This window comes from Amblyomma mixtum, chromosome 3 (assembly GCF_055824585.1).
Source record: "Amblyomma mixtum isolate Tamu chromosome 3, ASM5582458v1, whole genome shotgun sequence".
In the NCBI taxonomy this organism is placed as follows: Eukaryota; Metazoa; Arthropoda; class Arachnida; order Ixodida; family Ixodidae; genus Amblyomma; species Amblyomma mixtum.
This window is the reverse complement of record NC_143014.1, coordinates 252,332,835-252,475,644: the sequence shown is the minus strand read 5'-3', so window position 1 is coordinate 252,475,644 and position 142,810 is coordinate 252,332,835. Positions and strand designations below refer to the sequence as shown.

The window sequence follows — 142,810 nt, the reverse complement described above, 5'->3', positions numbered from 1 at the left end:
TTCAGTTGCGAGTCAGCGCCTGCTTTGTCTCCTTTCTTGTCATTGTCTCGTGCTGGTAGGTTCGCGTACTTGCAGAGTAGATTCACTGCATTGTATACTTGCAGAGGTTTGTGAAGAAAAACCAGAGGAATTTTCTTTCCTTTGTCTGGAATGGAAGTTAAAAATTTTTTTCGCATAGCTAGATGTTTGCAGCGTGAAATTCCATTCTGGAAGGGTAAACCCACTAAATTGTACATTTTGTGTGTGTTGTGTCCCCTTATTGCTTTTGTGTGTGTGCGCCCTCGCATCCTCCTCCTAACGACCACTCGCATCCTCCTCCTAACGACCACTCGCATCCTCCTCCTAACGACCACTTGCCTTTCGTCGCACGCTGTCGCCAGATGCCCCCCCATGGTGCGCCCCCGCACCCTCCTCCTGTTCTGGGAAGCCACTCCCTCCCGTGGACGCTTCTCCGCTCCCTCCTTTCTTCGGGCGGCCAGTTCGGCTCCTGCCTCGGTCGACGCTGGTCGCACCCTCATCGGCTTTAAATAAACGATGTCTTAAAGTACCGTGTGCGTCTTTCGCTGCATTCAACACAGCGACCGGACACGACAGTGTGCAAGGGTACTAATGCTTGCATGAAACTGAAAACATTCGTCCAGGCTATCTGGCTAGCTTCTTTCTTCCTTGTGCCGAGATTTTTTTAAACAATACTTTGTCAGATTTATTTTGACCAGAATTTCTAACATGTTAATTACACCACATTTTGTGATCATATACAACAAAATTCTAAACATGATGATCACTGGTATGGTTTAGTCTGGGGTAGAATGATGAGATGTACCTAGTATATAGTAAAATTTAATATTACTAGTCTAACATAAACAAAATTGCTCTTTTTTTAATGGAAAATTTTGCTACCAGAGAGTTGGAGCGGCATAGCATGATGAAGACTTGGACAGTGTGCATTCCAAAGTACCTGTATTCATGTCAGCACGAGAACTTGCGCACAGTGCTTCAAACAGTTGGCGAATACCTTGGTGCTCTGCTTCTGCTTAAATAGATAAGTAGATATTTTATTTTAAATGTGCCTGAACAGCCAATTGGCCTAAACGAGTGCACACTAAGTCAATACAAACACCATGACGTGAACAAACATAATACAGAAAAATGGTCACAGATACGATGATAATAATAGTAAAGAAAAACAAGCATAATGAAATAAACAATGAAAACAGCAAATTAGGCAAATATTTCTGAAAAGTTGAATTGTATTATTTGGAAACGAGTCATTGGTGAAATGGCATCCATGTCAGGATAAAATCTGTCATAGCAATTGGTGGTTTTTCCCTGAGGCACACGAAATCGCAGTGACATCAATAACTGCTCACAGTCAATAGAGCCGAGCACAACTTGTGACAAGTGACTCACGCGTGACATGCATGTAAAAAATGCATGTCATGCGTGAGTCACCTGTCATAAAGAGTAGACATACCAAGGTCTGCTAGAAGAAAGACGTAGTCTTAGAAACGACAGCGCTCAATATATCTATCACAAAGGATGCGTACAATCTTCTGCTGAACATTTTCGATTTCATTGCCAGAGGTAACAGAGGCACTGTTCCAAGCTTCTGATGCAAACTCAAGACGTGGCATCACGAGAGCACAGTATCCAAATTATGTTTTTAATCTGAATAAGAGTGTGTATCTGGAAATTTGAGCAAAAATTGAGTAGCATTTAGACATTCTTGCACGAAATACCACTGTTAAAATTGGTTATAAATGATGTCTCACATGTACACTTATCTGCTGAATATAGTAAGCATGGCTTGCGACCTGAGTGCCTCCGATGTATGAAAAAAATGGCCAGGTTACTGCATGACGCGTGGAGCAACCCAGTGTAGCACATTCAGGCTTCATGGAGTGGAGAATGAGGGCAGAAATAACTTTAAGAACAGAAAACACAGGACCAGGAAGCTGACAGAACACACTTGACACTCGGTGCATGAAGGGCATTATGGAGTTGCCTGTCGTGTCGTGCAAGATGGAGGTCGCACAGACAGATTTTAAACATGAGTCGATGCAGATACCTTCTGTCATTACGTAACAGCTGAGCATAGCCAAACTTGTGCTTTCCTCTGCAAGCAATCTGGAAGCGCAACTCTTCGAAGTCTTTTATGCTTTCGCTCGACATATACATCATCACTGCATGTGTCGAGGAAAAGTACATACCCTTGATGTCAAGTGACGGAGCACTCACAGGTGTTCTGATGCATCTACAGGGCACCTCATGAGAGATTCTTAGGCTTCAGAGCACTCAATCTACAGGGCGCCTCATGAGAAATTCTTAGGCTTCAGAACACTCAGCCCTTGCAGAAATTGTTTCAAAGTTTGTTGCCACATGGACCTCTTCGTAATAATGACCCTAAAACCGAGCCTTCCTTTAGTGTCACAAAAAAAGGCCTAGGCCTAGGTATCCGAGTAAGCGCATTTTGTCTGCTTCTTCCTGGCCCTGTGGTTTTTGCTGTTTACTGTTATGAGAAATGAATTTTAGGCAATGAGTCATGTTGGTTTGGTTCTCAGTAAATGGCTTTTACAAGCTTCTAGGAAAGCCGATTGTTCAATAGCGGATGGTTGAAATGTACTTGTGACATTTATAATAGGTGTTGTGTGGCTACTAAATGAGGATCTTTTTATCTTTTCAGATGAATCCAACAGCAATGTTTAGAGGTACAATGTGGGCAATTTGTCATGAAAATAAAACGTATGTACTTGTACTCAACCAAACACTTGCCACTCTTTCATTCTAGTTGCATTCTTTGTACGTGTGCAATACATAATATGCATGAAAGTCTTGTACATAATACTTATTTCCTCGGCCTCTGGACTGCTATATCTGCAGTGAACATTCTGGGCAGAAGCTATACACAGATGCATGTGCATGTACTACTTAAAGTATTATCGAGAGCAAAAATAACAGACCCCTGCCAGCGCGTGCCGATCTGTGCCAAACTGCATGCAAGCGCTGCTTGACGAAGCACTCCAGATGCTGAGACGAGTGCAGTGGCACGCAATGCGTAGCGCTCCTCGAGATGGGCGCACGCCACTGTGCTGGTCTTGGCACTAGGAGCGCTTCGTCAGGCGGTGCTCGCATGCAGTTTGGCGCGGATCGGCACGCGCTGGCAGGGGTCTGTTATTTTTGCTCTCGATAGTACATAATTACAATGCAGATTATTTCCGTTCTAGATCAGATGACTTCCAAGTGAACGGAGGAAGTATGCATACACATTACGGGACCTTTAATAAGAACACAACAGAAGCATTCGTTGCAAAGAAACGATTTCATTCTCGTGCATAGCATAGCGTAACTTTCCGTTACCAAGAATGTGACAACCGTCGGACGGAGTCGCTGTATTCATGTTGCGGAAAACACCAGCGGGTTTCTCTGTACTGTGGAGCATTTTTTTTACAGTGCAGATGCAGTCAACATGACATGGTGTAAGAGCCATAAAAGCGATAAAAACATAACGGGGTGATAAAGCTAAAAGCCCGTTATGTTTTTATCGCTTTTATTGCTCTTTACACCATGTGACGTTGACTGCATTGCATCTGATTATCTTTGCCACTGGCTTCCTATATATTAATCGAGTTTCGCTCAATAAAATTCAGTTGCCAGTTCAGCGCTCTTTCCTGTCCCTTCTTCGTTTCGCCTTCGGGCTTCTTTCGCGCTGTTTCACGTATGTCAAGAGAGTTTCTACTCTGGTGTATCTAAAGACCGGTTTTTATCGCGTTGAAAAGAATCCCATGAAATCTGAAATTACACATGAACCTCTCGCGCTGGGATGGCAGTGGTGTGAAACAAGGAACATGTGAACGAATCGCATTTAAAGGTGAAATCGCACATACGCACATACTGTAAAATGAAAGGGAGCGGACAGTTGCAAATCCGGAGAACTCCACAACAGTTAGAACTGTTAGACACAGTTAGAAAAAATTTAAACTGGCAAAATCGTGATAAAACATACGGACAAGAAAGAACTGGACACGATAAATCAGATGTTTGGTATCAAGATGTTTATTATTAGATGTGAAGATTTAAATGCAACAGCAAGGTACGAGTCGAAAAGAGGTATAATTTCTCCAGTAAAAGCGTCTATGCCATTTCCGTTCCGCGACATTTAATTCGCGGGACATAGCGCAGTGGTACACGTCTGAGATGCCAGCTATGCTCGCCAATCTCTCACCCTACAACTCGATCCCACACTCTTAAGACACAACGCAGGTTCGCCTTGTACTCTCGCGAGTTCACTACATGACTCCCGGCACTCTTTCCAGCTGGGCTCGGCGTCGTAGCAGCACAAGTCGGCAACAACGCGGTGGCGGCAGAGGTCCCCGACCGCGTCCTCCAGGCAGCGGCAGGTGAGGTACAACGCCGCGTGCGCACGGTGCATCCGATACCTCCTGGTGTGGCTGCTCATCTGCGTGAAGTTTAGCAGGGAAACTACAAGGTGGTCGGATCGACCGGCCACTTCAGAAGGCAGGGTCGAGACGACGGAAAAGGTACATTACTCTTCGTGATGTGATGCGCCGAGGGTTGAAAACGGCCTGCACATGAGCAAACCACACAGCGGAGCTCCACGACCGGAAGGGCTGAAGCCCGGCGTGGCACCGCGGCAACGCACGATAGAGGCGTCGCCATGGAGCCGTCGTCCGAGGACTCGCTGCCACCGGCCTCCTCGATGCCGAGCAGAGGACCCATGCTGGTGGTGTCAGTGGCCGAGGAAGCTCACGTCCAGGCACCAGGCTGCTGGGACCGAGGCTCCTAAGCTACAAGAGATCTGCGTGTGCCTCGGGAAGAAGAATTTCGGGGTCTGAACACGTCGATAGCTGCGTTCTAATTCGCCCCTCGCGAGGGCACGCTGCTCGAGGAGCCCGAGCGAGAGCGCGCCAGAGGCGAAGACGACGACGAAAGCACGGTTAAACGAGCAGCTGGCTTTACTTGACCATCATTCTGTGCTTATCTATAACCAATCATCACAAAATGTTAGCGATAAAACGCGCCAAATTTGCAGATTGCTTCTGTATTAAACCCGCCGCGGTGGCTCACTGGTTAGGGCGCTCGGATACTGAACCGGAGTTCCCGGTTTCGATCCTGGCCGCGGCGGCCGTGTTTCGATGGAGGCAAAACGCAAAAGGGGCCCGAATGCCGTGCAATGTCAATGCACGCACAGATCACTGGGTGGTCGAAATTTTCCTGTAGCCCTCTAATACGGCATCTCTTTCTTCTTTCACTCCCACCTTCCTCCCTTCCCTTGCGGCGTGGTTTGAAGTGTCCACCGAGATGGGAGATAGATATTGCGCCATTTGTTTCCCCCCCCCAAAAAAAAAACATTTTTTAATTACTTTTTTCGTATTCACACAGCTGTTAGGCTGTGCGAGTATGTGTTTTTTGACGTCAGAAACCCCGGGAAGCTCAAACAGTTCACCAATTTTGTTCTCACAAACGACACTAAGAATTGCCATTCTGCTCATTCGCTTTTTTTTATTTTCGCAGCAATTTTTATTTATGAGGACGCAAACAATAGAAAAATAAATACATTTGCTGGAGTTACCACTGTGCTTTCCGCCCGAAATGGCGCTGCAGGTGGCTATGAATAAGAAAAAAGGTAAAAAGCGCGGGAGGTTCAAACCACAGATATCCATTTAAACAGGTTAGCGAGTTTCATCGAACAAGGGGTCACAAAGATTTTGCATTCCTTTAACAAACGATTTTCTTATTTAGGCAGGAATTTGTGTTTGCGTGGACGTGAACAAGAGAGAAATTATTACAGTTTTGCCGAAATGGCAAAAGAAAAAAGATCTCAAAGCCATTCTTTGTTTTTTGAGCTTGTTTCGGTTATTTTATGCGAATGTAGTGCTCCAAAAGAGTAACCAGATATATCAAACAAAAACAACTTCGTTTGTTTATTTGTATCTTTTTTCAGCATTTCTCTTCTTGGGCGCATTGGTGCTGCAGTGAACGAGCCGAAGCCTGACGCCGCTGCGTAGAGAAAATCCCTATTTTATATGTCCCCGGTAAATGCACTACATAAAATTTTTGTGATTTTTCTGGAGCGCTGCCAAAGGAGGCCTATGTCCGGGCAGAATTTCTTGCTAGTTTGATAGAGTCTGGTGGATCTGTCGGGCACTTTATGTCCACCTGCTTGTTTCAGAATTTTCTTATTTCAAAAAACGCAAACCACCTCTTCTCTCACGAGTGCTTATTAGGCGACTGCTCATCTGCCTTTTCTGTATATAGTCGTGGCAGAGTTTTGTGTTGATACAGTCGATTTTCTCAACCTTCGATTTTCATTAGAATACCTGTACGGCCTCTTCAGAAGGATGCTGACAAAGCTTCTGATTGGTCACTACTTTCTCAACCCATATACCTGCAGCATTGCCTAGCCTTTCTTCTCGGTGGAGTATTAAAGAGACTTCAGCGGATATAGATTCAGTAGTATGCAAAAATCTTTTCTTAGACTTCAAACGTGAATCTAGCGCGTTAGGAAGAGCCTTCAAGCCCAGGGGACATTTGTGCCACGATCAGTGAATTGCTATATGAGCGACCAACGAGAAACTATTGAACAGCACTATTATTTGTGTTGTGTTGTAATGCTGTGTTCGTTTGGGACATAGCCTACTTCAGCAGTCTCTTAAAAAGGACACAGACATCATGCCTTACACAATAAGATTTTTGCCTGCGATGAAAAACTCTGGAATTCCGTGCGAGATTTTCCTGTGAATTAGACTGCTTAGGTTTATTGGGGTTTAACGTCGCAAAGCGACTCAGGCTATAAGGGACGCCTTAGTGAAGGGCTCCGGAAATTTCGATCACCTGGGGTTCTTTAACGTGCACTGATATCGTACAGTACACGGGCCTCTAGAATTTCGCCTCCATCGAAATTCAGTCGCCGGGGCCGAGATCGAACCCGCGTCTTCTCGGGCCAGCAGACGAGCGACACGCACAGTCGCAGCGTTCAGCGAGGTCAGTGTTCAGAGAGCAGTGAATTTTAGTTAAGAACGTATATGCTTCAACCTCCTGACGGTGCTTTCAAACGAGGAAGATGTGAACGAATCCCATTTCAACGCGAAAACACACGTACTGCAAAGTGATAGGCCGCAGATAATTGCGCGGACGCTTGCGCGATCAGTGCGGAGAGCGCCGGACACGACAGTTCTTCTCTTAGCAAAACCGTGCAAAAATACAGGGACAAAAGAAAATATTCGACAACATAAACAAGGTGTTTGGTATCAAGAGGTTTATGAGATACGCAGGTATAAATGCTGCAGTAAGGTGCGCGTAGAAAACAGGCATAGTTTCTCCAGTGAAAGCGTCCATACCAATCTTATTCGGTCACGTTTAGCTCGTGGGACATAGCGCATTGGTACGTGACACAGTTGTCCATCATGCACTCCAACCCTAGCCCTTCAACTCAATCTCACACTGGTTCAAGTCACGGTACTCTGATGGTTCCCAACACCGACTCCTGGCCCTCCTTTTAGCTGGACTTGGCATGCTATCGGCACATGTCGGCGTCAACGCGGTGGTGGCAGAGCTCCCCGACCGCGTAGGCCACGGCAGTCGAGGCACAGCGTACCGAGCGCACGGTGCATCCGATACCTCCTGGCGTGGCTGCTCATTTGCGTGAAGTTGAGCAGGGGAAGTACAAGGTGGTAAGATCGACCGGCCACTTCGGAAGCCAGGGTCGAGACACACCCCAGTAAACCATAAAACGTACCATAGACATCAGCAAGATATTTACGCTGGACATTAGACACCTCCATTAGACATCCATATTAGTACCGTTTACGTAAAATCTACGTACCTACAACATGAAAATTGGGGTCCAGTTCACGTTGTAGGTACGTACTGCAGACATCACGCTCTACATTTATCAGATATTTGTGAACATGTAAGTACGCCCAGTCTACGTAGCCTAGACGTCTATATAAAGAGAATATGACTATACATAGATCAATATCCAGGTGAAAATTTCTAACTGGTTCCAGTCCTACTGTTTTAAGAGACACATTTCCAGACTGGAACCAGCTGCAATACGAGATGCAGCTGACACCTGTTACAATTCCAGATGGAACGGAGACCTACTGCATCCCAGCCACAGACTTCCCTATGGAGTCGTCGGGACGTCCAAGCACTCCAGCTAGCTCAAATACAGTTGAGTAAGCGAGTACATGACCATCATGGGAGCCCAAAACACTGCAGATGACTTCCTAGTGCGTCAGTATTTTATTGCGCTCGGCGCTTTCACTGAATCTTCTCGTTGAGCATAATCGTCAGGTTAACAGCTGCGGTGGCATCAATACTCTTCTGCCGAGCCCAATAAGCCAGGGTTGCTGCAAAAGAAAGCATAATTGTTCACTTTTACAGGTGACAAGAGAATGGCACAGCAACCACAACAAACAAACCCAGTAATTTACGCCACTTTTACCGACGCAAGTCTATGAAGCGTGAAAGGTTGCCCTTGCAGCACTAAAAGGCAGTCGTGCTGAGCGGAGTGTGCTTGCACACGCACTTCGGCACACCATCCGAACGCATGCCCACATTTCGGTAGTAGAGGCCAGTTGCATACATCACCAGCCTTTGTTTCAATACACAGCGAGTTTGGCAAAACAGCCAAACGAGTGAGCGTAAAAATATAACGTGCCGATAAATGCGTTAGAATTTTTTCATTACGAACGCAAAAATAGCATAAAATACACTTCAATGAGTAAACTGAGACTGAGTACGCACCAAGAAAGGTCACGATCCCAGCCGGTGAAAACGACTTGTAGTCCTAATTCGTACTGACGGGTCCACTTCGCCGAGTAGTAAAAGCAAGCAAACTGTCTTCCTTCAGCTCCATCAAGGAAAGAACGGTTGAACAATCTCGCCAGCAATAATAAGGGAATAATTAATTCTGTGTCGAGGTTCTTCAAACACAATGTTGAACACAATAGAAATCCACACGCCCTGCGCTCCACCACTGCCGCCATGGCTGAACCTAGTCTCGTGAGGATGTGCGAAACTGTCACATATTTTGTATCGTCTCTTTTTTGTACTTAGTAGCAGGCTTGCTGTGGCACGAAAAATAAGTTAGTTATTTTTATATTGTAGCATATTACTTTTTTCACAGCTGCAATCGCCATGCGCAGTTTGCGCTATTATTGATAAAATACGATACGAACTACAACGCGATGGCGGCTTAGACAATTCACCGCACTATATTCTAGGCACTATAACCGCACTTTCAAGGTCAATTGAAATAGGTCGCGAAGCCGGAGCTCGAATGCGGTCCAGAACCAAGTGCTAGCATCAAATTAGGGGTGGAACTAAAGCGCCAAAATGAAATGAGTGGACAAACACGACTAGAAGAGGAAAATAATTAGGACATATTTTGTGTTTCAAAAGCATTCAAAAACAATTGCAGTGATTCCTTTTTAAAATGTTTTAGTTGTGTGCATTTTGTTAGAAAGTATAGCGCTTGCTTTGTAAAAATTTTATGACAGCGTTCGCTCAGAGCAGCGACAATGGCAGCGGGACGATGCACAAGGTTGACGGTGCTCTGATGTCATACCATGTCATATCTTTTGACCATTCTGCTTGCTTTTGTTTGAAACTCGATTCTGCTAGCCCTACTTTTTCCTCGTTGCTTGTTGCTCGAGTTCTTGGTGTGCATCGTTCGTGTACAGTTTCCGCTTTTCCCTTTTGCCAGCGCTTCATTGTAGTTTCGTTCGGTTGGGTGCGGTTCTGTCGCGTTTGCCCCAAAAGGGCATCGTCTGTGGCCATGGGGCCCCGTACGCAAAAAAGAGGTGTGCGGTTGCACGATGTGCGAGCGATAGCCTGTCTGGCGGCGTCACATTTCATCGCTTTCCCAAGGACGTGAGCGCGACACCTGAGGCGAGGACGAAGGAAAAAGGTACAACGAGAACCGACTACCTAAAAATAGCGTTGGTGGTCGGCACTCGTCGTGTCTTCTTTCTTCGTTCTTGTGTCGGGTGTCGCGCTGAAGCCGCGGCGTTCAGCAGTTTATTTTTCCCGCCAAGCAGCACGTGACGCTGACGTCACGAATATGACGTCACTAAAACACGTGACTTTGACGTCGCGTTTTTGTTTTAATTGTGACGTCACTTTTTAGTTGTCCACGCATTTCGAAGACGGCGCTGGCTGCGCACCACAAGCCGCCATGTTTTGAACGTATGGGCTTCTATGCAGCCTACGCTACCATAGTACATCTACCTTGGCACTTTCCCCGCCGCCGCCTGTCCGCAGCATAGAACAGGCATATGGGCACCGCATGTAGCCATAGAGTTTCTTACTTCTACCTAGAGGGAAAGCTGGCGGCGCTGCACTTCAGCCACCATGGACGCTCAAAGCATCATGGGGCGGTGAGCTACTTGTTGCGGCACAGTCGTAGTTTTTCGGGAACACAGAGTGGCAGTACTAAGGCGTTTCATTCCGAAAACGTAGTTCGTGTGTGCGCAGACGACTTTCCCGTGAACGCAGTGTGCAAAAGCTATAGTAGTGAAAACGCGACGACACACAACGCCAATAAAAGGTTTTACTCTTCCGAAATGCCATTAAAAAACCTCTTAAAGTATCTAAACAACAACATTTTTTTAAACATATTTACTTTTAAAAGTGCGCCTGTTAATTACGAAATATTAGTTTTTTTAGTGTTCATCACTTGGCCAATAGGAAAGCTAGTCATCTCTTATTTTAGGCAAACTTTGCACTTAAATGCTTTTCTGCTCGGTTGTTGTAATCATTAGACAAGATATTGAATGTTAGGACGTTTGTAGTTATCAAACAGCTTTATTTTTTTATTATTTTTTGGCCAAAAGTTGCAGTTCCGCAACAAGTAGCTCACCGCCCCATGATGCTTTGAGCGCCCATGGTGGCTGAGGTGGTCACGTGGGGTCTCCATGCAAACTCCCATAGACGGCTTGCCAGCTTTCCCTCTAGGTAATAGTAAGAAACTCTATGCATGTAGCAAGAAGGCAAGATGACCAATTATCATTAGGGTAACGGGCTGGATTCAGAGAGAATGCAAGCACAGCAGAGAAGATCAGGGCAGGTGGGCAGATGAGGTTCGGAAGTTTGCTGGGATAAGGGGGCCGCCGCTGCACAGGGTTAACTGGAGAAATTTTTGGCCTGCACTGGACATGATTGCAGTGTTGACATGATGATAAAAAGCGGGACTCAAGAAGTTTATTCTCAAGAAATATGAGGTCACACATTCAGCTACACAAATGCCTAAGCTTTCCTCAGCTCAACATTCCAATAGTTATCATTGCTAGCGCGATTAGCAGATTTAAGACATTTTTGAAAAAAAAATAACTCCCAAAAATTGAACTGAACCAATTCTTGTACTTTAAATAGTTGGATAAGTTGAATAAAACATGCTTAATCAGAAAAAATGGTTATTATATAGTCCTGGCTGCTAAATAACAAAAAAGTTTTTTAGTGTGTCCTCACTTTTCAGTGTGGTTGAGATAGCTTGCAGGCTGTAGCACAAGGTATAAATTGAATGTAAGAATAGTAATGAAATAACAATGCGAATCCTGACCAAAGTGACTGGCATTTCAAACCAACTGCGTACAGTTGAGTCAGAAACCTGATGCGTGTGCATTCAGATTTGTCTTTACTACTTCCCGTATTTTTCTTCTTTCTAGGTAGGATAATGTTGCCGTGAAGCGAGCACGAAAAAACACAAAAACACAGGCAGCGCTGGTCATGCCTCCAATTTGTAGTCAACAGCGATTTCCAACTTTAAATGCAGTAAGGCAACACGAAATATCGAACGATTGAAAAATATGGAATTCTTAAATTATATATCTCGCTTACATACCCAGGACGTGACAAGTAATATCTACGAGGAGTCTAGGTTAAGGCAGATATAATGTCGTGAGTACGTCTGCAGCTTTTCCACGAAAAAAGGTTGGTAGATAAGACGTCTGAGAGATTTTGGTTTGGCACATAGACGTTCAGACTTAATCTGGACATCTATGGGAGGTTTGTGGTTTGCTGGGACGTTACGCTTCGTGATGTGACGCGCCTGAGGCTGAAAACTGCCTGCACGTGAGCAAGCCACACAGCAGAGTTCCACTGCCAGAAGTGCGGAAGCTCGACGTGGACCACGACGACGCACGATGACGCGTCACCGGGTCCTTGCTTGTTGAACTTAGCAAAGCGCAATAAAAAGACAGGGACAAGAAGAAGAAGAAGCACGCAGGACAAACGCTTGACATCAACTAGTTCTTTACTCGGGAAAAAACACATATATACAGATACATAGAGGGCGGAAACAAATTATTAACCAAACAATGAATCGGCTTTATCACAAGTGTGTTTAGCGTGAACAGGTATCAAGGTAAGCAATTTCCTTGCGTGATAAGGTCAGGGAAGGAGTGCTGATACAATTTTCAGCTTTCTTTACAATGCGATATGCCTCTATAATTTCTCTGTCAAGCCTATTTTTTCCTTCACCGCACGTGCGTGTGGCACTGCACTGCGGCTCATTTGCTTTACATTTTTTACACGACTTGCAGTGTTCTGCTAGGTGCCCATCCGTTGCTACAGCTTGCACAGCACGACGGTGTTCCCTCAACCTATCGTTCAGGCACCTGTCTGTCTGGCCAATGTACGACTTCTTGCACGAGAGCGGAATCTCGTAGACCACCCCTGTGACGCAGATTGTGAAACGGGTGGCATGCTTCGTTGTGCACCCAGGATGGTCATTGACCTCGTTGACAGCTCGACACATTTGTGAGAGCTTATTGGGCGCTGAAAACACGACGGATACCCCGCACTTCTCGGCCACTTTTTTAAGCCGGTGCGACACGTTGTGTATGTAGGGGATCACCGCCGGACGCCTAGTCTGGGGAGCCTTTTCTTTTCGCTTCCCAGAGTTTAGCTCCTTCACTAGGCTTTCCACCACAGAGGCTATGATTTCTTGTGGGAAACCAGCCCTTCTCAGGCGCTTTTCATCGCCTCTGTGGTGGAAAGCCTAGTGAAGGAGCTAAACTCTGGGAAGCGAAAAGAAAAGGCTCCCCAGACTAGGCGTCCGGCGGTGTTCCCCTACATACACAACGTGTCGCACCGGCTTAAAGGGGTAGAGACATCAAATTCCAAGGTTGTACAAAAGACTGCCATACGTTTCCTTTGTATGTGAGGACCAGAAGAGCGAAGTATTAAATTTAAGGGATGTCTAGAACATATTTTAATTTCATTTTAAAGAAGGGTATATGCTTGGGCTTGTTGGTTCATAACTGCAAGGTGAAAAACGTAGCGCAAAGAGACGAGGACGCAGAAAGACGGACAACACACGGCCGTGTATAGCGCCGTGTGTTGTCCGTCTTTCTGTGTCCTCGTCTCTTTGCGCTACGTTTTTCACCTTTCATTTTAAAGTTTGTGAAAATGCTCACTCTTGAAGTCTGAGCCATCGCTAGTGCATAAGTGTGACGTAGGAACAGAGAAGAAAACACAAGCATTTTCTACGTCATTGCACAGTTTTCTGACGTACGGGACCAAGTTTAGCGGTTTCGCGGCCTAGCAACCTTGGTTACCACCCAGACAACACAAGTACATCCTCAGGACGTCCTGAGGATTAATTTTTGAGGACATTGTGTTGTCCTGAGGACGTCCTCTTCTAATCCTCAAAAGGTCCTCATTTAGTCCTGTTGTCCGGCCTCAGTATGTCCTCAGGACATCCTCAGATTTCCTCTGGAGGACTTTCTCAGTCTGTTTTCAGGACGTCAGACGATGATGTAGCCCAGGGAATGTGAGTCATTGTTTTCTTAATTATTGTAGGCAGTGTGCACAGGGGTTGTGAAACTGCTTTCTTCGTGCTTCTTTTGTCTAGTATTTTGGCAAACAAATTTTGCAAAAGTTTCGCATACTCAACAAGTAACTGGTTCATTCACCATATTTGTTGGCAGTTACAGGTTATTCTACATGCAATATTTTCCTACAGCAATGACTATATAACTCTCACAGGAGTTGCACTCTGTCGCCTCAGTGGAATAGCCAATCCAACAAATTAGTGCGAGAGATAAAGCTGGTTTCATCTCAGTTCAATGCCGCAATGTTGTCCTGAGGTAGGGCGTTTATAGGACATTTTAGAAATTTTCGTCCTTGAGTCGTTCCGCGAAGTACAAACTGAGGACATCCTGATGAGGACATTTTGCCGTGATGCCCTCAAAAAGTACTCAGAATGTCCTGTTCGGGATGAGGATGTTTTGACCATTTGAGGACGTCCTCAGGACGTTTGGTGTTGTCTGGGCAGTGCTCACGAGTTTTTTTTGTTCTGCACGCTCGCGGGTGCGACGGTGCTTTACGCCCGGCGTTGCCGCAGGCGATGTCGTTGCCGAAAGATCCACTTTTGCAGAGGAATATTGCCGGTGCTCTAATCTAGGAAGCATTCCCTGGTATCATGGATGTTATGTATTTTCTTGTGCGAACATGAAGTACGCCGAGCATGCCGGCCGGCCGGCCAGCCTGGATCCCGTCTGCCGGCGTCATAACAACGAGCTAAAGTGTGTTATTGACGTAAATAATAAACCCTGGGATAAGAACTGTGAAAAATGTGTCATTTTTGAGGATCGCTGACTAATACTGAGCTGCTGGCAAAGGTAACGACTGTGATACGAGCAAACTTCTTGCCACAACCGCCTCGCAGCTGCCGCTGGCCCGACGTTTTGGTCCGACTCGCCTGGCGCCCGCTCGCTTCGCTGCTAAAGGCGTCGCGGAAATTTACCATACTATTATTTTATTGTGAGATGATGCTGTTGACAGTTAATCGATGTGTAGAGTAGGCCTTTTATTATAGCTAAGGCGACTTCCGAAGCGCCGGCCGCTGCGGCTCCAATGCGAAAGAGGCTATAGGCCTAGCGACGACCACGGCAGCCAGGCAGCAGCAGAGCTCGCCGCCCGGAGCGCCCGCGAGCGGTGCCGTTGCCGAAAGCTCGAAAAATAAGCAGGCATGCTTTATCGCTGCTCGAGCAGTCTTTCTGATAACAAGGCGATCTTTTCTTTTCTTGTGACATTTGTACACCATCCCAAGCACTGCTGCACGGCGGCGAAGTGCGACACCGATTGTGGGCGGAGCTTGGGTACAGCGGCGCGTGTGCCTGCTTGCAGTGCGACGGCAGTTCGCAAGCGACGATCGGTGCGGCGCGTCGGCCAAGCCATACGGTTTGAATGTTGCTGCGCGTGCATTATTTGTCTACATAATGATTGCATTTTGCGCTCTGAACTCGGTACTCGCTTTTGGTCGGCGAATGTTTTCGCTCGGCCACCGATCTGCCCAAGACGCGTCGGCCGACGGGCCTCGTCGGCATCTTTGGTCGCCCAGACACAACACCAAACGTCTTGAGGACGTCCTCAAATGGTCAAAACGTCCTCATCCCGAACAGGACATTCTGAGTACTTTTTGAGTGCATCACGGCAAAATGTCCTCATGAGGATGTCCTCAGTTTGTACTTCGAGGAACGACTCCAGGACGAAAATTTCTCAAATGTCCTACAAACGTCCTATCTCAGGACAATATTGTGGCATTGAACTGAGATGAAACCAGCTTTATCTCTCGCACTCGGCTTTCATTTCGTAAAAACTTCAGGTTTATTAAAAGATACTTGCGTACAATAGAGATGTAATGTAGGAAACCATTCTGGCTGAAAATATTGTGTGCCTTCAGGAGATATCTTAAGTTATTTTGGTTTGCAAACCTGGTCACATGTACTGCATGCTTCTGATGGGGTTGGAGTGTGCAAATTTTCGGGCAATTTGTTGGATTGGCTATTCCACTGAGGCGACAGAGTTGTATAGTCATTGCTAGGAAAATATTGCATGTAGAATAACCTGTAACTGCCAACAAATATGGTGAACGAACCAGTCACTTGTTGAGTATATGCGAAACTTTTGCAAAATTTGTTTGCTAAAATACAAGACAAAAGAAGCACGAAGAAAGCAGTTTCACAACCCCTGTGCACACTGCCTACAATAATTAAGAAAACAGTGACCCACATTCCCTAGGCTACATCATCGTCTGATGTCCTGAAAACAGACTGAGAAAGTCCTCCAGAGGAAATCTGAGGATGTCCTGAGGACATACTGAGGCCGGACAACAGGACTAAATGAGGACCTTTTGAGGATTAGAAGAGGACGTCCTCAGGACAACACGATATCCTCAAAAATTAATCCTCAGGACGTCCTGAGGACGTACTTGTGTTGTCTGGGCGGCGACGTTGTCACACTAGGACGACGCTTGGTCGTTGGAGGCGTCGTCGTCGGTGCAGTGTGACTGGCTAATCGGGGAACGACCAGGTTGGCCGACGCGACCGTCGGCCTAGTGTGAACGCGCCTGAACTGCGCGCTGGTCCCAGGCTGCCCTAGTCGTCGCTAGGCCTAGGTGATTTCGCTTCGAAGAGTTGACGCCGCTTTGGAAGTCGACTGTGCTATAATAAAAGGCCTACTCTTCACATCGCTTTAGTGCGAACTCGTCCCATAATAGAAAAGTTCGATTTCCACGACGCCTTCATCAACGGAGCTAGCAGACGAGCAGCGCGCACGAAGCAGCAGCGTCGAGCTGTCGGGATAGGACAACGTTGGCGTGAGGTCGGCGCTGTTGTCGGCAGAGTGTGACACACCAGTCGGCCGACGGCGATGCGCTCGTCGGGCGACGACCGGCGCTCGGTCGGCGTCTGCGCAGTGTGACAGACGCGTCGACGGCACGAAAATCGCTGCCGCCGACCATCGCCAGACTGAAATCGGCCGATCGTCGGCCTAGTGTGAACGCGCCTTTACCATTTGACGTTGCCTACACGCTTGGCGTTCGCTGGCACAATCTGAGCTACGTCGGGCCTGACGCCTGCCTCCTCTTCGGAATCGCTGCCCAGCGGATCAAAAATGAAGTGGTTGACGGGGTTCGAACCGCGGCGTCTCCTTCCTCGTCTGCCCCATCCCGCGATTCCTCATAATCGGTGTCTTCGCCGAAATAAAACTCATCTTTCCGACTCGGAGCTATTCGGCATTGCGACTTGCCCTCCGCCCGGCTCTCCGTGTTTACGCGCACCACGTGCGTGTCAAGCAGACGACATGCCTACACGACGTCACGGCTTTCCGGACCCACGTGACAACGCATTGTCTGGTTTTTGACGTCATGCAAGAGCCTGGCAAAACTTGGCAACTACGAACCGAAACCGAAACTGCTGGGTACAAATAATACGATTATTAATTATATAATGCGAGTTCATGCTTCTAACATGGTGTTCCATGCTCACTGAATCGCTACGCATTATTTACAACCCAGAGATACAACAAAAATTTGTTGTCTCTACCCCTTTAAAAAAGTGGCCGAGAAGTGCGGGGTATCCGTCGTGTTTTCAGCGCCCAATAAGCTCTCACAAATGTGTCGAGCTGTCAACGAGGTCAATGACCATCCTGGGTGCACAACGAAGCATGCCACCCGTTTCACAATCTGCGTCACAGGGGTGGTCTACGAGATTCCGCTCTCGTGCAAGAAGTCGTACATTGGCCAGACAGGCAGGTGTCTGAACGATAGTTGAGGGAACACCGTCGTGCTGTGCAAGCTGTAGCAACGGATGGGCACCTAGCAGAACACTGCAAGTCGTGTAAAAAATGTAAAGCAAATGAGCCGCAGTTCAATGCCACACGCACGTGCGGTAAAGGAAAAAATAGGCTTGACAGAGAAATTATAGAGGCATATCGCATTGTAAAGGAAGCTCTTCCCTGACCTTATCACGCAAGGAAACTGCTTACCTTGATACCTGTTCACGCTAAACACACTTGTGATAAAGCCGATTCATTGTTTGGTTAATAATTTGTTTCCGCCCTCTATGTATCTGTATATATGTGTTTTTCCCGAGTAAAGAACTAGTTGATGTCAAGCGTTTGTCCTGCGTGCTTCTTCTTCTTCTTGTCCCTGTCTTTTTATTGCGCTTTGCTAAGTTCAACATGTATTACCAACTCGCCCAACTTTCTGCATTGCTTGGGGTCCTTGCTGACACGGCTCCCGCGCCATGGAGCCGTCGTGCGAGGACTCGCGGCCGCTTGCAGCCTGGATGCCCAGGACAGGGCCCATGCTAGTGGCGTCAGTGGCCGAGGGAGATCACGTCCACTTGCCAGGCTGCTGGGACCGAGGCTTCAACGCTACAGACGAGAGTCTATGTCCCTCGGAAGGAAGAATGGAGGCGTCTCAACACGTCCACAGCGGCGTCCGAACTCGATCTTCGCGAGGACACGCTGCTCGAGGAGGCCGAGCGAGAGCCCGCCAGAAGAGAAGACGACAACGACGAAAGCACGCTTAAACGAGCCGCCGCTTTTACTTGAGCGTCATTCTCTGGTTACCGACATCCAATCAGCACAAAATTTTAGCCATAAAACACAGCGGATTTACTGATTTCGTCCGTATTCACAGAGCTGCTAGCCTTCAGGAGTGCCCGTCGTCCGATATTATAAAGCACGGTAGGCTCAAAGAGTTTAACGATTTTGGTCCAAAAAGCGGTCGCAAATAATTGGCATTCTGCTGGTACGTTTTTTTATTTTGAATGATTTTTTATTTTTGAGCTATGAAAAAAAATAATTACTTTTCTCGCAGTTAGCATGGCCCGTATCGACCGAGAAGGCACTGTACGTGGCTAACAATGAAAAAAAAATGGTGAAGCGCGCGAGAGACTAAAGTTACGAGAGACTCACAGTGATGTATTTTCGGACAAAAATGGGTTATAAGGATTTGGCATTCCGTTAACACAATGTTTATTTTTATATATATAGGCTGTAATCTGTACTCGTGACGATGAAAACAAATGGGAAATAATTACATTTATGAGTTACAATACCATGTTCCACCCGAGATGGCGCTACTGGTGGCACAAAAAAAATGTAAAAATCATTCCTTATTTTTTGTGTTTGTTTCTATTGCTGTACACGAATTTAGTGCTGCATTAAAGTAACCATATTTGTCAAGCTACAACATTTTGACTTGTTTATTTCTTATTGTTTGAGTAACTTTTCTTCTTGGTCGCAATGGTGCTGCAGCCAACTAACCAAAGTTTGACGCCGCTGCGTTTAGGAAACGCCTACTCTCCTCGGTGCGCTCCTGTATCTTTGGCGCCGGCAGTTTCCTTGGGGGCCCCTTGTCTACAATGTCTAATAAACTGCATTTCAATGCTGTTTTTTGTACCCTCCCTGGACGCTGCCTCCGCATCCGGACCAGTCTGGTCAGTGCAGAGCGTTGGCTAGATTACAATGTTTTCGAAAAATGCGCTGCGGAAATAAACCTGTTTTGTTCACAGCCGCTCTTCGCGTTTCATTCAGGCCTGACTGTACAACGAATACTACTAACGCAGATAGGTCACATCATGTTGAGTGATCTCCCATGCATGTTTTCATTTTGTTAAGCATTCCTTGTTTCCATCGTATAGTGAGTAAGGGAGTGAAAACTTCATTAGCTCTAGGTTCGGTTGTATTCGGCGGTTTTCAGATGGCTCCATCGTATACATTTTCTTCCGGTGTGTCGCTGCAGTGCTGCCGCATCTAGGGTGCTTTCCCAAGTTTCAAGGACGGAGAAGGAAAGAGCATTAAACGACAGGTTAAAAACGCGAAAGTTAAAAATTGGATTAATTCAATGGAAAAGAAACGTAGTGTAGGACTGTATCGATACTGGAAAAGGCAGATCGGGAAAGAATTTTTTTATGATAACTCAAGAGGCAGTGCCCTACTTTTTGAAGCTAGGTCAGGGTGTCTCAGAACGCGCAGCTACAAAAAGAAATTTAACGAAGAAGATGACACATGTGCAGTGTGTGGTAGATCAGTGGAAGCAATTGAACACCTCATACTCAAATCTGATGGTATCCACCCGGATGTCAATGCAGGCACAGTCACTGTTCCAGAGGCCCTAGGGTTTAAAGATAACAATGGTCATGTAAATAAATCTGCAGTGGAAGTTAGCAAAAAGGGATTGGAGGATTGGTGGCTGAAAATCAGAGATGTGAGATAAGGTTAGAAGTGTAGGAAACCGTTGGTAAAGAAGATGGCGAATCTTAATGAGAATAGACAACACAGTTGAAAAAAATAAAGAAAGAAAAGCTGAGCATGGTGGCAATTGCCACCACCCGGTTTCAAAGGGGGCGCTCCTATCCATGCATATCCATCCTTCCATCGAGCGCTGTGTGTGTGTGCAAGGAGTTAAATAAAAACTGCAATTTTTATATAACCTCCTTGGTGTGTGTGTGTGTCCACGGATATCCGTAGTACGTACGATTAAGATCCGAATCTCCAGTGCCAGGTGGGGATGTCCGTAGGGCATGCCTACGGACGTCCATATCCGGACATACGCATCGGAGATTCGGAGTTTGTCCGAAGGACGTTCGTTATCGGATGGCTGGCGGATCTCCGCGGACGGATGTCCGACGGGTATTCGTGAATATGCCTGTAGGGATCTGAACTTACGACATCACATACATATTTTGTTTTTCCTCACATAAAAAAATGAAAAAAAATTCTATTTTTCAAACGACAAATTAAGCCGATCAAATTTTTATACCGGCAATTAGTTGCATATTCGGATTAATCATTAACATCACTCGAATATGGTGCGGATATGAAAGAATCTGAATTAAACTAATTGCATGACTTTCTGCGATCAATGCCCTTTTCTCTTCCAGCATTCCGCCGAGGTAACCGAGGCATGCTGCTTTCCATGAAAACTAAACTCCTTCCAGAAGCCGCGGCAGAACGTATCGGCCATATTTTCTTTGCGGCAACCGATAGTTCATTACACAAATTACCGTTTAGCCAGGTGTGGTGCCAAGAAGTGCGGTAGTACATTTTAAAATAGAATTTATTGATGTGGGAACACATCTGGGTGGGGTGGTAGTCTCATCTGGCAACCATCTGGATTTCCGCCGCGCGGCGACAAACATGGCGGCGCCCGTCGAAGCCGGACCTCTCTCGCTTCGGACCGAATTTTCGTTGTAGCTGCTTTTTTCAGTGCGTTCACTGGCCATAAATGGGGCGCCGGTCTTTGGCTTCGTCTCATCTCGCTTATAAGAAAACGTATCAGTGATAAATTTGCTTTATTTTAATAATTAAAGTGACGATTCTGCCGCTTCTAGGCTTAAGTGGCGAGTCGGTTTGTTTACAGCAATGGTTCCCGTGCTGACAACCAGATGGCGGCACTGAAGGCTGATGCTGAATTCCAATGGCAGATCGAGACCGCTCCGTCGGATCGCGTACGGAGCGTGTCGGAGCTCATAGCTTTGCCACCATCCCATTTTGCGATTGGAATGTCAGTGCTCCCTCGGGAGCGCGACGCCGGCGCCGCAGCGGCGAGCCGCGGAAACTAGGCGCGCCGCCGGAGCGGACACCCTGCTAGCTACGTGTTCGAGTTCGAGTGCGACAGGAGTTGCGCGAGGCGCGATCTCCGCGTTGACAGACGCCGTCTCGGCGAAACAAAAAGGAGGTAGTACGAAGGCCATAATGTAAAACCAAAACCAAAGCGTATGTACAGGATGGTCCACTCTCCGTGAACACGCGAGTATGCGGCCGCGGTCTTCGGAGAGCCAGTGAGCCTCTCCCTACCGTTCACGAAAGAAGTGGCGGACGACGCGCAGGCAAGTTGCTCGCTGCTCGATTTTCCAGCCTTGCGACTGCGAGACGCAAGCCGCTGAACCAATCAGCGAGACAGTCGAGCTTTCGGCAACGACGCCGCCCGCGGACACGCCGAGCGACGAACTGCGCTGCCCCCCGGCCAACGTTTCTCCCTGGCTGCCGTAGTCGTCGCTAAGCCTGTTTTTCATCGATGCCGCAGCTGAGGGCGCTTCGGAATTGGCCAGCGCTGTAGTAAAGGTGCTACTCGCGTCACCGTTTTACTGTGTTCCTCGTCTCATAATAAAATAAAGACATGATCGATTTCTGCGACGCCTCCAACAGCGAAGCTAGCAGACAGCAGGCCAGCCGCACTCGGCATCAGGAAGAAATTTGCTTGTATCGCAGTTATCACTTCTACCAGCAACTCGGTATTGGCCAACGATACTCAAAAATGATTCATTTTTTACATTCCTCTACTCAAGGGCTTGTTATAAACGCGAACAAAGAATATTAGCGCATTTTTCTGACGCCGGCGGCAGGCATACAGGCCGGCAGCTCCACATTCGCTATCCGTTTCAGACGAATCTTCACTGCTGGACTCTGAGCTTTCAGTGCCCGAGTCGGAACTGTCACTTCCATGAAGCAAAATTAGTGCCGCACGGCTCGAAGCAAGATCATTGCCGTCCACTGTTGACTGGAAAGTGCCCGGCTGTCCCGGCTCACCACGTAGCGACGACAGGAACGAAGCGGCTGCTGCCGGTCACGACAGGAAACAGACGCGGCGGAAAAGAAAACGTCACGCGAGGTTCCGGTCAAATCCGCCGATTTCGGCGGATCAAGTATCGCTGATCCTCGGAGCGATCCGGGATTTACGTCTGATCCTGATCTGCCATTGGAACATGCAACTCGCGCTCCCATTTTACCATTGGAATACGACTGATCCAAACCGAGCAGAAAAACTTGATCCCGATCTGCCATTGGAATTCAACATTTATTTTTGCGTCTTTGCTAGCATACGCTGAACTAAAAGTGGGAATGTGCCTGCGTTTAGCGTACGTATAACTATAAATATTCATGTGATTTACAGAAAAAGCGAGCGGTACGCCTTCTACAGTTTACTAGAACAAAACTTACGTTTCTGTGATATTGGGGGCACACTAACGGTACGTAGTACATTGCGTGTTGCGTACAGTCTCTCGGCCTAACCGCATGTTTGTTCGGGCTCAAATTTCGCCCAGAGGTTGCATTTGGTGGTCAGTTTTGTTTTATACTGCATTTAAGTGGGGTACTTGCCTGATTCGGTCAGAATTATTTGGAAATTCCCATCGTCTGCGGCGACGGCGAACCAAAACCGAAAGGCTTCGCAGCAGTGGTACCCGTGGCGCCATCTCGCAAACACCAGAGAAACCCAGCTGTGCTAAGTTGGTGAGCAAATCATCTTTGCTTGGTGCTCTCTGCTGCAAAGCAGCGCAAGACATCACCAAAAAATGCGGTCGTACAGCGATCAAGAGTAGGTCATGCCCGTGACTTGGCTCTACGAGTCCAACTCCACCACCGCCGCCACCCACCCCGGTCACCCCGGTAGAAGACTCGTTTCTCTGGTGGTTGCGAGATGGCGCCACGGGTACCACTGCTGCGAAGCCTTTCGGTTTTGGTTCGCCGTCGCCGCAGACGATGGGAATTTCCAAATAATTCTGATCGAATCAGGCAAGCACCCCACGTAAATGAAGTGTAAAAAAAAACTGACCACCAAATGCAACCTCTGGGCGAAATTTGAGCCCGAACAAACGTGCGGTTAGGCCGAGAGAATTTTTTTTCGATTTTCTCTGATTTACGCAACAGTCAGTATTTACTTATGCTTCTACAAAAAAAGTCTACCACCTGCACCAACAAAATGAACATTTGGTGTCACCACCGTGCATTTTTACGCGACTTTTAGCGCCGATATAAAATATAAATACCTGCCTAAAACGGGAGCAGATCCCCAGAATATGCCATTATTTATACACTCATCTCGCTGAGTAGACTGACCCTTTAAAGTCGATCCAATCCAATCCGTCAGCCACCATTTCCAGCGCGGCCGGCGCGGTGTACAACAGCGCGATCTTTGCGTAGTTTTTCTTCGTATCGTGCTTCTTTCGACCTTTATTTTTGCTACAGTATGCGGTTTGTTTGCTGTGCGGTTTCTTGGCTGTGCTGTAAATGTGATGTATCACCTATGCACTCGACAAGACCTTCTTCTGCATCCGAAGCTGTCGTGAAATAGCCCCGACGTCATACTGCACCTGACTCTTTGTTGCCTCGGATGAAAGAAGCGGCGTGTTATAACTTGCAAGTTAGTAACTGTGCTTGAAGATTACTTTGATGATGTTGCCGTGGGATGAGCAAAGTGCTGTGAAAGTTACAAGTACGATGCGATAGCTGCCGCAAACGTGTTTGCCCGCGTTCGCGAGCCTGTCGCGAAGCTCCGTAAGCCAGTGCATCGCGCCTCTCTCGTTCTACACTACGAAAAATATTGAGACGAGGTGTACACATGCATGGTGTGAATCTTAAGGCAGCTGTACGGAAGTTCTTAATAGCGATAAGACAGAACGCACGAAAAGGATAATGTCGGGGCTGTGTGTGTTTTGCAGTGATTCGCGACTGATTTCTTATTTTCTTACTGTCTTTGCGGTGTGTATGTGGCCCGCCTGCTGAGTGTATTGGTGCCTAAATTATGCCATGCCATGGAAAGTGCAGGTAGGTTGAAAATAATGTAAAATTCAGTCTACCTTCACTGCTTATCGACTTGTTTCAACATTAGGCTTGTCAAATGGATGTTTCCAGCCATCTCAGCACAGTAATTTGCGCTGTGCAGTAGCATTGTTTAGAAAACTGAAGTGTTCTGTTAAATTTCCGAACTTCAGTCACACGTTATTCACCTATTATCGCTGCGTACTAACTGCAATGAGGCCATGCAGTGCATTGGTGTAGCTTTGTCAAACATGTTCATGCTCATAGGGCTCAGTGCTGAGCAAGGTAGCAGGTCCATATATAGCACACCTAGAGATACATATCCCTGGATTGTGAGCAGACCTCTCTTCCTTACTCCTGTGGAGCTGTGGATCATCAGATTTGTTGTTAATGCCGGCTGGGTGCTTCATCAGCGAACCTTGTGAGCGGGCTTGTTTCAACAAAGGCCATGTTTTGCTGCATCATGTTGACAAAGTGCAGTACAGGTTGCTCTCTCATATTTTGTTTCCTTGGCCATGCAGTATGGATGTGACTGACCTATGACCTATATTACCTGAGAGTACAGCAGCAGCTTACGAGGGGGTACCCAAAAGAAACCGGACTTATTTTTGTTTGAACTTATTTGTTCACATTTCCAGCACAGACCTTCAATATCCTTCAAAGTACTCTCCACTTACAATGATACGTTTGTCGAATCTTTCATTCCATTTTTCAAAACATTGTTTAAATTCATCTTTTGTGATGCTTGACAGTCCCTCCGTCGTTTTTTTCTTCACCTCAGCAACATCAGCGAAACGCTTTCCATTCACCTGTCTTTTCATTCGACGAAACGAAGAAAGTAGCACGTGGCAAGGTCGGGTGAGTATGAGGGTTGAGGAACAGAGGTCATGCCATTTTTGGTCCGAATTTGTCGTAGAGACAGGGCTGTGTGAGCAGGGGCATTGCCGTGGTGGAAAAACCAGTCACCCGTCTGCCACAAATCAGGCCGCTTCCACCGAACACTGTTGCCCAATCTTTTCAAAACATACAAGCAGAAAGCCTGGTTAACTGTCTGACCCTGCGGAAAAAATTCTGAATGGACGACTACTCTCACGTCGAAAAAACAAATCAGCATTGTTTTGAGGTTTGATTTCACCTGATGAGCTTTCTTGAGGCGAGGTGAATTTGAAGTTTTTCATTGGCATGACTGTTGCTTTGATTCAGGATTTAATTCAGGAACACTTGAGTTGTCCCCATAGCATTGTCCTTGAACGTCTTTCTGAATATTTCAAGAGTTTCCGTTCCACTTTTTTCGAGAAAAAATCAGAATTTCCCCGGCGCACGCTGTTCACGAAAATCAGCCATTGCAAAAACGACACTCACACAAAACAGTCGTCACTCTAAAACTCTGCCTAAACTAGTCTGACCTCCTTCAGCGACGGCACTCGGGTTACAGACTCTGAAATGTTCGTTCTATGCACTCCTAGCGGCAAAACGCGGTACCACAGAAGCTGTGCCGATTCAAAAAATTATTCCGGTTTCTTTTGGGTACCCCCTCGTACAGGTAAGGTTGAACTACGGTGCAAATTTCTTCCTCTCATATGATTGATACTTTCTTTTTCTTTGCTCTGTGCAGTGGAGGGCATCTGGCTATAGTGCAGTGTACTTGTACAGTGGTGGATAAAAGTTTTCGGGATGCGAGTTCTTGGGAAAAATTTCTGTACTGTGCTGTTAGCCAGAGCTGTTTAATGAGGGGAGATAGATGTTCTAACTTATTCAACAAGTTTCAGCTAACTGCCTAGTGAGGCAATGTAAAAATAAATATTTTTCTGGAAATCCACATCCCACAAACTTTTCTCTACTGAGCCTTGTGTTAACCACTAAGTCATCAGGTAGCTTGCAGGTGTGTGTTAAGGTTTCCTATTCTCACACTTGAATTTTTTAGATGGATGTGATGTGATTGCCTGGGGAGTAGTTCTACGGTCTTGCACTGCAAACACATTGTTCATGCACTGGCACAAAGCTGTTTGCAGTGGGGTGTATCTCTTCTTTTATGTTTGCAGTGTTTTAAGCAAAATATATTGCATTTCAAGAAATATTTTTACCTCCGTTGGTTACTACTTTAGAGTTGTGCAAGATTTAAACTTGTTCTCGTAGCTACAGATGCCTAACCTCAAAACTATTTGTTGCAGAAACAGTCATAATGAAATATATGTGCAGTCTGAGGAACACTGCACTCCTTACACACCTGCCCATCACCTCTGAATACATGAACGGCTTTTATAATTTGACAGAACTCATGAATGCAGTGGCGAATGCCTTCCATCCAGTGGCATTGACCAGTTCTCAGACGTCGTAGTTATTTCCTTAACGTGAAATCCCAGATGGCTGGCATGTACAGGTGCCCAAATCTTTAACTGGCGTGCGCGAGCGGCAACTTTTCTGTGCGTCAGCGCCATATGACGGGGCGAAGTTGGAAACAGGATGAGGCTAAGCGCATGCTCACAAAGCACGCTCGGCTGGGCCCGTCATCTGCCAGGCTGTTCCTTCTTAAGGACGTCACCCCTTATCGCATTTCGACAAGCAGGCAGCGTGAGTAGCCGAATGGTTTTGCTCGCATTTTAGGTTCCGAAGAACAGCGTTGTAGCAACCAAGCGAGGAAATAAAACTGAAAGATAGGCCGAACACTCCCAGTCACGCGATAAGCGGGAGAACATGGATCGTTCATGTGTTACTTGCTGACGCGACAGCTTTTTTTCATCTGCACGAAGGGCGCTTATCAACACTCTGCGTGCTTTATGCTTCAGCGTGGCGACGAAGCTAAAGGCAGCTGTGAAACTGAAGTGAAGCTGCTCTGCAGCCGTGCTCTCAGCAGTTCGGAACAGTTATCAAGATGCCACTCCGTGTATGTCAAGCAACAAGACTCCGAATTATAGGGATGTCATTGGGCGGCTCATCGCAGAAGGAGATGCTAAAGCAACTGGAGTGGCTGGGACTTCAGTGGGCAGAATCATACGTGCCTACTGGGACGAAGGTCGGATCGAAGATGCTCCTCGCTACCTCATCAGGAAAACAAAAGAAGACTTGCAGATTGTTGCCTGAGCTAGTGATAACCCTTTCATAACGATAATGACCCATGTTCTCCATTCATAATGATAACGACCCATGTTCTCCGGCTTATCGCATGATTGGGCGTGTTTGGCATATCTTTTAGTTTTATTTCGTCGCTTGGTTGCTACAACGCTGTTCTTCGGAACGTAAAATGCGAGCAAAACCATTGGCCTACTCACGCTGCCTGCTCATCGAAACGCGATAAGAAGGGGTGACGTCCTTAAGAAGGAACAGCCCAGCAGACGACGGCCCCAGCTGAGCGTGCTTTGTAAGCATGCACTTAGTCATATGGCGCTGATGCACAGAAAAGTTGCCGCTCGTGCACGCCAGTTAAAGATTTGGGCACCTGTACATGCCAGCCATCTGGGATTTCACGTTAAGGAAATAACTACGACGTCTGAGAACTGGTCAATGCCACTGGATGGAAGGCATTCGCCACTGCATTCATGAGTTCTGTCAAATTATAAAAGCCGTTCATGTATTCAGAGGTGATAAAAGTCGCCGCTCGCGCACGCCAGCTAAAGATTTGGGCACCTGTACCTCCATGAAATGTGATTAACCACCACATCATGAAAACCAGTCGACAGCATTGACTGGGGGGCTTTTGTTGAGGGGCATTCGCTGCTGCATTCTTGAATTGCATCCTACTATAGTGCCAAAAGTTCATATTAGATGAAGGGAACATACCAGCCTCTGTTATGTTCCACTACTTGTTCACAAGCTTCCTAATGAAATGTTCTTGCTTAATGCGTGCAAAGCAGCTGTCAAATTGTCTATTTTCAAATTCTTCCAGCCCTAACACTCCTGACCGCAAATTGTCCCATGCCGATTTTCTTCATGCCTTTACAAGTCTTTTTTTTTAACTTCCTAGCTTGTTTAAAAATTTATCTTCATTATTACTATTTCAGTAATATGCAGGGAAACATAAATGTGGTGTTATCTTTTGTCATGCAACCGGTGGGAAAAAAATTGCCTGCTCTCGTATTTTTGTCTTTTTTTTCAGATCTTTGCAACCCGAAGGTAACAACCTCGGCAAGCCGTGGTTGGCACGATGACATTGTAGATTATTAGCTTGATTTTGTTGTGTGTGCTATATGCATTGTAAACTCTTGTGCACCTCTTATCTCATCATAGAGTTGCATTGGTATGTTGCAGCAAGGCTGGAGAAGCTGTCGGTCAAAATTACGCAATTCTCTTGATATTATCTTTCATTAATGTTTTTACTTACAGTATCTCGCACTTAAATATTTGCTTAACTTTTCAGTAAAAGTATTCTATTTGTGTTTTGGTTTGTTTTTCAGAGCATCCCTTTTTGGAATACCAAGTTCAACCATGAGAGTACTGCCTGCACTCAGTAACCTTTCCTATTGCATGAAACTTCTGCCGGTATGACGTGAATAGCCTGTTGTGCTACTGTTCTGCTATAGCAGGTTGCAATACGGAGCAGCAGTCTACATGTAAGTTCGTAGTGTTAAAATTTCGAACTCCTCAAATGCATTTTTCACTTTTTCCTTTGCAGTGTGCCTGTGGATGGCTCGTGCAATTGGTTGTTGCAAATGTGCCACATCGTAGTGTCAACAGGTATGTATTAGTTGCAGTGTAAGTGCATGTTGCTCATTCTCACAGCCTGTCCACTTGTTCCCTCAGGATTGCTGCATGGACGTGACCAGCCCATCCATTCAGAGCAACCATGTAATAGTTTGCACTACAAAGCAGTTCGAAGTATGTTGAAATTAATTTTTCATCTTTTTTTTCGCAGCGTGTATGTGGACAGCTCGTGCAATTGATTGTTGCAAATGTGCCACATCGTAGTGTCAACAGGTATGTTGTTTTAGTTGCAGTGTAAGTGCATGTTGCCCACTCACAACCTGTCCACTTGTTTCCTTAGGGTTGCTGCACGGACGTCACCAGCCCATTCAGAGAAACCGTGTTGTAGCTTGCGCTACAGAGCATTGGTCTACATGTAAGTTTGAAGTGTGTTGAAATTATCAGCTCCCCTCATGCGCTCATCTTTTCCTTTGCAGCACGTGTGTGGACGGTTCGTGCAATTGATGGTTGCGAATGTGTGACATAGTCAGCAGGTATGTTATAGCTATAGTATTTTTTATTATGATCTTCAGTGGCAGTATCTTGAATTGCAAAAATCGTATACTCTTTCAGTGACAGTATTTTTGCATTTTTGTTTGTTTTCTTGGGAAAAACTTCTTTTTTGCAACAGATTCAACTTGAGAATACAACCAGCATACAGTAACCCGTCCTATTGCATGGGACCTCTTCCAGCGTCCGTCAAGCGTGAAGAATGCCTCTTGGAAGTTAAAAGTATGTATTAATGCCTTTAATAAAATTGTTTGATTTTAAGACAACTTGCTTTGTGTTTGGTTGCTTCCTATAGGCATATGCATTTGACATACGATGAGGCCTGTGCCTGATATAGAACACTTTGTGGGTTTGTATATAAACTCATTTAGTATATGACAGATATATTAGTGGCCGCAGTCACCAAGGCCTGCAACATGCCAATGTTCTGTTTAGATCCTCGGCAGATATCCGTATCGGATGTCCATGGGAGATCTTTCCAGTTACAAATGTACCTCCGTTGGACGTCCCTCGGAGATCCGTCGGAGGTCGGCGGACAGTGGTTGATTGGATGCGCGTCAACACAGCTTGTGCGCTTCGTCCCTTCGTCGTCTGCGCGTAAGTTCCTTCACCTTCAGATCTACCACTGTGTGCTTACGTAATCCTTGGTTGCTATCGTGCAGCGAAGAGGGGACGTCTGCTGATCACGAATTCACCATGGCCCGCCTGCGGCATTGCGCTAGCACATAAGTGCAGGGACTATACTGGCTCTTCGACGGCACTAAGCTGGCGTGGTTATTTGAAACCTTTCCTGACCATCTTATTATAAAATTTGGCTGGTGCAGTCAGGCGGTAACGAACGTGACCTTTGCATTGCATTTTGAGGCGTTGTCAGCAAGTGTTGGCGAGCTACTCTGTGCGGGATCTGTTTGGGTGGCTGTTTTTTAGTGAAGCATTACAGGGACATCAGGAAGTAGACCGACAAACGAGCTGAACAGCAAGGTGAGCTATTGGGCAAGTTGGCTCATAGTAGCATAAAGATGGGTTGCGCAAAAGAGACGATCACTTGAAAGAAGACGGGGCAAGCGCAAACTAGCAACTGATTTACTCAAAGAGCAGACATTTAAATATATATGCATGTCGACGCAGGTGCACACTGGTATCACAATCGCACACAGTGTTAAAAAAAATATGTTTTACGTCATCATGCTGTCAAGGAAGTGTGCTCTCTTATAGAGTCTGATTGACGTATCACTTCTTGTCCTTTTTGTTTGATGAAAAACGCTGCTAGAAGATCATTCATGTTCACGAGTGCGAATACTGATACAGTGGCCTGTCTGCCCTATGTAGACTTTGCCACATGTGAGGGGAATCAGTTGGAGCATTTTATTGACTAGGAGCTCATGGGTAAAGGTTAAACCTGAGGCGTTAGCCTTAATGAGATTTAAAATATCCGCAATGGCATCGTCATACAAAAAATCACTCAATTTCTTCATGAGTATAAGAAAATCCTCATCGTATCTAAAAACATGAACAACGTCGTCACTGTTCAGTACACCAAGCAAAGTGTATGCAAACTATTATGCAAAACTGTTTACTGCCTTCTAAAGATTCTTCCCTAATACATATATGTGCCATGATAAAGCTTCTCAGCTTTTCACGTGAAGCACTGATAGCCATAGTGGGAAAGGTGATTATTGAAGTGGATTATTGAGAGATATTTTGGAGAAAGGAAAGCTGGAAGTGTTGCATTTTTCTTTTGAAGAAGACAGCTGTCAGCTTAAAATTATGCATTTGTTGTTGTGATGTTGTGTTTCACTTGTGACACTTTATAATGAAGAGTTATTGTGAGACACTTAAACCACATGGGCAATAATTCTGGGCACAAAGGTGAACAAATCATCCTGATAAAGCATGAGGTCTATACCACATTCACGCACTGTCCGTCAGGACATTGATTGACACATGCATGTCTTGCCTGGAAATATGAGCAAATAGGCATGTCAGTTACTTTGCATCCAGCTGTTACTTTTCCTTCAGCATTCTTTTGTATCATTTATGCTGATATGGGTTGCTAAGGTGGGTGGCAACTGAAAGACATCAGGCATAAAATCATTGGAATGTGTATGTGCCACGTTGGACCAGGCCACAAAAGTTTAAAGGACACATTTTGGGAGAAAATTTTATTTCGGCTCCATCATTCGTACCAGTCATGATCACCTGAAATGCTTCAAGTATCAGGGGGTGTGTGTGCTGCCTCTGCTGGTATCATTACTTGATGGCTGGATTGCGACACAGCACTCGTACTAACTTTATTGAGACGTTCCTGTTTCGGGGGTGCCAGTTTATATTTTTCAGTAGCGCTACTCTGTGCGTTTGTAGTTTTAGTGACCTGAGAAAATGAGGGATCAGTCTTGAGTAAATCGGCCTCTACATTTAGCTTTTCACTGCTGCATGCCTCTTTTCACTTTATTTTGTTGTTATAATTAAATGGAATGGGTAATAGGACTGCTGTTCCCAAGACAACCAGACTAGCATTCATTGCTACTTCTGGTACAGTTGGCAGTGCTTTGTTGTCAACTTTGTAATGCTTTTTCCTTGCTTAAAAATATGTTTTTATATTCACCGCATACACGGGTGATGAGACACCTTCTAGTTGCACAGGGATGTGCTGTAAGGCATTCTCAGGCACTCAGTGAGGTTGCCAATCACTGCAGGTGCACAGTGCAAGTATTCATTGGACGCTACAATGGCTGCATTTCTCAGCATGGCGAAGTTTGTGTGGAGCTTTATTGAGGCAGCCTTTTCAAGTCATCTTTGTTATACAACACCAGCTATGACATCATGCCATCACCATAAGTCATGTGTATCTGTTGTTTTTCTTGCCCTAGAATAAAAATTTATCTCTGGTTGTTAGCCACCAAATCCCTCAGCAAAATTTCAGTGCTTAAGTGAGGCTGCGTGCTGTTGTCAAAATTTTGAAGACTGTTTTTGTTCTCTTTTTCAGGAGGGTCCCGTGTGTTCTGACCTCACAGCGTGCAATGGCATCTTCAGTCTTGAGATCCCCCCCGATAGGTGCCATTGCCCTGACAGCTGCAGCAGTGGGTGGAGCTGCTGCAGCCACAGCTTACCTTTTGCTGATGCACAGGGCTGCCAATAGGAATAGCTTTGTGCCCGTGGGACGCTTGGCCAACATTTTCATCTACCCCATCAAGTCAGTCGCTGGAATCGAGGTGCCCTATGCAGACTGCACTCCAGCGGGCCCAGTGTACAAGGAACTCAAGGACAGGTTCGAATATCCCCTGCAATTCTTGCTTGCTTGTTTGCCACTCAGTAATGCTTTTCAGTGCCTCACATTTGGGAACATTTGATAGAATCATGGTGTTCTCATCGGTGTTGTCATACATGCACACCACACCCCACCACCACCAATCCCCTACTGCACACCCTACGATTGCTTACTGCGCCCAGATATTCCAACACTGTGAATGCCATATTCCCCCCTCACACCCTCCATGACTGCCCTTGTCACGATGGACTCCTGCCTCATGTGGATGGATGAGCAGCCGTGCATGCCTGTGCGTGGCACCTGTCACAAACGTGGTGCACGGTAATGTGTGGTACATGCCTAACCTCATCACACATCACCTGAATAGCAAGATGAAACTGAAAAATCAGAGAAAAGGTTTAGGACTGCTACTCGAAAGTGGTTGATTAAAAATAGGCCATAGAAGCCAAGCCTGGAGCTGCTTTTGCCCTTTACAGGGAACAGTTGGCATTCAAACAGAAGCTGCATCCTCCCAAGCACACTTATTCAAATTATGACAAGTGGTCTATGACATGTGTTTTTTTTATGGATACTGAGGAGATTTTTGTTCACTGTAGCTCTTGACCAAATAGACTGAAACATAATTCATTTATCAGAAGTATGATTTCATTAAGTTTATCCATCAGTGCGAAAATTGCATGGACTCAAATGTATCAAAATGTAGGGGAGATGACAAATTAAGAATAAATTGTTCCTTATTTATTTCTGTTATTGGAGGCCGCCGCGGTGGCTCAGTGGTTATGGCGCTCGGCTGCTGGCCCGAAAGACATGGGTTTGATCCCGGCCACAGTGGTCGAATTTCAATGGAGGCAATATTCTAGAGGCCTGTGTACTGTGCGATGTCAGTACACATTAAAGAACCTCAGGTGGTCGAAATTTCCACAGTCCTTCACTACGGCGTCCCTCATAGCCTGAGTCACTTTGGGACGTTAAATCCTCATAAAAATCATAAACCAAATCATTTCTGTTAGTATTGCAATCTGCAACCACATGTTGCTATATGGTCTTTTAATGAAAAAGCAGAGATTTGTTCAAGTTTTGCATTTGGCAGCTGCCTGTATATTGTGAGTGGCTTTTATGATTATTTATCTTAGTTCTTTATTGTGGTGCTGTGAGTGTGAGAAAGCTCAAAGGGCAAAGTTTCATGATTGGTATTTTGGTACTTCTTGATAGGTACTTCATGAATGGTAATTAGTGCACCACTGGCTTGAAGCTACCTTTTCCTTTGTAGAGAAGTGTGTTGATTTAAGTTTTGTGAGGAGTAAATAAATGCAGTCAAAATAAACCAAACTTAAATTACAAAAACAAACTTTTGAAAACTAATTTATACTGCATGGCAGTGACTGTCCTCGCAGTTGTTCTACTGCGGTCTGATGTATATTTACATGCCTAAGAAATGGGCCATCTTTTTGTTTTTTTACAGCAAAAGCTGTAATAGCTTTGTGCAAGACATCTAATAGAAGCGATTTAAGGTATGCAGCGGCAGCCGTGAAGCTTGGTACGCATAACGTGTAGGTGGACCCCACCACCACATACCTCAAAGTGTGATTTAGGTGTCCACTGACCCAGGGAGCCAGTTGTGTGCCTTTTCTTTCCTCAGAGCTAACAGAGTCTAAATTCTTCAATGGTTTTGAGAAAAGAAAAGACCCACATCGGTATCAATCCTTCGGTGGACACCACCGGCACCTCTCAGTGCCATCCAGGTATCCCAGTGAGCCACTTATGCGCCTTTGCTTACCTCAAAACCTACGGAGTGTTTAGACTGCTGATAAGACAACACTGGGAACGAGACTATTTGCTTCGTGCAAGCGGACGCTGGGATCCATGAAGTGTGCCAATGATGTGATTGAACCGAAGACCGCGAGCAAAAGAAGGCCAAGTATGCACACGAGTTTATAGATGCCAAATCGGGCCTGTGAGACGTCAAAGTGGGCCTGCCGCTCCAGACCTCTTGGTTGCTAATGCCAATCAGCTTTCACATAATGCACTAAACCAGTAAGCTTAGATCTAATAAATATTTTGTTTGCTGATGTTTATTAAAATTAACTGTTGCAAACTTGGATATGAGCTACTGCAGTGGTCTTGCAAGTTTTCTGGATTGCTACACTTAAGCTTACATGAATCAAGAGAAGCTGAAATTGAGGTAAACAAGCAACTCTATGTATGTGGAACTGGCCATGCAGACTAAATTAATGGTAAGACTAACAAGTATCTTAACAAAGCTAGTCAGTGAAGTGTGTTATTGAGAAGAAATTGCACAGCTTGCTGTGTTAAGAATAATAGGCAGGATTCTGGGCATTCTGCAGAGCTTCAGCAGCATCAGTGTTATAACGTCATAAATGACTCCTGTGCTTACCTGCTAGCATATGACGGATGTATTCAGGTGGGCTGAGAAGTGTGGGGCATGATACTGCTGTAGTTTCAGAGAGGGCAAGGGGTCTTGTAGTTATTTAAAACACAGTGACTAGCCTCAAAAGAGGATATCATGAAGAGCAGCAAAATAATTTCTTAGTGAGTCATGCTTTCATCTCTCAGGAGAATGTCCCCCAAAAACTAATGTATTCCTGAAACATCCTTGTCTGAGCTTGAATGCCTGGTTGGTAGCATTTGCCTGTTGTCTCAGTGATATGCGAACAATGGGTTGTTCCATCTCTACGCTTCCTATACCTTATACAGCATGGTTCGACCATTAGGTAATTGGCAGGTTTTGGGAATTAAGCTTTTGAATGTAATGTTGATAGCTCCACATCAACCCAGATCAGCTCTCATTCCTTCATTTGCAAACTGTCTATCGTCAAGTACAGTTCTGATGTAGCTGAACTCATGTTGCATGTGTGGCTGAGACTGAAGCAGGAGTGATTTATTATTATTGATTGGGCACTGATAAATACCAACTGCTTGCACAGATCTGAAGTCTGCTTTGTAGAAAAATTAAAAATTAAATTCGTTTTGGTCTAAACGAATGATTTTCTTAACTTGCAGTAGCATTTGACAATTTTTTGCTGACCTTTCCTTATGCTTCATTTGTTTTCACAAAAATAGAGCTGTCACTTCAACATCACTTTTGAATTTTGTGCAGTGTGAAGTGAAATATTTTTTTGAAACCAGAAAAGACAGAAAAGATATAACATATTGAGAAACGTTCACCGAAGCCCCAGCTTAGCAGTGAGGAGGGAATGTAACTTTGTCACATGCGCAGTATACATAACAACACTTCAGTTTCAGGCCCTGTGGTTTCGCTAGGATGATTAACTTTCAGTACAGAGCATCGCAGAAGGGTTCCGAATTGATGTTTTTTTTTGTTTCAATGCATGCAAGCAAAGGAATGACAGAGGCACACATTTTCAAATGCTCCCACATTAAGTTATGAAAGTAGTAAAGCATTGGTGCCCTTGCCATCTGCTCACTTACAGTTTGTGAGAACCTGAAGTGGAGTTTGACTTACGGTATTTTCTTCTTTGATTCTGTAGTTTTCTCTGTCTCAGTTTTTTTCTTCTGGCTTTGGGTCATGGAAATGCAGCTGAGATGTACAAGCTAGTGTCCCTGTGTTTGAGGCCTGCTAACAGTGATTACCAGGGCATCTGCTATGTACAATGAAGTACAGTCATTCCATTGTTTTGTGGTCATCATTCCTTTGTTGCCATCCGGCTCTTTGTCCATGTCATCTGTAGCCCAAGGCATAGCAGCCTCCCATTGTCACTGCGTCATAAAGCTCCTGCTTTGACCGTGTAGATTTCATCTTGTCATGCTCACCACTTGGGAGGTTTACCATCTCAGTCAACCATGGCTCCCTTTGGGATTGCACATCTCTTGGGTGCTACTTATTTCAAGCTGCTTCCCTTTCCAAAGCTACATTGTGCAGACATGCACATGAAAGGGGTCATGTTGTTACATAGGTCATAGATGTTGACACTTTCTTTGCATTCTTTGCATGAAAGACTGTGTTGTTTATACACCCTCTGATCAACACCTTAGCATAGTTCTGTTCAAACAGTAAGCTGTGAAATTCATGGAAGTGACGGACATTTCCTTCTGTTTTGTTTGCTCAATAACAGCACTGGTACCAGAGTTGAATCTTACAGCATTTTTTGCTTCAGGTGATTTTGCTACCATCTTTTAGAGCCTTTGGAGACTTCAGTCATGGTTTGAACTTTACGGCCTTTTCCACAAGTAACTTTTCCTTTTTTGTTTTCTTTTCTCAGTCATCTGGCTCACTCCTTTTTCTTGCTATACAGCCTTCAGGGATCTATACTAATCCAAAATCTGGCTTTGTTCCTGATTTATCACCACTCATAGTCTGTCAGTTGCCTCTGATCATTTCTTTGTATTGTTTAAAATTTCCTTGCCCACACCTATGCTTTTATTTTTGATAGGTTAAGGTGGTACAGAAAAAGTCATAGCTCTTTTGTAGAAGGGTGGGGTTGTCCACATCTGCTGGTAAATCTGTTCCCTAGGCCAAGAGACTATTGCTTGTCTGCTATCATATCACTGTCTTGGAAACTCTGTATGCCACCTCAGCCATGAGAATGAAAATGAGAAGTTGATACAAGTTTTTACACTGTTCTTTACCGAAAATTTTTATAAAGCCATGTGGATTTGTTGCTCCCATTTTTTTCTTGTGCTTGCATTAAAGTTCCGTGCATAATGTTCACTTGTAATTATTATTGCTGTACCTGAACCACTAGAAGAAAAACACTACTTGTGAGCTCAAGCTGCGTTTCAGAAGAAATGGCCTGTTAGCTGCCCTGCACTCGCACATTATTGGACGTGCAGTAAAACTAATCCTACCTTCCAACTCTTTCCTTCTTTACATGTGTTTATGGATGCTTGTAAAGACGGGCTTGTCCTGCCTCCTACTTTATGAAAGCTTGTCTGAATGGTGTGTGGCACTTTTTTTTATCGTGGCTGATTGGGACTTTCCAAAAGAAGTAGAGTTAAACGATGAGGATGTAAAAGCTATAGCAATTGAGGGGAATAACCTTGCTCCCTTCCTTGAGTGATAGTGATATTTCAGTGAAACCTACTGCTGGTTCCACATAATTAGTACAACCCAGGTATCATTTCTTCATTTATTTTGTCGATCTACTAACTTCACTCTCTGGCATTTGAGATTTTAACTTTTTGTTAGAGGTGGAGGCTAACTACAGATAATTGTTTTATTCAGCATAAGTATTGTAGTTAGCTAATTCAAATCCTACATGAAAAGGTTGGTAGGTGATGTGTCCTTTGTTAAAATTAATTTCAATGTTGTATCATGCAATTTTTTTGTTCATGTCGTCATGAGACCTTATGTACCTTGTAATGTACAGGGTGGATCAAAAGTTCCCAGGCCACAGGGTCTGTTTCAGTAGTATAATCTGAGACTTAAGACATCTATAGAGCTATCAAAGTTCTCAGAGGTGAGAATGATAATTCTTCTAACCCCTGCAGAGGTTTAAAGTTTCAGGGGTCACACAATTGCCCTGTATTACACGGCCTAAAAGCAGACCCTGCGGCATAAAAACTTTTGATGTGCCCAGTACTTTTCTTTTATTTTTTTTAAATGCACCAGCTCAAGTTCCATGCGAAGTTGGATAGTAGTCATTTTTCTCCCACATGCATATTTTCAAGAATGGAATAGCAATAGAGGCACTCAGCAGCCTTCTAAGTTGGTTGCTCTAAATCTGCTTCCTGCTCCCATTGGTCAGATGACTTCCAAGTTTTTTGGGCCTCATAGATTGAAATATATATTCCATCACACACGTATTGCAACATATGTTATAAGATGTTTCATGCTTCTGGAGGCACGGAGCATGGAGAAGGAACTGTTGGACCTGCACTACAAAACTTTTTGTGTATGTTCATGGGAACATTTCGACTTCAGAAATATTCATTAACGCTGACAAACCAAACTTTTGTAGAAGGCGTAGTTTTACCTAGAGCCACCTTCTTTCATATTTTGTGTAGAACTAATGGCTTGATGTGAGGATAACTTTTCCATTCGATTTTTGTTGGCATTATGATGCTGCTTTCTTTGTTGCACTGGTTTGCGTTACTTCTGTTTCCTTTTCTTTTCCCATTTTGTACCTCACTGATAGTGTGTTGGTTTATTTTACAGGTTTTTGTTGATAGTAAAAGGAGACTGCTTTGTCTCCATGCGTGAGGAGCCCAGTCTTGGTTTGATCCAAACGACCTTTGATGACGGCAAGCTGACACTCTTGGCCGAAGGGTACCCACCACTTGTTATTGATGCCTCTGACCCTGATGAGAGGAGCAAGCCTTCTTTCACCGTGAGGTAGGTTATTTCAGGTATTCCTTGTGTGTTGCCATCATTTAGTGGTGAATGAAAGGACAAGAAGCATGGCCACTGGTGGGCTGTTTGGAATGGTTTCTACTCAGGACTCCACATGGCTGGTAGCAGATGTGAGCACATAGGTATGATCTGTTCCATGCTAATATGGACCCATGCCACATTAAATATAAAAGTGAAACTCAGGAAGCCTTTAATGTTTTCATTTGGGCTGTTTATGCTGTTGTTGCTCTAAATGAGAGGACTGCCGTATAAACGCGTGTAAGGGCCACACTTTTTTTTTCCGAATTCGAAGGCCAATTTTCGGGGTGCGGCCCATACACGCGATGTACGAAAAAAAATTATGTTTTAAGTAAAAACACACCAATTAGGGAATGGGCGGCATTTATTCTACATTGAATCGTCACGTGCGGAGTATTTCGACTCTGAGCTGGCGCTGTGCTCTGGTGCACGCTCATCCCAAAAGAAGCCGCGCAGCATGTCCGCACTTCCTTCACATAGCAGAGCAGCTCTTCTTCCAGTTTGGGAAACTCGCGCGGCTTGCCTCGGAAAGCGCGCTTTTTGCAGCTTATGTTCAATGCATGGTTGCACCATCATCGGACGCACTTCTCGGCCACGTCGAAATCATTGTCTGTCGCACGCTTGCCGCGTTCGAAAGCTAACTCCCAGCCATGTAGCTGTTAAGGTGCATGCCCATCGTGCTAAAACTGCATTACTCAACGGCAGCACATGAAAGCCACAACCACCACTACTACCTGAGCGCCCTAACACGCCACAAAAGGGCGGAGCTGGGGATACTGATGCCGATCTGGATAGCAGAAAGTCGCGTCGGAAAAAAAACTGACGATAATGATGATGACTGCGGCCTCGGGCGCCATCCATGGACGTTTTTTGAAAGCTCTTGTGCGCGTGCTTGGCCTCCGCGATCGAGCGCACCGTTGCTCGCAGCCGGAGCCGATAGCGGAGGCCACGGCGCATGCATTTAGAAGGCTATTCCCGCCTGGGTCATGGAAAGTTCTGGCGTGGCCCTTACACGGACTTATTTTTTTTTAACATTTCCTTTGGGAAAACGGTGCGGCCCATACACAGGTGCGGCCCTTACACGCGTTTATACGTATAAAGGCAGTTTTTAATCCAAACCTTGAGGTGCTAAAAATGCATTCTGCTGTGTGGATTATTGAATATGTGGCCTTGCTGTATCTCGACCAAATGAATAGGCAGACTGAATGATCATCATAAATAGTATGCATTCAGTTGCATCCTTTTGGCTTTCTGATACAACAAAAGTTCTTTTAAGTTTGCAAAACTCTAATAATAACAGTGTTCTTTATAGACACCCCATCTATTAAGCTCGAAGGCTGTGAGTGCCTCTCTGTTGGCGACTAATGTGATCGTCATTACAAATGCACAAACTGTTTTAATGAACAAGTTAGCCACCACAAGTTGAAGTTGCTTATTCCTTCTTTCTCTTAATGCTGATTGTGTTGTATCACTTGTTGGAGCTCAAATTCAAGGTCTGCATGGGAACTATCCAGCCTTTTTTTTTATTTCCTAAATAAGTTCTCAGCCTGGTACATTGATGCATAACTGAACATTCCTTTCTCATCTCAAAGTGTGCCGATGAATTCTCTTTTTGGGTGGCCATTAGCTGATGTGTTGCATTGTCCTTTTTTATCTGTTGATTGCCTGAAACCTCTTGAATGTCCTAGTTTTTAAATGACATTTCTTCTTTTGTGGTAGCCAGAAGTTCTGCTTAAATGGCAAGCATCTCTTGACTGTAGAAGGTTAGCAATCCTGGGTGACGCTGTTTCATTGAAAAATACCGCTCAAGACATTATGAATGTGCTATTGCAAGATGGCAAGATGTGCTCTTGTAGTAAAGCTGCTAGTCAGTCAATTTCCACAGCTTCAGTTGTTTGTCCAGTTGCATCATTTTGTGTCAAAATTTTAAAAACAGTGGATTATCGGCTGCTAAGGTCATTATCTGGTTTCGTGACAGTTAGTTTGCCATCCTCATTCCATTGATCATTTTTCACCGGTTCCGCAATTTCAGGCACTTAGCACTTAACTAGTGGAAGGCCTCCCACGATGCACACCGTTTCAGGGCAGGATTCTTAGCACAGCACACTGGAGAAGACGAATGAATGAGTTAGCTTACCTCCCATCTACTCTCTTGAGTAGTCCTTTATGTTGAGCTAAATACAGTTGAATCCCGCCACAACGAAATCGGCGGGGCGTACGAAAAATTTCGCTGTCGTGGAATTTCGTTGTCGAGAAATTACAGACAGACAATTGTTTTTATGACGTGACACGACTGTTCTTACGTCGCCGCGCACGTGAAAGTGCGTGGCGCGAAACGACTGCACCATGTGTCTGTGCATAGGCGACTTGGTGTAGAGAGAGGAACTCGAGTGAGACACAGCGGGAAGCATTGCACCTGCATGCTCTGCCGAAGCGCGATTGGTGGCCCCGAGAGGGACCGTTGAAAAAAAAAAAGCTGCCGAAGGAGCTTTGAGAGAAGAGGAGGAGGAGAGGCGGCGTTGGGCGAGCCCGGGATCAGCCGACGAGCCAAGCGGAAAAACAAAATTATTTCCAGAAGTCCGTAAGCTTTGTCTGCTTGCGTTTTGCTGCCAGCAGCGGTGTCACGCGACTCTCACACTCTGTTATGAGAGCCATCGCAACGTCGTCGTCGTGAGAGCCTAGAAACTTCCTGATAAGATCGAAGGCATCCAACACCTGCGACGAGGTTGCCAAGGCGGATGAATCCTGGGCGGAGTCATCTTCAGCTTCGGACGGCGGCTCTTCTGGCTCGCGAACACTTTTAATTATGTCCTCACCACTGAGCTCCTCGTAAACAAGCACATCCACACCAGCGTTGAGGAAATCGTCCAGCTCGATATCGCCGGGGATGTTTCCTGCATCCTGGAAGGATTTCCAGGCCGTATTGATCCCCGGAGTCGACGATGATGGAGCGTCATCCTCCGCGGCTGCAGCTGTGCTGGTCGCCTCCTGGTCAACAAACCCGGCGTGCTTGAAGCAGTTGTTGATCAAGGTGGACCACGTCACGTTCCACGCAGCAGCTATAATCTGAAGAGCCATGAAGAGGTCCACCTTCGTCTCCCTGCCCGTCTCGATATTCAAAAGAATACGCTGAATCAGCCTCTCCCGATAAGCACACTTCACGCTCCTGATAATGCCTTGATCCAGCGGCTGAATGATCGAAGTGCAGTTAGGCGGGAAGAATCTCACCTCAACGCTTGACAACTTGACGTCGTCGATGTGGTGGGCAGAACAATTGTCCAAGAGCAAACAAACCTTTCGGTTCTGCCTGCTCATGTCGCGGTCAAGTGCCGTAAGCCAGTCCGCAAATATGGCACGGGTCATCCACGACCGCCCGTTAGCGACGTACTTGACGGGAAGGCTTCTGTTTCCCTTGAAGCAGCGCGGTTTAGCACTTTTCCCAATAACTAACGGGGGACACCTGTCTGACCCATCCATATTCGTGCACAGCAGCACTGTCACTCTTTTCTTGCTGTGCTTGCCACCAACGCTGCCCTTTAAAATCCAGTGTCCTCGCTGGCAGCATCTCGTAAAAGAGGCCCGTCTCGTCCGCGTTATAAATATCGGACGGCACGTAGCCGCTCATGATATCAGCCACGTTGTCCACCACCCATTCTGAGGCGCCGCCAGTGTCTGCGGAACTTGCTTCCCCGCACAAAACTTTCCCGACGACGTTGTGCCTCGCTTTGAAGCGATTGAGCCAACCTGTGCTGGCCTTAAAGTCATCCAGGCCTAGCAAACAGGCATAATTGAGGGCCTTCTGCTGAACAATGCTGCCGCTAAGCGGGATGTTCTTGGCTCGCGTTTCGACAAACCAGGTGTAGACAGCCTTATCGAGCTCTTCGTAAGTTGGCTGCGTCACCTTCTTGTGTTGAGCTGAAGTGCCCGACGCAAGTGCCTTGCCGATGTTTTCTTTGCTCTTCAGTATCGTTGATAACGAACTCGGCGCGATGCCAAAATCTGCGGCAATAATCGACTTCTTCCCACTTTCTGCTTCGGCGATAATACGCGCTTTTTCTTCTAGCGAAAGAAATTTCCGCTTCTTTGCTGGCGGCGACATCCTAGGAATTCAGCAGAGCAGAGACGCGACGAGACCACGCTAAACGGCGCACACACAAAGGAAGAAATGGCGAAGCGGAGTGGGCTTCTTCCTGCACTCTCGCGTTTTCCTTTTTTTTTTTTCTCCGACAGGACACGAAGCTCCACCCACCGATGGCTCCGCCCACTGGTCCACACAGACTGCCTGAAACGCGCTCGGTGTCTAGCAGACGACGCGGCCACGGAGGACGCGGCCGAAGATGCTAGCAGATGGCGTGCGCTGGCGCATTTTACACGCGCTTTCGAGGAGCCCCTCTTCGCTTGGAGGCCGCGAACGCTTACCAGCCAGCACCGCTAGCAAGTGATCATGACGCGCTTTCGAGCTTGACAGGAAACCGCGAGCACCATGACAGCAAGTTACATCAATCGAAGAAGCCCAGCAAAGAGCCAATGAGCGGGGCGTGACGTCACTTCAAAAATCACGTGGGCATCTGGAGAAAAAAAAACACACGAGGGTGTGCACGAGGAGGATGTGCGATTGAGTGCGCGTACCCCCCCCCCCCCCCCCCCCCCCCCAACAGTCTGCGATGCAAAAAAATTAACGGCGGGAACGGGAAAGTCGCTCTTCAGCACTCAACTTCTGAAGAAAGACAAGACGGAGGGGCCACTCACCCGCGAAAATTCTCAAAAAAAATTTGTAGAAGCGAACACGTGCTCGCAAAGTACTTCGTTTTTGAGGAAATTTTAATACATTAAGTCCTATGGGGGTTTCACGGGGAATGCAAATTACTTCGTTGTGGTGAAAATTTTGTTGAAGCGGCGTTCGTTGTACCGGGATTCAACTGTATTGTACTGTAACTACGAGGTTACTAGCCCTGAATGAAACATTACTAAAATGCACACCAGTTACAACATTTTTTTAAATTTTTGCCGTGTTATTTATTTATAAAAGACATGAACTGTTGGAGATGAAAAACCTCTTGTTGTACCCATAGCCAAAGGCTAGTTGCAGTTCCAATAAAAAATAAATTCACTGTGTGGCATGTACAACAATATAACGGAACAAAATACTTAACAGAGTTAACGCTTTTTATAGTACACTACACAACTAAGAGTATAGAGCTTCATTTGAAGGAACAAATATGCACATGGATACATAGCAAAATACGTACATGGCAGTACATGGGAGTGTACCAGAAAAGCAACAAACTATGCCTTGGGGGAAATGAGAAGTGTCCAGTAGTTATTATACGTAAACCTCTTTAGAGCAGCACTCAACTTCATAGATTGCTTGACATCTTTAGGTAATTTGTCTCATATCAGCACAGCCATAAATTCTAATAAGCTTTTGCCATATAAGTTCTGGCATACAGGCAAGTTAAAATTCTGACTTGTTGCACCCTACTCTTTCTTTGTGGTAATGTAAGCGTGTTTAATGGAACTGGTTAGTTGGTTTGTATAATCGTGTGAATTATTTTGGAAATCTTCGAAATTGTATAAGGCTTCAATCTGTAGAATGTGAACTAGCGAGAATGAGAAAGTAGTGTGCTATGTACGGTTCAGTAAGTTAAAATCCGTAGTGTTCGTTTCTGTTGCCTCATAAGGGGCTCAAGGTAAGTCGAATATGTACCACCCCAAGCCTCTGCAATAGTTAATATGACTGTGTATGACTGAAAAATAAAGCATGCATAAAATCTCAGAGTAAAAAAGTTCATGCACTTTAAATAAGACATAACATCCTCTTGCGAGTTTGGTGCACATTTGTGTAATTTGAGTTTTTGGATGCATATCAGCATCAAAATAAACACCCCAGTATTTATAATATTGAACGGTTCCAGTCTTGTGCCACTTAGTGAAATGTGCAATTGATCAAAATTTAATACCTTTTTTTCTCTAGTGCTATAATCACTAAACCTAAGAAAAGAAGTGGTGATCATAATGTTTTTGTTTTAATGGCACAAGGGAAACTTGGCCACACAGTGCCCATGGCTAATATGTTTTTGACGAGCTCAAGATGGGGTCACACACCCATGTTCCCAAGCATTATATTCTTGAGACACCGAACACGAGGCCAGGGGAAGGCTCGTATAACAACTGGCAGGCCCCACTCCTGAATTTGTCTCCAAAGGCGTTTTGATGTATTTCAACAGTTCCTTAAGACGAGTGCTGAAATTGGAAGCAGAACGTTATGCAAACACCAAATTGCTCCACCATTGTAGATGCAGTATCAGCACTGCATACCACTTAGTTCATTGGCACCTCATGCTGACAAGAACAGCCGTGATGACTCATACATGTGCGGTTGGATCCCCTCTGGGAAGCAACCATGGGAGTTGCAGGCTGAGCCACAGGTTTCTGAGATATCGAATGCAGTTGGGCATTTCCCATGCAGAAATTGCATGCTTGGAAGGAGCACTTCAAACTGAGCTGCTGCAGGGTAGCCGTCTAGATCTTGGCTGATGAAAAAATATGGCAGAGCACTTTGTGCCCACTCAGGATCAAACATTAGTTTCCTTGGATCACAAGTAAGCAGATGTGAAAAGCATTTCTGTGTGCAGCCCACAGTGGTGGCCAGGTGCGCATAATGTCTTGCAGGTGTGAGCAGGTTGCTGAAAAGGCAGTCACCAACAGGCTCAGCAGGTGGCATGTTTGATGCTCCTGAAAAGTGTGCGGTCCGTTTAGTTCACTGCTTGGCTTCAGTGGAACAGATGTGTGCCAGGCTGTATGTCACTTACAAGATGGGAGCAACAGTTCCAAAAGCTGTCTAAAATTCTCATTTTGAATATTTTTTCGGGGAGGGGCAGAGCACTCGCATAGTGTACGTGTGGTCAAAGGTCTTGCATTGAGGCATCATCCCTGCATTGTCTTCCATTCTTTTAGACGTCTCTGTTTGCATGAGACTGGAGTTGCAGACTTTCTTTGGTTGTTTGTTCTGTCATAATGCTATTCACATCTTGCATGCAGAATGCGGATGTACAGTTACACAGCAGTGGAAGTGTCTGTGGAAGCATCGCAATGGCTAAGGGAGTACCTCCAGAAAGAGGACATCCGGCTTGTGCGGATCATTCTTGACCAGGAGACGCTTGACCAAGCGATAAACCGTTCAGCTGTGGTATAATGCATTTTTTAATATGAATGCCTTTCTTTTCATAACGTGGCAGTGATAAAAGAATTCCAGTCTGCCGAGTCTCAACAACATGCACTAAGGTGCATTTATACACCATTGCAGGTGATGCAGCCACTGGCATAATAGTGCGTGGTGTCATTAATTGGACTAGCACGTCACCCAGCAGTTGGGATGAGTGAAAAGCTTGGGCATCTGTGATGTAGCAGGGGCATCTGGCATGTCACCGGCAGAAGACATGGACAAAAATTGCCCTTTGTCTTTCTCAAGAGAGTGTGTGAGTGTCCTGTGATTTCGATTTTTTACCGCCAATCACAGTACAAATGCCCTAATATTTTGAAACAGTGATAACCACCTGATCTGCGCACAGAACTTGCTCATTTCTAATGCCCCATCCTAGCGACGGGTTCTTTAGCCAGTGCAACAGACCTTGCAGACATTAAAATTTGGCTACCTGAACAAGCGAGTTCACAGATAGTACACAAAAATTTTGACCGTTGTTCCTCACAGCAGTCGCTCGGGGAAGTTTCAGACTGCAAAAATATGGGCTCCAAAAGATATTACTCTATAAGCATGGTATAACACTGCTGGGCACCCTGTGTCACTGGCTGTGAACTCACTTGTTCAAGCAGCCAAATTTTAATGACTTCAAGATCTGTTACGCTGGCTAAAGAATCCATCACTAGAATGGGAGATTTCAAGTCACTAAGTTCAGTTTGCAGATCTGGTGGTTAGCATTGTTGCAAAATATTAGGGCCATTTGTGCAGCGATTTGTGGTAAAGAATCAACATTCACAGCCCACTCAAGCACCCTCTTGACATAGACATCAGGCAGTAATTTTTGTCCATGTCTTCTGCTGGTGACATGACAGATTTATTTGCTACATACCCAAGCATTTTACTGGTCCATCATCCCGATTGATGGGCGATGTGCTTTTTTTGGCATCTGGTCTGCTTTTTACCGGGCCATTTGTTTTCCAGTGTGAAGAAACAGGCCTTTTAGCATTGCACTCTAGTCTCTCTGCGTCTGTGTTTAGCAATGTGCTGTATCATTCTTTCACTTTGCTTGCTCCTTTCTGTACCACATGGCTTTATTGCATGTTTGCTGGTGCACTGTCGCTGCAGTAGGTGCTAGTACAGCTCCATTTCAGCTCCACTGCTCACACTCTACCATGCAGCTTAGCTCTGCTGTTGTAATAATTCTTTTACTATAGCACAGGGCTCCTCTTGTGCCTTGTGGAACCCCAGTGGCATTCAAAAGGTGCTGAAGAGCAGCGAGAGCCTTCTTGGCTTCGCTGTCTTCCTGCCCGACATGCATGCAAAAGAGAGCATGCACGCACATGGCGTTTCAAAAAATGCGCAAATTTAATGACTGCCTGTGTAAGTGTAGTAATCTGCAATAAATAATTCCTGCCTGATTAGCCTGGAAATAAAGTGGGCAAAAGAAATTCGGCAGTTGAGGCATGCAAGGATTTAGATGCTTCAGGAACCTAAAAAGCACTCCAAGGAACCCTATGGTTCTGCGGCACCTTCTTTGAGAACTCCTGGTGTAGCATGACCCACTAGGTAGGAACATGCCCCTGGCACAACATGGGCATATGACACAGGCCTTCGAGGCAGCTTCATTTTGTTCGTCAAGAGGAGGAGAAGGTGAAAATATCTGGCATAGGCTAGTTGCTTGACATGTGCGAGAAATGTCTTGGAAAGAATGCGACTGCAAAAAGCATGAAGAAATTGCTTGATTGTGTGACCTGTAACTGTGCTATTACTGAATAGAAAAAAATTTCTGCAGAAGTGCATTTATTGGATGATACAACCATACTACTGCTGCAAAATTTTTACCAAGAGACATTTGTAGGCCGTCTATTGTATTTACACTTCTCCAGTTTTTTATTTTTTTTGTATGCATAGTCGTATTGGCATCTTACATGACAGAAATAGTTTCAAGCATGTTCTTGGCCAAAGGTGAAGCCACTAACTTCTCTTAGCAACATTTTGGCATGTGTTCTCCTAATTTAATGTAATGATCTAAAAAGAACTGCTTTCGTGTGAGAAAATGGCTAGAAAAGCCAAGCTGTTGTTTAGAATCTCTTATGTATTTCCTCAGTGTTCTTTCGCTCGTCCTATCTCTGTGATAATAAGGGTGAAAAAGAAATGGAACTCTTTCATGCAAGAACCTTGTGCACACATCATGTAGTTTCTATGGAATGTATTTCAGGTTGCCTGCCACGACGAGTCAGCATTCCACGTCCTCTCAAAGGCATCTCTTGAAGAGCTCCTGCCAAGGCTTCTTCCAGGCAGCAACATCGGCCGGCGCAATTTTCGACCAGCCCTCTTTATTGATGGGTGTGAAGCTTATGCAGAGGTGAATGAGTACACATGGCTTGCTGAGTCCTTGACATGGCTGTGAGGAGACTGAACAGCTCTGCTATGTTTAGGACCACTGGGAGCGCAGGAGGATTGCTGATGCAGACATGGCCTTTTCACATCGCACAACAAGGTAGTATGTCCCTTCTCACTGCTTTTTCTGTTAGTGTGTGTGGGGGAATTGCTGGGTCACCACATCATAGGCGTAATACTTCCATTAATCCAGCAATGTGTACTGAACCTATCCTGCAAGAATTGTACATCAGTCAGTCTAACACATCTTAGTAAAACCAATTTATGCTCTGAGAATCTGAAATGCTGTCTGCATTCACGGTATGATATCTGCTTCTAAAGTGCAAAATGTGGCTCATAATAGTATTGTTAGTGGTTACGTCACAGAAAGCCGTCAAGCATGGCTGACATTTTTCAGTCAGTTTGTTTGAAAAAAAAGGTAACAAATTTTTAATGTGAAGCAAAAGTTGCTAAATCTAATTTGGCTTGTGCGACCAACTACTATTGCTACTACCTAAATATAGCAGGCAAAATTTGTTTGAATGTCCAGCCTTCAGTTGCAGTGGGTGCTCAAATTTTGAAGCAGATTAAAAATGTATTTATTGCAATTTTTTGTGATGAGAGCTTGTACCCACACAGGGAGGCTGGCACTGTAAAAATAGATTTGCAACACTAATGCCCTCTTCAAAGCTTGGCCACCATTGCCTTCATGCGTAAGGAAGCATTGTTCCAGCTGAAGCACAACTTCCACATCACCAGTGGTCTGTTGCACTTCTTGGGCTCTGCTATTCTCATCACCACTGCTCTCGCTCAGAAATGGTGCAGCATTGTGCAAGACTGAGCTTGCACCTGCTACTGGACCCGCCACTGTTATGAGCAAATAGCTTTGTGAATCCAGCTGCTGGTAAGCTGGTGCAGCACCTGTGAGGCTGAACTGTTTTAGCAGGAAGAAGATATACTTGGGGCCCTTTGTTCACAGGTGAAACCTGGTTTTACCCGATTCTTGCACCCCAAACATAGTTCATAAAAATTTCTCCCATAAAATGAGCCTCCTAGGTGACAACGGTTTTTGCAGTTCGCAAAACTGAAGACGCCGCAAAAAAAAAAATTGTGGATATGCAGTGCTTACTTATTTCAGTGAAGTGTCTTTGGTCAACTAGGCATCTTAAACCTTTGTAAATGTTTGCTTTCATGAAGCTAATGAATTTGAGGTTAAGTTCTAAAAGGGCGTTTTAAATGTGAGAGGAAAATACATGGCTAGCGACAAGAAGCCTTATTGCAGTCACTGTCAACGACACCTTAATCCAAGGACTTTGCGCATTTAAAATTGTCGCTAAGTGTTGAATGTTTTCTCACTCTACTAATGAAGGCAGGCGCGGTCTTGCTCAGATGTGGTAGTGGTTCGTAGGAGACTGGCAATATATGCGACAAAGTATTTGTAGACATTAGAAAAAATAATCTTTATTCATAAACAGTTCTTTGGTACAACATGCAATTTTCCTGTTCTTTATAAAATACACAAAAAGGGTGCATTTTATATCCAGCAGAAAAACAATTAGTATATTAAAACTGTCGTTTGCTGTAAAAAATGGTCATAAAAACCACTAACTATTGAGATTTTTTCTAAATAACCCAGTTTTCACCCGAAATTGAGCTCGAAAAATGTCGCCTGATTTTTACCTCCCTATTTCCGGAAAAATAAAACCCAAAAACGAAGGGCCCTAAATATGTTATGTGCCATCCTTCCCTCCTTGGTATTTCTCCTTCAGTCCTCCAGAGTCTTCCCAACCTGACTTCTGTTGCTTTGTCTCCTTAGTTGTCCTTGAAGGGGGCTGGATGATGTGGTTAGAAGAGAGCGTACGGTCTGCCTGTAGAGGCCTCTCTACTTTGATAAAAGAAATTGTGAGTTTGCAGTTTTGCACAGAAAAAAAAATTGGCCCTAATCAGTAGTTCGGAATGCACTCACATTAAGTAGAGAGAGACCTAGGTGATATTAAATAAATGCATATCATCTGTATTTTACTTCTTTTTAATTGAAGACAGATTGTGTACAATTTAATCCACATTGTAAATTGATGATTAGGTTAACTTCTCAAGAGGACTAAACATTATACCTGTATTCTTTCTCTTCATAAATTATGCATAAGAGCTTGCTCTGGAAGTGCTTTAGCTCCTGCTGAATGAGTCATCAAAATTGGAAAGATTCTCACATTGCAAAAATGCTATTTAACTGTTCAGCACATTTTGTAGCATGGAGTCTTTTTTCCATAAAGATAAGGTTGATTTGAGTGAAAAAATTTTTTCTTCTCTTTAGCGGTAAGGGTGATGGTTGTTTATTCTTTCTTTTAATTGGTAGGACCCATCTCCTCACTTTGCCAATTACACTAATTACTCGATTACACTGGATTATATTGAGGAAATGAACTGATTTAATGAATCACTTATTCACTGAAGAAGGTGCAGTACAGTTGAGAAGGATTGTGGCAACAAAGAATAGAAAACTTGAACTGGGCTGCACGTTAGATTTGAGATAGTCCATCAGTCATCCTAAGTAAGTACGCTGGAGATTATGCATCAGCTCCCGAGCTCCGGCCTCAACTGCCCACCTGCCTGTTGTTCATAGTCGTCACCCACTGTACCTCCAAGAAGCAGTTCTTAGAGCAACTCTGCCAGGCTCTCAGAGGCCGTGTTCTCACAGTTCTAAGGTATACATTCAGTCGGTGCTGGCCCGCCAAAGCATCTGGGCCTTATAGCGAAACGATGAACAAACATTCTCTCTGGAGATGTATGGCATCGCGGCAATGTGGCTCAGATGTCATTTCAAGAAAATAAGGGCAAAACACATAACAGATGAATGCACCCACACATGACAACCTTACAAATCCTTTGTATGGGGGCATTTTTTCATGTTACCACAACGTTTCACTTGTGGGAATACAGTTACCATTCTTGTGTAAAGACAGCTGTGTCCATCTGCCCTTCTGTTATCAGCAGCTCGCTTTCTTTTGTACCACAGCCTGAAGAAGAGCTTGCAACTTGTACATTAGCATGTAAGCTCGCCAACTAATTGTGTGTAGTTAAATTCTCATTCTTGCTATGCGCACTGTTTGCTTAAGAGATCTTTCACTATCAAACTGGTGACTGTGTGACAGGTGCCTCGTCACGACCGTGGACCAAGATGCAGGCATCAGGACTGACAAGGAACCCTTGGTCACCTTGCAGAAGTAAGCCTACCATTCTTTGCGTAGCTAACCTACCATGGTAACTTAGTGCCTGTGGAATTATTCGACTTTGAATGAGCTTATAGGTTCATTTTTATTTTTTACTTTTAAGTCAGTGCCGGATGACCGGGACAACAGAAAGGACGAAACACACACTGGCACTTCTCCGCCCTTCTGCTGTACTTGTCTTCAGTGTGCTTATTTATTTATTTATTTGAAAATACTACAGCCCCATGTAGCAGTGATGTGATAGCTGCGCCAATTGCGCCGATGTGCGCCAAAAGGCAAAACCTGCTACATCCTGCTACATTTTTGTTATTCTGCGCCAAAGCTGCGCCAAACGCGTATTTTCACGTTCAAACGCGTATTCTAGTCATTTTTAAATAAAAGTTCCAGTGAATTCCTTGTTGTCCATTTATAACTGCTGTCCTATAGGGGCTTGGCGGCTATAACACAGGGCTGATCTATACTTGGTTGCATAAAAGATTACATGACACTGAAGTTCTAAAATTAGTTATTTGGGCCAACATATCATCTTTCACAATTGCCTCTAATTTAATTAAATTATTGCCAAAACCACGATCTGATTATGAGGCACGCCGTAGTGGGGGACTCCAGAATTGGACCACCTGGGGTTCTTTAATATGCACCTAAATCTGAGTACACGGGTGTTTTTGCATTTTGCTCGCATCGAAATGCCCCTGACATCCTATTGAACAGCACCTTTTTGTTCCCAAAGGTTTCCTCCTTATTTTACTATTTTACTTCTCGCAAAGTCAATTTTTTCACTTGGCAATGAGCCTTGAGCTGCTCCAAAAGCTTCTTTCCCTGCTCCAAAATTCCCTTTTGGCTGCTCCAAAAAGCTGCTCCAAAATGGCTTCAGCCAATCACATCACTGATGTAGGGGCTATAAAAAAATAAGAATAAAATAAGTGAAATAAAAAAACTAACTTGATTAACGTATAAACGTGTGTAAGGGCTGCACTTTTTTTTCCTGATTCTAGGGCCAATTTTCGGGGTGCGGCCCATACATGCAATGTGTGAAATTTTTTTTTTTAAAAGTAAGAAGATGCCAATCAGGCAATGAGCGGCATTTATTCTGCGTTGAATCGTCACTCGCGGAGTATTTCAACTCTGAGCTGGTGCTGTGCTCTGGTGCACGCTCATACCAAAAGAAGCCGTGCAGCATATCCACTGTCAACGTGTAGCCGTTGTTTCGCACTTCCATCACATAGCATAGCAGCTCTTCTAGTTCAGGAAACTTGCACGGCTTGCCTCGGAAAGCATGCTTTTTCAGCTTGTGTTTCTCATTGAATCCTTTTGGTTGCACTATCATCAGATGCACTCCTCGACTACGTCGAATTTCCTGCCCGCCGGGCGTTTGTCATGTTCGAGAACTAACTCCCAGCCATGCAGCTTTTGCGGTGCTTGCCCATCGTGCTAAAACTGCTATGCTCGGCAGCAGCACATGGAAGCCACAACCGCTACAACTACGGCGAACACACCACAAAAGCAACAAAAGGCTGGAGCTGGCGATACTGATGCAGATGAGGATAGCGGAAGGTCGTGGCAAAGGAAAAAGTTGGCGATGATGGTGACTACAACCTCGGGCGCCATCCATGGACGGCACTCAGAAGCTCCTGTGTGCATGCATGGCCTCAGAGGCTGTGGTGCATGCGTGGCCTCCGCAATCAAGCGCACCGTTGCTCGCAGCTGGAGCCGATCGTGGAGGCCACGGCGCATGCTATTCCCACCTGGGTGGCTATTCCCACCTGGGTCATGGAAAGTTCAAATGTGGCCCTTACACGGATTTATTTTTTTTAAGCGTTTCCTTCGGGAAAACGGGGTGCGGCCCATACACGGGTGTGGCCCTTACACGCGTTTATGCGTTAAATGTCCACTATTAATTTTTATGAGCATTAAATTCCCAGCTGCAACAGTAGTGTTTCTGTGAAGTCAGAAACAGCTCTTTACTGAATTTCAGCGCATATTTAACCCCACGTGATTGAAACTAATCGAGAACTCTCTAATACAGGGTGCCTGATAGCTTGAATGCAGCTTCAGTGCATAAAACTTCATTTAATATTACTTTTATGTAGACTATTTTGATTGTAAATGCTTTTCTTAATGCTTTACATGTTCTAATGAAGTAAAGTATTCATTATTTGTGGTTCTACTACATTTCGCTTTCTTTGTGCCTGGCAGGTACTGAGCGGACAAGTCAGAGGATGGGTTCAAAGAGTACACATCACAGCCCTTATTTGGCATCAGTACCTATTATGTCACACACGGCCGCATAACTGTTGGAGACATGGTACGCAGTGGTATCGCCAAAGCCACTTTTGTGAAGTAAATTTTTGTTCTCGTGCCCATTGCTGTAGAAGCTGCGACTGTTACAGTAGTGAACAGCAGCTTTGCTCAGTGGGTGTTTGGTGAGATGTTACCTGTTTGAAAGCTCTCAATGTTAAAGGGACACTGAGGACAAATAGAAGTTGGCCTCTATCGATGGGGTGCCTCATTCTCAGTACAAAGTGACAGCTGTCACCGAAAATGGAGGTCTTATAAGCTGGAAAAGACCGAAAAATTATTATATCTAAGTTTGCTGGCTTAGCACATTAGTCAGCGAAAGCTGATTGGCATTTTAGTGCCCAAGAGGTCTGGAGTGGCAGGCCCATTTTGACGTTTTACCGGTGACTGCCTGTGTAGGCTTCTCACAGGCCTATTTTGGCATCAGTACGCTTACGTGCGTACTCTACCTTCTTACGCTTGCACACCTCACGGACTCCAGGGCCCGCTTGCATGAAGCAAATAGTCTAGTTCCCACTGCTATCTTATTCGCTGCCTAAACCCTGCATAAGGAAAGAAAGGCGCATATTTGGCTCACTGGGTCAGTGTACCTCAAGCACGCTGTGAGGTGGCAGTGGTTTCCACCTGCAAATTAAGGCAGTTATGCGCCTTTCTTTTTCAGAAAATGAATTGAGGGTTTAGGCTTTCTTGGTTTTGAGGGAAAGCTATTACAGCTTTTGCTGTAAAAATGGCATACAGGTGTCGCCATGAGCAGCCACTTTTGCATGTAAAATGTGTGCATCAACTCCGATAATTTTGGGCGTGGAGAGAAAAAATAATGGCACAAAACTCCTTGCCAATTCTTAAATAAACACTGCAAATGATGCATACAATGCATTCTTTATACAGTTTGTGTCCACTTACTTCAAGTGCGTTCCATTTAAAGCAACTAAGGTAAGAAAAAATTAAAGCCTTGGGTGAACTATGACCATATCAGAATGATAAATGCTAAAGCTAGTCTTTACCACATTTTCTTGTGCACTCGCTGTGAGGAATCACTGCGGCAGTTTAAAAAGGCAAGAAATCGCTTAAACGCAGACCTAAGAAGAGCCAAGGTTTGTTACTATGAATAGCTTTTCGGCAGCGTTAAAAACAGCAACCTGATACAGCCTGGAAAGCTCTCAGTAACGTTTTTGGTCAAGGTAGCATTAGGCCGGTTCTGCTGATCACTGCAAATGGCCATGAGCTAGCAAATCACTTTATTAATCACTTTGCTAAAAACAGTAAATTGTTAGACATTGATAATCTTGAAATTAAGTAGTTAAATATGTCATACCTGTCACCTCATCAGCACTAGCCCATTTTTAACCTGTGTTTGCAAACAGTTCTTCCCGACCAGATGAAATATGCAAGAATTTCTGTAGGCAATAAAAGTGGTGACAAAAACCTGCTGATAAACTACAGGCCTATATCGGTACTTCCGGTGTTTTCTGAAGGACTTGAGAAAGTTATTGCGTCTTTCATACCGAACTTCTTTGAAAAGTCAAATGTTATTCGCAAGTCAGGTGACCTGCAGGGGGCGCCGAAGTAGCACGGCGAAATCTGGCAACACTGCAGCAATGGCGGATCAAGGGAGGGTCACGCAAAATTTGTCTTTAGGGACTGTAGTGGGGTTCTTGAATTGCAACGTAACCTCCCGTTGTTTCGTTGAGAGCGAACGAGTCCTCAGCACAGGACATATCATCTTAATTGGCACAAAAAACAAAATTGATAGCAACACAGATATTGTCGCTCTGTGCATACAGTCGTCCGGCATGGGTTCGGGCCTGCATGAGTTATCAGTGAAGGTGACAGCTGTTTTTCAAGGACTTTCAGCAAAATGCAAGCAGATTGCTTCTGTCCTCATCCACCTGTCCAGGTAAGTAGAACGCTCTTTTTCTTTTCATCAGCTGGTGTAAAACATCGGTGTAGGAAAGCACAACTTACTGTTCGTCTAGTGCCATGTATGTCGAGCTGTCTCGCTGGTATGAAAGAGGTGAATGGTTTGAAAAGGTGAAGTCACTAGACTGCGCCAATTGCACATTCCGGCGCGCGAAATTGTCCTCCCTTTCATAAAGCTGTTGGTTGCACTTGCTTGGCTTGTTCGCCGAGACAATATCGAATAGCCTGTAGTGGCAGGGGTGTACAGAGCATTTTAAAAGCATTTGTGCATTGATATACAGTTTATTTCCCCTCAGGTTTGTAAAGGTTCAGTAAGCCATAAGCTGATCTTGAAATTGCCTAGGCACAATAGAATATGGTCAGTGATATGACCGGCAGATCCCGTTCCTGGCACACCGCGGCCTGTCGGATAGAACAAACGAGAACAAACGACCAGTTTTCTTTGTAGTGTGATGGTTTTTCAGGTCGGCGGACAGTCGCCCGCTCTCCTCGGCAGATTGGCGGTTGAGCGAAACCACGCCTATCAAAGGCAATGCGTTTTTTTCTAGAAATAAGCGAAACAAGCGACTACATTTATATGCTCACACTCTGATCCTTACCAGGGAAAACCAGTGGCTGGAAGTTTGCATGCACACATTTAGAGCAGCCATATGTTCAAGTTTTGTTGTTGTAGCATGGCTGCAAGAAGTTTATCAGTATGCACTGGGCCTTTACTTCTGTCTAGCTAATATCCTATTAATTTTGTACAGATATCTGTCTCATTATCAGCAGCGTGAGCCTGATGTTGCTTTAAGAGCGTGTTTTATGTATTCTGGCTGCTTGAATAATGTGAACTTTAACTGTTGTCAAAAATTAGTAAATCTTCTGACTCATTCAAAATCTTTTTTTTAAGGTGGGGCTCCGGGCATTGCTGGTGCTGAGCTGCACAGATGTGGAATGTGCATGGGCAACAAAAAAAAAGGACGTGCAAGAGAAGTATGCACCAGGGCCGCTGTGGAAATTTTGCCACACAAAACTGCCCACTCCTGCACATCTGCTTCCAATCAATGATCGTGAGAGCATGGCTGCATTACTCTGCAGCAGTGCACCCAACTTGGCATTGGCATTCCACAGGTAAATGCTACGTGCATATAGTTTATTTTGTAGTGTTGGTGGATTCAGAAGGCTGCATTTAAGGAAACGTGAATGACTTATCCCTTCATGATGTTTTCGAAGTTATGATTATTTGTGTATGGAGTTTTTGGTTAATTTCTTCATCTCCTTTAAGTGTGGCTCCTTCTGTGCATTGCGCATTGCTCTGCTGAGTCTCTACTGAGGTTTCAGTGTATGTTTCATTTGCCTTTGCAGCTTTACACAACAGTCGTGGTTTTTCATAAGTAAACATTTCTGATATAAATTGAGAGTAAGGCAACAGCAGTACTCAACTGCCATAATGTAATGATGCTTGACAGTGAAATAAATGATTTGGGCAGCCCATAAGGCCGAGTAGGTTTATTTCCTCTGACTGCATCGACTGCAGCTGCCCAGTTTCAAAAAAATTGCACAACCTTCCTTTGCGGTCGTGCTACTTTGGTTAGGCAGATCCTAACATTCCACTCAATGTAAAATGCACCACTAAGGTTCTGCACAGATGTTACTGTGAGCAATAAAAGAAGTATACAGGCAGCTTGGTTTAGCATGCTTACAGATAACAGAATGTCATGACCATAGACAAGTGAAGACACAGATGGCCCAAGGTGTTGCAACTGCTTTGCACTGTATGTATAATGCTTATGCACCATGATTAATCATATTCTGTGACGTTGGCGTGGTAGTCAAGAAAATTATGTGAATTGACCAAAAAAGCAGAAAGATATGTCTACTTCTACACTGAAGTCTAGTTCATAGTGAGGTGCACTTCATTATTGCCAAGTGTTCAACAATACTGTTTTGGATTCTTGTGCAGAAAACACAAGCAGCCAGGAAAGCTGTACTCTTCAATGCCTGTTCAAAGAATAAGCAGTGAGTATCGGCGAGATGGAGTACTAATTTCTAGGATAAATATGCAATAAGCTGCCCACATAAAAGTTTAGTTTAGTTTAGTTTATTGGGTTTAACGTCCCAAAGCGACTAAGGCTATGAGAGACGCCGTAGTGGAGGGCTCCGGAAATTTCGACCACCTGGGGTTCTTTAACGTGCACTGACATCGCACAGTACACGGGCCTCCAGAATTTCTCCTCCAAAGAAATTCAACCGCCGCGGCCGGGATCGAACCCGCGTCTTTCGGGTCAGCAGCCGAGTACCCACATAAAAGTGTAGTAGCTGGAACTTTCATTTCATGTAATGGTAAGCACATGCTTACAGCCTCATATCGTATATTTTTTTACATGCCGTAACTGGACTAAAGAACTTCTTTTCATAGTGAGGTGCACTTCATTATTGCCAAGTGTTCAACAATACTGTTTTGGATTCTTGTGCAGAAAACACAAGCAGCCAGGAAAGCTGTACTCTTCAATGCCTGTTCAAAGAATAAGCAGTGAGTATCGGCGAGATGGAGTACTAATTTCTAGGATAAATATGCAATAAGCTGCCCACATAAAAGTTTAGTTTAGTTTAGTTTATTGGGTTTAACGTCCCAAAGCGACTAAGGCTATGAGAGACGCCGTAGTGGAGGGCTCCGGAAATTTCGACCACCTGGGGTTCTTTAACGTGCACTGACATCGCACAGTACACGGGCCTCCAGAATTTCTCCTCCAAAGAAATTCAACCGCCGCGGCCGGGATCGAACCCGCGTCTTTCGGGTCAGCAGCCGAGTACCCACATAAAAGTGTAGTAGCTGGAACTTTCATTTCATGTAATGGTAAGCACATGCTTACAGCCTCATATCGTATATTTTTTTACATGCCGTAACTGGACTAAAGAACTTCTTCGGTGAAGTCTGTGTAGCATCGCTTCTGTTTTCTTAACGGAACACATAAAATCACTACCGTACTATAACTGTCATCGTGAGGCCTACCGCTTTGTCATTGTGGCCTGCTGATTTCAGAAGGAATGTGACTGAATGCGAAACAAATTTCTGTTCTTGCAGTGAGGCAAAAGGGCTGTAATAGTCTGCATATTTATATAACTATGGTGACGTGTTTGCCACTCATGTTCAATATCTCAGCACAGCGCTTTCAGTGGAACATTTTTTAGTGTAGTGTGCTCATGTAGCGTCATTCATAGTACGTTTTTGTCTTCACCTTGGAGCTGCTTAGGTGGCGATACAGATGTCATAGCTCTTGGAACTACCTTAAATTTGTTGTCTTGTGGCTCAGAAGCATTTTAGGAAAAGTGCTTTGCTTTGTGACATCATGAAAAGCTGAATATGCTTCTTTAAACAGCATAAAAGACACAGATGCAGACAGAGAGGACACGCACAGCGTTGACTCTGCTTTTGAACATGCGCTGAATGTGCTTTTTGCAGGTACTGGAAGAACAAATGCAAAAAAACAGATAAGAAAAAGCCTGGCTAGCATTAAAATACTTTTATGTTACTCCACTCGCTTCATGCTGATCTACGAAATGTACACCTTTCAATAAATCATTTAGAGCTTCCGCAAGGTGAAAGAAAAGCTTCCTCATTCTGCTGCATTTGGTGCACAATATAAAGGAAGGGAATGTATAGAGGATAATGTAGATATATATACATTTTTTTAGACTAAAGGTAATTATTGAATAATTGGCACTAGAAGAACACGAGTCAATGAGCGGAAAGTAAGTTGAGTGCAGAGGTGTACGTTGTGGAGCACTTAGTGCTGGCATGATTCTTATTCCAAGGTAAGTGCCCTTGCTCTGTATTGTCTGATATAGATCAATGGCTGATTAAGTGGCTAAAGCAAGAAATTACTTGCATCGTCATGTGCTGATTGCAGTGGCTTGACATGAAGTGATTAATTGCACTGTTCTAGGAAGTAGCTGGCTATTTTTTTAGGCACAGATGCGTAAAAGAAAGTGAGTGTTCATTCACTAGTACCACTGCTCTTTTCTGATGTTCAAGAACATTTGTTTTAAGGGGGGACACTACCCTTAAGAGTGAACTTTGAACCGCTTGCTCATTTCATTGAAACCTGTGAATGTCACTGCTGGGACCACCTCTGCCAAATTTCATTATTCAGCTGAGGGCTTGTCTTGAACATTGTAGTGATTCAATTAAAATGGGATGATTTGCAATCATGTGAATCTATTTTTCTCATCTCCTGTTTCTTCAATCAACTGTCAGCTTAGAAAAACTATCATTTCAATATTACTTGATAATATTGGTATTGTAGCAGGTTTTCTGGAGCAAAATTTTATGAGGAACACAACTGTGCACTCAGTTTGTCTATTTTTTCCCTTTCTTCACACTAAAAAATGAGTTTAAAAGATTTGATGCAAAATGAAAATCCAATGTCATTCTATATGTGGCGTCATTCTTTCAAAATATGGGAGAACTAAGCAAAATAATTCCACAGTTGTGTGCTCTGGACATTTCCAATGCCAGATAACACAAAAAATTGGAAAAATTACACTTATATTTCAAACAATAGTTTTCCTAAGCAAGCATAGTCATCCTTGGCACAAAGATTGGATTGCATGCTTCATACTTATTCTAGAATAATTAAATTTGGCAGAGGTGGTCCCAGCAGTAATTTAAACTAGCCCCACAAGTTTCAATGATATAGAGCAAGTGGTTCAAAAGTTCACTGTTTAGGGTAGTGTCCCCCTTAAGGTAGCTATTTATTATTTATTTATTCAATTGTGCTTATTTGTGCAGACAAAAAGACCCGCTGCCATTGCTGCCCTCTGCCGCTTCTGGTGCTGCTCAAGGAAGAGGCAACGGACCTAGAAAGCAAGACTGCAGAAGGCGTATTGGCATACATATGTGACGTGTATGGCTCGGAGACTGTGAAGTGAAGTCTTTATTTCATAGCAAAGTGTACAAAAAGAAGTACTGGTCAATCCAAGCACATAGTGCTTGTTAGAAGACCAGGCAGCCAGTGTTGCATCCTTAAACTAGAATATAAAACAATATACATTCATAATATTCACATAACGGGAAAAATAATAATACAAGGTAAATACAAGTAATACAATCCTATGCGAACAAAGTATAGAAATGAGAAAATATAAAAAAACAAAAAAAACTTGTCAAGTTTCCCACTTGGAAAAAAAAAATCACACATTACAAGACAAAGTTGAACACCATTTCCTTACTTCTCTCAGCATTACAGCTCGTGATTTTAAATCGTACAGTATCTCACTTAGTTCATTGAATATCTGAGGTACATAATAATTTCTGGCTTTCTTTCCATAGTTCGTAAAGACTCGTGGTTTAACATATTTCTTAGTTTTTCGGTGTAATACATCTTTCTTTACTAATAGCTTAAAATTGTTAGAATAATAGTAGTGGGTCAACACAGTAAACTTAAATAGCTCATGCACTGGAAGTATTCCTAGTATGCGGTATTTCTCATGTGTCTCTATATGTTCCCATTCCGTTTCATAGGCTATGCTATTGACAATTCTTTTCATTATTCGGTTGCCGTTGCCTCTTCCTGGGAAGAGATTGAGCGTATAACATGTGGTCAGCAATCTACACCAGCATGGCACAAGTATAGGAAGGGCCTTGGCCTTGTAACTGTAAGCATTGCACACGCTTGCTTGACCCGTGCCAAGACGTATCTGCGCACAAGGGCCGCACCAGATATTGGTCCATTTCTGAGCCTTATCCTCAGAACATCCCATGTAAGCACCCCTGCCATGCGAGCTGGTAGTGCCAACGAAGATGCTGCACGCAGTACATATGTGCAGTGGCAGGAAGCCCAGGGCCATAGAGTTGAGTTGCAGCTGACTGGCCTGATTTTGCATATTGATCTGCCTTTTATTATCTGCTCTCCCAATGGCAGGGTGACCTTTCTCTGCCAGTGCTGTGGGGGCAGGGAGGTCCTATTGGAAATTAAGTGTCCTGTAAAGCTGCAAAATTCTTTCAGCAGTAGTGAAATGCTGAGGCCAAAGTTAGAATATGTCACTCAGGTAAATGTGCAGATGGCTATCTGTGGTGTTAAGGAAGCGCACTTTTTTGGTTTTTGCAATCACCTAGAGTTTACATGTGTAGATGTGATTTATGATGAAGAGATCTTCAAATCTTTCGAAGACTCAGTTGTTGACATCTACAAGGCACGTGTAGTGTCCGAGCTTTTGCAGAAAGTGGGACAGTAAATTTTTTGTTTCATTTAGTCCCTTGTGTCTTTGCTGTTAAGTGTCAGATGTTCTATCACACTGCTTAAAGGGGCCATAAAGCATGATGAAAAGAGAGCAAGGGGAAAAAACTGGAAATTTATGGGTATAACATTCTGAAGCAACCTGTGGGCTGTGAGGGACTCCGTACTGGAGGGCTCCATATTATTTTTGACTGGCTGCTTTATGTTTTATAGGGGTTTAACGTCCCAAACCAACTCGGGCTATGAGCGATGGCGCAGTGAAGGGCTCCGGAAATTTCGACCACCTGTGGTTGTTTAACATGCACTGACATCGCACAGTACACGGGCCTCTAGAATTTCGCCTCCATCGAAATTCGCCCGCCGCTGCCGGGATCAAACCCGAGTCTTTCGGATCAGCAGCCGAGCGCCATAATCACTGAGTCGACCAGGTGGGGTTCTTTAATGTGCACAGAGAGACGGTAAAACTTATTTTTTGGTCAGTGTTGAGCAGTGTGCTGGGGAAGGCCCCCTATTCTAGGAGCCCCACGGCAACTGAAACTGCTGTTGACCGACCGGTCAGGTGAAGCTGGTCGGCCAAGTTATGGCTGGCCCGGGCAGCTTCGCACTGCTCCAGGGTAGGGTTAGGAACTGAGGCACCACGTGATCACATCAACACCTTGCAGCATGAGGGCTCCCTTTGTGTTAAGACTCCATCGAAAGTGAGGCATTGCATCTATGAAGTTGCAATTACATAACATCATCGATGGGTCGTAGGTAAACCTGCTCTTTGCCCTCACCAGAAAGTGCACATCCTTGTTGCATAGGCAAATTTCCAACATGCTTAGCCATTTCCCTTGCTCTTCTGTTACCATACCAGTTAGTGGACCCTTTAATGCTTAGGACATAATGCAGGTGCTCTGTCTGTGGTATGAAAACTGTAAACATTACTTACTGCTTCTAACCGAGTGCCTTTCTGCACAGCTGTTGAAATTAGGGGACTCAGCATTTTTGATTGTATTCATTCTAAAATAAAGCCTAAGAATGCCTCTTCATCTTTTTGCAGAGCTAGGCAGCCATGCTCGAGCTACAACTACCTGCTTCTAGTTGTTTCATGGGAATATGCCCGAAGTATGTGTATGCACTACCTTGGATTTTGGAATTGGTAATGCTTGATGGTCACGCCTAACACGTCATCACTAGAAATGCCTTGCAATGATCCCCATCTTTCAACAAGCCTTTATTGAAATGCTGGCTGAAAATCTGTTTGGATATGGTTTGCCATGCATGCAAAACATGTCAGATTTATGCCCAGTATGCACTCAGGGAAGAGAGATGAACACCCAAAGGATAACCGGTTCCAGCACAGCTCGGAGAGCACACAGAATAGAGGTACAAAACAATTCTGTGCATGCAACCACAGTAGTGGCCAGTGCTTTGAGCATCCGCTTCGTATGCAGGATGTGCAAGGTTCAGTGCCCAATCCTACCAAACAGTGACCACTGGGTATAAGCTTTTGTGTTTGAATTGCTCAGAAAAATTTATTTCTTTCCCTGCCTCCAGCAGACCACGCTTCAGCCATGGTGTTCCTTGCACCATAAATAAAATCAGTTCATCAGTTGTATGCAATCACATTTATTCAACAAGAGCAATTGTTCCATTTTGTTACCTTTAGCATTAACATAGAACAAACTTACAATAATTGACGCACAATTGCAGTATCTCACAGGAAATGATGTGCAGCAATAATTGAGGATGAAAGGTTCGTTATACCAGCAATGACCTTGAGGATGTCATCCAACTGCCCAACCATGTTACACGGCCCTTTTGTTGCCAGGATCTTGAACATTTTCATCCGTTGGATTGCATGTTCGACACGCAACCTGGCAGTAGCAGTTGTCTGGGTTTGAAGAGCTTCCCCCTTAGACAGCTGCTTCTTTTGTTTTTTGAATGTAGCCGGGTTAAGAAGAGTGAGGTAGTGTGTGCAAATTTCGTCAATTAAAAACCCACGATCAGTCATGATTGCATCTGATATTGGCTCAAGTGCATCAATCAGGCCACTTTGTTCGAATATGGCCTTATCAGACACGTGTCCCCCATAGCCTTTGCTTATATAAGCAATCATGCCAGCTGGAGTGATGGCTACCATATATTTAGCTGTGAGTCCCCTCTTGTAGTGTGAATACACTCTCAGTGCACACTGCAAACAGTTGGGCTGCCCCAAAGCTATCTCGGTGCAGTCAACAACAACTCTTACCTTACGAAACTGCTTTGGCAGATGTTCAACAATTTCCTCTTTCGAGGGGAGCATGACAACAAATTTTAGAACTTCAGACAATACCTGCACTGTTTCTGCAATGATGTTGTTGCATGTCGTTATTGTGGAGTCAAAGAAATGCCTGAGTAAGGCGGTTGATATATTGTGCTTTAACTTCATCAACATTAAAACAGTCCTCTCTCTGGCTGACATGTGCTGTCGACCAGACAGTGGGCGTAGTTTTTTGTAGCACTTGATGAGTGCGTTCAGAACTGCTACTGACTGCAGCCCTGTGAATGTTGTTACATTTTTGTCAGTGATCATATCTGCAAACGTTTTTGGGAATCCTCCAGATTTCACTTGCACTGCTTGTCTTCTGTACAACGCTTAAGTGAGCCCAAGTCCAGGAGGATGCCTGCAATGTCCCTTTCTTGCTCCGAGTGCTTGGTTATAAATTGCAGAGCTTGTGGTGCTGGAACTGTAGTTGTGCATGATAAATCCTATTGGGAAAAAAAAATGGCAATCACATTGCTTAGTAAAGCAAGTTTTGCTTTACGCAAGACGTTTGAAAACAAGACAGTTGTAGCGTTCATGCTAATGCATGTAGCTATTGCATCAATAAAAAGTATTGAGTGATATGTCAACCCACTGTACTCTCTGCATCTTCATTGCACAGAGCCATTGAGGAACTGTGCTCTATACTCAAGCCCCAGGTCAGAGTAGAGTCCTGGAAGAAAAATTTGGCCTAGAGATGAAGTGATTTGCTTCACAAGTAAAACAGTACGAATGGCAAGTTGCCCATGCCATTAAGATTGAGGTGTAGTGCATTTGGCAAGTACACTCAGATAGTGAATGGCAGTTTACCAGTTTCCTCAAGAGAAGAATATGTTGTATCTTGCTAGTACTTGCTATGGGGCAGAAACACTGAGGCTACTGAGAAAGGTTGAGCTTAACGCAACAATGTGTGAGAAGCAAAATGATAAATGTAGCGTTAAGAGACTGGATGAGAGCAGAGTTGGTCGGGGATCAAACACGAGTTAATGATATTCTAGTCAAAAGAAAGAAGCAATGAGCATGGACAGGACATGTAATGCAAAGGCGTGATAATCTGATGGTCGTTAAGGAGCGTAACTGACTGGATTCCAAGAGAATGCGAGCACAGCAGGGGGCAGCAAGAAAGTCTGGTGGGTGGACGAGATTAGGGAGTCTGCAGGGGTAAGATGGCTGCAGCTGACGCCAGACAGGGTTATTTGGAGAAAGATGAGAGAGGCCTTCGTCCTGCAGTGGGTGTAGTCAGGCTGATGATCAAGGATGGTAAGTACCGTGCTGGTGCTAGCCGATTTGCCAGAACAAAACTCCGCTTTCTCGGGTGTCTGTGAACAGGTCTGTGTGACTGGTTCAGCCTAGAGCATATGCAGTAATAAAAAGAATGTTTCCCGTCGTGCAGTGAAACTGTTTACTTGGAACAATACACCACACAAACATATGGTACCTGGGCAGAGTGTCGGGCATGTCGTGCAAGCCTAGCCGATGCCAACTCCTTGATGCAGGCAGCCTTGTCTTCATCGTGTGTTGAAATTTTTGGAAGATTCTGTGTTTGTATAGCTGTTTTCTTCAGGCATTTTCGTTGGCTCTTGAGCTCTGAGAAGTAAAACAATCACTTTTGTGTCTTGTGGCTTTTCTCAAGGGGAAGAAATGGTGATTTGAGGTAGTGGCTGTCGGCCATGGAAACAACAAACTTTCAGTCAAGTTTAAGAGACTAACTTAAAACAATACAAATGGCTACCCCTATCCATGTGGTAGAAACTATTTGGAGCCCTCCCCTATGATGTTCCTCCTAGCTCATGTGCACCTTTTTAAACCCCACATACTATTAACACATTACCCCAACCTATGGGCTAGAGTCAATAGTGCTGAAGCAAAATTTGTTCAATACAAATGAAGATAGCAAATAAAGAGTTTGGCACAGCCATTTGTGCTTGCCATATATTTAAAGTATACAGTGGTGAGCAAGCTTTTCTGGAAGGCTCGAGCAGCGTGCTGTGTAGTAAATGAAGTGAGCTTTAAAGCAGCTGCTTTGCCAGGGCCAAGGAACTTGTGCCTGCACAGTTTATAGTTCCCGAATTTTTCGCATGCGGCAATTCAAATGCGACGAGCGCAGAACAAACGACTTTGCGGGGGCATTTACCAGGCTGCCTTGGGATTGTGAAGCCCTTGAGCAACAATTAAGCAGCTCCCTTACGGGGATTTATATGACGATAGATGTTTGATCAGAGGTCGGCTCACTTGAGCACTCGAGCGGCGTGTTGCAGAGCAAATTAAGTTAAATCTTTCACAGCTGCTTCGCTAGGGGCAACCCACCGTGTTGGCTCAGTGCCTTGGTGTTCAACTACTGATCTCAAAGCAGCGTGGTCGAATCCTGGCCGTATTTCGATGGGAGGCGAGATGCAAACACACCCATGCATTGTGTGGGAGCGCATAGAAGAACCGCGTCAAAGAGAAGTATGAATTAATCTGGAGCCTTCTCTTACAGTCCATGCGTTGCTTAGGGACGTTAAAGCCGATATATCGCTGAGGGCAAGGTGCATTTGTGCCTGTGCGGTTAACTTATTGGCTGTGCTCGAGGGCAAGGTATGTGCTTTGGGATTTTACCTCATTTACTCCGCACAGCACTGCTTGAGCGCTCTAAACAAATTTGGTCACTTCTGTACGCACAAAATTACACCGCAAGTTTGGACAACGGACAGCACTGGTATAGTAATCTAGTACACTGTAGCAATGGGGCAGTGCACATTGCCTTTGCCCAGAATTATGCAAAGAAAATGCCTCTTTGGCTCCGTGTGTTTAGATCGGATCGCTGCTGGCCCGAACATCTACAAACGGATACATGCAACCTGAGGCTCAGTTGTCGCCCCGGTGAACACATTACACAGTCGAAAGGTCTCCAGAGCCACTAAAAGTGGCACAATTGCAATCATTCTCAGTCAGCACCTCCCATGTATGCACGCATGTATCGAAATCACAAACTTTAATACAATATTAGTAAACTTTAATATTGTAATATGCTAATAGCATTTCACTACTCACCCAGGAAAAAGAAGTCGTGTTGAGTAAAGTGGCAGGAGCAGACAGCCATTGTTGATGATACCTGTTTCCCGATAAGGAGCCTTGTTATCCCCATTGCTCTGTGTCGCGGATCATCCTCGCACAAAGGGAACTTATCAAAAGAGACTGAACAGTCTTTCCACCTTGCCGACATGCACTGTGGAACACAGCAATGCTCTACTTAGATTTCTGTTTCTTCGCCGCTGGCCGCTCCCTTGTGCTTCTCTGCGTTGTGCAAGTGGCCGCCGTCTGCTTCACACCCTCACTCAGTTGTTTCGAGTGCCTGTCGCTAGGCGTCGCATGAAATGCTGGACCTGATGGACATTGTGTCACGGCGCAGCTTTGTCATGTGAATTTGAACTTTTGGGTCGTTCCTGTGGTTTGGTTTGTGTGGGCATTGCTTGCAGACGTGCGGTTTCGGTCTTTCTCTCCTTAAAACTGGCGCTCACATCGCTGCAAAACGGGTGTTGTGCGCTGCCTCAAACTGCAGACACTTCACTGCAGCGGGACACAACATGTTCCGAGTGCCATCAGCTATAGGGAACGGCAAAAACAGTGCGCTGTTGCGATTCGCTGGCAGATTGCCTGCGACGGTCAACCCTAGGCTATGCTTCGAGCATTTTGTTGGTGGCAGAGTTTGAGAGCATTGTGGAAGTTTAAGAATTCTGTTAAGTAGGTTGTTTTCTTTTCTTGAGGAGCACCAATTTCTCACTCGGACAACTTCGGCTATGTGCCACAACTGGTCTCGCATGACAGCAGCAGCACCGTGTGAGCTATGTTTGCAAATATATGCTGTTTGGCCTCTGTCAGTACAGCGTGACAACTTAAGATGTTAAAGGACAGCATGATTTATTCCTCAGACATTTGCGCTGACTGCGAGTAGCTTGAATCCATAGCTAATACTCAAGGTGTATGTGGTCACTGCCGTCAGCTGTCGAAATGGTGACACCGCAGCCACATACGGCGGCATCTCGTTCGCTGGCACTGTTAGGTCGTGGTGTTAAGGTATGTTTACGAGCACTTGTAAGAGTTATAAATTGTACATGAGGCCATTTTTGCTAATTTCATGCTCAAACTGAAAGACGTTTTCACCAGAACACTAGTCGAGATGAGCACGCAGCAAGTGTGGAAAATTATAAGTAAGCTGTTACACTTGAGTTCCCTGTTCGTGTAGACCCGCATGTTGAAGTAATGTTTCCTCATTTCCTGTGTGCAGAGAGGGACGCTGACAGACAAGGTGACCGCATTAGGAAGTGATGAGATTATTATTTACCGCCTTTCTTTTCGTACTCTGAGTCACTAAGTTGGGAAAAGCTTCACTTCAGGATAACATAATTTAAAAAATAGCAGCCAACATAGTCTAGCTGTTTTTCACCTTTCATTGTACAGAACTTAGGAGAATTGACATCTGAGACAAATTTTATAATACTGAACTGTCACTCTGCAGCAAAGCATCATTCGCAAACTGTTTAGTTGCTGAACATGCATGTGAAGTAAATAAATGTCTCACGTCTATAGCTTACATATGTGATGCATTGCACGCTTGCATGTAGTATTATTGCACTTAATGATTGACTAATTGAGAGGGAGATTGGTGATTTCAAGAAGTGCAAGATGCTACAAGGAAGGCAGAGGCTGGTCTATTGGTTGTTTAGCCCATAATGATCAAGAGTAATAATCATGCTATAAAACAGGTAGTTTTATAAAGCCAAGGAACACATTGTGTTCACAGACATTCCAGACTTTTTGGTATCACTAGTGTCTTGCGGATGGTTTATGAAAGTCATTTAACATGCAAATTGTGCCGCATTGGTAACGCCAAAGCTAAAACTGAGTGCGAATGCTTTTTGTTCAATATTGCACATGATTTTGTAACAGGAACTTGTAGAAAATGCTGAAAACAACTCGGATCAAGCTTTTGTGTCTGCTGTAAAACCAAAGCACGATATATTTTTTACGCTCATCCATACTATTTATTATAATTTGCTATTTGTCACTCAGATCTCCTGCATTAAACTCATTTATTACATGCTGCAGAAAATGCACTGCAAAAGCCTTTGCAAGACAAAGATATGATGTTATTACCCGCAGGACAAGAAGAGTTTCACATTAATAGCCAACAAACTTGCTCCTCTTGCAGTTCGACAGTAAAGCTACCCATGTCAAGAGCTTGTTCCATTTTTGGCTGCTATTTGCTTGCTGTTTTGTCTTTGTGCCTGACTTTGGTTACGTTGTGGTGCCTGTAGCGAAGGTCTGCAGCAGGCTTTGAAGCCTTCCTTTGGCTTTAGGTTTTCATTAGGAAAAACACAAGGCAAGCTCATCTTTTGCCTAGCTGCCAGTGTTGTTACTTACCTACCTTACCTTGAACAGTGTGCATACAGTGCGTTATACATTTCCACATTTCTGTACATAGCTAGGCATCAACAGCTGAGGTGCCAACCATAGGTGACATCTGTCCGTACACAGGCTGGTGGTTCCTCTTCAACTAGGCTCAGAGCACAAAGTACATGACAGCAAAATGGCTACAGGCTCTCCTCTGCCTTGATGGGAAGCAGCCCTGACTTTTCATCCTGAAGCTATATTGATCATTCAGGAGATGACACAAAACAAAGCATTTATTTTTGTACATAATGTAGCAACCAGCATTGGGAAGTCCAGTACAGAAATTCTTAACATTCAGAGCTGAAAGTTATATGTAAATGGCACGTAATGTCCCACACTATCTTGCAGGATGTGAAATGCATTGCAGTGCAGTGCATAACTATGCAAATATAATTTTGTTTGCAAGCAAAGTTCTTATGCATCCACCAAAGCCGCAGTGAGTGGACGCCTCTCACTGCTGGAATAGCTGCCATGTAACTTGCCCATCCAGGCTCTTGATGCACATAAAAGTAGAGGTTTTCAGCCACAAAGTCTCAGTGCATGCTTGTCGGGGCATATAATTCGTACATGCAGAAAGACTACAGTAGTGCTGAAAATTCAACACATTTGTAATGCAGTTGCATTTTTGCATTACAGCTCAACTAAAATTAAATCACTTGACAGAGTTGCTAAGCATGCCAGCTTCTGCAGTAATTATTTCATAAAGCATAGCAAATATCCAACGAAAGGAATTAGCTGGCAAGTGCAAAAACCGATAATAAAACAGATTGTGCCCCTTGCCAAGGTTGTAAAACATTGATAAGTCCACAGATTTTTGAGAGGAGGAGCGATACGTGGGCAATGAGGAACACCATAGTAAAGGCCTCCATATTAATTGAGAGCACCGGGAGTTCTTTAACGTGCGCTGACATCGCGCAGTACACCGGCGCCTTTCGCCTCCATCGAAACGGGGCCGCCGCGTCCCGGATCGGGTCCTCCGACCCAGTAGCCGAGCGCCCTAACCGCTAGGCCACCGCGGGCTGTATAGAAAAAGCACCGAAAGTCCTCCGAGGAGGATTTGCACAGTTCAAGCTCTTTGCCGTCGCAGCCACCCTGCTACAATGTGCGCACCAGTGCGCTCGTGCGTAATGCTAGGCTGCGGTTGCTGGTAGTCCACATATTCAGCGCCTGGAAGCGCGAAACCTCTAGAAAACATGTGCTCTGATATATATCAGAAAACTGTGTAGCAGCCACACGATAACCGTAACAACAGGCGGAATTTTGTAGCGAGTGGATGAAGCGTCCTAAACTTCAGCGCGAAGAGACGACGCATGTCTTAACGTTCGCACTTACAACGCTTTTCCGCCGTTAATTCGAATACGGAACGTCGAGCGCAAGCATAATAATGCACGTAGAACATGCTGACCTTTCTTACGACTTCATTCGCGCGTATTAACAAATTAAGAACGAGTTTAAGCTTCGCAATTCTGCATTTCAAGGAGAGCGCTGTACACGCGCATCTCGCCGAACGACCTGGAAGTCGAGTACCCAGCATGCCTTGAGGCTCGTTCAGATTGAACACCACCTAGTGAACAAAATTTTTTCACTACAAAATATTAAAGTTTGTACTCAATTAACGTTTTATACAGTACTGACGAGGTGTTTAATAAAACTGTAAAAATAGGTGCTGCGAGAAAAGGAAAACGATGCGCTTCTCTGGCAAAGGAAAAGAAGACTGCACTGTGACACGCGCGCCACTCTGGCGAATCTCGTGCAGTCTCGAAGACGCAGAACGTTCGTGCGCTGGCTCCGCTGGAATATTCCACGGTGCCGGATAGAGGTCAGCGAGGTCTTTATCGAGAGCATCAATTACGTGGATCCTGTCTTTGGAATCCTGGACTCCGTGCAGTTGATGCCATGGGCCGGGGACAACCTGCTGTGGCGGCTGTTCTTCGCCCCGTGTCTGCCTTGCGAGGAGGTGCTCCCTGCTGCTGTTGCAGTTCGGAGGTAAGGCGCCAGTGTAAATTAGCCTGCTGGCGTTTCTTTTGCAAACTTGCCTGGAAAATTGGAAAATTGGTTTTTGGGGAAGGAAATGGCGCAGTATCAGTCTCTCAAATCTCGGTGGACACCTGAGCCACGCCATAAGGGAAGGAAGGTGGGAGTGAAGGAGAGAAAGAGGTGCCGTAGTCTCCGGAATAATTTCGACCACCTGGGGATCTTTAGCGTGCTCTGACGTCGCACAGCACACGGGCGCCCTTTGCGTTCTGCCTCCATCGAAACGCGGCCGCCGCGATCGGGTTCGACCCCGGGTTCTCCGGCTCGGTAGAGGAGCACCTTAACCAGCCACCGAGGCGGGTGAAAAATTGCCTGCTATGCCACATTTGGGAATTTACTCTTCAGCTATCTTTTCTAAAAACTCCTGATGTAAACGCGGCACTGACGTTTAGGCCGTCGGCGTTCATTAATTGTTCGTTGTCGTTGGCAACGTTCTAGACTCCGACAATTTTGATGAAAGGAAGGGTGCATAACTGGCTCCCTGGGTCAGTGGACAGCTCAATCGCGCTTTGAGAAATTGCGAACACAATAAAACTCACAAAAGCAGAATAGCGGTTACGTTTTAAAGTAGTTATGTTTTAAATATTGATCAAAATTAAGTGGAACAAATTAATTAATTAAATATACAGCAATAAACATATTTAGTCTAGGCCCAATTCTCGGCAATTTCCTCACTGGCGTCCCAGAACCCTCCTCGCAGCGCCGCCTCTCCTCCTCCGCTCTTTTCTCCCTTCTCCTCTTTTTTTCTTTCACGGCTGTTGCGCTCTTCGGTCTATTCCTCCGGCGAGTCTGCCTCCGCGCACCGCCGCCGCGAATCTGCGCGTCTTCTGGACCTGGTCAGCGCGCCTCTCAATGTGCTGACGCATGAACACGTAGGTGGTGGTGGAAACGTTTATTGCCAATGATGTAAATCGTAGGGGGCGCCTGGTTTGCCGCAAAAGTTTGCATGATTACGAGAATTGGTCTGGGTATCGGGCATGCAGCAGTATTGGGTATTGAGCGGTCCGGGTTTGTAGTTGTCGCCAATGTGCAGCCTGCGCTATGGTGAGGGACGGAGCGGGGGGTGCGTATTACCTTCTTTTGTCTCGGTAATACGAGAGAATATCACGGAAGGAGACCAGGTAGTGCGCGGGCCGCGGGCGAACGGACCGTCGTGTGAATCGCCCTTTAACGCCATTTTAAGTACGTGCGCAGTCGCCTTCTTTGCGCGGGGAACGTGCCGGCCACACAAATGGCTCGAAGGGCAACGCGAAAATCGCGAGCCGGCCGCCCTAGAAGCTCGCCAGGAACAGAACAGCTGTGAAAGACAATACGAGCAGAATCGCTTTATTAAGGCGAAAGCCTTTAATGCCTCATACTGTCGTGAGCAGGGAATGCACTACCTGGTCTCCTTCCGTGATATTCTCTCGTATTACCGAGACAAAAGAAGGGAATACGCACCCCCCGCTCCGTCCCTCACCATAGCGCAGGCTGCACATTGGCGACAACTACAAACCCGGACTGCTCAATACCCATAATACTGCTGCATGCCCGATACTCAGACCAATGCTCGTAATCATGCAAACTTTTGCGGCAAACCAGGCGCCCCCTACGATTTACATCATTGGCAATAAACGTTTCCACCACCACCTACGTGTTCATGCGTCAGCACATTGAGAGGCGCGCTGACCAGGTCCAGAAGACGCGCAGATTCGCGGCGGCGATGCGCGGAGGCAGACTCGCCGGAGGAATAAACCGAAGAGCGCAACAGCCGTGAAAGAAAAAAAGAGGAGAAGGGAGAAAAGAGCGGAGGAGGAGAGGCGGCGCTGCGAGGAGGGTTCTGGGACGCCAGTGAGGAAATTGCCCAATTCTCGATATTCACATACACCCATGCTGCCTGTGGCAGCAGCTGTGCATTTATACCCAATTTCACTGCAGCACCTCTGCATTTATACGCAATTTCACTGAACTAAAATTTTTCACCCTTCACTTCTGCTGGTGAAATTAACCTTCTATCCTGGCGATTAACCCGCGTCTACGACGAACTGAATGTAATATGCCAGTATATTTCGCCAAGTGCAGCCTGCAAGGACCCTAAGGGCGCCCTCGCGAAACAACGCAAGCAAAAGCAATGAAAGACAGTGTGTACCATGGTGGCCACTGCAATAACTGAAAGTGAATGTTCCTTCCAGGGTTTACAGCAGTTGCTATAAGTGCCTTTGCCGAATGCTACTTGATTGTGACCATGCAAGGCCGGACTGTTGCTTTCGAGAAAGAGAGTGGGGATGACGTGGAGACGACGCGGCAAAGGGCAAAAATTGGTAGAAGTCGAATGTTTCGCACGAATATTTCTGAGGTCTTCCGGACATGAACAATAGCCACAAAGAAACCGACCGCTATTTGCACTGCAGTCTGAGTGCGCCCTGACAACATGGCGCCAAGCTCGTTTCGGGCTTCCAAAAATGTCACATGATTTCTCCCCTCTAAATTTTTCCTCACCCATGGAGGAAGGAAAATTTAGAGTCATGAAGAAAGGAAAGCTCAGGAGAGGCCCTCGCTATCCCTGCTGCACGCCAAGAAGTGTGCCGGATGTCGTGCTTTTGCAAGGAAAGCGCGGACTTCTGGAAGTCTTTCACCAACGCTCCTGCCAATAGTAACACTGGGCGCAGCGGCGTCATCTGCTGCTTTGCCTGCTACGCTTGCGCATGGGCGCCGACACAGCAGCCAAGTGGGGGTGGGGGAGCGGCTTCAAAGCACGTGACGTAACTGCCTTTCCTTAGTTCTTTCCTTCCTCTATGTTCAGAGGAGAGGCCGTCCCCTGGCTTTCTGTGAAGGTCATAGAGGAAGGAAAAATTAAAATAAAGGCCGTCATGTGACATTTTTTGAAGCCGGAAATTAGCCAGGCTCCATGTTGTCTGGGCGAGCTCTTGTTTGAAACCCAGCGAAGGAGCTAGACTAAAGAGACCCAGGTGCGAATGGGGCTTGATTTTGTGGCCGTTGTTTATGTACAGGAGACCTCGTAAATATTCGTACGAGACATTCGTCTGCTTCCAGTTACTGCTCTTTGCCGCGTCATCTCCACATAATCCCCGCTGTCTTATTCGAACGAAACAGACAGGACTTGCATGATCATAATCAAATAGCATTCGCTGAAGGCACTGATCGCAGCTGTGGTAAGCGGAAGCGCAGGAAGGAACTTCCACTTTCACTCATTGCCGTAGCCCTCATGGTACGCAGTGTCTTTCGCCGCTTTTGCCTGCGCCGTTTTGCGATGGTGGAGGTGCGTGCATGTCCCTGGATTCCTTGCAGGCTGCACTTCGCAAAATATAGTGGTATACTTGCATCCGGTTCATCGTGGTCTCGTGTCAATCTAAGGGCTAGAAGGTTAATTTCACTGGACGAGGTGCAGTGCACAAAATTTTAGATCAGTGAAATTGTGTATACACAGCTGCCGGCAAATAATGGCAGGAGAAAACCATATCTAGCATACATTTTGAAAAGCATGCCTGTCTAGGTTCTCTCTATTTTTTGATACGAACTCTCACAAATGGCCCCACTGAAATAGAACTTTCCTTCCTTTTATGTGTCTTGGATCGTCCTGTGCATTTCATAATGCTTCCGAACAAACTATCCCACCTTAATGCAGTATAAAGTACTGCCCTTAAACTTATGCTTCCTGAAAAATTGTAGTACATGGCTACCCTGGAAGCTTTCCGTGTCCAGCTTGCTGACACGAGGCTTATATTTAAATGGCCCTCTGCAACACTGTATTTGAGAGCATAAAGATTTTTGAGTGGACAGGTTTCAAATGTGCTCATCAGGTTGTAAAAAAAAAATCTTTTTTTGCTAGAATGAATTTAGAGCTTCATGCATGAGATCCTGAGCAAGGTTTTTGGTGTCGAATGTCGGGTCGTATGTTCGCATAAATGTGGCCCACATACCGTCCACAGGTGAATTACACACACTGGTGGATAGCACAACCCTCTGAGTTTTATGCTGAATGAGTGTGCACGCTTCTGCTTTCGGCTGAGTCGTGAACAATGCTGCCATGCATGTTCACATCCAAGCTTAGTGTTCAACCTGTCTGTTGATGCTGCTCTTGTTGTTGAATGTTGTAATCCACCTCCATTTCGTATGTTTGGGCAGCTGGTTGTGTCAACAGTGCGTCTCCTGCAGCAGTGAGGACTAGAAAAATCCTGCGGTATTTCGGTTTTGGGCTTGAATAATAATTATCTTCATAGCATGTTTTTGTGTGGCTGGCCCTGCCACGAATGTTCTCTGATACAGCAGTGAGGATGGGTAAATATACTAAAAACTTGAGTTCTTGACCCTGAATGCAAATTTTAGTGTCATAATGCGTTCATAATGGTGTCCGCACCAATTACTTTTGATTCACAACTCCAAGAGCCACTCAGAGAGGTTACAGAAATTGAGAGGGCCGAAGTGCCTACAGTAGATCGGCAGGAGAGAATGTATCATGTGGGGGTGTCGCCCTCCTCGCATAGCCTGAATTTTTACATAGGAAAACCGTACTGTACCCTTTTTGCTCAACAAAAAAAGTCCAAGAAATAAATGTTCCAAATAAGACAGCCGCACTCCCCCACTCCTTAAGAATTACCTATAAATCCACCCTTTGTAGCATGGCAACATAGCATGTTTCACATCCACAGGTCTAGTTTAGTGCATAATATATATGACCCTAGTTTTTCAGACTCCTCGTAGAAGTTTAGGCGCACTGAGTTGCTCCAGTATGTTTCACAGCGTTGTGCACTATTCAGCGTGTGTTTCATGTTTAACGTACAGAGCTACATGCAGCTCTAGGCACTAATTTTCTAAGCTTGGTGAAATACTAGCTTGTAATGTCACTGCATAGTACCTCTGTTTACTTGCAATCGCCACTACTGACAATGAAGGTCAATTTATTGCACCTAATGAATCCATTGGATTATTTTTTGTCAACATAACCACAGTAGTGAACGTTGTCGACGTCAACCTGTGAGCACGACCAAGAACAGACGCTCAAGTAGTTAATGAAAGAACGCCTACGCCGCAGCTCTAATGTTACGGCGCAGACTGCTGCTGCCGCCCTGTTTGTAAATAGCAACTATGACGCCGTTGCTAAGCTGCGCTCGGACCAGATGGCCTCCCTATTGAGAAAAACCACGTGATTTCCTCCACACGTTTCTCCCAGGGCGTTGTATTGGCAGGGCTTCTCCTGAATGTTTCGCGACGTGCTCAAATAGGCTGTTTTGATTGGTCCCACCCATTAGCGTCACTGGAGTAAGGGAACACGATACGCGATATACATGCAGACGAGCAAAAGAAAACTTATCTTTTTTTCTTGATTTTCATATGGAGGATCTTATCTTAATGGCGTTCTAAAAAATGAGCCTGCCATGCTGCTGTTCGTTCATCTGCAGTTATCCTGTCCTGTCTATTGCAAATGGGGGTAAATTAGACATGGAAGATTTGTTTGGTGTGGTGTCATGCGATTTTTGAGACGCGTTTTTCGGTTCTCTCATCCCTGAGAAAAATTTTTATAGCGCGGCACTATCGTGGAAGTATTGGTGCCACACCTTACACCAGAAAAAAAAAATGCTACAGTTTTCATCTCTTCGACTTTCACATCACATCCTGTCTGTCTTGTGTGTTTGATCAAGGTGTTTCAAAATAAGATTGTTGCTTGCTAGGCACAATGTTTTTCACCCTGAAACAACTGCTCACTCTATAGCATATTAGGACCGGGGTATGCAACTTCATCCTTCTCACCTGCGTATACTGCTGCTCATCCTTTTCCTGGGTGCGGGGCTACTGCTTGTGGTCGGAGTAAACCGTCTCGGCTATCTTGATTATAATTTGAAGTTTATTCAAGATTCCCCTCAAATGTCAATTACACTGCACAAAGTTTGCCGTTATATACGTATAATGCGATTGAATTTTTCTAATTTGTAATGTTCCAAAGCATGGGCGTGCTATATCCTCAATCATGACTTGCACTGGTTTTGCCAATTTATTTTCGCAGCTATTTTTTGGAGCAAGAAAGCTGGTCTTACCGGTGCGCTTAATGTTTTGAACGAAATTTCGGTTGGAGATGTAGCTGACTGTGAAGGCAGGGGAAGGATGACAGAGCTGATGTTCTCGCGTCTTTGTGCTGAGGACTTGCATTATCAGCAACTAGTGAAATACGAACAATGCAATTATGACATGAACAGGAAAAGGAGATCATAGTCGGGAGAAGATCAATTCTAGCGTAGGTTGATATCATTTTGAAGGCGGGAAGTATGCCCTTCAGATGTGTTAATGAATTTCGTTTGTATTTTTTGTTGGAGGAATTGCTTGTGTTTTTGCGTTTTCATTTCTAGTTCTCATGTTCGCATTTCTTTGGTTGCGAATATTACGGTGCCAACTGTGCCCGCACTTGCAGTGTCCTTTAGGACAGACCACGTCAACTTGCAAAGAGCAACGTTGGCGCGCGCCTCTTCGTCTGAGCCTGTGTTCCGTGTGCGCAGGTTTCCAAGTTGCTTGTCCCGGTTTTTGTCCAGCATATGCCCGACCGGAGAGGTCAACCGCTACCGCAGTGTGCCTCGCCCCACTGTCCTGTGGCCTTTGCTCGTCGTCCTCTTCTGCTACACCCACCTGAGCATGCAGAACAAGGGTAAGCATGTTTATGTCCAGGTAACTGTTATTCTGAGTGCCAGGTGAAGCGTAGGACTGCGTGGTTTTATGTAACTTAGCACGCACTACGGAAATCTCAGGGACTACTACCTTAAGACCGTTTCAATGGAAGTTTATATCACTGTAAGCACTGACACCATGACCAAGACGGCTGTGCTACCCACATTCTTGTGCCAGGAGCGGCGTATTTCAAGAATTAGACCAAGTGACACCATTAAGCCAGACCTTAACAGGGAGAGGCAAGGCTAGAAAGAAACAAGGATAGTGGCGCTCTCGTGTGGCTGGCTGAATGTTACGATGCGAAGGTCTTCATTGTGTACTGTTGCTGTGGTGCTAGTACGAGAGTCGACCCCTGGGTTACGCTCACTGGACGAAACTCTGGGCCACGTATTGCAAAACCATATCTTCCAGGGGCACTCGATCAGACGCCGCTGAGAAGTACAACTTCCGCCGCAGAGTTTGTAGTGGAAATGGAGAGCGGGGGTGGCAAAAACTGCTTCTGGATGTGCGGTTGTGATTTCTCCTGCTTATTCTAGTAACGTTGGTTGCAAACAAATGATTCCTTGCATACTGTGCAATCATGAAACGGTTTTCCTTTATTAATATGGTATGCTTTCAACTGCAAAATTTTGTCCTTTTCTTTGCCTTTTTTTCCCCTCTCCCCTTATAAGCCATGGTGCTTGCTAGAGGGTATTGAAAATAAAGATGAATAAATTCAGTCCTTACTCTGTGCTTTCGTTTCCACGTGTAGACAAGCAGATCAAAAGCCTGAACGAGCGAATCCAGGGACTCCAGGCAAAGAACTCTGAGCAGAGCCACTCCATCGCCGCTCTGCAGGACAGCCTGGCACAGTACGGATTTTTTGGCTTCTGGCTTTCTTTCTGGGCATTCTTTTTGTGCAGTGGATTATTTTCACTTCCTTTTCATGTATGAGTTTTCATTTTCCTCTTCATTCTTTGTAGGGAGTGTGCGAATATTGAAATTTCTGGATACGAAGCAAGAACTGCTTCAGATATCTAATATCTGTTCAGTATGAAACAATATTTCACAAAAGACATACAGGCAAATGTCATTGCCCTAATTCTTTTTTTTTTCAAAATATTGGATTGTCTTTGCAACTGAAGTAAATCAAACACTACGGATTCAGGACAACATGCGAAAAGAAAACATAAGCATGGAAATATACACTACTTGATCAGTAATTAGACACTTGACACTACTTCATTAGAACAGTATGAAACCTGCAATGTGGTCATGCAAAAGGAGTAACAAAACGAAATCCATAAATTGGCACATCACTGTCAACTAAACATATCATTAGTGCTAATAAAACCTCATTATTCACATTTGAAGGGGCCAGAAGAAATGTCATAGGAAGGAATGCACGGCAGACAGCCACCGTCGCCACGGGCTAGGGGCAAAATTTAGAAGCCGCAGCTATGAAACGGCCAGGCTGCTTTTCTGTCAAGTGAGAGGGGGACTTCCAATTGTGGCTATGCCTGCTGTAACACGCAGTTCGGAGGTGCGAGGGATGCAATGCCGCGTGCAATATAGGCCGCCACAGTGGCTCAGTAGTCAAGGCTGCTGACCCAAAAGACGCAGGTTCGATCCTGGTTGTAGAGGTCGAATTTTGATGGAGGTGAAATTGTGGGGGCCCATGTACAGCGTGATGTCTGCAACACGTTAAAGATCCCCAGGTGGTCGAAATTTCCGCAGCTCTTCACTACGGTATTCCTTATACCCTGAGTTGCTTTGGAATGTACCCCCATGCATATTCATATTCGAACTTTCGACTATTCGCACACCCTTAATTCTTAGGCATTTCCAGCTGTAGTCATACCTCATTAATGTGGACGCTGGTTCCCTACCGAAACTCTGTATAAAGCGAGTCGTCTGTTGAAGAACGAAGCGTAGAGTGATATCAACCAGATGTTTTGTGTGTATCTGCCATTACAAAGGCATAAATATATGCCAGTTTTTTAAAGAAACACTGGTGAAATCGCAGCTCATAAACTAATTTTTCATTGACTGTTTAAAAAAAAATCTGCTAAAAAGTAATCGCATAATTTTGCTCAATGGTAGCGTACAATACCTGAATCCTTTTGTGCTGGAGCAAGCAGTTAAGGCAAACCTGCCTATTTATAACCTCTGTTTTTTTACGGCACTTGTAAGAAATCACATAGCTATGATGAGTGCCTCTGATGGTAGTTACGAGAGTAGCATTAGCATCGGCATCAGAGCCTCCTGCTTAAGCGAGGTGTAGTCTGAAGAAAAATGCAATGAATGAGTTTAGCTTTCATGCTCTGTTTTGCTTCTGGACGTAGAGGTGGGGGAGGGGGGTCTCAACGCTTCCTTTCTTTTTCTTAAATGAGTTCCTTCTATTTTTTTCATAGACTGCAGGCGCAAAACAAGTTCCTGGAGGACAAGGCCACCTCCCTGGAGAAAGTGCACGATCACTACGACGCAGCGATCCGTCAGAACATCTCGCTCCAGAGCGAGGCAAGCTATTTAAAGTATATTGTTACGCACTGACAGCAAGAGACGATGATTCGCAGCAACGTGCTGTTGCGTGAAGCCTTTGAGCAGTGGGCTGGCAGCTTCCAAACCACTGTCACTTAGTTCGTCTCTCGGGTTCTGGATTTGCAGAAAATTTCACCTATCGCGTGGAAGTAGCTTGTGAGTCTGGCCAATAGCAGAAGGCTTTTCAGTGTGTCTGTTTTGTGAGTGAGGTTTGTTTCTCTAGCATGATTTCCAAAAAAAAGTTAAAGATCCCCAGTCTCCATGCTGCTGACGCTTGCTTCTTCATGAGCATACTAGAGGAGGCATTGTCATGAGCCATGATTCAAAGCTGTTAAGTGAAAGCCTGATAGAAGTAGTGCTACGAGAAATGATGTGGCATGCGTGTCACTTCTCAAACACCACAAAATATAGTTTAGTGGCTCTACGCTGTGTCCTTTAGAAATGCAAAGTGTACCAAAGAGATATTTTCATTGTTTCTATTGTACTTAGTGCCGTTTACTCCAAACAATTCACCGACAATTATGGTATTTTGAAATGTGAAATTTGAGTGCAGCTCTTTAGGTGTTTTCATTTTGTGCACTCTTCTTTGAAGCTAGAACTGCAGCGCGGGCCGACCAATTTTTGTAAACGTCCTTCATATACAGGGCACGCCACATCTGTTTGTCACTTTGTGGCAAAGCAGGTGCGCATGCACCCACATAGATGTCCGCAGTACAAACTCTCTCTCACCCTGCCGCTGTGTCTCGCGCCACCATTGGCCAGGCTAGGAGTGAGGTTTCCAGAGGTTTCCAGAGTGAGGTTTCTGGTTTCCAGAGTGAGGTTTCAGGAGTGAGGTTTCCAGAGTGTTCATGCATACATGTAGACTGGTGGGAGAAATGATACATCTTTGCGCAAATATAATGCGAAAGCTTGTTAGAGCTGCTGGTGAGTTTGTTTTTCCAGCGCTTGTCTGATAGGAATTAAAGGTTTGTATTAAATGGATTTCTCAAGATAGATCTCTAGGAGATGCAGCTCGGTGTGAAGGGAAGAGAAAGATGTCTAAACTGCGATAGTTGCGTTTATGCACAGAAGCTGCTGCGTGGTACTAATTCTGGTCGCACTGACGGCGAACATGCCTACAACATATAAACAGCAGCGACTGCTGCGAAAGAGTGCCGTTTGTGCACGGCTCTTTGTTCAAACTTGTGTTTCCTCATTCGCAGGCGTCTGCGTCTCTCCTTGCGGCGTGGGTGCTTGCCAGCATGTACCCTACTGCGGAAGATGGCTCCGATTGCCGGAATGCGGCCTTCGCTTGTCTTCCTCTTCTGCCGCATCGACCTAGGCGAGGAGATGAGCGGTAAGACGGCATACGTTCAGGCTGGGGTTCTATAGCACCATGGCTCAGGCCACTGCTATTCCGGCAATATTTGGTAGTGTGCCATTAAGGAGCCTAGCACATTATACAATGAGAACCGCAGAAAAGAAGGCCACGTGATGGGTCATTTGCAATATCTGAAGAGTTAACCAACATGACTCTGAAGCTTGTCCTACAGCTGTTCTTGAAAAGTGTTTTTTTTTTCAGCACGAAAATGGTGCAGTATCTGTCACAGATCTCGGTACACACCTGAACCGTGCCGTAAGGGAAGGGATAAAGGAGGGAGTGAGAGAAGAAAGAGGTGCTGCAGTGGAGGGCTCCGGAATAATTTCAACCAACTGGAGATCTTTATTCCCATGTGCCCACACTGTAAACAAAAAATGTCTTGAAGAAAGCATAATGACACCAGGCAGCATTTGTAATTGCTGCCAAACACCGACACTTTTGCCGCTTATGCCGACCACACACGAAACAGTGCTGTAGGAGTTATTTCTGTTCTTGGTATAATATGTGCATGGGGCACCTATGTTAAGAGATCTCGAATGGTCCGTAGCACAGGATTTAAAGCGACATTTGACTGCTGTGACGTTTAAGCGCAGTCGATTTGTTATACTTACTTCGAAGTCTAACTCCATGTGCTCCTACTCGTATGTTACAACGTGTTAATCATGAATACATTCAGAGTATACTGCTAGTTAATGTAGAAAATAAATTGATGCAGGGCAAGGTAGTTGTGAGGTCGATGTTAGGAGAATCAGATAAAGCTCACCTTATAACCCCAAAAAGATGGTTTTTTGATGTGGTAGGTAAAATGTGCTATTAGGAGATAGAAAACGGCCAGGGTGGTACTTAAGTTCTTGCATGGCGGATTATGTGGTCTATGTGTTCTCTGTTCTTGAGAACAGCGAACACTATTTAGCGACTATGAGTAGAATGAAGAACATTGAGTGCGTAGAAGAATGATAAATGCAGTCATCAGCGATAAGGGCACCATCTAAATTGCAGTGAGATTGATTATCTTGACATCAGAAATGCGTTGATTTTTATCAATGCAGTAAGATTGCGGTCGGATAGTAAGAGGTGGAAGATAGCAAGAATTTATAATGAAGGAGCGCGCGCTCATCGAGCCCTTCAGGCAAACCAGAATTTGGTGACTGAAGGTGTAGCCCCAAAATTCCCATACATAAAGCACAGAGTGGATTACACCGGGGGTGACCGGCATGTTGGTGCATCGGGAATGCTTTCAATGTGCTAGCACTAGACGTCCCATTCACAAGAAAAGCCGGCTCTCGTCCACGTCACGAAAGAGAGGTGGCAACCTGCCCACCGGGTTGTGGGCAGCCTGCACGCCATGTCAGGCAGCATTGAAATTCTAATAAATTCAATGCGATTTCCACCTTCCCACCGCAGCACTGTGCATCAGCTGATTCGTGGAGAGATAGACAGCCTCACGAAACACTGCCTGTGCAAAAATGAGCATGACGCGAGCTCGGGAACAGCACTCTGCATCTCACAAGCCCCAGCGTCTTGCAAGCACAGCCATCTGCCGGTGCGGCGATCCATTGCTCAACCGCTGCACCAGTAGTGGTATGAGGACTCCCCACAATCTATGACTCTCTGTTCATAAACAGGGGCACTTACACGAGAGGGATCTGTAATGCTATCGTATTGCACTGTTAATGGTAGGTTAGGCGTTGTCCAAGTTCTTTCCTAGCCCTCTACTATCGTGAGACCGCGAGGTATGTCTCAGGTGCGGCGGTGTAGAGGTGTTGGATCATCACGGTCAGTTAAAGGCCAAATGAACCTCAGGCTTCACGCACACGCTCGATACATTGTTTTGCAGGGTGCTGTTGGCCGCGGATGAGCTATTAAGCGTGCTGTGAATAGACTTTACTTCTTCACTCTCGTAAAAAAGACAGAAAGGCTCCTTTACAATGGGATATGGCATGCCATCCGACACAGACCTCAGTTACAGCGCACAGGAAAAAGCTAGCTGCTGTTTAACTACTGTTGAACCTGGTTAGGGAGCGAAAGCTGTGGTGTATCAGGCAGCTAGACGCAGCTTGGCATCTGTAACGTTGAGTGCTGTATGGACACTGGATAAGCAGCGCGCCCGCCCTGCCACCTTGGCAGGTGGGTTGATCGCGAGAGGCTGCTCACTCCAGTGAACGGTGCGGCCTATTACTGCAGTGCCCCGTGTCTACCACAACGTTGTCAGCGCTAACGCATTCGGCCCAGATCTCTCTCTCACCACCACAACGTACCTCAAAGTGCAATTGAGGTGTCCATTGACCATGGGACCCAGTTATGCACCCATCCTTTTCCTCAAAGTCATCAGAGTCTAGAGCGTTGATAACGCCAACGCCATTGAACACGATGAACGCTGTAGCCTATAGCTTCAGTGCCGCGTTTCTGCCACAACGTTGTCAATGCCAATGCATGCAGCACACACCTGTCGCTACCGCCGCGTAGCTTAAAGTGCGACTGAGGTGTCCACTGTCCCAGGGGGCCAGTTATGCACCTTTACTTTGCTTTTGATGCTCCCACTCATCATTTGTTTCGGCGCAGCTCCGTAGCGACTAAAGGTCCCTCAAGGTCAAAGCAACGTGGTCGGCGAAACTCGTGGAATATGCCGTAGTTAAGCTTTCTCTTTAAAAGCTCTGGAGCCCCTTTTCCCATAATACAGCTGCCAAGGGCGCAAGTTAAGTACAGTTACGCAGAGTGCTCTTCGACATATCTGGTGACACTTCAGGCTACGTGGTCTAGACGGAAAAGTAAAGTGCACTTGTAAAAAAAAATGGCAACAGAAAATGAGTGGAGTTTTTGAATAGGTCGAGTAAAATGAAAAAAAGGACTCTTAAACACTTTTTAACTATGAAGAAAACAGGAAATAGAGGAACAGCCAGCACCAGCCAAAACTATTCAGAATTTTGACAGCAAGCAATATGGCACCCTGCAGTGGAGTTGCATCTGACCGTGTTGTTTTGTGGTCTTGCTTCGCTGTAGCTATAGAGAGGAAATATTTAAAAACAGTGGTATAGCAAGTAAAATCAACTTGCGAGTACTTCTTTATTCACTATACATCTTGTCATTTGGAAGTTGCTGCTGCCGAGCCTATGCATTCGCCCACAGTGTGTTCTGGGAATGCATTGTGACCTGAGTGCGCACATCGGCGTGTGCACTTATGTTACTCCGTTTAGCTGTGCAAGAGTGCACCTTTAGGAAGTGACGCTCTTTGCAAGTGCACTTTACCTTGCGTGCTTGACAGGGGTGCTATGAACTAGTGCAGGCTGTATATGGCACTTCAAAGGTGCTCCAAACATATAAAGCCATTAGCTGTCTCTGAAGATGTATGACAGCCGCCGCGGTGGCTCAGTGATTATGTTACTCGGCTGTCGACCAAAAGACGCGGCTTCGATCCCGGCTGCGGCGGTCAGATTTCGATGGAGGCGAAATGCGAAGTGCGAGGTCAGTGCACTTAAAAAAAACTCCAGGTGGTTGAAATTTTCTAGACCCCTCCACTACTGCATCCCTCAAAGCCGTATTCGCTTGGCCTTTAAACTGTACAAACTAAACTGGCACCTTACATGTGTTAACTTCTCTCATATATTTCGGGATTAGTGTGCATAAGAAACTGAGTGTTCATGCATACACGTAGACTGGTGGGAGAAATGGTACATCTTTGCGCAAATATAATGCGAAAGCTTGCTAGAGCTGCTGGTGAGTTTCTTTTCACAGCGCTTGTCTGAGAGGAATTAAAGGTTTGTATGAAATGGATGCCTGATATTTCTCAAGATAGATCTCTAGGAGATGCAGCTCGGTGTGAAGGGAAGAGAAAGATGTCTAAACTGCGATAGTTGCGTTTATGCACAGAAGGTGCTGCATGGTACTAATTGTGGTCGCACTGACGGCGAATTTGCCTACAACATATAAACAGCAGCGACTGCTGTGAAAGAGTGCCGTTTGTGCACGGCTCTTTGTTCAAACTTGTGTTTCCTCATTCGCAGGCGTCTGCGTCTCTCCTTGCGGCGTGGGTGCTTGCCAGTATGTACCCTACTGCGGGAGATGGCTCCGATTGCTGGAATGCGGCCTTCGCTCGTCTTCCTCTTCTGCCGCATCGACCTAGGCGAGGAGATGAGCGGTAAGACGGCATACGTTCAGGCTGGGGTTCTGTAGCAACAAGGCTCAGGCCACTGCTATTCCGGCAATATTTGGTAGTGTGCCATTAAGGAGCCTAGCACATTATACAATGAGAACCGCAGAAAACAAGGCCATGTGATCGGTCATTTGCAATATCTGAAGAGTTAACCAACATGACTCTGAAGCTTGTCCTACAGCTGTTCTTGAAAAGTGTTTTTTTTTTCAGCACGAAAATGGTGCAGTATCTGTCACAGATCTCGGTACACACCTGAACCGTGCCGTAAGGGAAGGGATAAAGGAGGGAGTGAGAGAAGAAAGAGGTGCTGCAGTGGAGGGCTCCGGAATAATTTCAACCAACTGGAGATCTTTATTCCCATGTGCCCACATTGTAAGCAAAAAATGTCAAGAAGAAAGCATAATGACGCCAGGCAGCATTTGTAATTGCTGCCAAGCACCGACACTTTTGCCGCTTATGCCGACCACACACGAAACAGTGCTGTAGGAGTTATTTCTGTTCTTGGTATAATATGTGCATGGGGCACCTATGTTAAGAGATCTCGAATGGTCCGTAGCACAGGATTTAAAGCTACATTTGACTGCTGTGACGTTTAAGCGCAGTCGATTTGTTATACTTACTTCGAAGTCTAAGTCTATGTGTTCCTACTCGTATGTTACAATGTGTTAATCATGAATACATTCAGAGTATACTGCCAGTTACTGTAGAAAATAAATTGACGCAGGGCAAGGTAGTTGTGAGGACGATGTTAGGAGAATCAGATAAAGCTCACCTTAATAACCCCAAAAAGATGGTTTTTTGATGTGGTAGGTAAAATGTGCTATTAGGAGATAGGAAACGGCCAGGGTGGTACTTAAGTTCTTGCATGGCTGATTATGTGTTCTATGTGTTCTCTGTTCTTGAGAACAGCGAACAATATTTAGCGACTATGAGTAGAATGAAGAACATTGAGTGCGTAGAAGAATGATAAATGCAGTCATCAGCGATAAGGGCACCATCTTAATTGCAGTGAGATTGGGTATCTTGACATCAGAAATGCGTTGATTTTTATCAATGCAGTAAGATTGCGGCCGGATAGTAAGAGGAGGAAGATAGCAAGAACTTATAATGAAGGAGCGCGCGCTCATCGAGCCCTTCAGGCAAACCAGAATTTGGTGACTGAAGGTGTAGCCCCAAAATTCCCGTACATAAGGCACGGAGTGGATTACACCGGGGGTGACCGGGTTGGTGCTTTGGGAATGCTTTTAATGTGCTAGCATTAGACGTCCCATTCACAAGAAAAGCCGGCTCTCGTCCACGTCACGAAAGAGAGGTGGCAACCTGCCCACCGGGTTGTGGGCAGCCCTCACGCCATGTCAGGCAGCATTGAAATTCTAATAAATTCAATGCGATTTCCACCTTCCCACTGCAGCACTGTGTATCAGCTGATTCGTGGAAAGATAGACAGCCTCACGAAACACTGCCTGTGCAAAAATGAGCATGACGCGAGCTTGGGAACAGCACTTTGCGTCTCACAAGCCCCAGTGTCTCACAAGCACAGCCATCTGCCGGTGCGGCGATCCATTGCTCAACCGCTGCACCAGTAGTGGTATGAGGACTCCCCACAATCTATGACTCTCTGTTCATAAACAGGGGCACTTACACGAGAGGGATCTGTAATGCTATCGTATTGCACTGTTAATGGTAGGTTAGGCGTTGTCCAAGTTTTTTCCTAGCCCTCTAGTATCGTGAGGCCGCGAGGTATGTCTCAGGTGTGGCGGTGTGGAGGTGTTGGATCATCAAGGTCAGTTGAAGGCCAAATGAACCTCAGGCTTCACGCACACACTCGAGACATTGTTTTGCAGGGTGCTGTTGGCCGCGGATGAGCTATTAAGCGTGCTGTGAATAGACTTTACTTCTTCGCTCTCGTAAAAAAGACAGAAAGGCTGCTTTACAGTGGGATATGGCATGCCGTTCGACACAGACCTCAGTTACAGCGCACAGGAAAAACCTAGCTGCTGTTTAACTACTGTTGAACCTGGTTAGAGGGCGAAAGCTGTGGTGTATCAGGCAGCTAGACGCGGCTTGGCATCTGTAACGTTGAGTGCTGTACGGACACTGGATAAGCAGCGCGCCCGCCCTGCCACCTTGGCAGGTGGGTTGATCGCGAGAGGCTGCTCACTCCAGTGAACGGTGCGGCCTATTACTGCAGTGCCCCGTGTCTACCACAACGTTGTCAGCACTAACGCATTCGGCCCAGATCTCTCTCTCACCACCACAACGTACCTCAAAGTGCAATTGAGGTGTCCATTGACCATGGGACCCAGTTATGCACCCATCCTTTTCCTCAAAATCATCAGGGTCTAGAGCGTTGATAACGCCAACGCCATGGAACACAATGAACGCCGTAGCCTATAGCTTCAGTGCCGTGTTTCTGCCACAACGTTGTCAATGCCAATGCATGCAGCACACGCCTGTCACTACCGCCGCGTAGCTTAAAGTGCGACTGAGGTGTCCACTGTCCCAGGGGGCCAGTTATGCGCCTTTACTTTGCTTTTGATGCTCCCGCTCATCATTTGTTTCGGCACAGCTCTGTAGCGACTAAAGGTCCCTCAAGGTCAAAGCAACGTGGTCGGCGAAACTCGTGGAACATGCCGTAGTTAAGCTTTCTCTTTAAAAGCTCTGGAGCCCCTTTTCCCATAATACAACTGCCAAGGGCGCAAGTTAAGTACAGTTACGCAGAGTGCTCTTCGACATATCTGGTGACACTTCAGGCTACGTGGTCTAAACAGAAAAGTAAAGTGCACTCGTCAAAAAAAAACGGAAACAGAATATGAGTGGAGTTTTTGAATAGGTCGATGAAAATGAAAAAAAGGACTCTTAAACAGTTTTTAACTATGAAGAGAACTGGAAATAGTGGGACAGACAGCACCAGCCAAAACTATTCAGAATTTTGACAGCAAGCAAGATGGCACCCTGCAGTGGAGTTGCATCTGACCGTGTTCTTTTGTGGTCTTGCTTCGCTGTAGCTATAGAGAAGAAATATTTAAAAACAGTGGTATAGCAAGTAAAATAAACTTGCGAGTACTTCTTTATTCACTATACATGTCATTTGGAAGTTTCTGCTGCCGAGCATATGCATTCGCCCACAAAGTGTGTTCTGTGAATGCATTGTGACCTGAGTGCACACCTCGGCGAGTGCACTTATGTTACTCCGTTTAGCTGTGCTGGAGTACACTTTTAGGAAGTGACGCTCATTGCAAGTGCACTCTACCGTGCGTGCTTGACAGGGGTGCTATGAACTAGTGCAGGCTGTATATGGCACTTCAAAGGTGCTCCAAACATATAAAGCCATTAGCTGTCTCTGAAGATGTATGACAGCCGCCGCGGTGGCTCAGTGATTATGGTACTCGGCTGTCGACCGAAAGATGCGGCTTCGATCCCGGCCGCGGCGGTCATACTTCGATGGAGGCGAAATGCGAAGTGCGAGGTCAGCGCACTTAATAAAAACTCCAGGTGGTTGAAATTTTCCAGACCCCTCCACTACTGCATCCCTCATAGCCTTATTCGCTCTGGCCTTTAAACTGCACAAACTAAACCAATATCTATGACTGAGTCGTCATTGTACTGTCGTGCGAGACACTACTGATACTCCGTTCGTTTTTCCTCAGCACAAGAGAAAGGAAGCGGCAGAAGGAACCCCATTGTGATCCTAGCTGACATTAAGGTTTACGCAGAATATTTATTATATCTCTGCAGTTCTAAAAAGATACCTCCGAACCTAATGGAATTCAAAACAAGTCAAGAAAGAAACAAGGGCGTTGTGAGTTGCAATCACACCGGGACCCACTCCTGCGCAAATCTCTCGGTGGTAGAAACCATCACACAACCAGTGAAGCCGTGAGTGACGAGCGAACAAGTATTGGCACGTTGTTGCAGTCTGCTACACATAGACAAAAAAAAACATGCCATCTATCGGGTTGCAGATGAAAGACAGGACTCCATCGCATGCTCAGTGTAGTCTTCTTTTTATTGCGATTCCTTTTTTTGCACGCAACACTGTACTTTGCCAGTAAGTAAAACGTCTATTTCGAAAGGAGGTATAGCACCGAACGTTGTTTTGTTTGTTGTGCCCTGAGGACACTGCGCGTTCTCATTGGCCATGATAAATGAGAGTTTGTGTAGCGCACACTGAAACTCTCGAAGCTTTAAAAGCTATGCAGAAACAGAGGCACTGAGGTGAGAAACACTGCGGCCCGAGAGCGAGGCTGCCGTACGGAGGCACAAATAGTGGCCGAGTGTGCACCCAGACTTTGAGCCAAGTGGTGAAGTGATGGGGCAGGGAAAAAATTGCAAGCTGTCGCCAGGTTGTGCCACAGACTGTACTAGCATGTTCAGCAGCTTTCACACGTGCGATGTGTGATATGAATTTCGCTAAGTGTCCGTTTTGGTTATTCAAGCATGCAATTGTAAATCTGGTTAACTCCTGCGAAGCAATAGTCAGTAAATCCTCCCCACACTTTTCGTAAACTTTCACCATGTCTTCAGATGTAACGAAAAATTTCAGTCAAAGTGCATGGTTTCGTGCCCCCTAAATGTATACTACCGTGGCCGGGAATCCAACCCACAACCTTTACCAGCACCACTGAGCATCACAGCAAATGGGCCTTTGTGGCGAGTTTGTATGAGATGTTTGGGATTTCTGGAATGATACAATTCTTGCGGTACCTAAAGAGGGTGGCAACGTTCTCCATCACGTCGCTTAATATGAAACGGCCGTATGTATCGTTGAACTCCAGTTGGTTGTTTTGAAGAGATATATTTGACCTAGAGGAGGGCGTGAAAGCCGCATCAATGTTTTTTTTTTTTTACGCAGTGCCTGCCAGGAGGAGGTAGCGGCCAGCCTTACTTCCCTGAATATCCACTGCAGGGGGCTGGGGGTTCCAGGGACACTTGGAATCTGCTGATGTTCATATTTTTAGTTTAGCGAAATGTTTGACTTAGGCGACTGATTGTGAAATTGTTAAAATGTAATTAAATGTTTTGTACGAGTCTTTGGGCTTTTCAGTAAGTTCCTGGTAGCTTTTTTGCTACAATGAAAGCACGGACCCTTATTGTGTGTTTGCATGCTCTGTGTGGTATCACCCGTCACTGCAAGTTAATGCTTGGTCAGGCATGTTATTACCCTGCTGTAAAATTTTTGAGAACTGTGGACAAATGTGCAGAGTAGTAAGAAGGGTACGAAAATCACTTCACAAATAAATTAGCTATAATAAGGGAGTAATTACTCATTGGCATCCACCCGAGCGCAGCCATACGGCTACAAAGGAAAGCTTTACAGCTTTCTCAGAAACTTCGTAGTTAAAGAAAAATTCGTCCTGGTCCGGGGTTCGAACCCAGGACCACCGCTTCCCCGGAGCAGTCGCTCTACCATTTGAGCTAACCAGGATGGCAAGCTTATGGTAGGACGAGCGCGAATTGATCAATAACTCGGGGGATTCCCCTAAACATTTGACCAACACAGTTCCCACTTCGAGTTATTGATCAATTCGCTCTCGTCCTACCATAAGCTTGCCATCCTGGTTAGCTCAATTGGTAGAGCGACTGCTCTGGTGAAGCCGTGGTCCTGGGTTCGAACCCCGGACCAGGACGAATTTTTCTTTAACTACGAAGTTTCTGAGAAAGCTGTAAAGCTTTCCTTTGTTGCCGTATGGCTGCGCTCGGGTGGATGCCAATGAGTAATTACTCCCTTATTACAAATCTACTCCACCTTGGGGGATTCCCCTAAACATTTGACCAAATTAGCTATATAGGAGGCGCATTCCTGGCCTTGAAAAGGCGACAAAGGGGTTATTGTAAAGGTATAATATTGTGTGAATTGTGACAACACTCTCAACACAGCAGCTCTCGTTCGATGCTCGCCATATAGAATATACGAGTGGCGACAACAGATACCCTTGGTGCCGACCTTTCATCACTGCGATGGGGCTGATCCAGGACCCGAAGTGTGCGACGCTTGGTTTTTCTCACAGAGACGTAGAATGTCGGCCAGCAGAAGCTCCGGAGGCCCCAGGTCAGAGTCCGACAGGGAGGTAAAAACATGGGTAAAAGCAAGGCATGGGGTACGCTGTCATGTACGCTTGCTCGACATCGAGTATAACCGTATGGGCGAACTAAATGCCTTTGAGCCGACGGTCTGGACGAAATTCGTTCATGTGTGCGAACTCTGCCTGACACCATGGCTGCTGCCTTGCCTGAACTGATGCGCTTTAAAAACATTTAAAAGAAATATAAGAAGAAAACCTAACAATTGTATTATTACAGGTGAGTATTTAAGCTGTAATTGAATATTCGAAAAGTTTTTGTCGATTGTATGCGCCCTTTTGTTTAAATATGTTGTCACGTAGTTATGACATACTTTCGTGCATGTCACGAGCGGTCTAGTCCCCCTACCTCGCTGTTGATATGCACGTCACCGGCGTGGCCTATGACGAATTCGGCTTAGTGTTAGATCTTTCCTTACCATGGGTAAACTGACCATTTTCTGAAGGTTTCAATCGATTTGTTTTCTGTAAAAACTATTGGATTCAATATTTATTGCAATAGGTGGTGCCCAGCCTACAGCGGACATTGCATCATGGCGCAGCTTTGTCACGTGAATTCGAACTTCCGGGTCGTTCCTGTGGTTTGGTTTGTGTGCAAATGGACAACTTGCATAATAACGAGCGCCCTCTACAATTTTCCAACCAAAAACCCTCGTACGCAGACGGCAATCTCGCATTCTTCTTCGAAAAGGGAGAGGAGAGACGTCCCTTTATCTGTATGGGAGGGCAATTGTTGAAAGGACAAAATAGAGCCGAGGCGCGAACGAGAAGAGCGGGTGGAGACAGGTGCTCGTCAAGGGAATGCATCATTGTAACTTTTTCACAACTTTTCTTTACACTCTACATCGAAAGCTGGCAATGTCTGGCGGGGCTTCAGGTTCACGCAGATTTGGGGGCTGCCCCGCACACCTTTTCGAAGAAGGACACAGTGCAGGGCTACTGACTCATCTCCCCTCGCGCTAACCCCTTCAGGCAGCGGGGCAGGAAGCGAAAACGTGTCTGTGAACGAGGGTTTTTGGTTGGAAAACATCTTGCTGTAAGTCAGCTTTGCCGCAATTTTGCATGTTGTCCATTGCTTGCAGACATGCGGTTTCGGTCTTTCTCTCCTTAATACTGGCACTCACATTGCTGGAAAAAGGATGTTGTGCACTGCCTCAACCTGCAGAAACTTCACTGCAAACGGATGCAGCATGTTCCCGAGTGCCATCAAGTATAGGGAGCGGCAAAAACAGTGCGCCGTTGCAATCCGCTGGCAGACTGCCGGCGACGGTCAACCCTAGGCTATATGCTTCGAGCATTTTGTTGGTGGCAGAGTTTGAAAGCATTGTGGAAGTTGAAGAATTCTGTTAAGTAGGTTGTTTTCTTTCCTTGAGGAGCACCAATTTCTCCCTCGGACAACTTTGGCGATGTGCCACATCTGGTCTAGCATGACAGCAGCAGCACCGTGCGAGCTATGTTTGCAATTATATGCGGTTTGACCTCTGTCAGTACAGCGTGACAACTTAAGATGTTAAAAGACAGGACTATTTATTCCTCAGACATTTGCGCTGAATGCGAGTAGCTCGAATCCATAGCTAATAAAGGCGTGTGTGGTCACTGCCGTCAGCTGTCGAAGCGGCTACACCGCGACCACATGCGGCGGCGTCTCATTCCCTTGCACTGCTCTGATCGCAATGTTAAGGTATGTTTACGACCACTTGTAAAAGTTATGAATTGTTTTATGAGGCCATTTTCACTAATTTCATGCTCAAACTGAAACACGTCTTCACCAGAACACTAGTCGACATCAGCGCGCAGCAAGTGTAGAAAATTATAATTAAGCAACCTGTTACACTTAAGTTGCCTGCTTGTGTGGACCCGCCTGTTGCTGTAATGTTTCCTCATTTCCTGTGTGCAGAAAAGGAGGCTGATCACATTAAAAAGTGATAAGAATTATTTATCGCCTTTCTTTTCATACTCTGACTCAGTAAGTTGGGAAAAGCTTCACTTCAAGATAACATAATTAAGAAAATAGCAGCCAGCCTAGTTTGGCTGTTTTGCACCTTTCATTATACAGAACTTAGGCGAATTGACATCTGAGACATATGTTATAATACTGTACTGTCACTGTGCAGCAAAGCGTCATTCGTACACTGTGTATGTGCTGAACATATGCATGTGAAGTAAATAAATGTCTACGTCTATAGCTGGCATATGTGACGCATTGCATGCTTGCATGTAGTAATATTGCACTTAATGATTGACTAATTTAGAGGGACATCGGTGATTCCAAGAAGTGCAAGATGCTACAAGGAAGGCAGAGGCTGGTCTAGTGGTCGTTGGGTTCATAATGATCAAGAGTAATAATCATGGTAATTACTAGTTTTTTATTAAAAAGCCAAGGAACACATTGTGTTCACAGACATTCCAGACTTTCTGGTATCACTAGTGTCTTAGGAAAGTTTATCAAAGTGCAAGCTTTGCCGCATTGTTAACGCCAAAGCTAAAACTGGATGCGAATGCCTTTTGTTCAACATTGCACAAGACATTGTAACAGGAACTTGTAGAAGATGCTGAAAACAACTCTTATCAAGCTTCTGTGTGTGCTGTAAAAGCCGAAGCACGATATTTTTTTACGCTCGACCATACTATTTATTATAATTTACTATTTGTCACACAGATCATCTGCATTAACCTCATTTATTACATGTTGTAGAAAATGTGTTGCATAAGGTTTTGCAAGACAAACATATGATGCTGTTACCCACAGGACAAGAAGAGTTTCCCATTAATAGCTGAGAAACTTGCTCCTCTTGCAGTTCAGCAGTAAAGCTCCCTGTGTCAAGAGCTTGTTCTGCTTTTGGCTGGTTTTTGCTTACTATTTTGTCTTTCTGCCTGAAGTTTACATTGTGGTGAAAGTAGCGAAGCTCTGCAGCAGGCTCTGATGCCTTGCTCTGGATTTAGGTTTTCATTAGGAAAAACACAAGGCAAGCTAATCTTTTGCCTAGCTGCTAGTGTTGTTACTTACCTACCTTACCTTAAACACTGTGCATACAGTGTGTAAGTTATACATTTCCACATTTCTATACATAGCTAGGCATCAACAGCTGAGGTGCCAACCATTGGCAATATCTGTCTGTGCACTGGTGGTTCTCCTTCAACTAGGCTCAGAGCACAAAGTATACGACAGCAAAATGGCTGCAGGCTCTCCTCTGCCTTGATGGGAAGCAACATTAATTTTACATCCTGAAGCTAGTGAACATTCAAAAGATGACACAAAACAAAGCATTTATTTTTGTACATTTTTTTTGCCTACATAATGCAGCAACCAGCATTGGGAAATCGAGTACAGAAATTCTTCACATTCAGAGCTGCAAGTTATATGTAAATGGCATGTAATGTCATCTATATATGTAAATGGCACTCTGTGGTGTGTTTTCTACGTTTTGTCATTGTCTGGCGCGCCGAGGCATTTCTTGAAAAACGTCCCACACTACCATGCAGGATGTGAAATGCATTGCAGTACAGTTGCAGTGCTTAACTATACACAGTTAGTTTTGTTTGTGAGCAAAGTTTTTATGCATCCACCAAAGCCGCAGTGAGTGGACGCCTCTCACTGCTGGAATAGCTGCCATGTAACTTGCCCATCCAGGCTCTTGATGCACATATAAGTAGAGGTTTTCAGCCACAAAGTCTCAGTGCATGCTTGTCGGGGCATATAATTCGTACATGCAGAAAGACTACAGTAGCGCTGAAAATTCAACACATTTGTAATGCAGTTGCATTTTTGCATTACAGCTCAACTAAAATTAAATCACTTGACAGAGTTGCTAAGCATGCCAGCTTCTGCAGTAATTATTTCATAAAGCATAGCAAATATCCAACGAAAGCAATTAGCTTGCAAGTGGAAAAACCGACAATAAAACAGATTGTGCCCCTTGCTAAGGTTGTAAAACATTGATAAGTCCACAAACTTTTGAGAGGAGGAGTGACACGTGGGCAATGAGGAACACCATAGTAGAGGCGTCCATATTAATTGAGACCACCGGGAGTTCTTTAACGTGCGCTGACATCGCGCAGCATACCGGCGCCTTTCGCCTCCATCGAAACGCGTCCGCCGCGTCCCGGATCGGGTCCTCCGACCCAGTAGCCGAGCGCCCTAACCGCTAGGCCACCGCGGGGTGTATAGAAAAAGCACCGAAAGTCCTCCGAGGATTTGCACGGTTCAAGCTCTTTGCCGTCACAGCCACCCTGCTACAATGTGCGCGCCAGTGCGCTCATGCGTAATGCTAGGCTGCGGTTGCTGGTAGTCCATATATTCAGCGCCTGGAAGCGCGAAACCTCTAGAAAACATGTACTCTGATATATATTAGAGAACTATGTAGCAGCCGTACGATAACCGTAACAACAGGCGGACTTTTGTAGAGAGTGAATGAAGCGTCCTAAACTTCAGCGCGAAGAGACGACGCATGTCTTAACGTTCGCACTTACAACGCTTTTCCGCCCTTAATTCCAATACGGAACGTCGAGCGCAAGCATAATAATGCACGTAGAACATGCTGACCTTTCTTACGACTTCATTCGCGCGTATTAACAAATTAAGAACGAGTTTAAGCTTCGCAATTCCGCATTTCAAGGAGAGCGCTGTACATGCGCATCTCGCTGAACGAACTGGAAGTCGAGTACCCAGCATGCCTTGAGGCTCGTTCAGATTGAACACCACCTAGTAAACAAACTTTTTTCACTACAAAATATTAAAGTTTGTACTCAATTAACGTTTTATACTGTACTGACGAGGTGTTTAATAAAACTCTAAAAATAGGTGCTGCGAGAAAAGGAAAGCGATGCGCTTGTCTGGCGAATGAAAAGAAGACTGCACTGTGACACGCGCGCCACTCTGGCGAATCTCGCGCAGTCTGGAAGACGCAGAACATTCGTGCGCTGGCTCCGCTGGAATATTCCACGGGATATTGCTGCGAGAGGAAGGTGCCGGATAGAGGTCAGCGAGGCCTTTATCGAGAACATCAATTACGTGGATCCTGTCTTTGGAATCGTGGACTCCGAGCGGCTGATGCCATGGGCCGGGGACAACCTGCTGTGGCGGCTGTTCTTCGCCCCGTGTCTGCCTTGCGAGGAGGTTCTCCCTGCTGCTGTTGCAGTTCGGAGGTAAGGCGCCAGTGTAAATTAGCCTGCTGGCGTTTCTTTTGCAAACTTGCCTGGAAAATTGGTTTTTGGGGAAGGAAATGGCGCAGTATCCGTCTCTCGTATCTCGGTGGACACCTGCGCCACGCCATAAAGGAAGGAAGGTGGGAGTGAAGGAGAGAAAGAGGTGCCGTAGTCTCCGGAATAATTTCGACCACCTGGGGATCTTTAGCGTGCTCTGACGTCGCACAGCACACGGGCGCCTTTTGCGTTCTGCCTCCATCGAAACGCGGCCGCCGCGGTCGGGTTCGACCCCGGGTTCTCCGGCTCGGTATAGGGGCACCTTAACCAGCCACCGAGGCGGGTGAAAAATTCCCTGCTATGCCACATTTGGGAATTTACTCTTCAGCTATCCTTTCTAAAAACTCCTGATGTAAACGCGGCAGTGACGCTTAGGCCGTCGGCGTTCATTAATTGTTCGTTGTCGTTGGCAACGTTCTAGACTTCGACAATTTTGATGAACGGAAGGGTGCATAACTGGCTCCCTGGGTCAGTGGACAGCTCAATCGCGCTTTGAGAAATTGCGAACACAATAAAACTCACAAAAGCAGAATAGCGGTTACTTTTTTAAGTAGCTATGTTTTAAATATTGATCAAAATTAAGTGGAACAAATTAATTAATTAAATATACAACAATAAACATATTTAGTCTAGGCTCAATTCTCGATATTCACATACGCCCATGCTGCCTGTGGCAGCAGCTGTGCATTTATACCCAATTTCACTGCAGCACCTCTGCATTTTACGCAATTTCACTGAACTAAAATTTTTCACCCTTCACTTCTGCTGGTGAAATTAACCTTCTATCCTGGCGATTAGCCTGCGTCTACGACGAACTGGATGTAATATGCCAGTATATTTCGCCAAGTGCAGCCTGCAAGTACCCTAAGGGCGCCCTCGCAAAACAACGCAAGCAAAAGAAACGAAAGACAGTGTGTATCATGGTGGCCATTGCAATAACTGAAAGTGAATTTTCCTTCCAGGGTTTACAGCAGTTGCTATAAGTGCCTTTGCCGAATGCTACTTATTGTGACCATGAAAGCCGGACTGTTTCTTTCGAGCAAATTGGGGATGACGTGGAGACGACGCGGCAAAGGGCAATAATTGGTAGGAGCCGAATGTCTCGCACGAATATTTCTGAGGTCTTCCGGACATGAACCATGGCCACAAAGAAACCGACCGCTACTCGCACTGCAGTCTGAGCGCGCCCCGACAACATGTCGCCAAGCTCTTTTCGGGCTTCCAAAAATGTCACATGATTTCTCCCCTCTAAATTTTCCCTCATCCGTGGAGGAAGGAAAATTTAGAGTCATGAAGGAAGGAAAGCTCAGGAGAGGCCCTCGCTATCCCTGCTGCATGCCAAGAAGTGTGCCGGATATCGTGCTTTTGCAAGGAAAGCGTGGACTTATGGAAGTCTTTCGCCAACGGTGCTGCCAATAGTAACACTGGGCGCTGCGGCGTCATCTGCTGCTTTGCCTGCTACGCTTGCGCATGGGCACCGACACAGCAGCCAAGTGGGGGGAGGGGGGGGGGGGCAGCGGCTTCAAAGCACATGGCGTAACTGCCTTTCCTTAATTAGTTCTTTAATTCCTCTATGTTTAGGGGAGAGGCCGTCCCCTGGCTTTCTGTTAAGGTCATGTAGGAAGGAAAAATTAAAATAGATGCTGTCACGCGACATATTTGAAGCCGGAAACGAGCCCGGCTCCATGTTGTCTGGGCGCGCTCTTGTTTACTTCTCTGCGCATGTGCGTTTGAAACCCAGCGAAGGAGCTAGACTAAAGAGACCCAGGTGCGAATGGGGCTTGATTCTGTGGCCGTTGTTTATGTACAGGAGACCTCGTAAATATTCGTACGAGACATTCGTCTGCTTCCAGTTACTGCTCTTTGCCGCGTCATCTCCACATAATCCCCGCTGTCTTATTCGAACGAAACAGACAGGACTTGCATGATCATAATCAAATAGCATTCGCTGAAGGCACTGATCGCAGCTGTGGTAAGCGGAAGCGCAGGAAGGAACTTCCGCTTTCACTCATTGCCGTAGCCCTCCATGGTACGCAGTGTCTTTCGCCGCTTTTGTCTGCGCCGTTTTGCGACGGTGGAGGCGCGTGCGTGTCCCTGGATTCCTTGCAGGTTGCACTTCGCAAAATATAGTGGTATACTTGCATCCGGTTCATCGTGGTCTCGTGTCAATCTAAGGGCTAGAAGGTTAATTTCACTGGACGAGGTGCAGTGCACAAAATTTTAGATCAGTGAAATTGTGTATACACAGCTGCTGGCAAATAATGGCAGGAGAAAACCATATCTAGCATACGTTTTGAAAAGCATGCCTGTCTGTGTTCTCTCTATTTTTTGATACGAACTCTCACAAATGGCCCCACTGAAATAGAACTTTCCTTCCTTTTATGTGTCTTGGATCGTCCTGTGCATTTCATGATGCTTCCGAACAAACTATCCCACCTTAATGCAGTATAAAGTACTGCCCTTAAACTTATGCTTCCTGAAAAACTATAGTACATGGCTACCCTGGAAGATTTCCGTGTCCAGCTTGCTGACACGAGGCTTATATTTAAATGGCCCTCTGCAACACTGTATTTGAGAGCATAAAGATTTTTGAGTGGACAGGTTTCAAATGTGCTCATCAGGTTGTAAAAAAAAATCTTTTTTTGCTAGAATGAATTTAGAGCTTCATGCATGAGATCCTGAGCAAGGTTTTTGGTGTCGAATGTCGGGTCGTATGTTCGCATAAATGTGGCCCACATACCGTCCACAGGTGAATTACACACACTGGTGGATAGCACAACCCTCTGAGTTTTATGCTGAATGAGTGTGCACGCTTCTGCTTTCGGCTGAGTCGTGAACAATGCTGCCATGCATGTTCACATCCAAGCTTAGTGTTCAACCTGTCTGTTGATGCTGCTCTTGTTGTTGAATGTTGTAATCCACCTCCATTTCGTATGTTTGGGCAGCTGGTTGTGTCAACAGTGCGTCTCCTGCAGCAGTGAGGACTAGAAAAATCCTGCGGTATTTCGGTTTTGGGCTTGAATAATAATTATCTTCATAGCATGTTTTTGTGTGGCTGGCCCTGCCACGAATGTTCTCTGATACAGCAGTGAGGATGGGTAAATATACTAAAAACTTGAGTTCTTGACCCTGAATGCAAATTTTAGTGTCATAATGCGATCATAATGGTGTCCGCACCAATTACTTTTGATTCACAACTCCAAGAGCCACTCAGAGAGGTTACAGAAATTGAGAGGGCCGAAGTGCCTACAGTAGATCGGCAGGAGAGGATGTATCGGGAGGGGGTGTCGCCCTCCTCGCTTAGCCTGAAAGTTAACATAGGAAAACCGTGCTGTACCCTTTTTGCTCAACAAAAAAAGTGCAAGAAATAAATGTTCCAAATAAGACAGCCGCGCTGCCCCACTCCTTAAGAATTATCTATAAATCCACCTTTTGTAGCATGGCAACATAGCATGTTTCACATCGACAGGTCTAGTTAGTGCATAACATATGTGATCCTAGCTGTTCAGACTCCTCGTAGAAGTTTAGGCGCACTCAGTTGCTGCAGTATGTTTCACAGCGGTGTGCACTATTCAACGTGTGTTTCATGTTTAACTTGCAGAGCTGCATGCAGCTCTAGGCACGAATTTTCTAAGCTTGGTGAAATACTAGCTTGTAATGTCACTGCATAGTACCACATTTTACTTGCGATCGCCAATACTGACAATGAAGGTCAATTTATTGCACCTAATGAATGCATTGGATTATTTTTTCTCAACATAACCCAGTAGTGAACGTTGTCAATGTCAACCTGTGAGCACGACCAAGAACAGACGCTCAAGTAGTTAATGAAAGAACGCCTACGCCGCAGCTCTAATGTTACGGCGCAGACTGCTGCTGCCACCCTGTTTGTAAATAGCAACTATGACGCCGTTGCTAAGCTGCGCTCGGACCAGATGGCCTCCCTATTGAAAAAAACCACGTGATTACCTCCACACGTTTCTCCCAGGGCGTTGTATTGGCAAGGCCTCTCCTGAATGTTTCGCGACGTGCTCATATAGGCTGTTTTCATTGGTCCCACCCATTCGCATCACTGGAGTAAGAGAACACGATACGCGATATACATGCAGACGAGCAAAAGAAAACTATCTTTTTTTCTTGATTTTCATATGGAGGATCTTATCTTAATGCGCCGTTTTAAAAAATGAGCCTGCCATGCTGCTGTTCGTTCATCTGCAGTTATCCTGTCCTGTCTATTGCAAAGGGGGGCAAATTAGACATGGAAGATTTGTTTGGTGTGGTGTCATGCGATTTTTGAGGCGCGTTTCTCGGTTCTCTCATCCCTGAGAAAAATTTTTTATAGCGCGGCACTATCGTGGAAGTATTGGTGCCACACCTTCCGTCAAAAAAAAAATGCTACAGTTTTCTTCTCTTCGACTTTCACATCACATCCTGTCTGTCTTGTGTGTTTGATCAAGATGTTTCAAAATAAGATTGTTGCTTGCTAGGCACAATGTTTTCCACCCTGAAACAACTGCTCACTCTATAGCATATTGGGACCGGGGTATGCAACTTCATCCTTCTCACCTGCGTATACTGCTGCTCATCCTTTTCCTGGGTGCGGGGCTACCGCTTGTGGTTGGAGTAAACCGTCTCGGTTATTTTGATTATAATTTGGAGTGTATTCAAAATTCCCCTCAAATGTCAATTACAATGCCCAAAGTTTGCCGTTTTCGATTGCCGTTTGCCGTTTTCGATGCGATTGAATTTTTCTAATTTGTAATGTTCCAAAGCATGGGCGTGCTATATCCTCAATCATTACTTGCACTGGTTGCCAATTTATTTTCGCAGCTATTTTTTGGAGCAAGAAGGCTGGTCTTACCGGTGCGCTTAATGTTTTGAACGAAATTTCGGTTGGAGATGTAGCTGACTGTGAAGGCAGGGGAAGGATGACAGAACTGATGTTCTCGCGTCTTTGTGCTGAGGACTTTCATTATCAGCAACTAGTGAAATACGAACAATGCAATTATGACATGAACAGGAAAACGAGATCATAGTCGGGAGAAGATCAGTACTAGCGTAGGTTGATATCATTTTGAGGGCGGGAAGTATGCCCTTCAGATGTGTTAATGAATTTCGTTTGTATTTTTTGTTGGAGGAATTGCTTGTGTTTTTGCGTTTTCATTTCTAGTTCTCATGTTCGCATTTCATTGGTTGCGAATATTACGGTGCCAACTGTGCCCGCAGTTGCAGTGTCCTCTAGGACAGACCACGTCAACTTGCAAAGAGCAACGTTGGCGCGCGCCTCTTCGTCTGAGCCTGTGTTCCGTGTGCGCAGGTTTCCAAGTTGCTTGTCCCGGTTTTTGTCCAGCATATGCCCGACCGGAGAGGTCAACCGCTACCGCAGTGTGCCTCGCCCCACTGTCCTGTGGCCTTTGCTCGTCGTCCTCTTCTGCTACACCCACCTGAGCGTGCAGAACAAGGGTAAGCATGTTTATGTCCAGGCAACTGTTATTCTGAGTGCCAGGTGAAGCGTAGGACTGCGTGGTTTTATGTTACTTAGCACGCACTACGGAAATCTCAGGGACTACTACCTTAAGACCGTTTCAATGGAAGTTTATATCACTGTAAGCACTGACACCATGACCAAGACGGCTGTGCTACCCACATTCTTGTGCCAGGAGCGGCGTATTTCAAGAATTAGACCAAGTGACACCATTAAGCCAGACCTTAACAGGGAGAGGCAAGGCTAGAAAGAAACAAGGATAGTGGCGCTCTCGTGTGGCTGGCTGAATGTTACGATGCGAAGGTCTTCATTGTGTACTGTTGCTGTGGTGCTAGTACGAGAGTCGACCCCTGGGTTACGCTCACTGGACGAAACTCTGGGCCACGTATTGCAAAACCATATCTTCCAGGGGCACTCGATCAGACGCCGCCGAGAAGTACAACTTCCGCCGCAGAGTTTGTAGTGGAAATGGAGAGCGGGGGTGGCAAAAACTGCTTCTGGATGTGCGGTTGTGATTTCTCCTGCTTATTCTAGTAACGTTGGTTGCAAACAAATGATTCCTTGCATACTGTGCAATCATGAAACGGTTTTCTTTTATTAATATGGTATGCTTTCAACTGCAAAATTTTGTCACTTTTCTTTGCCTTTTTTTCCCCTCTTCCCTTATAAGCCATGGTGCTTGCTAGAGGGTATTGAAAATAAAGATGAATAAATTCAGTCCTTACTCTGTGCTTTCGTTTCCACGTGTAGACAAGCAGATCAAAAGCATGAACGAGCGAATCCAGAGACTCCAGGCAGAGAACTCTGAGCAGAGCCACTCCATCGCCGCTCTGCAGGACAGCCTGGCACAGTACGGATTTTTTGGCTTCTGGCTTTCTTTCTGGGCATTCTTTTTGTGCAGTGGATTATTTTCACTTCCTTTTCATGTATGAGTTTTCACTTTCCTCTTCATTCTTTGTAGGGAGTGTGCGAATATTGAAATTTCTGGATACGGAGCAAAAACTGCTTCAGATATCTAATATCTGTTCAGTATGAAACAATATTTCTGAAAAGACATACAGGCAAACGTCACTGCCCTAATTCTTTTTTTTTTCAAAATATTGGATTGTCTTTGCAACTGAAGTAAATCAAACACTACGGATTCAGGACAACATGGAAAAAGAAAACAAAAGCACGTAAATATACACTACTTGATTAGGGATTAGACACTTGACACTACTTGATTAAAACAGTATGAAACCTACAATGTGGTCATGCAAAAGGAGTAACAAAACGAAATCCTTAAATTGGCACATCACTGTCAACTAAACATATCATTAGTGCTAATAAAACCTCATTATTCACATTTGAAGGGGCCAGAAGAAATGTCATAGGAAGGAATGCACGGCAAACAGCCGCCGTCGCCACGGGCTAGGGGCAAAATTTAGAAACCGCAGCTATGAAACGGCCAGGCTGCTTTTCTGTCAAGTGAGAGGGGGACTTCCAATTGTGGCTGTGCCTGCTGTAACACGCAGTTCGGAGGTGCGAGGGATGCAATGCAGCGTGATATATAGGCCGCCGCAGTGGCTCAGTAGTCAAGGCTGCTGACCCAAAAGACGCAGGTTCGATCCTGGCTGCGGCGGTCGGATTTTGATGGAGGTGAAATTGTGGGGGCCCATGTACTGTGATGTCTGCAACACGTTAAAGATCTTCAGGTGGTCGAAATTTCTGCAGCCCTTCACTACGGTATTCCTTATACCCTGAGTTTCTTTGGAATGTACCCCCATACATATTCATATTCGAACTTTCGACTATTCGCACACCCTTATTTCTTAGGCATTTCCAGCTGTAGTCATACCTCATTAATGTGGACGCTGGTTCCCTACCAAAACTGTGTATAAAGCGAGTCGTCTGTTGTAGAACGGAGCGTTCAATGATATCAACCAGATGTTTTGTGTATATCTGCCGTTACAAAGGCATGAATATATGCCAGTTTTTTAAAAGAAACACTGGTGCAATCGCAGCTCATGAATTAATTTTTCATTGACTGTTTAAAAAAAATCTGCTAAAAGGTAATCGCATAATATTGCTCATTGGTAGTGTACAATACCTGAATCCTTTAGAGCTGGAGCAAGCAGTTAAGGAAACCTGCCTATTTATAACCTCTGTTTTGTTACGGCACTTGTAAGAAATCACATAGCTATGATGGGGTGCATCTGATGGTAGCAACGAGAGTAGCATTAGCATCGGCATCAGAGGCTCCTGGTTAAGCGAGGTGTAGTCTGAAGAAAAATGCAATGAATGAGTTTAGCTTTCATACTCTGTTTTGCTTCTGGACGTAGAGGTGGGAGAGGGGGGTCTCAACACTTCCTTTCTTAAACGGGTTCCTTCTACTTTTTTTTCATAGACTGCAGGCACAGAACAAGTTCCTGGAGGACAAGGCCACCTCCCTGGAGAAAGTGCACGATCACTACGACGCAGTCATCCGCCAGAACATCTCGCTCCAGATCAAGGCAAGCTATTTAAAGCAGTTTGTTACGCACTGACAGCAAGAGGCGATGATTTGCAGCAACGTGCTGTTGCGTGAAGCCTTTGAGCACTGGGCTGGCAGCTTCCAAACCACTGTCACTTAGTTCGTCTCTCGGGTTCTGGATTTGCAGAAAATTTCACCTATCACGTGGAAGTAGCTTGTGAGTCTGGCCAATAGCAGAAGACTTTTCAGTGTGTCTATTTTGTGAGTGAGGTTTTTCTCTAGCATGGTTTCCACAAAAAAAGTTGCCAACAGTCTCCATGCTGCTGACGCTTGCTTCTTCATGAGCATACTAGAGGAGGCATTGTCATGAGTCATGATTCAAAGCTGTTAAGTGAAAGCCTGATAGAAGTAGTGCTACGAGAAATGATGTGGCATGCGTGTCACTTCTCAAACACCACAAAATATAGTTTAGTGGCTCTACGCTGTGTCCTTTAGAAATGCAAAGTGTACCGAAGATATATTTTCATTGTTTCTATTGTACTTAGTGCCGTTTACTCCAAGCAATTCACCGACAATTATGGTATTTTGAAATGTGAAATGTGAGTGCAGCTCTTTAGGTGTTTTCATTTTGTGCACTCTTCTTTGAAGCTAGAACTGCAGCGCAGGCTGACCAATTTTGGTAAACGTCCTTCATATACAGGGCACGCTGCATCTGTTCGTCACTTTGTGGCAAAGCAGGTGCGCATGCACCCACATAGCGTCCACAGTACAAACTCTCTCTCACCCTGCCGCTGTGTCTCGCGCCACCATTGGCCAGGATAGGAGTGAGGTTTCCAGAGGTTTTTGAGTTTCTTCTCTCCTACTCAGCGCACTACGAATATCCTGACATCATTCCTGGTGAGATAGCATTTCCAATGTCCTTTTTTCAACAGTTATAGCTGTTGAGCTTCTAATTAGTGTTGGTATAGGAGACACCACTGGCCACAAAGACTGTTGAAGCCGCTGCGGTGTCTCAATAGTTATGGTGCTCGGTTGCTGACCTGAAAGACACTGGAGTTCGGTCCCAGCCACGGCGGTTGCATTTTGATGGGGGCGAAATTCTGGAGGCCCATGTACTGTGTGACGTCAACACACGTTAAAGAACACAGGTGGGCGAAATTCCAGAGCCTTCCTCTGCGGCGTCCCTCGTAGCCTGAGTCGTTTTGGTACAGTAAACCCTATGAAACAAACAAAACAAATGAACAGAGACTGTTCTCAGATTTTGATTTTGGTGTGCTGTATGATTGGTCCGCTGGTGGTCACATGATGTTAATGATGTCACGACCCTCCGAACCAATAGGGGCAGTTCATTACATAGTACTTTTCAGTTCGCTGGCCAGTGCACGAAAGCACTAAGCTTTCAGGTAAGGATAGAAGGTAAGGATAGAAGGTAAGGATAGAAGGAAAAGGTAAGGATAGAAGTGATTAATATGTCGCACAATTTCGCACCGGTAAAATTGAGAAAGTAAACTTGCCCCCTAGAGGGTGCCCTCTGTTAGGGTGCAGTGTATAGAAAGGTGTTTTGTAGGCTACGTAAAATATTCAAGTACTGTATTTTCCTGTCTACAACTCACATTTTGTGTAAGTTAAGCCCCTTGCAAACAGGTAGCTTTGCCAAAAAAAAAGAAAAATTTGCATTGTGCAAAATGGACCAGTCATGCTGTGTACGAAAGCTAACAAATGTGCTGAGGATCTTTTTATGAAATGCAATGGAAATATGCCCTTGATGCACCCGACGCTTCACTGCGATTCCATTGGGGATCTGTGCTAGGACGCCTGCAGGTGCCTGTATCTGGAGGCGTCAGATTAAACCAAAGCGCCAATTGTGGGCTCAGAACAATGAATGCTTCCCCCAAGAAAATTCGCTGCACCTCACCGCAGCGTTTGGACGTGACTATATTAAAAAAGAAACTGCAGCAGTAATCTGGAAACTATATTTCAAGCAAAGAATTCCTCTTAAGCACCCGGCTTGGTGGGGAGCAAGCATATTGGGTGAAACTGGCACCTTACATGTGTTAACTTCTCCTATATATTTCGGAATTAGTGTGCATAAGAAACTGAGTGTTCATGCATACACGTAGACTGGTGGGAGAAATGGTACATCTTTGCGCAAATGTAATGCGAAAGCTTGCTAGAGCTGCTGGTGAGTTTCTTTTCACAGCGCTTATCTGAGAGGAATTAAAGGTTTGTATGAAATGGATGCCTGATATTTCTCAAGATAGATCTCTAGGAGATGCAGCTCGGTGTGAAGGGAAGAGAAAGATGTCTAAACTGCGGTAGTTGCGTTTATGCACAGAAGCTGCTGCGTGGTACTAATTGAGGTCGCACTGACGGCGAACATGCCTACAACATATAAACAGCAGCGACTGCTGCGAAAGAGCGCCGTTTGTGCACGGCTCTATGTTCAAACTTGTATTTCCTTATTCGCAGGTGTGTGCGTCTCTCCTTGCGGCGTGGGTGCTTCCCAGCATGTACCCTGCTGTGGAAGATGGCTCCCATCACCGGAATGCGGCCTTCGCTCGTCTTCCTCTTCTGCCGCATCGGCCTAGGCGAGGAGATGAGCGGTAAGACGGCATACGTTCAGGCTTGGGTTCTGTGGCACCATGGCTCAGGCCACTGCTATTCCGGCAATATTTGGTTGTGTGCCATTAAGGAGCCTAGCACATTATACAACGAGAACCGCAGAAAACAAGGCCATGTGATGGGTCATTTGCAATATCTGAAGAGTTAACCAACGTGACTCTGAAGCTTGTCCTACAGCTGGTCTTGAAAAGTGTTTTTTTTTTTCAGAACGAAAATGGTGCGGTATCTGTCACAGATCTCGGTACACACCTGAACCGTGCCGTAAGGGAAGGGATAAAGGAGGGAGTGAGAGAAGAAAGAGGTGCTGCAGTGTAGGGCTCCGGAATAATTTCGACCAACTGGAGATCTTTATTCCCATGTGCCCACACTGTAAACAAAAAATGTCTTGAAGAAAGCATAATGACACCAGGCAGCATTTGTAATTGCTGCCAAGCACCTACACTTTTGCCGCTTATGCCGACCACACACGAAACAGTGATGTAGGAGTTATTTCTGTTCTTGGTATAATATGTGCATGGCGCGCCTATGTTAAGAGATCTCGAATGGTCCGTAGCACAGGATTTAAAGCGACATTTGACTGCTGTGACGTTTAAGCGCAGTCGATTTGTTATACTTACTTCGAAGTCTAAGTCTATGTGTTCCTACTCGTATGTTACAATGTGTTAATTATGAATACATTCAGAGTATACTGCCAGTTACACTAGAAAATAAATTGACGCAGGGCAAGGTAGTTGTGAGGATGATATTAGGAGAATGAGATAAAGCTCACCTTAACCCCAAAAAGATGGTTTTTTGATGTGGTAGGTCAAAATGTGCTATTCGGAGATAGGAAACGGCCAAGGTGGGACTTAAGTTCTTGCATGGCTGATTATGTGTTCTATGGGCTCTCTGTTCTTGAGAACAGCGAACAATATTTAGCGACTATGAGTAGAATGAAGAACATTGAGTGCGTAGAAGAATGATAAATGCAGTCATCAGCGATAAGGGCACCATCTAAATTGCAGTGAGATTGTGTATCTTGACATCAGAAATGTGTAGATTTTATCAATGCAGTAAGATTGCGGTCGGATAGTAAGAGGAGGAAGATAGCAAGAACTTATAATGAAGGAGCACGTGCTCATCGAGCCCTTCAGGCAAACCAGAATTTGGTGACCGAAGGCGTAGCCCCAAAATTCCCGTACATAAGGCACGGAGTGGATTACACCGGGGGTGACCGGCATGTTGGTGCATTGGGAATGCTTTTAGTGTGCTAGCATTAGGCGTCCCATTCACAAGAAAAGCTGGCTCTCCTCCACGTCACGAAAGAGAGGTGGCAACCTGCCCACCGGGTTGTGGGCAGCCTGGACGCCATGTCAGGCAGCATTGAAATTCTAATAAATTCAATGCGATTTCCACCTTCCCACTGCAGCACTGTGTATCAGCTGATTCGTGGAAAGATAGACAGCCTCACGAAACACTGCCTGTGCAAAAATGAGCATGACGCGAGCTTGGGAACAGCACTCTGCGTCTCACAAGCCCCAGCGTCTCGCAAGCACAGCCATCTGCCGGTGCGGCGATCCATTGCTCAACCGCTGCACCAGTAGTGGTATGAGGACTTCCCACAATCTATGACTCTCTGTTCATAAACAGGGGCACTTACACGAGAGGGATCTGTAATGCTATCGTATTGCACTGTTAATGGTAGGTTAGGCGTTGTCCAAGTTTTTTCCTCGCCCTCTAGCATCGTGAGACCGCGAGGTATGTCTCAGGTGTGGCGGTGTAGAGGTGTTGGATCATTAAGGTCAGTTAAAGGCCAAATGAACCTCAGGCTTCATGCACACGCTCGAGACATTGTTGTCTAGACGCGGCTTGGCATCTGTAACGTTGAGTGCTGTCCGGACACTGGATAAGCAGCGCGCCCGCCCTGCCACCTTGGCAGGTGGGTTGATCGCGAGAGGCTGCTCACTCCAGTGAACGGTGCGGCCTATTACTGCAGTGCCCCGTGTCTACCAGAGCATTGTCAGTGCTAACGCATTCAGCCCAAATCTCTCTCTCACCACCACAACGTACCTCAAAGTGCTATCTATCGGGTTGCAAATGAAAGACGGGACTCCATCGCATGCTCAGTGCGGTCTTCTTTTCATTGCGATTCCTTTTTTGCATGCAACAGTGTACTTTGCCAGTAAGTAAAACGTCTATTTCGAAAGGAGGTATTGCACCGAACGTTGTGTTCTGTTCATTGTGCCCCGAGGACACTGCGCGTTCTCATTGGCGATGATAAATAAGAGCTTGTGTAGTGCACACTGAAACTCTCGATGCTTTAAAAGCTACGCAGAAACAGAGGCACTGAGGTGAGAAACACTACGGCCCGAAAGCGAGACTGCCGTACGGAGGCACTAATAGTGGCCGAGTGTGCACCGAGACTTTGAGCCGAGTGGTGAAGTGATGGGGCAGGGAAAGAATTGCAAGCTATCGCCAGGTTGGATCACAGACTGTACTGGCATGTTCAGCAGCTTTCACACGTGCGATGTGTGACATGAATTTCGCTAAGTGTCTGTTTTCATTATTCAAGCATGCAATTGTAAATCTGGTCAACTCCTGCGAGGCAATAGTCAGTAAATCCTCCCCACACTTTTCGTAAACTTTCACCATGTCTTCAGATGTAACGAAAAATTTCAGTCAAAGTGCATGGTTTCGTGCCCCCTAAATGTATACCACCGTGGCCGGGAATCCAACCCACAACCTTTACCTGCACCACTGAGCATCACAGCAAATGAGCCTTTGTGGCGAGTTTGTATGAGATGTTTGGGATTTCTGGAATGATACTATTCTTGCGGTACCTAAAGAGGGTGGCAACTTTCTCCATCACGTCGCTTAATATGAAACAGCCGTATGTATCGTTGAACTCCAGTTGGTTGTTTTGAAGAGATATATTTGACCTAGAGGAGGGCGTGAAAGCCACATCAATGTTTTTTTTTTTTTTTACGCAGTGCCTGCCAGGAGGAGGTAGCGGCCAGCCTTACTTCCCTGAATATCCACTGCAGGGGGCTGGGGGTTCCAGGGACCTTTGGAATCTGCTGATGTTCATATTTTTAGTATAGCGAAATGTTTGTTTTATGCGACTGATTGTGAAATTGTTAAAATGTAATTAAATGTTTTGTACGTGTCTTTGGACTTTTCAGCAAGTTCCTGGTAGCTTTTTTGCTACAATGAAAGCACGGACCCTTATTGTGTGTTTGCATGCTCTGTGTGATATCACACATCACTGCAAGTTAATGCTTGGTCAGGCAAGTTATTACCCTGCTGTAAAATTTTTTGAGAACTGTTGACAAACGTGCAGAGTAGTAAGAAGGGTACGAAAATCACTTCACAAATAAATGAGCTATAATAAGGGAGTAATTACTCGTTGGCATCCACCCAAGCGCAGTCATACGGCTACAAAGGAAAGCTTTACAGCTTTCTCAGAAACTTCGTAGTTAAAGAAAAATTCGTCCTGGTCCGGCGTTTGTACCCGGGACCACCGCTTCACCGGAGCAGTCACTCTACCAATTGAGCTAACCAGGACGGCAAGCTTATGGTAGGACGAGAGCGAATTGATCAATAACTCGAAGTGGGAACTGTGTTGGTCAAATGTTTAGGGGAATCCCCCAAGGGAGTAATTACTCATTGGCATCCACCCAAGCGCAGCCATACGGCTACAAAGGAAAGCTTTACAGCTTTCTCAGAAACTTCGTAGTTAAAGAAAAATTCGTCCTGGTCCGGCGTTTGAACCCGGGACCACCGCTTCACCGGAGCAGTCGCTCTACCAATTGAGCTTAACTGGACGGCAAGCTTACGGTAGGACGAGAGCAAGTTGATCAATAACTCGGGGGATTCCCCTAAACATTTTACCAACACAGTTTTCACTTCGAGTTATTGATCAATTCGCTCTCGTCCTACTATAAGCTTGCCGTCCTTGTTAGCTCAATTGGTAGAGCGACTGCTCTGGTGAAGCGGTGGTCCTGGGTTCGAACCCCGGACAAGGACGAATTTTTCTTTAACTACGAAGTTTCTGAGAAAGCTGTAAAGCTTTCCTTTGTAGCCGTATGGCTGCGCTCGGGTGGATGCCAATGAGTAATTACTCCCTTATTACAAATCTACTCCACCTTGGGGGATTCCCCTAAACATTTGACCAAATTAGCTATATGAGAGGTGCATTGCTGGCCTTGAAAAGGCGACAAAGGGGTTATTGTAAAGGTATAAGATTGTGTGAATTGTAACAACACTCTCAACACAGCAGCTCTCGCTCGATGCTCGCCATATAGAATATACGAGTGGCGACAACAGATACCCTTGGTGCCGACCTTTCATCACTGCGATGGGGCTGATCCAGGACCCGAAGTGCGCGACGATTGGTTTTTCTCACAGAGACGTAGAATGTCGGCCAGCAGAAGCTCCGGAGGCCCCAGGTCAGAGTCCAACAGGGAGGTAAAAACATGGGTAAAGGCAAGGCATGGGGTACGCTGTCATGTACGCTTGCTCGACATCGAGTATAAACGTATGGGCGAACTAAATGCCTTTGAGCTGACGGTCTGGACGAAATTCGTTCATGTGTGCGAACTCTGCCTGACGCCATGGCTGCTGCCTCGCCTGAACTGATGCGCTTTAAAAACATTTAAAAGAAATATAAGAAGAAAACCTAACAATTGTATTATTACAGGTGAGTATTTAAGCTGTAACTGAATATTCGAAAAGTTTTTGTCGATTGTATGCGCCCTTTTGTTTAAATATGTTGTCACGTTTTTATGACATACTTTCGTGCATGTCACGAGCGGTCTAGCCCCCCTACCTCGCTGTTGATACGCGCGTCACCGGCGTGGCCTATCAAGAATTCGGCTTAGTGTTAACTCTTTCCTTACCATGGGGAAACTGACCATTTTCTGAAGGTTTCAGTAGATTTTTTTTCTGTAAAAACTATTGGATTCAATATTTATTGCAATAGGTGGTGCCCAACCTATGGCAGGCATTGCGGCATGGCGCAGCTTTTTCACGTGAATTTGAACTTCCGGGTCGTTCCTGTGGTTTGGTTTGTGTGCGAATTGCTTGCAGACATGCGGTTTCGGTCTTTCTCTCCTTAATACTGGCACTCACATTGCTGGAAAAAGGATGTTGTGCACTGCCTCAACCTGCAGAAACTTCACTGCAAACGGATGCAGCATGTTCCCGAGTGCCATCAAGTATAGGGAGCGGCAAAAACAGTGCGCCGTTGCAATCCGCTGGCAGACTGCCGGCGACGGTCAACCCTAGGCTATATGCTTCGAGCATTTTGTTGGTGGCAGAGTTTGAAAGCATTGTGGAAGTTGAAGAATTCTGTTAAGTAGGTTGTTTTCTTTCCTTGAGGAGCACCAATTTCTCCCTCGGACAACTTTGGCGATGTGCCACATCTGGTCTAGCATGACAGCAGCAGCACCGTGCGAGCTATGTTTGCAATTATATGCGGTTCGACCTCTGTCAGTACAGCGTGACAACTTAAGATGTTAAAAGACAGGACTATTTATTCCTCAGACATTTGCGCTGAATGCGAGTAGCTCGAATCCATAGCTAATAAAGGCGTGTGTGGTCACTGCCGTCAGCTGTCGAAGCGGCTACACCGCGACCACATGCGGCGGCGTCTCATTCCCTTGCACTGCTCTGATCGCAATGTTAAGGTATGTTTACGACCACTTGTAAAAGTTATGAATTCTTTTATGAGGCCATTTTCACTAATTTCATGCTCAAACTGAAACACGTCTTCACCAGAACACTAGTCGACATCAGCACGCAGCATGTGTAGAAAATTATAATTAAGCAACCTGTTACACTTAAGTTGCCTGATTGTGTGGACCCGCTTGTTGCAGTAATGTTTCTTCATTTCCTGTGTGCAGAGAGGGGCTGATCGCATTAAAAAGTGATAAGAATTATTTATCACCTTTCTTTTCATACTCTGACTCAGTAAGTTGGGAAAAGCTTCACTTCAAGATAACATAATTAAGAAAATAGCAGCCAGCCTAGTTTGGCTGTTTTGCACCTTTCATTATACAGAACTTAGGCGAATTGACATCTGAGACATATGTTATAATACTGTACTGTCACTGTGCAGCAAAGCGTCATTCGTACACTGTGTATGTGCTGAACATATGCATGTGAAGTAAATAAATGTCTACGTCTATAGCTGGCATATGTGACGCATTGCATGCTTGCATGTAGTAATATTGCACTTAATGATTGACTAATTTAGAGGGACATCGGTGATTCCAAGAAGTGCAAGATGCTACAAGGAAGGCAGAGGCTGGTCTAGTGGTCGTTGGGTTCATAATGATCAAGAGTAATAATCATGCTAATTACTAGTTTTTTATTAAAAAGCAAAGGAACACATTGTGTTCACAGGCATTCCAGACTTTCTGGTATCACTAGTGTCTTAGGAAAGTTTATCAAAGTGCAAGCTTTGTCGCATTGTTAACGCCAAAGCTAAAACTGGATGCGAATGCCTTTTGTTCAACATTGCACAAGACATTGTAACAGGAACTTGTAGAAGATGCTGAAAACAACTCGTATCAAGCTTCTGTGTGTGCTGTAAAAGCCGAAGCATGATATTTTTTTACACTCGACCATACTATTTATTATAATTTACTATTTGTCACACAGATCACCTGCATTAACCTCATTTATTACATGTTGCAGAAAATGTGTTGCATAAGGTTTTGCAAGACAAACATATGATGCTGTTACCCACAGGACAAGAAGAGTTTCCCATTAATAGCTGAGAAACTTGCTCCTCTTGCAGTTCAGCAGTAAAGCTCCCTGTGTAAGAGCTTGTTCTGCTTTTGGCTGGTGTTTGCTTACTATTTTGTCTTTCTGCCTGACGTTGTTTACATTGCGGTGCCAGTAGCGAAGCTCTGCAGGAGGCTCTGATGCCTTGCTCTGGCTTTAGGTTTTCATTAGGAAAAACACAAAGCAAGCTGATCTTTTGCCTAGCTGCTAGTGTTGTTACTTACCTACCTTGCTTTGAACACTGGGCATACAGTACGTAAGTTATACATTTCCACATTTCTATACATAGCTAGGCATCAACAGCTGAGGTGCCAACCATTGGCAATATCTGTCTGTGCACTGGTGGTTCTCCTTCAACTAGGCTCAGAGCACAAAATATATGACAACAAAATGGCTACAGGCTCTCCTCTGCCTTGATGGGAAGCAACATTAATTTTACATCCTGAAGCTAGTGAACATTCAAAAGATGACGCAAAACAAAGCATTTATTTTTGTACATTTTTTTTCATCTACATAATGCAGCAACCAGCATCGGGAAATCGAGTATAGAAAGTAGTAGTAGAAGACGTTTATTCGGCCAAAATTTACAGGCCGAGCATATCGACCGCCTGGGCGACCAGAAGTCGCTGTTCTTCCTCCCCTTCAGCGCCAAGGCAGTCGAGCCAGGTGGTGATGGATAAAGAAGGTGGGGGGTAGGAATCAACCCGACTGCTGAGCAGCCGGGCAATAGAAGAGGCAATGGGCAAGGTCCGCATAGATACAGGGGCAGTTGGGACAGGAAGGGTCCGATCGATAGCGATAGAGAAAGAGGCGAGACGGGGTGATGATTGCATTCATTTGAACGTGCCGAAGAAGGCGAGCCTCCGGCACTGTGAGTGATGGATGAGGGGGAGGGTAAAGGCGTTTGTCGAGGCGGAGCTCGAGGTAGACCTCTTTTATGGTGTGGCGAAGGGTGAGTCTCCCACCGTCCTCCGAGGGCTTGGGCCAGGGGATCAACGGTGCCCGGAAAAGTGTGTCACGGGCGAGCTGATGAGCCAGCTCATTGCCGTCAATCCCTGAATGCCCAGGGACCCAGCGGAGGAAAACGATGGAAGGCTGCAAAGCGGAGACCGCTCGTTCGACCTCCTGTTGAAGAGAAGGGGTTAGGGTGCGTTTCTGTATGTGGTGTATAGCGGCTTGTGAGTCTGAATAGACTGTGTACTCTTGAAGAGAGGGAAGGAGGGCAAATGACTGGAGGGCATGCGCAATGGCGAGGATCTCGAGGGACAATGCATCCGGAGGGCGTAGAAACGGCCCGCTGGTGTGAGTTTCAGGAGCGGGGAGGTGGGGGTGGTACAGGGCGTAGCCGCAGGAACCTCGAGGAGCCACGAAGGAGGCATCCGTGTAAGCTACACCCTGGGTATCAAAGAGAGGGGAATGGTGCTGTGCGGCCGCATGACGACGGCCGGCGTGCAGAACGGGGGACATGTTGGACGGAAGGGGGAGGATCCGAAGATTGGGAGCGGGGGTGCGAATAGGAGAGGTAAATGGGGCGCAGAGAATGGGCGAGATACCCGCTTGAGTCAGTAACCACTGACCCTGACGGGTAAGGGAAAGCCGGGCAATCTGCGAGTCATGATGGAGAGAGAGCAGAGAACGGAGAGGATGAAAGAGGCCTGTTGCAAAGATCTTTGCAGTAGAGGTAGTGATAGGGAGGTTGAGAGCTGCCTTGTAGAGGCCCACAAGGGCAGTCTCAAGAGCGTTAAGTTGAGTCTGATTGAAGGAAACGTAGGGTGCAAAGTACAAGACCTTGTTGAGGGCCAGCGCGTGGGCAACTCGGCACGCATGAGCCTCGTGGAGACCTGAGCGCCGAGTGACCACGCGCCGCAGGAGGTGAGTTACGGAGTGGCAGGTGGTGACAGCACGGTGGAGGGCTTGCACGTTCTTGGCTGCATGCAAAGGAAAGCCAAGAACTTTGCACTGCGTGACGACAGGAATGGGAGAGCCAGAAAGGTGGAGAGAGACGAATTGGTTGTGTGAGCGCTGGTATGAGGAATGGTTGAGGAGAAGGAGCTCGGATTTTTCAGGAGCAGGAGAGAGGCCAGCAGTGGTGAGAAAGGAGTCGATGAGATCTAGGCCACGTTGCAGGGTGTCCTGTACGTGACCGGGAGAGCCAGACGAACACCAGAGAGTGATGTCATCGGCGTAAAATATATGATGCAGGTCGGGAATTTCAGCTAGCTGGGAGGCGAGAGGGGCCATAGCAAGATTGAAAAGGGTAGGAGAGAGAACAGCACCTTGAGGAGTGCCTCGGGTGATGTTGTGGGGGTCGGACAGATAGGTGTCGACTCGAAAGCGAGCGACACGTTTAGAGAGGAATGAGCGGATATAACAGTACATGCGGGAGCCACAGTCTAGGGAGGCGAGTTGAGAAAGGATGTGGTCGTGGCAAACACCGTCGAAGGCCTTGCGAACATCGACGGTCACAAGTGCGTGAATTTGAGTGGGGGTAGGTGACAGAAACGTGTGCTGGAGAACCAGAAACATGTCCTGTGCACAGACGTGGCGTCGGAAGCCGATGAGAGAATGAGGGAAGAACTCCCTCGTCTCGAGAAAATTAGAGAGGCGAGTCAGGGCCATTCGCTCAAGGGTCTTACCAACACATGATGTCAGGGAGATTGGGCGGAGGTTAGAGAGAGAGGGAGGCTTGCCCGGCTTTGGAATCATAGAAATGAGGGAGGAGGTCCAGGAGCTGGGCAGGCAGCCGCTGTCCCATGCATCATTGTAGGTTTTAAGTAGGAATTCTTTGGCGCAGTCGGGAAGGTTGCGAAGTGTGGTGTATGTAATGGCATCCTCACCGGGAGCCGAGCGTGTAGCATTAGCAGCCAGAGCCGATTCGAGCTCCCGGAGAGTGAAGGATTGGTCCAGATCGGGGTTAGGTCCACCGCAGTACACCGGGTAGTAGGGTGCCAGAGGGGGCGGGAGATAGAGAGAGGCGAGCTGATCAAAAACATCGGAGGGAGTTCCTTAGTGAGGGCTTTAGCTAGAGTGGGAGCAAGGGCAGGCTTAGTGCCAAGGAGGGATTTGAACAGAGACCATGTGGATCGCGAGTGCAATGCAGAGTCAAGACGGTCACAAAGAGCACTCCAACGAGAGTGCTCGAGTGAGGCGCAGTGGGCGACGATCTCGGCCCGCAGAGCAGTGATCCGGGAAGAAAGTTGGGCATTGTGGGGTTGGCAGCGGAAGGAGCGTTGAAGACGTTTACGGCGACGCCATAAACGGAGTAGGTGATCACTGCAGCGCTCACGTCCAGTAGCCGTCGTGTTCGCTCTTGTCACCCAGTCCCAGACCCAGAGTACAGAAATTCTCAACATTCAGAGCTGCAAGTTATATGTTAATGGCACTCTGTGGTGTGTTTTCTACATTTTGTCCTTGTCTGGCGCGCCGAAGCATTTCTTGAAAAATGTACCACACTACCATGCAGGATGTGAAATGCATTGCAGTACAGTTGCAGTGCATAACTATGCACAGTTGGTTTTGTTTGTGAGCAGTCTTATGCATCCACCAAAGCCACAGTGAGTATGACGCCTCTCACTGGTGGAATAGCTGCGATGTAACTTGCCCATCCAGGCTCTTGCCGCACATAAGTAGAGGTTTTCAGCCACAGTCTCGGTGCATGCTTGTCGGGGCATAAAATTCGTACATGCAGAAAGACTACAGTAGTGCTGAAAATTCAACACATTTGTAATGCAGTTGCATTTTTGCATTGCAGCTCAACTAAAATTAAATCACTTGATAGAGTTGCTAAGCATGCCAGCTTCTGAAGTAATTATTTCATAAAGCATAGCAAATATCCAACGAAAGCAATTAGCTGGCAAGTGCAAAAACCGACAATAAAACAGATTGTGCCCCTTGCTAAGGTTGTAAAACATTGATAAGTCCATAGACTTTTGAGAGGAGGAGCGACACGTGGGCAATGAGGAACACCATAGTAGAGGCCTCCATATTAATTGAGACCACCGGGAGTTCTTTAACGTGCGCTGACATCGCGCAGCACACCGGCGCCTTTCGCCTCCATCGAAACGCGTCCGCCGCGTCCCGGATCGGGTCCTCCGACCCAGTAGCCGAGCGCCCTAATCGCTAGGCCACCGCGGGGTGTATATAGAAAAAGCACCGAAAGTCCTCCGAGGATTTGCACGGTTCAAGCTCTTTGCCGTCACAGCCACCCTGCTACAATGTGCGCGCCAGTGCGCTCGTGCGTAATGCTAGGCTGCGGTTGCTGGTAGTCCATATATTCAGCGCCTGGAAGCGCGAAACCTCTAGAAAACATGTGCTCTGATATATATTAGAAAACTGTGTAGCAGCCACACGATAACCGTAACAACAGGCGGACTTTTGTAGCGAATGAATGAAGCGTCCTAAACTTCAGCGCGAACAGACGACGCATGTCTTAACGTTCGCACTTACAACGCTTTTCCGCCCTTAATTCCAATACGGAACGTCGAGCTTGGGCATAATAATGCACGTAGAGCAAGCTGACTTTTTTACGACTTCGTTCGCGCGTATACTAACATATTAAGAGCGAATTTAAGCTTGGCAATTCCGCATTTCAAGGAGAGCGCCGTACACGCGCATCTCGCAGAAGAATCCGGAAGTCGGAGTACCTAGCATGCCTTGCGGCTCGTTCAGATTGGACACCACGTAGTGAACGGAATTTTTCCACTAGAAAATATTAAAGTTTGTACTCAATTTATGTTTTATGTTGTACTGACGAGGTGTTTAATAAATCTCTAAAAATAGGTGCTGCGTGAAAAGGAAAACGAAGCGCATGGCTGGCGAAGGAAAGGAAGACTGCACTGTAACACGCGCACCACTTTAAGCACTTTTTTATCGCTACTTCCATCGAATTTGAGCCTTGTTCACTTGATATGGGTACCCGGCCACAGCAGCGTGACTGTAAATAAGATCGCGGATAACCTTGCAAAGGCTTCCCTAGGCGGCCCCGCGTTGCCCACCATCTTGGCTACAGCGTATATGACAGCATCTATAGTCGGATACAACTTAAGTCTGCAGTGAAGCTCCGTCCACATTCAGCCTTTGCGCACAGAATTCCTCCACGACAAAAAAGTAGTCCACTGCTTAAACGTTTCTTATTACCTAAACAAGCAGCTTATCACAAGAAAAAGAATTATGAGCTCTATTATTTTGATACGTGGATTGTTTGATATAGTCAAACATTAAAAAGCTGATTTCGTTTACAGTTGCAATTGGCTAACGGAGTAATACAGGACGCCGCGGACCGCGGCCCTGTGTTAGCAACTGCTGTTTTTTTAAGTTGTATCCTACTATAGGTTCCGGCGACGAGCGTTATTAAGCACGCAGGACACAACACTTTTAACATCGGCGGAATATTAGCATCTGAAATATTCCTGGAGCAGGAAAAATTTGTCCATCTCGGCAGCTAGAAGTATCTCTGACGAGGTTGCGCTGCCGCATCCCTCCTGTAAATTTCTGTGTGCGCAGATCTGGTTTGGCGTTATCTCCCCTCTCTGCATTTTGCCGTGAGCCTGAATCTATCGATCATTTTTGGCTCCATTGTCGTCGTTTCACCTCTTTGAGAAGAAGACTGCTGGAGTTGCCCTTACAGCAACTTCGCCTTAGTTTGAGCAGCCCACACTTGCTATCATTTGGTGCCACCACGCTTGGGTTCAGCCACAGGTCTGTTTGTGACGCTGTTCAAAATTTCTTGCTGGAATCTCATCGACTGCCTTGCTAAAGCTTTCAGAATTTTCTTTTTATGCTTCATTATTTTTCGAATGAATCTCTCTTTTCTCTCTCTCACTCTCTCTCCAATCCAAACTCCTATATATATATATATATATATATATATATATATATATATATATATATATATATATATATATATATATATATATATACATATATATATATATATATATATATATATATATATATATATACACCAGCTCGAGACCGATACCGACACCAGCTCGAGACCGGAAATCCCAAGCACCCCTCTGTCTCGCTACGATCTCCGAAAGCGATGTGGTTCCGCACAACGCGTTCGTCAACACTGACAATCAGGCCGCGTGAGTACGCCGACTCTCTCTTTATCACCCTACCGACAGCCCTCCTCAAATAATTCCAAATTTTTAAAGTTGAGAAAAATCGTGGATAAACGAATAAGGCACGAACTCCATATCCATAGCCTAAAGATTTATATGCAATCCAAAATCGCACCAAAAGGTTTACAAATTTCACTAACAGCATCAATGGGTAACCTGTGTGATGAGGAAAAGGATAATTGGAATCGTGTGCTAGAATCTGCCTCTTTGGATTTGCTTGGAGTTACGATTGGCCATTTTGAGAGGGTCTTGGGGGCTCTGAAAAAAGAAGAGAGTCGTGCTCGTCAACACATTCCCCTAACCGCGCCTGAGGCCACCGAACTTACGCTCTTTGAGGAAAAGAGAACCCGCGAGGTACGCGAAATAAAACGCAAAAAATTCATTAGGGACGGGATTCCACACCTCGCGTGGACAAACCCAGCTGAACACGAAGAATCCGAAACGGAGGTAGCTACTAATAATCACCCCATTGTTACGGCAAGCCCCAACAACAAATTCAACGCAACGACACAAACGACATTAATACCGACAACACAAGCAGAACGCTCTGGAACGGGAGCAGCCATTAAAGGGTCAGTCTACTCACCGAGATGAGTGTATACCCAATCAACCACCGTACGTCCAGCGGACGTACGATGTACGTCCCTTAACGGATGTACGGATATCCGTGGGAGATCCGCCGACCTCCGACGGATCTCCGAGGGACGTCCGACGGAGGTACATTTATAACTAAAAAGATCTCCCACGGACATCCGATACGGATATCCGCCGCGGATCTAAAGAGGACATTGGCATTTTGCAGGCCTTGGTGACTGCAGCCACTAATATAACTGTCATATACTAAATGAGTTTATATACAAGCCCACAAAGTGTTCTATATCAGGCACAGGCCTCATCGTACGCATATATTTATAGGAAGCAACCAAACACAAAGCAAGTTGTCGTAAAATCAAACAATTTTATTAAAGGCATTAATGCATGCTTTCAACCTTCAAGAGGCATTCTTCATGCTTGACGCTGGAACAGGTCCGATGCAATAGGACGGGTTACTGTATGCAGGTTGTATTCTCATGTTGAATCTGTTGTAAAAAAGTTTTCCCCAAGAAAACAAACAAAAATGCAAAAACACTGTCACTGAAAGGGTACATGATTTTTGCAATTCAAGATACTGCCACTGAAGATCATAATAAAAATACTATAGCTATAACATACCTGCTGACTATGTCACACATTCGCAACCATCAATTGCATGAACCGTCCACACATGTGCTGCAAAGGAAAAGATGAAGAGTGCATGAGGAGAGCTGATAATTTCAACACACTTCGAACTTACATGTAGACCAATGCTCTGTAGCGCAAGCTACAACACGGTTGCTCTGAATGGGCTGGTGACGTCCGTGCAGCAACCCTGAGGGAACAAGTGGACAGGTTGCGAGTGGGCAACATGCACTTGCACTGCAACTAATACATACCTGTTGACACTACGATGTGGCACATTTGCAACAATCAATTGCACGAGCTGTCCACATACACGCTGCAAAGAAAAAGATGAAAAATTAATTTCAACATACTTCGAACTTACATGTAGACTGCTGCTTTGTAGTGCAAACTATTACGTAGTTGCTCTGAATGGGCTGGCCACGTCCGTGCAGCAATACTGAGGGAACAAGTGGACAGGCTGTGAGAGTGAGCAACATGCACTTACACTGCAACTAATACATACCTGTTCACACTACGATGTGGCACATTTGCAACAATCAATTTCACGAGCCATCCACAGACACACTGCAAAGGAAAAAGTGAAAAATGCATTTGTGGAGTTGGAAATTTTAACACTACGAACTTACATGTAGACTGCTGCTCTGTATTGCAACCTGCTAAAGCAGAACAGTAGCACAACAGGCTATTCACGTCATACCGGCAGAAGTTTCATGCAATAGGAAAGGTTACTGCGTGCAGGCAGTACTCTCATGGTTGAACTTGGTATTCCAAAAAGGGATGCTCTGAAAAACAAACCAAAACACAAATAGAATACTTTTACTGAAAGGTTAAGCAAATATTTAAGTGCGAGATACTGTAAGTAAAAACATTAATGAAAGACAATATCAAGAGAATTGCATAATTTTGACCCATAGTTTCTCCAGCCTTGCTGCCACATAGTAATGCAACTCTATGATGAGATAAGAGGTGCACAAGAGTGTACAATGCATATAGCACACACAACAAAATCAAGCTAATAATCTACAATGTCACCGTGCCAACCACGGCTTGCAGAGGTATGTTACCTTCGGGTTGCAAAGGTCTGAAAAAAAAGACACAAAACACGAGAGCACGCAATTCTTTTCCCACCGGTTGCATGAGAAAAGATAACACTACATTTATGTTTCCCTGCATATTACTGAAATAGTAATAATGAAGATAAATTTTCAAACAGGCTATGAAGTTAAAAAAAAAAAAGACTTGTAAAGGCACAAAGAAAATCGGCGTGGGACAATTTACAGTCAGGAGTGTTAGGGCTGGAAGAATTTGAAAATAGACAGTTTAACAGCTTTGCACGCATTAAGCAAGAACATTTCATTAAGAAGCTTGTGAAGAAGTAGTGGAACATAACAGAGGCTGGTATGTTCCCTTCATCTAATATGAACTTTTGGCACTATAGTAGGATGCAATTCAAGAATGCAGCAGCGAATGCCCCTCAACAAAAGCCCTCCAGCCAATGCCATCGACTGGTTTTCATGATGTGGCGGTTAATTACATTTCACGGAGATACATGCGAGCCACCTGGGATTTCACGGAGATACATGCGAGCCACCTGGGATTTCACGTTAAGGAAATAACTACGACGTCTGAGAACTACCTGATGACTTAGTGGTTAACACAAGGCTCAGTAGAGAAAAGTTTGTGGGACGTGGATTTTCAGAAAAATATTTATTTTTACATTGCCTCACTAGGCAGTCAGCTGAAACTTGTTGAATAAGTTCGAACATCTATCTCCCCTCATTAAACTGCTCTGGCTAACAGCACAGTACAGAATTTTTTTCCAAGAACTCGCATCCCGAAAACTTTTATCCACCACTGTACAAGTACACTGCACTATAGCCAGATGCCCTCTACTGCACAGAGCAAAGAAAAAGAAAGTATCAATCATATGAAAGGAAGAAATTTGCACCGTAGTTCAAACTTACCTGTAAGCTGCTGCTGTACTCTCAGGTAACATAGGTCATAGGTCAGTCACATCCATACTGCATGGCCAAGGAAACAAAATATGAGAGAGCAACCTGTACTGCACTTTGTCAACATAACGTAGACGTCATGATGCAGCAAAACATGGCCTTTGTTGAAACAAGCCCGCTCACAAGGTTCGCTGATGAAGCACCCAGCCGGCACTAACAACAAATCTGATGATCCACAGCTCCACAGGAGTAAGGAAGAGAGGTCTGCTCACAATCCAGGGATATGTATCTCTAGGTGTGCCATATATGGACCTGCTACCTTGCTCAGCACTGAGCCTTATATTTGACAAAGCTACACCAATGCACTGCATAGCCTCATTGCAGTTAGTACGCAGCGATAATAGGTGAATAACATGTGGCTGAAGTTCGGAAATTTAACAGAATACTTCAGTTTTCAAAACAATGCTACTGCACAGCGCAAATTACTGTGCTGTAGATGGCTGGAAACATCCATTTGACAAGCCTAATGTTGACACAAGTCGATAAGCTGTGAAGGTAGACGAATTTTACATTATTTTCAACCTACCTGCACTTTCCATGGCATGGCATAACTTAGGCACCAATACATTCCGCACGCGGGCCACATACACACCACAAAGACAGTAAGAAAATAAGAAATCAGTCGCGAATCACTGCAAAACACACACAGCCCCGACATTATCCTTTTCGTGCGTTCTGTTTTATTGCTATTAAGAACTTACGTAAAACTGCCTCAAGATTCACACCATGCACGTGTACACCTCGTCTCAATTTTTTTCGTAGTGTAGAACGAGAGAGGCGCGATGCGGAGCTTCGCGACAGGCTCGCGAACGCGGGCAAACACGTTTGCGGCAGCTATCGCATCGTACTTGTAACTTCCACAGCACTTTGCTCATCCCACGGCAACATCATCAAAGTAATCTTCAAGCACTTACTTGCAAGTTATAACACGCCGCTTCTTTCATCCGAGGCAACAAAGAGTCGGGTGCAGTACGACGTCGGGGCTATTTCACGACAGCTTCGGGTCCAGAAGAAGGTCTTGACGAGCGCATAGGTGATTGATCACATTTATAGCACAGCCAAGCAACCGCAGAACAAACAAACCGCATACTGCAGCAAAAATAAAGGTTGGAAGAAGCACGATGCCACGAAAAACTACGCAAAGATCGTGCTGTTGGGCACCGCGCCGCCCGCGACGGAACTGGTGGCTCACGGATTGGATTGGATCGACTTTAAGGCCTGTCGTTTTTCCGCGGCTTCTGGTAGGAGTTTAGTTTTCATGGAAGGCAGCATGCCTCGGTTACCTCGGCGGAATGCTGGAAGAGAAAAGGGCATTGATCGCAGAAAGTCCCGCAATTAGTTTAATTCAGGTTCTTTCATATCAGCACCATATTCGAGTGATGTTAATTGATTAATCCGAATATGCAACTAATTGCCGGTATAAAAATTTCATCGGCTGAATTTGTCGTTTGCAAATAGAATTTCTTTTAATTTTTGTATGAGGAAAAACAAAATATGTATGTGATGTAAGTTCAGATCCCTACAGGCATATTCACGGATACCCGTCGGACGTCCGTCCGCGGATATCCGCCAGCTATCCGATAACGAACGTCCTTTGGACATACTCCGAATCTCCGATGCGTATGTCCGGATATGGACGTCCGTAGGCATGCCCTACGGACATCCCCACCTGGCACTGGAGATTCGGATCTTAATCGTACGTACTACGGATATCCGTGGTTGAGTGGGTAAATAATGGCATATTCTGGTAGTTGGCACCCTATAACATCAATAACGAGGGGTCTGCGCCCGGTTTAGGCAGGAATTTATATTTTATTTCGGCTCTAAAAGTCGCGTAAAAAAGCATGGTGGCGACCCCAAACGTTCATTTTGTTCAAGAAAGTGGTAGTCTTTTTTTGTAGAAGCATAAGTGAATATACTACGTACCATTTTTATGCCGCAATGTCAGAGAAACGCACGTTTTGTTCTAGTAAACTGTAGAAGGCGTACCGCTCGCTTTTTCTGTAAATCACATGAATATTTATAGTTACACGTACGCAAAACGCAGGCACATTCCCACTTTTAGTTCCGCGTATGCTAGCAGAGAAGCAAAAATAAACTCAGCCTATAGTGGCGCCATCTGGTCGTCAGGACGGGAACCATTGCTGTAAACAAACCGACTCTCCACTTAAGCCTAGGAGCGGCAGAATCGTCACTGTAATTATTAAAATAAAGCAAATTTATCTCTTATATGTTTTCTTATAGGCGAGATGAGACGAAGCGAAAGACAGGCGCCCCATTTATGGCCAGTGAATGCACTGAAAAAGGCAGCAACAACGAGAATTCAGTCCGAAGCGAGAGGTCCGGCTTCGACGGGCGCCGCCATGTTTGTCGCCGCGCGGCGGACCTCCAGATGGTTGCCAGACGAGACTACCATCTCATACAGATGTGCTCCGGCCCCACATTAATAAATCCTATTTTAAAATGTTCTACCGCACTCCTTGGCACCACAGCTGGCTAAACGGTAATTTGAGTAAAGAGCTATCGGTTGCCGCAAAGAAAATATGGTCGATAAAATTCAGTAGGCTGACCCTTTAATGATAAACCCGTTGCTACAAGCTCTGGGTCCGGTTTCCAGGATAGCATTATTAATCTATCATCCAGCGCCCTAACAATTGACGAGAAATCAGTTCTTTCTCGAGGTCTTACGTTCTGCCCCACCACAAGCAAATACAATGAATTCTCAGTTTTAAAAGATTTGGACAATTTTGCACGAATGTTGCGACTGAAAGAATACTTTTGTGATAGGCCCCAACTTAGTGCAGACAGCAGAGAATTCTGCGTTACAAACCAACACTGGACTCCTAACATGGGAAGAGACAAACACTTGGATATGTATATTAATGCGGTCCAGAACGACATAATTCATGCTTACAAAAGCCACACTCCAGGGAGACCGAACCTGTCCAAAAAAGAACGGGACGCATTGAAGGCTCTCAGCAGACGGACAGATGTAACCATAAAGCCAGCAGATAAAGTAGGCGGTATAGTAGTAATGGATAGTGAAGCATACATTGAGGAAGGCTTGAGACAACTCTCTAACACTTGCTTCTACCAGCTTCTTGAAAAAGACCCAACTCCACAATACCAACAATATATAGCAGAGACTCTGGATCAGCTTGCGCAAAAAGGGGACATAACCCTAAGGTTATCTAAAGCCCTCATCGCACCACACCCGTCGCCAGGCCGATTTTACTTACTAACGAAAATCCACAAAAAGGATAATCCTGGCCGCCCTATAGTATCTGGCATTGGCACGATTACAGAACCGATTTCCAGTTACATTGACACATTAATCAGGCATATTCCAACAACACACCCATCCTACATACGAGACACAAACCATTTCCTTCGCGAAATAGCGGGCCTTAAACTTCCGGAAGGTGCCTTTCTGGTAACATTAGATGTAATCTCACTCTACACTAATATTCCTTTCCGACGGCATCAGATCTCTGACCGAAGCGTACAGACAAGATAGAAAAGAGGAGTCTCCTGCCACATGTGTTCTAGAAATACTTGCGAAAATCGTACTCGAATACAACAACTTTGAATTCAACGATCAACACTACTTACAAATTAATGGCACAGCCATGGGTACAAGGATGGCCCCCGCCTACGCCAACGTCTTCATGCATAGTATTGAATCTAAATTCTTGCAAGATTCTCTCATCAAGCCCATCCTATACAAACGCTATTTGGATGACATTTTTCTAATTTGGACTGACACAGAGCAAGAACTCCTACATTTTATTGAACAATTCAACCTTGTCCACCCCAACATATCGTTCACTCACGCGTACTCTCACACCTCAATTAACTTCCTAGATGTCGAGATTTCGGTAACGGAAGGCTCACTTAACACCAGCGTATATAGAAAACCGACGGACCGTCAACAATACTTACACTTTCAAAGTTGTCATCCTCGCCACTCCAAAACAAGTATCCCATACTCTCAGGCACACCGATTTAAAAGAATCTGTTCACAAGATCAAGACTTCGAGAGAAATTCCAATCGCATGCGAGAAGTCCTCACCAAGCAAAGATATCCCCCCGCCATTGTCGACGATGCAATTGAAAGGGCATCTAAACTCAACCGAGATGAAATACTAGATGGACGTCGACGCAGCGAAGAAAGAGATCACCGGGCAAACTTGGTACTCACCTACACAGGTAATCCCCCCAAAGTAAACAAAATCCTTAAAAAACATTTCAACATTCTCCAACAAAGCGAGCGCCTCGCAAAAATTTTCACTACTCCCCCTCACGTAGTCTACAGACGACCGAAAAACATTCAAAACATACTCGTACACTCAAAAACACATAACCACCTTGGGTTGGGTTGCCGACCCTGCGCCAAAAGTAGATGCCACGTCTGCAAACATATGCAAACAACCAGCTGTGCGATAAGCACAGCCTCAGGCTTTAAATGGAAAATCAATGCGACTTTAATTGTGACTCCTCCAACGTTATCTACCTCCTAGAATGTGGTGTGTGCAGTATGCAGTACATTGGGCAGACGGTTAACCCTCTACGATTTCGCTTTAATAACCACCGCGCTCATGCCCTATCTCTACCTAACCTCCCCTTGTCAAAACACATTAATGACAAAAAACACCCATTTGAAGCACTTAAATTAACAGTCTTACAGGGTGGGTTCAACAACACCCGGGAACGGGAGCAACGCGAGTCGTACTTTATTTATAAGTTTGGAACAATTGCCCAAGGCATTAATGAGAACCTGGGCGCTTTGTCTTCAATACGCCCCCTCAAATCCAGTACTGACCTTGGAGTGCCGGCCTGACAGGCCTCGCAAGCTTTCTCCCATACGCTTACACCGATGGCCTCATCGCACACCGCGTTCTTACCTTCCCCCGTTCGACCATCTTGACGAGAGCGGCGCCGTCAAAGAACCTAAGCACCCCCGCCATTCATAGTGGCCCCACGCGACGATTCTTCCCCAAAGTCGCCTCCGTTTCCGGCCTTTTCTTTTCCTTTTTTTGTTGCCTCTGTGGCTGTGTGCAGGTACACTCCACGTGTGTCTCGTTAAATTCCACTCTGCCCACCTTGACTCATCCTGCCAAAGAAGTTGCACATGGCGGAAGTCCTTTTTTTTTTCTCCCGCCCTTTTGCTCCATTGTATCTTGTTTACTCGTTTGGGTGGACAACATTTAAGTGCATCTCAAATCTATGCTGTGCGTCGGCCACTGTTTGTCTCCATACACTTTGCTAGCTGTCCACTGTGTTAGGACTCAGTTCTCTGTCCATTCTCCCCTCCCGCTCTTCTTTTTTTTTTCTCCCCCCTTTTTTCCTTTTTTTCTTTTCTCCCCGCGACCGCATACGTGGGTGGCGGGCGACGACATTTACCCTCCCCGCACCCTGTCCCGTTTGTGTATTTTTGTTAATTTTTTCTTTTTTTCTCTTCCCTGAGCTGTTCTTCCTTCTGCAGCGTCGGCTTGTTTTGGCTCATGTGTCGAGCACCTGTACAGATGGGGACCCTTTAGGAAGAGAAGCAAGAACCATGTATAACACAATAAGATAAACGTACTTGGTTGCTAGTTTAAATAGGATGCGAAATTGAGAAACGCTTCTTTTAAGTAAACGTTTATTGGGAGTCGACGTTTCGGACGGAGCCCGTCCTTTTTCAGGACTGGGGTTGCATGGTTCTTGCTTCTCTTCTTGAAGGGTCTTCGTCTGTACAGGTGTTCGGCACATGAGCCAGAACAAGCCGACGATGCATTTGGCTCATGTGCCGAACACCTGTTCAGATGAAGACCCTTTAAGAAGAGAAGCAAGAACCATGTAACTTCAGTCTTGAAATAGGACAGGCTCTGTCTGAAACGTCGACTCCCAATAAACGAAGCGTTTCTCAATTTCGCATCATATATATATATATATATATATATATATATATATATATATATATATATATGATTATTATTATTATTTATAATTGTTATTATTATAATTTTTATATATATATAATATTTTATTTATTTATTTATTTTTATTTTTCATCCTCTCCCTGCCCTTCTTGTGGTAGACTCCCCCGGTTTTCCTCTCCCGTGTGTTTTCCTTTTGCCTTTACTGCGGACAGGTGAGTACCAACCTTTACCTCCAGATTCTTGGCCGATCCCCCAGTGTGGGTATGTGCCATTCTGTCAAAGGCTACAACAACAACACTGGCGAAGCTCGCGCAATCTCGAAGACGCCGAACATTCGTGCGCTGGCTCCTCTGGAATCTTCCACTGGAGATTGCTGCGAGAGGAAGGTTCCAGATAGAGGTCAGCGAGGCGCCTTGATCGAGGAAATCACTTAACACTGTCTTTGGAATCCTGGACTTCGAGCAGCTGCTGCCATGGGCCAGGGACAACCTGCCGTGGCGGCTGTTCTTCGCCCCGTGTCTGCTTTACGAGGAGGTGCTCCCTGCTCCTGTTGCAGTTCAGAGGTAAGGCGCTAGTGTAAATTAGCCTGCTGGCGTTTCTTTCGCAAACTTGCGTGGAAAATTGGAAAATTGGTCTTTAGGGAAGGAAATGGCACAGTATCTGTCTCTCATATCTCGGTGGACACCTGAGCCGCGCCATAAAGGAAGGAAGGTGGGAGTGAAGGAGAGAAAGAGGTGCCGTAGTCTCCGGAATAATTTCGACCACCTGGGGATCTTTAGCGTGCTCTGACGTCACACAGCACAAGGGCGACTTTTGCGTTCTGCCTCCATCGAAACGCGGCCGCCACGGTCGGGTTCGAACCTGGATTCTCAGGCTCTGTAGACGAGCACCTTCACCACTGAGCCACCGCGGCGGGTGAAAAAAATTTACTATTCAGCTAGCCTTTCTAAAAACTCCTGATGTAAACGCGGCACTGACGCTTAGGCCGTCGGTGTTCATTGTGTTCATTGGCGCTGGCGTTGGCAACGTTCTAGACTCCGACAATTTTGATGAAAGGAAGTGTGCATAACTAGCTCCCTGGGTCTGTGGACAGCTCAATCGCGCTTTGAGAAATTGCGAACACAATGAAACTCACGAAAAAATAGAAGTTACGTTTTAAAGTAGTTATGTTTTAAATATTGATCACAATAAAGTGCAACAAAGTAATTAATTAAATATACAACAATAAACAATTTAGTCTAGGCCCAATTCTCGATATTCACATACGCCCATGCATTCGCCTGTGGCAGCAGCTGTGCATTTATACGCAATTTCACTGAACTAACATTTTTCACCCTTCAATTCTGCTGGCGAAATTAACCTTCTATCCTGGCGATTAACCCTCGTCTACGACGAACTGGATGCAATATGCCAGTATATTTCGCCAAGTGCAGCCTGCAAGGACCCTAAGGGCGCCCTCGCAAAACAACGCAAGCAAAAGCAACGAAAGACAGTGTGTACCATGGTGGCCACAGCAATAACTGAAAGTGAATGTTCCTTCCAAGGTTTACAGCGGTTGCTATAGACCAGATTTTTTTACCCTCACACGCAGGCTGCGGGCGCGCTCCTACTCTCGACACCAGTCGCCATCTGTCGGCGCGCGCGGCCCGAGGGACTGCGGGTTGCGCCGGCGCCGCGCGTAAAACGCATGTTTACGTGCTCGCTTCTGCCGTTGTTGTGCTCCATCAGCTAACGTATGAGGGTGTGTGCTGTGCGTCACTACTCACATTTTCCCTCTTCTAGACAGTACTGCGGTTATCTTGTGCGCAGTTACTCGTTAACGTGACATCCGAGGGTAATCGACCAGGTAGTGTACGGACTGGAAACCGTCACTTCTAAGCAAATTTCTGCGCTGTCTTGTCGTTTGTTGTCGCCTTTTACGTTCGATATCATCTATGATAATTTTATGCATCAGAATGTAGATCTATTGATTTGACTCAGTGGAATAGTAACTGGATAGGCGAGCTGCAGACTAAAGGTTGTCCCGACGGAGCGCGCGTTTTCGATCACAAGTACGTGTTCGGCATCCTCGCGCTGAACTTGCTCTTGTTCTCATTGAACACATTTCATGCACAGGATTGTAAGCACGACCGCTACCGATTTCAGCTGCTTTTTCCGCACGCATGTCAGAGGGATCTGGGGGGTAAAGGTTTATCTATATATCTTTCTGCTGTTGGTATCTACACTAGTTTGGTTTGGTTTATTAAGGTTTTACGTCCCAAAGCGACTCAGGCTATGAGGGACGCCGTAGTGAAGGGCTCCGGAAATTTCGACCACCTGGGGTTCTTTAACGTGCACTGACATCGCACAGGCGCAGGCCATGTCAGTGCACGCATCGGCTGGCGCAGGACAGGGTTAATTGGAGAGACATGGGAGAGGCCTTTGCCCTGCAGTGGGCGTAGTCAGGCTGATGATGATGATGATGACATAGCACAGTACACGGGCCTCTAGAATTTCACCTCCATCGAAATTCGGCCGCCGCGGCCGGGATCGAACTCGCGTCTTTTGGGCCAGAGCCGAGAGCCGTAACCACTGAGCCACCGCAGCGGTGCGGTATCTACTTTATTCATAGGAAAATACTATGCGCGATTTCATTACATTTTCACACTCAGCCAAACGGCTACGCAACGCTCTCACACTCGGCGAGAGCTCCTGAATAAAATAACGCGACTTCGCACCTCAGAATTAGTGAAAGCTGGATTAGCTGCTCATATCTATTCAAGCTTTGATAAATTAAGCGAAAGTACATTTTTATGCACCAGGTTGCATAAACCATGACCAAATTCTTTTCTGTAGGCGCTGCGACTCAGTGGGCTCACAGCGGTAATTTGTTGATAAACTGGCGCGGCGACAAGAAAGCCCTGTTTGTGGAAGGGGTGGGGGCTTTATGTCTGGCCGGCAGGAAGGAATAAGAGTGCATGGGAATTGGAACTGCATGCTAGGCGCACACCTAATGCTTGATATTGAACAAAAGTTTATTTGCGGTGGAGCACCAAGACGGAATTCGATATCAGCACGAGCGCGTTCTAAGTGCCGGCACAATTAACCTGAATGTCAAACTAAATGTCATTAAAAGGCGTCAGTGTTGTCGCTTTGATAACGTAAATACTTCCTGCAACACAGCCACGCAGCGGAAGTATGCTCGACAATGTATGCAGGCGCCGCCGCGGAACTGCCGCAGCCCCGCAGTCCCCAAAGAAACGCCCGCACCGCGGCGCGCCAGTCGGTGCAAAATGGCCGCGCCCTGGAGAGGCTCAAAATTCTGGTCTATAAGTGCCTTTACCGAATGCTACTTGATTGTTACCATGCAAGGCCGGACTGTTTCTTTCGAGAAAGAGAGTGGGGATGACGTGGAGACGACAAGGCAAAGGGCAATAATTGGTAGGAGCCGAATGTCTCGCACAAATATTTCTGAGGTCTTCCTGACATGAACAGTGGCCACAAAGAAACCGACCGCTACTCGCACTGCAGTCTGTGCGCGCCACGACAACATGGCACCAAGCTCTTTTCGGGCTTCCAAAAATGTCACATGATTTCTCCCCTCTAAATTTTCCCTCATCCATGGAGGAAGGAAAACTTAGAGTCATGAAGGAAGGAAAGCTCAGGAGAGGCGCTCGCTATCCCTGCTGCACGCCAAGAAGTGTGCCGGATGTCGTGCTTTTGCAAGGAAAGCGTGGACTTATGGAAGTCTTTCGCCAACGGTGCTGCCAATAGTAACACTGGGCGCAGCGGCGTCATCTGCTGCTTTGCCTGCTGCACATGCGCATGGGCGCCGAGACAGCAGCCAAGAGGGGGGGGGAGGGGAGCGGCTTCAAAGCACGTGACGTAACTGCCTTTCCTTAGTTCTTTAATTCCTCTATGTTTAGAGGAGAGGCCGTCCCCTGGCTTTCTGTGAAGGTCATGGAGGAAGGAAAAATTAAAATAGAGGCCGCCACGCGACTTTATTTGCAGCCGGAAACGAGCCCGGCTCCATGTTGTCTGGGCGCGCTCTTGTTTACTTTTCTCCGCACGCGCCTTTGAAACCCAGCGAAGGAACTAGACTAAAGAGACCCAGGTGCGAATGGGGCTTGATTTTGTGGCCGTTGTTTATGTACGGGAGACCTCGTAAATATTCGCACAAGACATTCGTCTGCTTCCAGTTACTGCTCTTTGCCGCGTCATCTCCACATAATCCCCGCTGTCTTATTCGAACGAAACAGACAGGACTTGCATGAGCATAATCAAATAGCATTCGCTCAAGGCACTGATCGCAGCTGCGGTAAGCGGAAGCGCAGGAAGGAACTTCCGCTTTCACACATTCCCGTAGCCCTCCATGGTACGCAGTGTCTTTCGCCGCTTTTGTCTGCGCCGTTTTGCGACGGTGGAGGCGCGTGCGTGTCCCTGGATTCCTTGCAGGTTGCACTTCGCAAAATATAGTGGTATACTTGCATCCGGTTCATCGTGGTCTCGTGTCAATCTAAGGGCTAGAAGGTTAATTTCACTGGACGAGGTGCAGTGCACAAAATTTTAGATCAGTGAAATTGTGTATACACAGCTGCTGGCAAATAATGGCAGGAGAAAACCATATCTAGCATACGTTTTGAAAAGCATGCCTGTCTGTGTTCTCTCTATTTTTTGATACGAACTCTCACAAATGGCCCCACTGAAATAGAACTTTCCTTCCTTTTATGTGTCTTGGATCGTCCTGTGCATTTCATGATGCTTCCGAACAAACTATCCCACCTTAATGCAGTATAAAGTACTGCCCTTAAACTTATGCTTCCTGAAAAACTATAGTACATGGCTACCCTGGAAGATTTCCGTGTCCAGCTTGCTGACACGAGGCTTATATTTAAATGGCCCTCTGCAACACTGTATTTGAGAGCATAAAGATTTTTGATTGGACAGGTTTCAAATGTGCTCATCAGGTTGTAAAAAAAAATCTTTCTTTGCTAGAATGAATTTAGAGCTTCATGCATGAGATCCTGAGCAAGGTTTTTGGTGTCGAATGTCGGGTCGTATGTTCGCATAAATGTGGCCCACATACCGTCCACAGGTGAATTGCACACACTGGCGGATAGCACAACCCTCTGAGTTTTATGCTGAATGTTTGTGCACGCTTCTGCTTTCGGCTGAGTCGTGAACAATGCTGCCATGCATGTTCACATCCAAGCTTAGTGTTCAACCTGCCTGTTGATGCTGCTCTTGTTGTTGAATGTTGTAATCCACCTCCATTTCGTATGTTTGGACAGCTGGTTGTGTCAACAGTGCGTCTCCTGCAGCAGTGAGGACTAGAAAAATCCTGCGGTATTTCGGTTCTGGGCTTGAATAATAATTATCTTCATAGCATGTTTTTGTGTGGCTGGCCCTGCCACGAATGTTCTCTGATACAGCAGTGAGGATGGGAAAATATACTAAAAAGTTGAGTTCTTGACCCTGACTGCAAATTTTAGTGTCATAATGCGTTCATAATGGTGTCCGCACCAATTACTTTTGATTCACAACTCCAAGAGCCACTCAGAGAGGTTACAGAAATTGAGAGGGCCGAGGAGGAGGAGGATATAGAAGAGGAAAGGCAGGGAGGTTAACCGAAATAATAATCGGTTTGCTACCCTACACGGGGGGAAGGGGGTGAGGGGATAAAAAAAAAGAAAGAGAAAGGAGAGTAACAGAAAATTGAAGACACTATAAAACGTCACTGTTCGTTAAAGTCACAGCCTATCGTGCAGGCCAGAAGTTCTCAAGAAGCGGAGCAGTGCCTTGCAGGCCTTCTCCGCCGACGACCGCCGCGGCCAGGGGCCGAGAATCTTCATTTCCGTGAAAGGGCGTGTATCTAGGCGCTCCAGCGCACGGCTGAGAGACTGCCTTTGGGTGGTGTAGGCAGGGCAGTCACAAAGAATGTGGGTTATGGTCTCGTCTTGCCCGCAGATGGAACATGCAGGACTATCAGCCATACCGATTAAGAATGAGTAGTGATTGGAGAACGCTACACCAAGCCAGAGGCGACACAGCAAAGTTTCTTCTCGTCGTGGTAGGCCTGATGGTAGCCGGAGCTTCAGGTCTGGGTCCAAAGATTGTAAACGGGAATTGCAAAATTGGCCGGAATTCCACGCGGCAAGCGTGATGTCCCGCGCAAGTGCGCGAAGCCTGCTCGCTGCATCCGATCTCGAAATGGGGATCGATACAAAATCGCCGTCGTCGTGCGCAGTTCGCGCGACCTCATCCGCGCGGTGATTACCTGCTATGCCGCTGTGCCCCGGTGGCCATTGGTAGATAATGTCATGCCCTTTGTTGATGGCAGAGTGATGTAGCTGTCGAATTTCTGCGACCAGTTGTTCATGGGCTCCACGGCGAAGAGCAGCTTGTAAGCCTTGGAGGGCAGCTTTCGAATCGGTGAAAATAGACCACCGCTGAGGGCGCTGCTGACTGATGCATTCAATGGCGACACGAAGAGCGGTGAGTTCTGCACCCGTCGAAGAAGTGCGGTGATCTGTCCTAACTCTAATTTCTGTAGTGCTTGCGGGTATGACGACGGAGCCAGAAGAAGATATAGGGTTCACTGAGCCGTCGGTGTAAACGTGCACCCGGTTTGCATGGTGCTCATGTAAATATTCAAGGGTGACTTGTTGTAGTTCTGTCGACGATAAGTCTATCTTCTTCCTGATGCCAGGTATCGAAAGAAGCACACGGGGATTATGCAGGCTCCAAAGTGGCGAGGACGGTCTAGAGGCAGGTGTAAACTGGGACGGCAGAATGGCGGGATGTGCGTCAATGACGTCTGTAAACGATGTGCGCGGCCTGGTAATAGGAAGACTGGCAAGATGGTGAGAGGGAACCCGGGAAATGTGCCGGAAATGTGCCCTCAGTGTGTCAACTGTTAAGTAGGTAGGGATTGGATGCTCCTGGGCGATAAGTACAGATGCGGCCGTAGAGGCACATTTTGGCAATCCTAGGCAAGTCCGGAGAGCTTGAGCTTGAGCGCTCTGCAGACTTCGTATGTTTGTTTTTCGAATATTTCCAAGTACAGGGAGGCTGTAGCGAAGAAATCCCATGAATAAGGCGTTGTAGAGCTGCATCATCGACCGCACCGACGCTCCCCACGACTTTCCCCCAAGAAAGGCGAGAACGTGAGAAATCGCTGTCAGTCTCTTTTTCATGTATGAGATATGAGGGGTCCATGATAGATTTCGGTCGATGATTACTCCCAGAAACCGATGGCTCTTTACGTAGGGTATTGCTGTGCCGTTTATGCATACGGTATAAGGAGACATGTTCTTTCGTGTAAAGGCAACCAGCGAGCACTTTTCGGTTGAAATCTGTAGGCCTTGCTGGCGAAGGTAGGCAGCAAGAATACTTGACGCCTTTTGAAGTCTCGCTCGAACTTGTGGGCGCGTAACTCCAGATGCCCAGATACAGATGTCATCCGCATATATTGAGAGTTGCGCCGACTGTGGTAGTATATCGACAAGCCCGACAAGTGTAAGGTTGAACAGCGTTGGGCTGAGCACTCCACCCTGCGGGACTCCACGGGAAGTGAAATGAGAAGATGTTGGGCCTTCCTCTGTCTGCACAAAGAGAGATCTGTTGGATAAATAACTACGTATCCAGCAGAATACGCGGCCACCAAGCTCGGCAGTTTCCAGAGCGTCCAAAATAGCCTGGTGGGTTACATTGTCGTATGCGCCCTTTACATCCAGGAACAACGCCGCGGTCAAGCGCTTCAAATGTTTTTGGCGCTGAACGGATGACACTAGGTCGACCACGCTGTCGATTGAAGAGCGTCCACGTCGAAACCCGGACATTATATCCGGATATATGCGGTAGCGCTCCAGGTACCACTCAATGCGTGTAAGTACCATCCTTTCCAGTACTTTGCCAACACAACTAGCCAGCGCAATTGGACGGTATGATGTCAGGTCAAAAGGCGATTTCCCTGGTTTCAGGAGCGGAACTAGACGACTGGACTTCCAATCGTCTGGGACTGTGCCCTCATTCCAAGATTTGTTGTAATGCTCCAGAAGTACACGCCTAGCTTCTAGTCCAAGGTTTGCAAGTGCAGTGTATGGCACACCGTCGGGTCCCGGCGATGATGATCGTCTGTAACAAGCCAGCGCAGAATCAAGTTCCTCCACGGAGAAGGGAAGGTCCATCCGAGAATCCCGAGAAGCAGGAACATCGCTGCAATGCAGCGTCGCAGATGGGGAAGATGGTCCTGCTACCCTAGCGCAGAAATCCTCAGCTACCTCGACCTCGCCACGTCGTTGGAAGAGTGAGACTTGAAAGGGTGCAGCTGGTGTGGGGATGTTCGAAGGCCACGAACTACATTCCAGATGCGTGACAACGGTTTCCGTGGATCAAGCGTTTCACAGAATGACCTCCAACGTTGTGCCTGTACTGCTTGAATTCTGCGCTGAATTTTCTTTTGCATGTGCCTCGCATCTCTGAGGTCAAGGCTCGACTTTGTGCGTCGGTACCTACGCTCGGCCCTACGCCGCAGTGATCGCAGGCGCTGCAATTCCATATCGAATTCCGTGTACTTTTTAATTGGGGTGAATAACCGTGTCGCGTTCTCCATGGCCTCCTTAACTTTCCTTTCAAAACTTGCGGATGAACCTTCTCTTGATGCATCTTCCATAAGTGCTTGAAACACTGACCAATCGATGCGTCGCATGCGTGTGGCAGAGGTGCATGTGGAAAGGCCAGTAATGGTCAGATATGTAGGGATATGGTCACTGCCGCGGGTTTCAATATCCGAAAACCACCGTACATCGCTGATAAGGCATCGAGAAATGAACGCCAAGTCAAGGCAGCTGCTGTAAGTTGTCCCTCGAATATAAGTTGGGGAGCCGTCATTTAAACACTGAAGATCATGGTCAGAAGCGAAGGACACAAGTTTCCGTCCCCTAATGTTCATTCTAACGCCTCCCCACATGGTGTGGTGAGCGTTAAAGTCACCCATGACGATCCAAGGGCCGGGTGTAAGCGCGATCAGGTCACTCAGTCGTGCGGCGTCAAATCGACTTGATGGAGACAAATACGCACCCACAAGCGTAAACGTGAGATTACGCCTCTTCACTGTTAGACAAACGTACTGGTTGTCGTTATTAGGGGGAACTGGATGAAGCACATATGTAAGTTCACGCCGAATGTAGATGATGACTTTACTGTTCCCTCGGTGCGTGGGAGATGCAAACGCCTCGTAACCTGACAGTCGCAATATCTTCGGCACATTACGCTCACAAATGATAAGGATGGGGAAATTGTTTACGTAAACATACTGCCGAATATCTGAAATTCGGGGCTGAAGTCCGCGGGCATTCCATTGAAAAATAGAGGCTTGCCTCAGCTGCTTTTGAAATGTTAATGCTGGGGGAGCCATTGTTCCTGCTACTGTAACGCCGCTAGGACTGGTGTTAGCGCGTCTAGTACTTGCAGCGCATTCTGTGCCGCTGGCGTACGCAGGCCTGCCAGCACAGCGCGGATGGCACTCAGGATGGACTTCAGCATTGCCATAACCTGTAGTTCTTGGCCATGGCTGAGATCTTGGCCTTTCTCCGGATCAACAGTAGGCGCCGAACTTGGAGATGGCATTGACTTTCCTGACCCAGTGGATGTGGGAGGTTTCGGGAGTGACGGCCAGGTAACGGCCGATGCAGCAAGTCCGGCCTCATCAACTGTCGGGCTCCCTTGGTGTAATACGGCAGGCGGAGGAGGAGGACAATATGCAGCAGTGCTAGAGACCTCTCTGTCAAAAGTGACGGCTTTCTTAGAGGACCTTCGACGACGCGACCGACGTCGTCGCACCTTAGCAGCGGCCTCTCTGTGCGTGGAATGGTCTCGAACCATTTGTTTCAACACTGCTCGTTCATTCTTGAGGCGTGGGCAGTCTTTCGAAGAGGAATCGTGAGGGCCACGGCAGTTGGCACACTTCAGGGTAGTCGCGCGGCAAACGTCGCCGCAATGTGCATCAGAGCATCTAGAGCACACAATGTTGTTCTTGCAGACGCCACTCACGTGTCCGATCTTCATGCACTTTCTACATTGCAGTGGCTTGGGCACGAAAGGTCGGACTGGGTGGCGAAAATGCCCAACTTTCACATACGACGGTATGCAGTCGCCCTGGAATGTGAGCTTGATGCACTGGGATCTTCCAAGGCGCTGAACTGCCATTATAGAGATGCTGTTGGACGCTGGCTTGATTAAAATAGGCAAATCAGCGTCAGCGATGGAAATGTCGACGTTGTAAATGACGCCTGCTGTAGTGCCGCTGTCTTGGAGGACATGGGAGCGTACGCTGATGTCGCCGAGTTTGGTAACGGCGGACAGACTAGTGCGCTGCGCTCCGTGACATCAATGGCGATAATGTTCTTGTAAGGGTTGACTCGCACGTCTTTAATCCACCCAGGCACGAGGCCCTCAAGGAACATAGACGTGGCTTGCCTGTTCAGGTGGTTGAGGTTTCCGGTTGGCGTTTCAGGCACAAACAAGATGGTATGCGTCGGGGGACCTCGCGTCTTGATGACTGTAGACGTGCTTGATGAGGACGACTCCTCACGTCGGCGAAGTCTTCGCTTGGCCTTCTTGCTGAGGACTGGTACGAACCCGTCGTCCGTCGAAGAGTCTTCACTGGCCGCCGAGTACACCTCGGTAGCCTGGCTACTTGCGTCACTGAGATGGTAGAGACGCTTCCTCTGGGCGGCCGCTGCCGACCCGCCGGGTTCCAAGGGAGGCCCATGAGCCTCCACTTCCATCGCCGTATGTGAAAGGGAGCGCCGAGAGAGGGCCGAAGTGCCTACAGTAGATCGGCAGGAGAGAATGTATCGGGTGGGGGTGTCGCCCTCCTCGCATAGCCTGAATTTTTACATAGGAAAACCGTGCTGTACCCTTTTTGCTCAACAAAAAAAGTCCAAGAAATAAATGTTCCAAATAAGACAGCCGCACTACCCCACTCCTTAAGAATTACCCATAAATCCACCCTTTGTAGCATGGCAACATAGCATGTTTCACATCCACAGGTCTAGTTTAGTGCATAATATATATGACCCTAGTTTTTCAGACTCCTCGTAGAAGTTTAGGCGCACTGAGTTGCTCCAGTATGTTTCACAGCGTTGTGCACTATTCAGCGTGTGTTTCATGTTTAACGTACAGAGCTACATGCAGCTCTAGGCACTAATTTTCTAAGCTTGGCGAAATACTAGCCTGTAATGTCACTGCATAGTACCTCTGTTTACTTGCAATCGCCACTACTGAAGGTCAATTTATTGCACCTAATGACTCCATTGGATTATTTTTTGTCAACATAACCACAGTAGTAAACGTTGTCGACGTCAACCTGTGAGCACGACCAAGAACAGACGCTCAAGTAGTTAATGAAAGAACGCCTACGCCGCAGCTCTAATGTTACGGCGCAGACTGCTGCTGCCGCCCTGTTTGTAAATAGCAACTATGACGCCGTTGCTAAGCTGCGCTCGGACCAGATGGCCTCCCTATTGAGAAAATCCACGTGATTTCCTCCACACGTTCCTCCCAGGGCGTTGTATTGGCAGGGCTTCTCCTGAATGTTTCGCGACGTGCTCAAATAGGCTGTTTTGATTGGTCCCACCCATTAGCGTCACTGGAGTAAGGGAACACGATACGCGATATACATGCAGACGAGCAAAAGAAAACTTATCTTTTTTTCTTGATTTTCATATGGAGGATCTTATCTTAATGCCGTTCTAAAAAATGAGCCTGCCATGCTGCTGTTCGTTCATCTGCAGTTATCCTGTCCTGTCTATTGCAAAGGGGGGCAAATTAGACATGGAAGATTTGTTTGGTGTGGTGTCATGCGATTTTTGAGGCGCGTTTCTTGGTTCTCTCATCCCTGAGAAGAATTTTTTATAGCGCGACATTATCGTGGAAGTATTGGTGCCACACCTTCCACCAGAAAAAAAAAAATGCAACAGTTTTCTTCTCTTCGACTTTCACAACACATCCTGTCTGTCTTGTGTGTTTGATCAAGGTGTTTCAAAATAAGATTGTTGCTTGCTAGGCACAATGTTTTCCACCCT

The 142,810-nt window shown here is 45.8% G+C and overlaps 3 protein-coding genes, 4 long non-coding RNA genes, 2 other non-coding genes and 1 pseudogene across 15 annotated transcripts in view; 7 read left to right on the top strand and 3 right to left on the bottom strand.

Moving 5' to 3' along the window:
- The window catches only part of LOC149354370 (uncharacterized), an 8,419-nt gene extending 7,207 nt beyond the window's left edge, over window positions 1-1,212 (top strand). The window contains exon 3 of the long non-coding RNA XR_016289654.1: window positions 904-1,212. This is a non-coding gene — a long non-coding RNA (uncharacterized LOC149354370). The remainder of the gene's footprint in view (window positions 1-903) is intronic.
- Window positions 1,213-8,242: 7,030 nt separating this feature from the next.
- On the bottom strand, window positions 8,243-8,962 carry LOC149354369 (uncharacterized). The gene is made up of 2 exons (XR_016289653.1): window positions 8,770-8,962; window positions 8,243-8,372 (listed from the first exon to the last, which is right to left on the bottom strand). It is a non-coding gene; the product is annotated as an uncharacterized LOC149354369 (long non-coding RNA).
- A 14,734-nt stretch (window positions 8,963-23,696) lies between these two features.
- Window positions 23,697-71,950, top strand: LOC149354366 (mitochondrial amidoxime-reducing component 1-like). 5 transcript variants are annotated; one of them, XM_089583303.1, is made up of 17 exons: window positions 23,697-23,962; window positions 28,752-28,907; window positions 28,970-29,031; window positions 29,098-29,142; window positions 29,210-29,271; window positions 29,339-29,413; window positions 29,475-29,531; window positions 29,669-29,769; window positions 29,983-30,144; window positions 32,534-32,815; window positions 38,952-39,128; window positions 46,206-46,353; window positions 48,584-48,730; window positions 48,804-48,865; window positions 51,897-51,968; window positions 54,171-54,279; window positions 57,085-57,097. In XM_089583303.1, the coding sequence occupies exons 9-16, from the start codon at window positions 30,098-30,100 to the stop codon at window positions 54,175-54,177; spliced, it is 942 nt and encodes a 313-aa protein (XP_089439429.1). In that variant the 5' UTR covers window positions 23,697-23,962; window positions 28,752-28,907; window positions 28,970-29,031; window positions 29,098-29,142; window positions 29,210-29,271; window positions 29,339-29,413; window positions 29,475-29,531; window positions 29,669-29,769; window positions 29,983-30,097; the 3' UTR covers window positions 54,178-54,279; window positions 57,085-57,097. The 5 variants fall into 5 exon arrangements, with proteins under 5 accessions (XP_089439429.1, XP_089439427.1, XP_089439428.1 ...); XM_089583301.1 differs by lacking the exons at window positions 54,171-54,279; window positions 57,085-57,097 and adding an exon at window positions 71,890-71,950; XM_089583302.1 differs by lacking the exon at window positions 54,171-54,279 and having other exon boundaries at window positions 57,085-57,250.
- On the top strand, window positions 57,261-66,512 carry LOC149354367 (uncharacterized). Its single transcript, XR_016291316.1, has 5 exons — window positions 57,261-57,305; window positions 58,138-58,193; window positions 58,652-58,707; window positions 60,967-61,102; window positions 63,456-66,512. It is a non-coding gene; the product is annotated as an uncharacterized LOC149354367 (long non-coding RNA).
- On the bottom strand, window positions 64,005-65,328 carry LOC149354368 (uncharacterized; annotated as a pseudogene).
- Window positions 71,890-91,884, top strand: LOC149354365 (uncharacterized). Its single transcript, XM_089583306.1, has 7 exons — window positions 71,890-72,119; window positions 78,656-78,801; window positions 79,573-79,672; window positions 81,215-81,320; window positions 82,544-82,677; window positions 86,703-86,836; window positions 91,707-91,884. Exons 1-7 carry the CDS (start codon window positions 72,025-72,027, stop codon window positions 91,724-91,726), a joined length of 735 nt encoding a protein of 244 aa, XP_089439432.1. The 5' UTR covers window positions 71,890-72,024; the 3' UTR covers window positions 91,727-91,884.
- Window positions 91,885-92,407: 523 nt separating this feature from the next.
- On the top strand, window positions 92,408-92,481 carry TRNAT-GGU (transfer RNA threonine (anticodon GGU)). The gene has a single exon. It is a non-coding gene; the product is annotated as a tRNA-Thr (tRNA).
- A 171-nt stretch (window positions 92,482-92,652) lies between these two features.
- LOC149354363 (uncharacterized) lies at window positions 92,653-111,842 on the top strand. Of its 2 annotated transcripts, none has more exons than XM_089583300.1 (6): window positions 92,653-98,079; window positions 103,487-103,599; window positions 104,372-104,471; window positions 106,008-106,113; window positions 108,543-108,676; window positions 111,665-111,842. In XM_089583300.1, exons 1-6 carry the CDS (start codon window positions 97,775-97,777, stop codon window positions 111,753-111,755), a joined length of 849 nt encoding a protein of 282 aa, XP_089439426.1. In that variant the 5' UTR covers window positions 92,653-97,774; the 3' UTR covers window positions 111,756-111,842. The 2 variants fall into 2 exon arrangements, with proteins under 2 accessions (XP_089439426.1, XP_089439425.1); XM_089583299.1 differs by having other exon boundaries at window positions 93,481-98,079; window positions 103,454-103,599.
- Window positions 111,843-112,626: 784 nt separating this feature from the next.
- TRNAT-GGU (transfer RNA threonine (anticodon GGU)) lies at window positions 112,627-112,700 on the top strand. The gene has a single exon. It is a non-coding gene; the product is annotated as a tRNA-Thr (tRNA).
- Window positions 112,701-122,612: 9,912 nt separating this feature from the next.
- On the bottom strand, window positions 122,613-126,003 carry LOC149354361 (uncharacterized). Of its 2 annotated transcripts, XR_016291315.1 has the most exons (8): window positions 125,736-126,003; window positions 124,774-124,830; window positions 123,436-123,591; window positions 123,312-123,373; window positions 123,061-123,122; window positions 122,922-122,996; window positions 122,801-122,857; window positions 122,613-122,667 (listed from the first exon to the last, which is right to left on the bottom strand). It is a non-coding gene; the product is annotated as an uncharacterized LOC149354361 (long non-coding RNA). The 2 variants fall into 2 exon arrangements; XR_016291314.1 differs by having other exon boundaries at window positions 122,922-123,122.
- Between the last annotated feature and the right edge of the window lie 16,807 nt (window positions 126,004-142,810).

Coding starts and splice junctions, on each gene's coding strand:
- LOC149354363 (XM_089583299.1), top strand. CDS start 97,775: ATGAAAAGAAGACTGCACTGTGACACGCGCGCCACTCTGGCGAATCTC. Junction 103,600..104,371: donor CCTGAGCGTGCAGAACAAGG/GTAAGCATGTTT, acceptor TTCCACGTGTAG/ACAAGCAGATCAAAAGCATG. Junction 104,472..106,007: donor CTGCAGGACAGCCTGGCACA/GTACGGATTTTT, acceptor TTTTTTTCATAG/ACTGCAGGCACAGAACAAGT.
- LOC149354366 (XM_089583301.1), top strand. CDS start 30,098: ATGCGCGTCAACACAGCTTGTGCGCTTCGTCCCTTCGTCGTCTGCGC. Junction 30,145..32,533: donor CGTCCCTTCGTCGTCTGCGC/GTAAGTTCCTTC, acceptor TCTCTTTTTCAG/GAGGGTCCCGTGTGTTCTGA. Junction 32,816..38,951: donor TACAAGGAACTCAAGGACAG/GTTCGAATATCC, acceptor TTTATTTTACAG/GTTTTTGTTGATAGTAAAAG.
- LOC149354365 (XM_089583306.1), top strand. CDS start 72,025: ATGCCATGGGCCGGGGACAACCTGCTGTGGCGGCTGTTCTTCGCCCCG. Junction 72,120..78,655: donor GCTGCTGTTGCAGTTCGGAG/GTAAGGCGCCAG, acceptor CCGTGTGCGCAG/GTTTCCAAGTTGCTTGTCCC. Junction 78,802..79,572: donor CCTGAGCATGCAGAACAAGG/GTAAGCATGTTT, acceptor TTCCACGTGTAG/ACAAGCAGATCAAAAGCCTG.